The sequence below is a fragment of the Callospermophilus lateralis genome, chromosome 7 (genome assembly GCF_048772815.1).
Source record: "Callospermophilus lateralis isolate mCalLat2 chromosome 7, mCalLat2.hap1, whole genome shotgun sequence".
In the NCBI taxonomy this organism is placed as follows: Eukaryota; Metazoa; Chordata; class Mammalia; order Rodentia; family Sciuridae; genus Callospermophilus; species Callospermophilus lateralis.
The window spans coordinates 129,897,056-130,037,414 of record NC_135311.1 but is presented as its reverse complement, the minus strand read 5'-3'; the positions used below and the strand labels follow the sequence as shown (position 1 = coordinate 130,037,414).

At 51.3% G+C, this 140,359-nt stretch overlaps 5 protein-coding genes across 5 annotated transcripts; 3 read left to right on the top strand and 2 right to left on the bottom strand.

Annotated features, from left to right (window-relative positions):
• Window positions 1-13,696: 13,696 nt before the first annotated feature.
• On the top strand, window positions 13,697-14,683 carry Fam43b (family with sequence similarity 43 member B). Its single transcript, XM_076860331.2, has one exon. It carries the CDS (start codon window positions 13,697-13,699, stop codon window positions 14,681-14,683), a length of 987 nt encoding a protein of 328 aa, XP_076716446.1.
• A 25,248-nt stretch (window positions 14,684-39,931) lies between these two features.
• Window positions 39,932-61,180, top strand: Cda (cytidine deaminase). The gene is made up of 4 exons (XM_076863274.2): window positions 39,932-40,165; window positions 53,074-53,185; window positions 57,402-57,459; window positions 60,268-61,180. Exons 1-4 carry the CDS (start codon window positions 40,012-40,014, stop codon window positions 60,382-60,384), a joined length of 441 nt encoding a protein of 146 aa, XP_076719389.2. The 5' UTR covers window positions 39,932-40,011; the 3' UTR covers window positions 60,385-61,180.
• Window positions 61,181-71,427: 10,247 nt separating this feature from the next.
• Window positions 71,428-85,725, top strand: Pink1 (PTEN induced kinase 1). The gene is made up of 8 exons (XM_076861126.2): window positions 71,428-71,877; window positions 76,212-76,499; window positions 77,878-77,978; window positions 80,773-80,955; window positions 81,601-81,764; window positions 82,721-82,848; window positions 83,185-83,421; window positions 84,369-85,725. Exons 1-8 carry the CDS (start codon window positions 71,497-71,499, stop codon window positions 84,624-84,626), a joined length of 1,740 nt encoding a protein of 579 aa, XP_076717241.2. The 5' UTR covers window positions 71,428-71,496; the 3' UTR covers window positions 84,627-85,725.
• Ddost (dolichyl-diphosphooligosaccharide--protein glycosyltransferase non-catalytic subunit) lies at window positions 84,987-94,206 on the bottom strand. Its single transcript, XM_076861127.2, has 11 exons — window positions 93,955-94,206; window positions 93,620-93,730; window positions 90,227-90,313; window positions 89,187-89,290; window positions 88,955-89,049; window positions 88,590-88,683; window positions 88,176-88,324; window positions 87,634-87,781; window positions 86,904-87,024; window positions 86,684-86,790; window positions 84,987-86,594 (listed from the first exon to the last, which is right to left on the bottom strand). Exons 1-11 carry the CDS (start codon window positions 94,106-94,108, stop codon window positions 86,445-86,447), a joined length of 1,320 nt encoding a protein of 439 aa, XP_076717242.2. The 5' UTR covers window positions 94,109-94,206; the 3' UTR covers window positions 84,987-86,444.
• A 2,221-nt stretch (window positions 94,207-96,427) lies between these two features.
• Kif17 (kinesin family member 17) lies at window positions 96,428-138,209 on the bottom strand. The gene is made up of 15 exons (XM_076863273.2): window positions 137,979-138,209; window positions 132,037-132,183; window positions 131,217-131,318; window positions 126,787-126,976; window positions 124,111-124,563; window positions 121,885-121,994; window positions 118,461-118,608; window positions 116,342-116,817; window positions 115,505-115,585; window positions 114,127-114,329; window positions 112,131-112,362; window positions 101,806-102,064; window positions 100,246-100,313; window positions 97,486-97,606; window positions 96,428-96,606 (listed from the first exon to the last, which is right to left on the bottom strand). Exons 1-15 carry the CDS (start codon window positions 138,207-138,209, stop codon window positions 96,428-96,430), a joined length of 3,000 nt encoding a protein of 999 aa, XP_076719388.1.
• Window positions 138,210-140,359: the final 2,150 nt, after the last annotated feature.

Sequence of the window (140,359 nt, the reverse complement as noted above, 5' to 3'; positions counted from 1 at the left end):
AGAAGCAACCAATTAAGGATCCTGAGATGGAGCCGCCACTGGGAGAGGAGATAGAGAAGTGTGCTCGGGAGGAAGGAGTGGTCATCTATCTGTACCCCAGGCCTCCAAGAGGTCAACAGGACGAGAACTGACCACTGGATTTAGCAGCATGGTGACTGTTGGTGACCTCGAGAAACAGTCGCTCAGATGGAAGCCAAAGCCTCACATGAGCAGATCCAAGAGAGAGAAGGAGAAGGAACTAGGTCCAACAAGCAGAGAGCATTTTTTTCAAGTTTTTCTGCAAAGTAAAGCAGAGAAATAGGGCATTGGCTGGAAAGGGGATATAATATAATGAGAGAGGGATTTGCGTCGTTCTCATTTGTAGGATGAAAGAAATTATAGCAGGTTTGCATGCCGATGGGGAAAAGTGATCCAAAAGGGAGGAGAGAGGGAAATAGATGGGGGAGAAGCCAGTGCAGGTGCTCTCTGCAGGCAGTGAATGGGAAAGGGCTTCCTGAGCCCGGGGAGGGCTGTGCCAGGCGGGCGCCTGGCAGACGGGAGGCACCTAAGCACAGATGCAGGTGGGCGCCGCCGAGCCGAGCAGGGGAAGTGCTCTTCCGATTGCTCCACTTTCCTTGGGGAAGTAGGAAGCACGAGCCACAGCTGAGAATGAGGACAGGGAAGGAAGTGTGGGGGTTTGAGGATGGAGGAGGCGGTGTGCAGCCGCATCCTGGAGGGAGGGCGCGGGAATGAATGGACCCGTGCAATAGTATAGTTCCTGGCAGCCCCCACCCCCAGCCCCTCAGATGAGCCATCAAGAATTGAAAGCAAGAGGTGGTTTCTGTCTCCCTCCAGCATGTCCAGCAGCTCAAGCGCACACTTGGAATAGGTGCACAGAAGGATTCTGGGAGATTTGGGATTTTGCTCAGGCTGGTAAAATAAACAGAGAGGAGTGAAGCGAGCATTCAAGGGGCTCGTGGGACGCAGAATAATTGCCCCTCTAAGGTGTCCATGGATTCCCATTCCCTGGAATCTCTGAGGATGCTAGGTTACATAGTAAAAAGATTTAGAATCGAGGTGGCAGAGAGAGGTAGTGAGTTGACCAGGAGATGGGGGAGGAACCACCCTGCTTGTCTGAGTGGGCCACATTTCATCATAGGGGCCTTCTTAAAGGAAGAGGAAGGAGGCAGAGAAAAGAGACCAGGAAAATGGCAGCATGAGAAAGACTCAGCTCTGTTTGGTTGCCGGTGCAGGAGGGAAGGAGACCATGAGCCAAGAACCAAGGGAACCCCTGGAAACTGCAGAAGGCATGGAAACAGATTCTTCCTGAGCTCCTCCAAGGAGAAACCCGTCCCTGCTAGCAGCTTTAGGCAAGCCCCATGAGACACACTTGGAACCTCTGACCTCCAGAACTGTAAGAAAGTAATTTGTGTTGTTTTAAGCCATTAGTTTGTGGATATTTGTTACAGCAGCAGCAAGACACTGATACCGGGGTATACAAATAGTGAGATTTGAACTAAAAAGGGAAATATGAGAAAAACCAAAGGTAAAAGAGACAAGGGGTTCAAAGCCCAGGTCAAAGAATGATTGGAAATGAGGTTCTCGAATCCTATTCTAGAACCCCATGGGATGATTTAGACTGATTTTTTTTTTTTTGGAGGGGGTGATACCAGGGATTGAACTCAGGGGCACTCAGCCACTGAGCCACATCCCCAGCCCTATATCTTTTGTATTTTATTTAGAGACAGAGTCTCACTGAGTTGCTTAGTGCCTCGCCATTGCTGAAGCTGGCTTTAAACTCATGATCCTCCAGTCTCAGCCTCCCAAGCTGCTGGGATTATAGGCGTGCACCACTGTGCCTGACACAGACTGATATTTTGAAGGAGATGAAGTTCTTAATAATGGCAAGGTCAAGGGTATCACAGGAGGAATGAGCATGGAAGGTGGGAAGAGGTCAGGATCTTCAGAGGAACCAGAATAGTAGAAAGTCTGGTTTTGCTGCCACTGGACGAAGCCATTAACTCCAGCGACCGAGTGATGGGAAAAGAGGGAGCTTCACTGTCAACAAGACAGCAAGCTGGACTCCAGAAGGCAGTGGCCTGTGTTCCCTCTTGCCAGGGGTCCTTGCCGGGGTGGGGGTGGGGGTTGCAGGTGGCAGGCTCACGTGAGGGTTTCTGGGAATCTAATTGTAGTCCCGCCAGGCAGGCACCAGAATGATCGTGAATTCTTACAGTAATCAGCTCTCTTGACGTGGCTTCAGTGCTGTCCCTAGGTCACCAGGCCCTCCAGGCAATCCTGGTTCCTGTAAACCTCAGAGAGATTACTGACCAGGAGGCCAGGAGCGCTGTTGTTCTTGGAGGTTTCCCTCATTATGGGTTAATTATTTGGGGACGGAGGCAAAACAGAACCAGTGCAAAACAGTGTGTCTGGGCGGGGAGTGACTTACCCATTCTTCAGCCCCAGAGCTGGGAGGGGCGATTTTTCGGGTACTGAAAATTATATTGTCATATTGTTGCTTGTGCAAATATACAGCGACGAATCCTGTCATTTTGTGCAACTATAGTGCGCCAATAGAAAAAAGTGGGGAAAAAATCATTTTAGTTTAAAAAAAGAAGGGAGGGGTGGTACTACGGAGAAGGGTGAGCCTGGAACTAGGATCTTCAGGAAAGAGGAATAAGGTCCTGGGGCCGGGAGGTGACTGCAGCAAAGAGGGGCACTGGGGGAGCATGGTCCAGTGACCTGGCCGTTTTAGGGAGGGGGGAAGGGATTTTGATTTGTGATTCCTGCAGAATCAGTGGTTCCAGGATGAGGGACAGGAACCAGCCATCCAGAGAGGGTCATCCTCAAAGTGCCCCCCAGTGGCCGGGTCTCTCAGGGCTCCTGCCCTGGTGTCATCTCCTCCCACACCAGGTTAGGACTGGCACCCGGTGGCCAGGAGGGCGTAGCCGACTTCTGGGACCAATCCTAAAAAGCTTCGGGAGAATTAGTCTCAATGACATGAGGTGACTCCAGCAGTGCCCAGCTCAGAAAACCACCAGCTCCAATGGCAAGTAGGGCAGCCAACCAGAGTGGAACTCCCAGCCCCCGGGGACCCTTCTATGACCTCAGCCCCAGCTCACATCTTAGATCCAACCTCACAAGAGACCCCCAACCAGAACTGCCAGCCCCGAGTTCCTGACCCACCAAAAAAACCAAGAGACGAGATTAAGTGATTGTGTTTTGAAGCCACTAAGTTTTGGCATGATTTCTTATGTAGAGATTATTGATACACTAGCTGGGGATTGAACACAAGGATGCTCTACCATTAGGCTATCCCCTTTTTTTTTTCTCTCTAATTTTGAGACAAGGTTGCTGAGGCTGGCCTCAAACTTGGGTCCTCCAGCCTCACCTTCTGGAGGGGTATGTGCCACGGAGCCAGTCCTCTTTTTTTTTAAAAAAAAAAAAAGTTCCTCTTGATTAATTAGGGCTCTGTTCCTCTCAGTGAACAATTAAGTCGTTATTTGTATAACAATTCATTTAATGTACTTATTTCCCCCAACACAAATCCCTCTCCCAAACAAAACTCCAAGTCCTGGGGCAGGGACTCTTTGTCTTGCTCTCTAGGTATCTTATGCCTCACATGGTGCCTGGTGCGCAGCACCTGTGGATTGACCAACTGGGCAGATGAACTGTTGGCCACTTGTGTTTATATCAGGGGCTCAAGTGGAGAGAGTCACGTGAATATCCGTTGGGGGAAAAATAGAGGGAGCTCCAAATCCCCTCCCCCAGCCCTGTCTGGGATCCCACCTGCTTTGGCTCAGGGCCTGCTGGGCTGCAGGTGTCTCCTCTGCATTCCTGAGATCCAGCTGTATCCAAATCCTGGCTTTGGTTGAGACTCTCCTGTTGTTTGTTATGTAAACACAATTTTGCTTTGAACTGGACTGCAATTAGAGGAGATGTCCCTCCCACAAGGCTGCCTCCTAAGCAAGGTGTGCCCATCTCCTGCATTGGTCGTACTAGTATCTGGGCTGCTGATTATAGACTACTGCTTTCTGAAGACTCTTTTACATGGAAAATCCTTCTCACAATCAGCAGTTTTTATCACATTCCCCCTCTTCCTTGTTTTCTTAGTCAGAAATACACCTGCGCTATTTTACCAAAGGTAAGGGGCAGGCCACACTCAGATTTCAGTTGTTGCTCTGCCACTTGCTAGCTGTGTGACTACAGGCAGGTTATTTAACCTCTCTGAGCCTAAATTCCCTCATCAGTAACATAGCGTTAGAAATGGTTCCTACTTTGCAAAAGTAATTGTGAGGACAGTTGTGGTGAAGGAAAAGGACACAACCTGGCATATAGTAAGCATTAAGTAAATATTGCTTTATTATTATTAGAAATGCATATAGCTTTGCCAGGCACAGTGGTGCGCACCTGTAATCCTAGCAGCTCAGGAGGCTGAGGCCAGAGGACCAGAAATTCAGGGCCAGCCTCAGCAATTTAGCAAGGTCCTGAGAAACTTAGCAAGATCTTGTCTCAAAATAAAAAATAAAAAAGGGGGCATCCTTGAGTTCAATCTTCAGTACCAAAAAAAAAAAAAAAAAAGAGAGAGAGAGAGAGAGAGAAAAGAAAACGAGGGGCTGGGGTTGCAGCTCAGTGGTAGAGCGCTTTTCTAGCACATGTGAGGCACTGGGTTTGACCCTCAGCATCACATAAAAATAAATGAATACAATAAAGTTGTTGTGTCCATCTACAACTAAAAATATATTTTAAAAAAATGAATATAGCTTCAAACGAAGTCAAACAATTACATCACAGACAAGTCTGCAGCAGAATTTAGGATGTGATAAGCATCCGAGAGCAAACATAAGACTCTTAAAAAAAAAAAAAAAGAAGCAGACACAGATGTATGCCAATCTAGCCTCGGAAGACACACACACTCCTACGACCGAGACACAGCCTCATGATCAATCACAGTTCATCTCTATTTCACTTATATAATCACTTACAAGCACCTGGATATTAAGAAAATTGTACTTCCAGAGCCTCAAAACTCCTGCCAAAATCTAAGTGAAACAGTACCCGGCTCAAGAGAAGAAGCATTGTACAATTGCTGTCTACCTTTCTCAGACAGAGGAGGCAAGCAGCCCAAGGTCACAAAATGAGTCACTATCGGAAGTGAGACTTTTTTTTTTTTTTTAAGTAAAAGTGTATGTGCTGTCCTTTAAGCATAATATACTGACCTGCCATCAATGAGGGTTTGCTCTAAGCTGTTTTTCTTGCAGCAAAAGGCTGCTTCCTGAGCAAGGTAGGGGGGATTGAACACCGCCCCCCCCCCCCCAGAGGATGAACACTGAGCGAGAGTGTGAACACAGAGCACCTCCTAATCAGTCACTCAGCAAGCATCTTCTGAGAGCCTGCTTGGCGGGCTGGGGCCTGATGCAGAAGACAGTAATGCAGGGTCCCCGGACGGAAGGCAGGCACACACTCAGTAAGTGATCACACAGATAATGAGTTGATTACGATTCTGAGAGATGCTCCAAAGTGTCCTTGGGGAGCAGGACCAAGGGAAGGCAGGAGGAGTCAGGCAACAATTTCCCAAGAGCGCGACATTTGAGCGTTGGCTTGAAGAGATGCACAGACAGGATGAAGAGCAGGAGGGGAGACAGAGGGGCCGGTGTGGAAAGGACCTGAGGCGAGGGCATGCTCTGTGGCCACAGGGAATGGAAGGAGGCTGGGATCGGGTGTTTGGGGCAAAGAGGTGTTGGCAGAGAGGGGCTCCCAGAGAAATGGGAAAAGGGCAGCAGTCATACAGTGTGACAGTTGGGGACTCTATGAGTTATCTTTGCTGAGAGACAGATCGTTACAAAGTTTAGCAACTTAAGACAACAATAAACATTTATTATGACATGGATTCCGGTCAGGCACTTCGGGGTAGCTTAGTTACATGGCTGTGGCTCAGGAGAGAGAGGAGAGAGAGCGAGAGCGAGAGCGAGAGCGAGAGCGAGAGAGAGAGAGAGAGAGAGAGAGAGAGAGAGAGAGAGAAATGAAGGAAGGGAGCAATCAAGCAAGCAAGGACTTTCAGGACAGCCAGCTTACGCGGTGACAGGTGCTGCTGTTGGGAGGAGGCCTCAGTTCCTTGCTACCTGGACTGTAAGGCTGCTCCACCACCCTCAGGACATGGCAGCCAGCTTCTGCCATAGCAGATGATCAAGAGAGAATATGGCAGAAACCAGATGTCCCTCATGTCCTAGCCTCAGAAATCCCACAGCGTCACTGTGACAGTATCTCCTCCATTGCGTAGACCTATCCCACATGGAAGGGGCTGCCCACAGGCATGAATACCAGGAATCCAGGACCCAGAAGCCATCTTGGAGGCCGGGAAGAGCACCGGGCTCTCAGGAATACAGTGGTTCCTACGATGGCAGTGACCAAGGAGGGAGTAGAGCAATCCGTCCACCTTTCTCATTTGGCAGAAAAAAGAAATCTGCTGAATGCATATGCATAAATAAATATGCATTAATCAATCTGTTGAGGCGCTTTCAGGATCCCAGGAGTAAAGGATCATGAGATCAAGTAAGTATGACACACGAAAATCAACCTCTCTCTCTCTCTCTTATTTATTTATTTTTGTAAAGGGGGTTTCACTGTGTCCCCCACGCTGGCTCCTAACCCCGGGCTCAGTCCTCACTGAGCCCTAGAGGAGCTGGGACCCAGCTGCCACATGAATCTTAAGCATAATTAGGAAGCATCAGAAAATCACTGAGAGGCACTCATTAGACACGGCAAATCGAGACTCAGGCCCCTCTCCATCCCCAAGCCTCACTGAAAGAACAGTAAAGGGACACAGGTGACAGACGGTGACAAGGAGGAAGGACGGAGGGCAACAAGCCCAGGGGAACGGAGAAGACTGGAGCCCAGCGAGCATCAGGCCCGTGTAGCCCAGGACCCTGGGAACCCAGCAATGCCATCCGCAGTCATTTCCGGTGGGGATGGACATCTCACCCTCCTGTCCTGAGCAGCATGCAGACCCCAGCCCACCCCTCACCAGACCGCAGCTTTACTCACTGGAGGACTGAAGCAAAGGGCCTCTGGGCTAAAGACCCCAGAATGAGGGGACCCGAACATCTATGGATCCGTGGGACCTCCTGGCCCCATCTCCACGCCGGGGCAGCCAGCATGGCACAGCCCTCCACCGTAGGCAGACCAGCAGCACTCTCTGGGGACACAGTCACACTTGAGGGCTTCCTCACAAATGGCTCCGTCCTCAGATGGGTACTCACACGGCCAGCCCTGCCATCCCTCCCAAGCACCCTCCATACACAGAGCTGCCAATCAGCTTCCTACCCTCAGCTAGGACTACACCACAGTGATTACGTTAGAGGAAAAGATTTATATTTGTTTAATTGATTTAAAAGAAAAATCAGGGGAAAGAGCTGTGCTCTGTGGTGCACACCTGTAATCCCAGCTACTCGGGAGGCTGAGGCAGGAGGATTGCAAGTTGGAGGCCAGGCTTAGCAACTGAGGGAGGCCCTTAGCAAGATTCTGTCTCAAAATAAAAACATTTTTTAAAAAGGGCTGGGATGTAACTCAGTGGTTAAGCAACCCTGGGTTCAATCCCTGGTACCACAAAAAAAAAAAAAAAAAAAATGAAAAAGTCAGGGGAAAGAAGCTTAGCCTATCAATTCAGGACACGGAAAAAAGACTTTTAAAAACCACTATAATTAGAAAACACTAAGGTTTCCACCAAAAAACATTTGGAACTAATTACAGCAAAGCCGAAAAATCAACAAGCAAAACTCAGTTGTTTCTCTATACTAACAATGAACAATCTGAGATGGAGATAGGAATCCTATTTACATAGCATCAAAAAGATACAATTACTTGGGAATAAAGATGTCACCAAGAAGGCAAACAATCTGTACACCAGAAAATAGAAAACATGGCTTAAAGAAATTAAAGATGACACAAACAAATGGAAGCACATCCCAGGTTTATGAGTTGAAAGACTCTGTATTGTGCAGATGCCTATCTATCCAAAGCCATCTTCATGTTTAATGCAATCTCCATCAAAATTCTAATGACATTTTCCAGAAATAGAAAAGTCCATCAAGGGCTGGGATTGTGGCTCAGCAGTAGATCGCTAGCCAAATGTGGGCGGGACCCGGGTTCGATCCTCAGTACCACATAAAAAAAAAGGCATTGTGTTGTGTCCATCTACATCTAACAAATAAATATTAAAAAAGAAAAGAAAAGAAAAATCCATCAAAAAATTGTATGGAATTTGAAGCATCCCCAGCGAACCAAAGAAGAAACAAGTTAGAAGTCTCACACTTACGTTCAGAGCAGTATCATGCACAAAAGCCAAAAAGTGGAAGGAACCAAGGGCCCATCAACAGATGAACAGACAAACAAAATGTGGTATAAATAGAGAATATTATTCAGCCTTAAAAAGGAAGGCAATTCTGATGACACATCCTATAATATGGATAAAACTTGAGGACATTATACTAAGTGAAACATGCTAGTCACAAAAAGATAAATATGGCCAGGCACAATGGCCTATAATCCTAGCAGCTTGGGAGGCTGAGGCAGGAGGATCATAAGTTTAAGGCCAGCCTCAGTAACTTATCAAGGCCCTAAGCAACTTAGCAAGACTCTGTCTTAAAATTTATTTTTTTAAAAGATAAATACTGTATGATTTATATGAACTATCTAGAGTAGTTAAATTCATAGAAATAAAAATCAAATGGTGGTTGCTAAGGGTTACACAGACAGAAAAATGAGGAATTTTTGTTTATTGGGCATAAAGTTTCAGTTTACAAGATGAAAAAGTTGGTTGCACAATAAAGTGAATGTATTTAGCAGCATTAAGATATATACTTAAAAACAGCAAAAAGCCACACATGGTGGCACAGACCTATAATCCCAGTAACTCAGGAGGCTGAGGCAGAAAGATCACAAGTTGAAGGTTAGCTTTGGCAATTTAGCAAGACTCTGTCTCAAAATAAAATAAAAAGGCTGGGGATGTGGCTCAATGGTAAAGCATCCCTGGGTTCAATCCCCAGTGTCAAAAAAAAAATTATATGTTATATGTATCTTACCACAATTAAAATGGTGGCACATGCCTGTAATCTCAGTGGCTCCGGAGGCTAAGGCAGGAGAATCTCAAGTTCAAAGCCAGCTTCAGCAACTTAGTAAGGCCCTAAGCAACTCAGTGAGACCCTGTCTCTAAATAAAAATATAAAAAGGGGTGGGGAATGTGGCTCAGCACCCTTGGGTTCAGCGCCCTTGGGTTCAATCCCTGGTGTGTGTGTGGGGGGGGGGGCTTTAAATAAAAAAAGATGTGGGCCAGGGAAATAGCTCAGTGTCAGGCCCTTGCAAGCTGAGGCCCCAGGGTTTTATCCCCAGCACAAATCTAATAGAAAACCTGGAAGACAAAGTTGAGGTAATGTCCCAGAAAATAGAACAAACTTTTTAAAATGGAAAATTAGAAAGAACATTTTAGAAAAACTGGAAGATGAATTCAAGATATCCATCTAAAATAGATCTGAAAGGAAAAAACAGAAAAGAGAAGATGGGGTGGAGGTTTTAGGCACAAAGAGATCCCCCGCAAAACTGATTTCTAAGACTAAAAGAAATTGACATGCTGATTAAAGGGCCCACCAAGGGCCCGTACTCAATGTACATCACTAGGAAACTTGAGAGCTCTGGAAGAACCTAGAAACTTCCAGGGAGGAAAAGCCATGTCATTCATATAAGACCAGGCATCAGAATGTCATTTGACTTTTTATCTTTATTTATTCATTTTGCAAGGCTGGGATCAAGCCCAGGTTCTGTTGGAGAACTGGAGGATGAATTAGTGATAGGTACCTAAGAAAGTTTTGTTTAAAAAATGAGGCAATTAGTAACTTCTGGAAAGGAAAAGTCATCCAATAAGGGAAATAGTTGTGACACACGGTATATACTTAGTCATGATCATTAAGCGCTGAATACTGTTTCAACAAAAACAATAAAATGTTCTAACTAAACTAGGAGGGAGGGAGGAAGAAAAATATGTGTGATGGAGGGTAGACAAAAGAGCAATCATCATCACCTACTGTAACAGGGAGGCAATAAGCAAAGATTTTAAAACTGGAAAATCTGGCTGGGTGTGGTGGGGCACAGCCGAAATCCCAGCAGCTCAGCAGGCAGAGGCAGGAGGATCACAAATTCAAGGCCAGTCAGTCGCAGCAATTTAGGGAGGTCCTAATCCATTTAGCAAGATCCTGTCTCAAAATAAAAAATAAAAAAGGCTGTGGATGTGGCTCAGTGGTAAAGCACCCCTGGGTTCAATCTCCAGTACCAAGGGAAAAAAGAAAGAAAACAAACTGAAAAAAGAAAAAAAAATCTAATTGATACTAGTCTATGAAGTAATGATACCTTGGTGCAAGCTTTTCCGGTGGATGCACTGAGGGAAAGCTTAACAAAGGAGACGGAAGCCCACCACCTTCCCGTGGCCAGGCCAGTTTTTTTAACCACCCAATACAAAGAATGGTAGTCCCAAGGGCAGCTGAGCCCTATAAGGGAACAGATTTAGGAAAAGAAGAGCAGACTATTCAAGATCAAGTTCAGTGGAGTGAGGGGTCCAGGAGGATGCAGCCAGCTGAGGATGGGGAGGAGAGAACACAGGCCCAGGGGGCCAGAGGAGTTGTTAACAATATCAAAGAAGCAACAGATAGGAGCAAAGTGATTAGAGGGGAGGCCCCAAATCCCTGGGGCCCAGACAGAAGGCCAGCAAATTCAAGGCCACCTTTGGAAAGGAGAGAAGAGAAAGATTAATTAACATCAGCAATGTCAAATGCTGCTTTTTTGATCAAGGGGTCTTAACCCAAAAACAGACTACGGCCCTTGTCACCTCCTGTGTTTTCAAATGACACCCCACCCAGAGGTTTCTTCCAAAAACCAATAGGAACAGAAGCCACATCCCAGGATTAATGACCTTAGGACCAACTAGGGAGAGAGAGGGAGAGAGCAGGGATTCCATGTACAGTGCACACCTGCACATTTCCTCTCTCTAGTCCTCTGGTAGGGAGGAGAGTTAGGGTTGCCAGGTTAAATACAGGCAATTCTCAGGACATACTTATACCTTGTGGTTTTGTTTGTTTGTTTATTGCTTATTTATTTATTTTGGTAGGAGGACTGAACTCAGGGGCACTTGACCACTGAGCCCATTCCCAGCCCTACTTTGCATTTTTTTTTTTTTTTTTTTTTTTTTAGAGACAGGGTCTCACTACATTATTTAAAGCCTAATTTGCTGAGGCTGGCTTTGAACTCCTGATCCTCCTGTCTCAGCCTCCCAAGCCGATGTGTCCTGCTCTACCTTGTTGTTTTTTTTTTTCAATTGTCATAACAATTAACTCTAGCAACTCTAAAGAGGTAACACCATCCTCTGGGCAAAAGCTTGGCGACTTTGCCTCTGGACACTGCCACCAGCCTCTGGCCATTGCAAGGACAGAACTCCCAGTGGCAAGGTCAGGAAGGAGGGCCTAGGAGACCCCAGGCAGGATGAGGCAGAATTTTTCAATGAGCGGACTCTCAGGTCAAAACCACAAGAAGTCCTTTCCCTGAACGGTTTTGGTTGGGTTAATGTCTCCATCGGTCCAAGAGGCAGCTCGGGTACCCTGAGAAGAACTTCCATGACCCCCAGCTTTGCTGAGCCTGTACCCTTCCTAGGAAATCAGGTCACATCTTGGGTGGGAACCGTGGAAGACTTTTCTGTCCTTATATGAACTTATACCACAAGCGTATATTACTTTTATAATCAGCAGAAGGCAATGAAGACATGACCGTGCTAAATACGAAATGAGTCTGCCCTGGACCAGATCTTCTGTGGGGCAGCCTCCAAAGCAAGTAATTTCCGGTTCTTTATTTGCACCTCATTTAGGAAGCACTCAGCAGCCCCTTAGCGGTTTGTCCTTTTACTTTTATTCCCCTGGGGGGGTTCTGAGCCCAGCCACTCACCACTCCTGCCTGCAGGCACAGGATGATGGAGATGATGGACCAATCTAGTCGCTGCCCCCACTCTCAGATTTCTCTGGGTTGGGCTTGCTCTGAATTCAGTCCATGTCCAGACCTGGGCTCACTTCTAACCTGGAGGACATCCAAGATGACCTGTCCAGAAGCCAGAGTAGGAGCTTGAGTGTTGACTGCATGGGACCAAAAGGCAGTGGGATGACGGAGCCCACATCGGACCAGTCCTGGAATTCTAGGGAGCTTGTGGCTTAACAAATTCTGGAAGTGGGGAAAGTGTCCCCACATCCAGAGATAGCTAGCTGTCTTTTAGTACACTAGACCCCCTCCCTAGTAAGAGCCAACCGCTTTCCCTTAGGGAGTTCCAGGGGAAGATGGCCAATGTCCCATCCATAGGGTGGACTCATAGAAGGGTGAGACTCTGCTCTTGGGTCCCCAGGGCCTAGATGGAGCCTTTGATCTACTTACTACCAGCCCTGTGACCTTGGGCCAATCAACTAACTGAGCCTTGGTGTCCTGAGGATTAAATGAGATAATGAATGCTAAACACCTGGGAACAAATAAAGAGTTCACAAATAGGAGTTTATCTATTTAATCTTCAGAGAGCCCAGAGGCAGCACTTTGACCAGAGGGAACATTTCATCCGCCAGTCCCACAGACCCAGGATTGTTCTGAAAGGTTCCCCCCACCCTCAAAGAGTACACCTTCCCTGCTTCTGTCCAGGCGACCAGATGCTGGAGCAGTGACGGCCTCTGCTCCGGTGCAGCAGCCTGGCCCACGACCTTGGAGGAACCTGGGAGAAAGCTTCACCAAGCGACAGTACTTTTCCACTGCAGTGCTCGGCCACCTCTGCTGGCTTTGTGCTGAGCAGACCGGAGGCAAAGTGCACAAGGCCGGCCCCATCAGGAACCCATCCCATCAGAAAGCCACCCAAATCCTAGTCTCAGGGATGGGGATAGGGACCTGCCGTGGGTGAGAAGCAAGAGGAATTCTAGAAAGAGGGGGTCTCCGAATGTGCCACGGGGGGAGGGGGCAAGGATCCCACTAGAGAGGCCAGAGAATTTGCATCGGCAAAGTCATCCAGAACATATCAGGGATTCCTAATCCTTTACCGCCCCTCTGTCCTCACCCCTCTCATAATAATGATTAAACCCTTTCTGCCGCGCCTGTGCCGGGTCCCGGGCAGCGCGAGCTTGTGCTGGGGGAAGGGAAAGAGGAGAGCGAGGGGAGGGGACAAGAGAGCTAGCGGTCCCGCCCGGTGATGCAGGCAGCCCGGGGAGGTGGAGCCGCTACGCCTGAAGGAGTCCCCGCCGCAGCCGCGCTCTAGGTCTACCCCGCCGAGCAGCTGCCATCCCCGGCACCGGCGACCTCCCTTGCCGCCGCAATTTGGGCGGCAGGGACCACGGGAATCCCCTCTTATTCGGGCCTGGGGGGCGTCCGCCAATCCCAGTCCCTGCCCCTCCTTGCTTCCCAGACGGCTGGAGCCATTCCCGGGGGACGCTATTCCCGGCCGCACGCCGCCGCCCGGGCATCTCGGCGGCCAGCCCGGCTGGGCAACGGGCACCTGCGAAACTAGCCCCGCCTGGCACTGGGCATCTTGGGCACCGGCTGTCTCTGGCGCCGCCCAGTTTCTCGCGACTACAGGGCGGTGGGCTTCTGGGCGCTTTTCCTTCCCTGGGTCGCTGGACAGGACGCTGGTGAGCTCCCTGCGCCTCCAGCCCCCTGCGCCGCGATGCTGCCCTGGAGGCGAAACAAATTCGTGCTGGTGGAGGACGAGGCCAAGTGCAAAACGAAGAGCCTGAGCCCCGGGCTCGCCTACACGTCTCTCCTCTCCAGCTTCCTGCGCTCCTGTCCGGACCTGCTGCCCGACTGGCCGCTGGAGCGCCTGGGCCGCGTGTTCCGCAGCCGGCGCCAGAAAGTGGAGCTCAACAGGGAGGACCCGACCTATACTGTGTGGTACCTGGGTAACGCCGTCACCCTGCACGCCAAGGGCGACGGCTGCACAGACGACGCGGTGGGCAAGATCTGGGCGCGCTGCGGACCGGGCGGGGGCACCAAGATGAAGCTGACGCTGGGGCCGCACGGCATCCGCATGCAGCCGTGCGAGCGCAGCGCCGCAGGGGGATCGGGGGGCCGCAGGCCGACGCACGCCTACCTGCTGCCGCGCATCACCTATTGCACGGCGGACGGGCGCCACCCGCGTGTCTTCGCCTGGGTCTACCGCCACCAGGCGCGCCACAAGGCCGTGGTGCTGCGCTGCCACGCCGTGCTGCTGGCGCGGGCGCACAAGGCGCGCGCCCTGGCCCGCCTGCTCCGCCAGACCGCGCTGGCGGCCTTCAGCGACTTCAAGCGGCTGCAACGCCAAAGCGACGCGCGCCACGTGCGCCAGCAGCACCTCCGCGCAGGGGGCGCCGCCGCCTCGGTGCCCCGCGCCCCACTACGCCGCCTGCTCAACGCCAAGTGCGCCTACCGGCCGCCGCCGACGGAGCGCGGCCGCGGGGCGCCGCGCCTCAGCAGCATCCAGGAGGAGGACGAAGAGGAGGAGGAGGACGCGGAGTCGGGCGAAGCCGGAGCCCCTCAACGCGAACGGCCCGAGGTGCTCAGCCTGGCCCGGGAGCTGAGGACGTGCAGCCTGCGGGGCGCCCCGGCGCCTCCGCCGCCCGCGCAGCCCCGCCGCTGGAAGGCCGGCCCCAGGGAGCGCGCGGGCCAGGCGCGCTGAGAGCCCAGGGTAGGACTCGCCGCCCCAGACCGGGTCGCCAGACTTACTGCCTCCAACCCCGGCCCTGCCCGCTTCGGCTCCCCGCTGGTCCCTGGCCCTGCCGCCCTTGTGGTCTCGTCGTCGACTCGCCCTCATCCTGGCTCAGGGTGACACCTGATATGCCCTGGGTTATTTTTTTTGGGGGGGTGGCGTGTTCACTTCCCTGCAAACCCAGAGTTTCCTGGGCCCCCCGTTGGGGAACTGCCCTTGCGCTTTACACCGAGTCTGTGCCCACAGACCTCCCTGCTTCCAGCCAAAACATCCTCTCAGGAGAAGGGAGAGAAATTTTCAGAAACCATGGGTGGTGGGTTTGGACCCTGACCAGGGTAGAGGCAGTGGCCCTGCCCTGGGTCCCTCTAGACTTTTTCCCCCGTGGTAAGAACCGTCCTGGAGAGGCATTCTTGTAGGGAAAGAATGGAGTGACTGGGGGAAACTGAGGCCAGGCCCATAATGGGCACAGTGTCTGCAGGTCAAACTAACGTGGAAGAATTCTCCGCCTTGTGTGGGGCCTCTCTATGCTTTGGAGGACTCCTGGGACTTCACTGCTCTGCCTCTGGAGAAGACAGACTGGGCTGGTAACAGCTCTGCACCAGGCAGCTGCCAGAGCTTGTGCCTTGGCACCCCTAAGGATTCCACACTCCATCTACAGACAGATAAGTAAGGTCCCCCACTAGGTGCCAAGAGCCAGGACCAAAGATGGAGCCTCCAAAGGAGGTAAGAAGAACCATTGGCTGGTGTGTGGGGATGCAGATGCTGGAGGAGAGATGCCCCAAGTCAAGGCTCTGGGCAAGTAGTCCTAACTGCAGCTGGATTCACATGGCAGGCTGAGGAAGGAGAGTGTGCTACCCCAACACAGGGAGGTGTCTCTACAAGGCCACAAAAAAGCCCAAAGATCTGTGTTACCAACCGATCATTGTAAATAAAGTGGATCTGCTTTTTCAGCCCTGTCATCCCTCTCTTGTGTTTGATGCCAGGCCGTGGGGGGTGAGGTGGTCCTCAGGACCCAGCAGGGCAGGAGGAGACCCAGGACGTAGCTCCTGTAGCTGGCTGGAGCCAGCTGCCAGGTTTGGGGTGGGGGCTGCTGTCAGGAAGCTGTTCCTTTAATGTCAGGGGAGAGGCATCTGCTGCGTCTGAAAACCATTGAGCCAAGCCCTGGAGGAGCCTCCTGGGTCTCGGCTTCCCACAATGTCTGTACACTGGGCACTCAGACGCAAATGTCTCTGGGACATTTGGCAGGAGTGGGCACTGAGCTGAGTGAGGGCTTCTCATGAGCCTTGTATTTTCAAGAAGTTTCATGTGTATGTCACAATATGTGGTACAGACTGTGTGTGCCTTCAGGGATGAGAGGAGGGTTATGGAGGAGGGTTGGCAGCCCAGTTTTCTTTTGAGAGGACTGGAGAAATCTGTGCAGACCTTTGTGATGGAGTGAATCTTGAGCTGGGCACTGAGCCCAGGGTGAACCACACAGGTGGCCTCTGCCATCACCAGTGATCAGAATGATTCTGTTTCCTGGAGCTGCCAGGACAGAGGGTACCACTGTCACTTCACCCCAGTGGAACCCTCTCAGGGTCAGGGGGCTTTGAAGAGGAAAGCAGGGGCTGACTACATCAGGGGTAACAAGGACCCACTTGGCAAGGATGCCCATTGCTTCCCTTGGGGTTTTGCTGAGGGTTTTCAGACGTTTTCCCCACTTGCAGAAGGAGAAGTAGGGTGTCAGACCTGGAGAGGACCACGGGCTGCAAGGCAGCCTCTTGGATTGGCCAAGACGGCCCATGCAGATGCACGCAGCCCGTATTTACTAAAGCACCTGCCTGCAGCAAGCACCATGCTAAGCCCCCAAGTCCTCTCTGCCGGGTCTCACTTTCTTGAATGAAGTGCGTATGATTAAATGGGGAGTTGCTGATAATAATTCACAGAATTGCTGGGTGCAATGGCACATGCCTATAATCCCAGAGACTTGGGAGGCTGAAGCAGGAGGATCACAAGTTCAAAGCCAGCCTCAGCAAAGGCGAGGCGCTAAGCAACTCAGTGAGACCCTGTCTCTAAACAAAATACAAAATAGGGCTGGAGGTGTGGCTCAGTACCCAAAATCATCATCATCACTCACAAACCCGTGCCCAGCCTCTGCCCCTGCTACTTCACTTTTCTCCTCTGCGGCCTCCAACACAGACACGCGTGCATGCACGCACACCCAGCCTCTCCCTCCCTCACTCAAGCTACACTCATCAGGCCTGGAATTAAAATGTCTGTAAGTCATTTTGCTGACCATGTCTCCATTCTTATTGTGTAGAGTGGAAAGAGAACCTGGCCCCACAGCGCTCCTCCAGGGGGCTGCAGTGAGACAAGCCAGCAGGCCACAGGGAGGGGTGTAGGGGAGCCACGCACATCCCATCCTTGATTGCTCTCGGGCTTTCTCCTCCAACCTAGACACAGGGCAGAAAAGAGCCCCAAAGTAGCAATCAGGGGGCCTGGCGCCCCTGTGTCTCCTCCTGGCTTTCCTTCCTTCCTGTGGAATGAGATTGGGAGTGGGCTAGACCAGTGGTTTTCAACCCACACTCCTTGAGTTCTAGATTTCCCAGGAGCTCCTGTGGGGAGCCTCGGGAAGATTGAATGGGAAGGCTCCCCCACCCGGCTTTAACTAGAGCAGTCCGTTTTCTGCTTGGGGATTCTGTGATTCGGAAAAGAATAAAGATTTTTTCTTTTTTTAAATCACGGGATGGATGCTTTGTAAATTCCCTTCCAGCCCTGAGGCTCTGAGGTCTGTTGGCTGTTGGAGATGACTGCTGGAGCATGTAAGGCAAGTCACACAAGGCAGCGGGAGCGAGAGGCGTGCATCCAGCCATCCACAGCACGGAGTCGAGACTCTCCTGGGACTTGTGGGACCTATCTCTGTCTCTTCACTTTGGAGGGACTGGACTGCAACTATTGTAGCTTGCCCCAGCACAGTCAGCTGGCCCACCTACCAACCATCCTGGCTCTCAACCCAGTTCATCTTCCACCCCTTCCCTGCCCTCTACCTCCAGAATGGCTCCCTTATTGCTATACATCACCATCTCCCTATCTCCAGGCCTTTGCACATGCTGTTCCCACTACCTGGAGCCCTTTTCTTTAGCAATACATTTTCAATCCTACCCGTCCCTCAAAGTCCAGCTCCATCTCCTGGAAACTTGCTTTAATGCACACGCCTCTTGCACTCCTGCCAAATCTGGGGGTGGTCTCTCCCTGTGGCTTTTCCCATGGCCCTCATGACCTTCTACCTTGACTTACTTTTTTTTTTTTTAGTTGTTGATGGACCTTTATTTTATTCATTTATTTTTAATGTGGTGCTGAGAATCGAACCCAGTGCCTCACACATGCCAGGCAAGCGCTCTACCGCTGAGCCTCAGCCCCAGCCGTGACCTACTCTTTCAATGTCAGCGTCTTCTCTCTCCTACTGATCACCTTCATTTCCTGCTTCCTCCAGTACCTGGTCCTCAGCAGGGTGGAGAGTTGGTGCTCGGTAATCATTTGCTGAATGAATAACTGAATGAATGGCCAGCTGGAAGAGCCATCGTGGGCTAGGAAACCAAGTGGGTGGAGGAGCGTTTCCTCTGCCAAGCTTCTGCCTGGGGATGCTGAGGGAGAACTGTCCTCAGACGCCCTGTTCAGACGGGTGGCTTCCTAAGGAGGTCAGCCCTGAGGCCAGGGTTCCCAGGCTCTGTTCTGCTTCAAAGCCTCACGACTGGGCCCTGTTGCTCTCTGGGCTCATCCAGGACACACGGAGCTGACTCTCCAAATGCAGAGCCGCTCCTGGCAATGACCAGCCACCCTCCAGACACACTGGCTGGGGTTGCGCTCCGGGTGGGTGGTGGGAGGACATCTGGACAGATGTAGTCTCTGTTTTAACACGCAGGCAGCCAAACCCAGGCTGGGGTCAGACGAGCTGAGTGCCAGTCCCATCACTGCCACTTGATGGCTATATAACTCCTGGGAGTTGGTAAGGTGACATCTTAGGTGGTTGGAAGAATGAAGTGAGGCTTTGTATTTAGATCATTTATTTAGCACAGTGCCCAATGTACAGAGTAAGTGGTGGTTGCTGCGATCTTGATAATTATCATTTTATCCAGAAGTCTCCTAAAATAGATCTGGAATAAGGAGACCAGGTGCCTGGTCTTTGGAACAAATATGTTGTTCATGCCCCATCTAAAATCCCTGATGTCTCCACACCACATTGGAAGACTCAACTCCATGTAGCCTTAGAAGCAACTCGTCTCCAGTTATTCAACTTACAAAGGCCTGGTTGGGTTAGACTAGATCAAGTCCAATAACTTCTACTTCTCAGATACCTTTTTCTCCTTAGCACCCAGCACAGTGCCAGGCACACAGTAAGCACTTCGGTGAATGAATGAGAGCGCAAGGGAATGATTAGATGCTGCTGGCCACGGTGCTCCCAGCCCCAGCCTTCAGCTAGCAGGATGCTATTTGTTTATAAGTAATGGGTCAGCTTCCCTTCCTGGTCGCTGTTCAACCTGAACTACGAGTAAGGAGAAAAAGAAGATGCTTCAGTCAAGGAAAAGGACACCTGAAACAGATTAAGGGGGCTGGCCTGCAGTTCTGGCCAGTCTCTGTGCCAGACCTGTCCCCTCTCACCCTCTGTGGCCCTTGCCTGTCCTCAGAGCACGTGTGGGCTCATCAGCTGACCCGGAGGCCCTGAGCGAATCAGCACTTCAGAACCAGAAGGAGTTTGGGGTAGGGGTGCAGCAAGGGCCAGAGGGCAGGCTGGAGTCCAGGCCCTCATAAAGGAGACCCCAGCTGGGCAGCCTGGGCCAACGCTGTACATGCAGGGAACGCTTGACCAAGAGGACCAAAGGAGTTCAGCTGTAGAAAGCACAGGGGGACCCTGTGGTGCCTCCCCAGCACCCATTCGTTCCCCTTTTGCAGTGGACACTGCTCCCTCTTTCTCCCACACCCCCCTAGTTCCAGTCTCCCCTCTTCCCAGGCTGGGCGTGGGATTCTGGCCAACAGAATCACGTGCTCCTCTGTTAGGCCTGCATCGGAAAAAACATGGTCATTGCTTTATCCCCCAGCCTGACTGCTGCATGTCATCACCTAGGGTGTCCTTGGGAGCCCCTGTTGAGGGTGACAGAGTCCCTACCAGCTCTGTGCCTGCCAACAATAGGAACAGAATTTCCCATTTTATTGTGTTGGGTGGCAGGCATGGGGGTTGTTTATTGTGACAGGAGGCTTCCCTTGATTAACGCAGCCTCCTTGTAACCCGCTCCTCCTGTGTTCCTGATGAAGCCATCCATTCCCTACTCTCAATCCCTGCTGTCTCCACACCAGTTCCAGAGAAGGACATGTAACGCAGGCCCGACAGATCAGAATATCCCAACTCCTTCAGCACAGGTGTTAGTTCAGAGAAGTGCGTGCATCCTGATCAGAGCTGGTGGGACTCAGTTCTGGGACTTTTGATGAAAAAGGGATTTTAGGGAAAAGAGATGCATGCTTTCTACTGGAGTTGCTGAGAGAGTGGGAGGCATGTCTAGTGCTGCTGGCAGCCATCTTGCCACCATGAGGAGAGAGCACCTGAGGAAAAGAGCAGCACAGTGCAAAGCAGAACAGGGACAGAAAAAGCAAGGCCACATTCCACAGCGTTGCTGAAGCCCCTCCATCCCACCAAGCCTGCCCAGGTCTGGAGTTTTCAGTTCCTTGAGACAGTAAATTCTACTTTGTAATTAGTCCAGTGTGGGTTGGGCTTTCTACCCCTTGTGTCTGGGAGCAACCAGTCCTCACCATTGCTGTTCTCATCAGATATCAGTTCTGGAAAAAGAAGGCTTTCATGGTGTTCACAGAACCCAATTGCAGGACATCCAGCCAGTTCAGAGAATCCAGGAGTCCCCAGGCCCTTTCTTTTTCTGGGACTACCTGGCCTTCCATCATAGCTGCCCTTCATGTACCTTCCCAGTCTCTTCAGTGGACTGGCTGCCTTCCTTGCACCTGTCCCTCGTGTGGCTCTGATGCTGAGTCTACCCACCTCTTTTGCCCACAGTCTCTGGTCCGTGTGTGAGTGCCGCAGCAGGAGGCTGACTGGCAGTCACTTGATAGTCACAGTCTGGCCTCTGGGTGGTGAGATCCACCCTCCTCCATCAGCTGTAACTGGGGAGGGATCTCCCTGGGTATTAATCTGGCCCACTAAGCCGGTCCTTAGGGGATCTTGACAGAGAGGGGACTTCTGAGGATAGATATTAGCTGAGCAGGCTGATCTTGCTAATGAAGGCCTGGGACTGCCTTTGACCACTCCAGGACCAGGCTACTCCCAGCTCTCGGGCTCCATTTTCTCTAGACAAGGGAAGTCACACCCGGCCCTGGCTCATGGCCTGTTTTCAATTCTGGATGGAACTGGGAAGGCGGCTCCCAGTGTGTACGGGTAGGGATGCTCCCCCCTCCCCGCCACCAGCTCCCAGATAAGGAAGCTGCTCTAGCCCTGTCAGGAGGGAGGACAGAGCCCACTGGGAAGTGGTTAAAAATAGACACCTGCGGGTTTCCTGGAGGGGAGCCTGAGGGGACCAGGGAACGGCCTTCGGAGCTCTGGCTACCCTGCCCCCATAAGCAGGGGCTGCTGGCCGGGTGGGGGGTGTCCATCTGCAGTAATGTCCCGGAGGCCCCCGAGGGCGGCCATCCAGTGCACTAGAACAGGAGAGGGTTGGAGCAGGCTGGGCGTCTGCCTGTCCTGTCATAATCACGCCTGCGATCTCGTATCCCACAGGGACTGGAGAATGGGATCTTTCTGCTGCTTTTGAAATAGGGATGGGGATGTGGGCAGGGAAGAGGGACATTCCCATAAGATCAAAGTGGACACTGGCCACTCCCATTCGTCTCCACCTCAGTCCCCAAGCACAGAAGACTCTGTGATGGCCATCCATGAGGCTCTGCCAAAATCGCACAGATGTGCAGGGTGGGAGGCAGGCTGGGCCCGACGTGGGTCTCCTGCTCTTCCCAGATGCACTGTGGGGTCAGGGCTGCCCAGGGAGCAGGGGACGTGTCGGTGGAGGGAAGATGTTTGGAAAGACGCATCCTCCTGCAGTCAGGCCCCTTGGAGCTATATGACATTCCTCTTCCAAGATGATAAAAGCAATACGTTTTTATTTGAAACCAGTGAAAAAGCAAATAAGAAAAAAGAACAAATAGATTCCCTCTCCCAGCCTTTCCCTATGCCCCAGCCCCCTCCCCGTACCCTCAGCACACACACAGCCCTGGGTCATCCTCCCCGACTGGTCCTGTGAACCTGATCGTGAACAAGTGCATGTACACAGCATAGAGGTTTCTTTTTTTTTTAATATATTAATATTTATTTTTCAGTTTTCGGCGAACACAACATCTTTGTTTGTATGTGGTGCTGAGGATCGAACCCGGGCCGCACGCATGCCAGGCGAGGGCGCTACCGCTGGAGCCACATCCCCAGCCCCAAGGTTTCCTTGTTTATTTAAAAAAAAAAAAAAATGGAGTCATTCTCTAACACATTATTCTGCAATGAGCTGGGTTCTCACATCATGCGGTGGCCCAGCTCAGGGGGCCTGGTGAATTTAAGTCCCATTAGTTCTTTAAATAGTGGCTCCGTGTATTCCCCCAGCCCTCTGCAGTGTGTGCTCAGGTTGTTTTAAAGGGTCTATAGCTGCCTGTTGTATGCAGAGCACCAGACACACTTGATGCAGAAGGAGCAAATACACAGGGCGCCGCACCTACGGCTGAACACAGGAACAAGAAGAATATACACGGGCCAGGCAGGTGTGCAGGCCTCTAATCCCAGCATCTAGGGAGGCGGAGGCAGGAGGATTTCCTGTTCAGGCCAGCCTGAGCAACTTAGCAAAACCCTGTCTCAAAATTTTTTGAAAATTATAAAAAGGACTGGGGAAGTGGCTGGGGATACTGGTTTAATCTCCAGTGAATCCCCTCCCCCGAAAAAAGAAGCAAAAGAAGTGTTTTCATGAATTTCTGGGGTCAGTATGTCCCAGCCAATAGGGCCCCTAGGACTGTGGTCCAATACTTGGTTTGGAGATGAGCAGGGGAACTTGTTCAAGGGCACGTAGCTTGCTACAGGAAAAACTAGGGCCAGAATTGAGGTTCTCTGACTCCTAGACAGATGCCTTGTCCCTGTACAAAAGCTGCTAAAATGAAAAACACAAAAATAAACACAGCTTTAAATAAACACAGGCTTATTTAAACTCATCGATGCCCAAAATTTGGGTGTCAGTGAGGAGATGGTATGTACTCAGATCCTAAAGAGTTACCGGCAAAAAGGTGAAGCTTCTTTCTATATTCTACTGCCGACTGTCCTCACCAGTCATAGTTCAAGGTCATTTCTGCCTCAGGGCCTTTACACTTGCCATTTCTTCTGCCAAGACCATACTTCTCAGGTTTTGCACGGTTGCCTCTCAGCTCAAATGCCCCTACCTGGAGAAGCCCTTCTTGTTTCCACTCTTCCCACAACTCCAGGTCTTATTGACCCACTCATCATCATCATCTGAAATAATATAGACCACATCGTTTTCTACTAGTTCAGGACAGTTTCCTCATTTGGATATAAACGCCATGAGATAGCCGGCTCTGCTGCTGGGGACAGTGCCCAGCACATAGTAGGTGCTTTTTGTAAAGATTTGAATGGACAGAGCCCAAGTCTCCTGATGGCTAGTCCAGGGAGGTTTCTTCCACCTCAAGAGGTGCCTTTGCTACTTCAGGGTGACAGGGGCTGGTGGCCCCAGCTCCTCTTGGCGCTGGCTGCTGGCTTCTGTAGGGGCTGGGGAAGAGACCGGCTCCTGCAGGTTAAAGGCTGCAAGTTGTGACAAGTCCTGGTGGCATTCTTTCTTCATCCTCAAGGCCACAACAAACCTTCTGAGTCCTCTGCCAGATGCCCTCAGGCTACTACCTGGACTGGAAACTGTCCCCTTCAGGAAGGTGATGTGGCGCACTGGCTGGCGGATCTTGGTCACCTGTGCACTGGGAGATCTTGACCGGGTCCCTTTTTCTCTCTGCACTTTGATTCCCTCTGGAAAATGAGGGACAGGAAGGCTCTAGAGTTGACGGCTCTGAAGCTTGGACTCTCTGAATCAGCTCCTGATGCTCCTGTTCCTCCCTCAAAACCAGAAGGAGGAGCCAGGCTCCCTCCCGCATTTTATGCAAAGAGAAAGAGAGAAGGAGAATCGGACCTGGGTGGGGGGAAGAACTGGGAAACAGCCTGTCCTAGGTGAGGGTGGCAGAGGCTGTCAGTGGCTTGGCCATGGGGGCGGCTAATGCTCAGAGAAAGCCTCCCCCAGGCAGAGGGGGGTCAGACGCCCAGACCAGAGGGCAGGGGCCGTCAGGGGAGAGGTTCACAGGCCTCGGCAGTGTTGTGGTTTGGAAGTGGGGTGTCCCCCAAAACCTCCTGCTAATGATCTAATGTTTGGAGGTGAAGAGACTGGATTGTGAGAGCTGTGACTACCTAATCAGTCCATCCTAGCCTGAATGGACTGGGTGGCTACTTTGGGCAGGTGGGCATGGCCAGAGGGGTGACTCTCTGGGGGCGGGCCCTGGAGAGCTGCAGCCCTCCCTCCCTCCCTCTCCCTCCCTCTCCCTCCCTCCCTCTCCCTCCTCTCCCTCCCTCCCTCTCCCTCCCTCTCCCTCCTCTCCCTCCCTCCCTCTCCCTCCCTCTCCCTCCTCTCCCTCCCTCCCTCTCCCTCCTTTCCCTCCCTCCCTTTCCCTCCTTTCCCTCCCTCCCCTTCCCCTCCCACCTCCCCCTCCCCCTCTCTCCCTCCCCCTCCCCCCCTCCTGGCTTCCTGACCACACCAAGAGCTGAGCAGCTTCCCCCCACCCCTCCCCCATGCTAAGCTGTCTCATCTGGGACTCAGAGCCACAGAGTCAGCCATGGACTGAGACCACTGAAACCTTGAGCCCCCCAAAAACTGTCCCTCCTGGAAATCGTTTTTGCCAGGTACTACAGACACAGTGATGCCAAAGCTACTGCAGGCAGAGTGGGCCGGCCTGGTGTGGCCCTGGGGAGGTGACACTCAGACCTGGCTCTTTCTCAGCTGTGCCTGGCCCCACCGCATTCCTGACAGGCAGAGGGGAGACTGCTGTCCACTCAGGGCCCAATGTGCTGTGGGGACTGGGCCGCAGGCAAGGGGGCCACACCCCTCATTCATTCACCTTTCTGGGTAAACGTCAATGGAGCGCCTGCTGCACACTAGATCCTGGCCTGCCCGTAGGTCACGCTCACCCCTGGAGAGACCAGCAACGAGCCAGAGGCTGAATAAACCAAGTCAATGAAGTTAGAAGGTGACTCCTCCCCAGGGGGAAAGAAGGGTGAGCAAAGTGGGTGCCTTTCTCCTCCCCATCCCGTGAGGTGGACGTTCCCAAGGTCGTCTAATCGTGCTGAAAATGGGCTAGAAGGGGCAGTCATGGCAGAGACTGGCTAGACGTCCACTGAACCCATCACCTCTTCTTCTAGAATCACAGCAACACATTTTCCAGCCTCCCTTGCAGTTAGGAGTGGCCATAGAGCCAAGTTCTAGCCCATAGAATGTGAGGCCTCTTTTACACGGAGCCCACAAATGCACCCCACTCCTCAGGCTAACCCTCCCATCCAGCCTGTTCCCTCTTTCCCCATCTGTCAGCAGAATGGAAGGGACCCTGAAGACCTAGGGAGTGGCAGGGCCACAAGACAGAAGGCGTCAGGGTCCCTGGAAGACTGCACAGAGAGGCGACCCCCTTTCCTCATCTGATTCGACTTTCCCTAGAAGGCACAGTTCACCACAGAGCTTTAAGGCCGTGGGGGCCATTTGCAAACCCTGGCAGGTGAAAAGAAAAGCCCCCCCCCAGCAAGACCAGCAGGACAATCGCCCAGCTGAGTCTACTCCAAATGGCTTACAGAACTGTGGGCAAATAAAATGGGTGCTCTTTTTAAGTTGCTGAGTTAAGGTAGTTTGGGGTGCAGCAATTGGTAATGAATACAACCACCTCAAGAGGTGTTTCTGAGGACGGACTGTGAAAAGGCATGGAAAGATCTTGTTTGGCACAACATAGTAGCACAATAAAACGTGGCTCTTGTCATCTTCGAAGGATTCAGAACCAGTTCTCTGGTTTCAGAACTTCCTTGTTAGACTCCTTAGTCACCCCAAGTATAAAATGAACTGATGCTAGGGAATTCTGTGAGGCCACCTTAAACCTGCCTGTGGTGTCCGGGGGCTTGCAGGATAGGGTTGCTCCGGGCACACTTTAGCCTGACTGCTCTTGAATGAGGCAAAAAAGGAATTTCAGATGGAGACTAGGGGATGCAGAAGGAGCATTAAGATTAAGTAACTATGGCCTGGTCACGTAGCTCGGTGAGAGAGTGCATGCTAAGGTGGTAGAGTGCTTGCTTAGCATGCACGAGGCCCCAGGTTCCATCCCCAGTACCAAAAAAAAAAAAAAGAAAGAAAGAAAAATTAAGTAACTAAGAATGGCAATTATGCTATGGACACTTTGGTCTTCTCTGAGGCCCCCAAATTTCCCCTGAACTGTACTTTGGGGCTCCCTCCCTCCCTTCTTTCTACATATTTTTTTTTTAATATTGTTTAGTTGTCAATGGATCTTTATTTTATTTATTTATATGGGGTGCTGAGAATCGAACCCAGTGCCTCACACATGCTAGGCAAGCGCTCTGCCCCTGAGCCCCAGCCCCAGCCTTCTGCATACATTTCTGAGCCTCTACTCCATGCAGGAATTGGCCCAGGTGCCCAGGACACAACAGGATTCAAGACAGACATTCATCTGTCGCAACAGCCGGCAGACGGAAACCCACGACTAACCCTGTCGAATAGCCATCCTGCTCCCAGGAGGATGGGGCAGGGGAAGGGAACAGAGACCGGGTGTTCTGCCGTCAGGGGAGGACTCTCAGAGGACCTGCCCCTTGAAGACCCCAGGGGCGTGAGAACGACCCAGTTAAAGGGCTGATGGTGACACAGCCATGGGCACGTCTGGAACCTCCCTGGGCCAGAGGTGGCTGGACGTGGTGGGAGACTGGCAGGGGATGCACCAAGAGTGAGGCCAGCTGGGGGGCCAGACCTCGCGGCCATGAAGGCCTGGACACTTCCCTGGGCTCTATTCTAAGGAGCGGAAGAAGCCACCTCAGTGTTTGCGCTGTGGAAAGTTCAGCCACTTGGTAAAGGATGGGTTGGGAGGGGCCGTGGAAGGGGCGGAAGGGAGGGAGCCAGGAGCCAGGTCCCAGGTCTCTGCAGAGCTCTGGGTGGAAGAGGGGGGCTTCAACTAGACTCCAGCAGCGAAGACAGTGAACAATGACTCAAAGCCAGGTGACAGGGGGGAGTGAAGCACGGGGTCCTCTAGCTTCTGGCCTGAGTAGCTGCGCGACTGGTCCTTCTTTTCACTGAGGCATAGACAGGTGGAGGTGGGAACAGACTGGGGGTTGGGTGAGGAGAGAAGTCCCATTTTCCATCTCCTCGCATGAAGATGCTGATTGAATCGGTGTTCTGGTTTAAATGTGTCTCCCCAAATTTCATGTGTTACAAATTTGGTCCTCAATGCAGCCTTGTTGGGAGGTGGGAATTTGGGGATGTGATCGGGTTCTGAGGTCTCTACCCTTATGGAAGGGTTAATCCATTCACAGATTAACAGGTTAGCACAGGAGTGGCTTAGCTCTAAAATCAAGCTCTCTCTGGTGCGCTTGCTCTGTCTCCCCACGTGATACTCTACCGTGTTATGATGCAGGAAGAAGGCCCTCTCTGGGTGCCAGTGTTGTGCTGAGGCCGATGTCTCAGCTTCCAGACGGTCAGTCAAATAAACCACTGTATTGCCAGGTGCGGTGGCACAAGCCTGTGGCCCCAGCAATTCAGGAAGCTGAGGTAGGAGAATCGAGGCCAGCCTCAGCAACTTAGCAAGGCCCTAAGCAACTTAGACCCTGTCTCGGTCTAAATAATAGAAAGGGCTGTGGATGTTGCTCAGTGATCAGCACCTCTGGGTTCAATCCCTGGTACAAAAACAAAATTTTAAAAATCACTCTTCTCTATACATTACCCTGTCTGTGGTTTTCGTTATAGCAACAGAACGCAGACTATGACGATACCCAACTAGAAGGGCCAAGTTGGGTATGCAAGACCTCCCAAGGACGAGGCCTGGGTGGTGGGGGCTGATTTGAACAGCAGGTGGAGGCAGCATTCTGGGTGAGATCACTTGGGGGAGGGGCGAACGTAGGTGAGAAGTGAAGGGACGTTGGGTCTGAGCCACGAGGCGCTGCCAGGTACGTAGGGTGCGGCAGGGCTGGAGAGGGCAGAGGCAGGAGGAGAACTTGGAGATGCGAAGCCCCAGAGGCCAAGAAAAGCCGAGAAGCCGGGAAGAGGGAGGCGACACATGGAGTAATCTGCAGAGTTGGGTGCGATGACATCAGCCAGCCAAGCTTTGGCCTTGGCATGATGGAGGCCTGGTGACCTCAGCAAGGGCGATTTCAGCATCTGGCTGGAAGAGGAGCCGTAGCAGGAGCCTGACAGACAGGAAAGGAACCGAGGAAAAGGGAGGATGGGCCCGGGCTGCAGAAGGAAGGCGCCTGGAGGGCTGGAGGCTCGGGTGGGGGAGCTCCCTGTCAACCCGCGTTCAGCCAGCCCCCCGTAGAGGGGCAGGGCTATGTGGGCACTGGGGGTGATAGCGAGGCACAGGACACTCACCTCCGTCGGCGACCTCCTCAGCAAGACCTTCTGAATCCTCCCTACCGAGAGTTGGGCCCCAGTTCTAGTCTCTGCCACATCCAGCTTGCACTGAGGGACACCAAGTGACTTGTCACCCCCTTCATCGTCATTAGAGAGTGATTCGGCCTTAAGGAGAAGCGCTGAGTTTCAGAGGCGCCTCCCTGGTGGCCCTAAGCACCTCCCAGCCCTGAGCTGGCGGGGCGGTCAGAGGCCTCCCGAAGTGCCCAGGGTCAGTGCCAGGGCTCTGAGGTGGCCAGGAGCTCAGAGGAAGGGAAAGTGGGTGACAGGAGAGAGATGGTTTGGGAGCCACCGCCTGTGAAGGGACATTAGAAGAAGTTGGGTGTGGACAGCGGCCGGAAGAAGATGGGGAAGGAAGGGCCCTATCCCTGCAGGTCTGCACTATCCTCGAAGCCAGGACTTGCCCTGCTTCCCACGCCGCCCCCAGGTCCAGCAGGGGGTGCACCTGCCCTGTCTGTGCTAAAAAATAAAGATCAACCAGGGAAGAAGTGACAAGGGACAGCCGAGGTGGGCGGGAGGAGGAAACAGCACTGTACAAGAGTCTTGATCCTTCAAGGGACGCCCTCTGAACCCCCTCTTTCCTCTTCAACACCCATGCCCCACTCCAGGGGAGCCAGTCATTTGTGTCTGAGCCTCACCTGGGCGAAGCTTGGTCCATGTAAACTCCCGCCTTTGGTGGCAGGAGGGGGCACCGCAGTACTGCCCTTGCCCGGGTGTGACCTTCTCGGATCCCTCTCTCCTAGTCAGTGGTCCCCCACCCCAAGCATGGAGGATGGGGGAGGCAGGAGTGATGTGTCTGTCCTGTGTGCCTGGTCCCACAGCTGGAGGGACAAAGGACTCCTCCGCGCCCACCCTAACCCACACCCACAGCCCACCTCAAGGGGACAGGAGGCGCTCTGTAAAGGACCAGGGTTGCTACAGGAATGGCCCAGCTTCAGCTGAGCTGCCCGTGACTAGGAGGAAAACGTTGCTGTCAATTTGTGTCATAGTGAAGGCCCCTAAATGTCCCAGTGTACCCTCTGCTGACCCTGCTGTTCTCTCCTTTGGTGACATATGGGGTCAAATCTCATCACTGTCCTTCCTTCTGGGGACCATGTGCAAGAGCTTCAATTTCCTCATGTGCCATGGGCATTGCACTGGCCCTGCAAGGGGCCTGTGAAGGTAGCAGATGTGTCACGGTCCTCAGCTCACAGCCAGTACCTGGAAGGCACTCTTCAAACTCTGATATCCCCTGCTTTTTTAATGGCTGCCCAATCCAGGCAATCCCTTGGGAAGTCTTTTCCCGGGACTGGTCGTGGCTGGGACACTCTCCCCCACATCCTCCTTTGTAGGTCCAGATACCCTTGAGATTTCAAAGATTTTATTAATCTCCACAGAGAAAGAAAATTGCAGAGAGTATCTCTGAGTCGTTGTTCAGATTATTCCCTCTTTCTGAAATTCCCCTCCTGCTCAACTACTGGAGAACTACTCTTCCTTCAAGATCGGCTACAATGCCACCTTCCCTCTGGGGGCACCTCCCCAGGAAGACAGAAACATCCTCCTCCTTCCGTCTTCTCCATGTAGCCGAGGCCTGTGAGGGAAGGGGGCACTGCAGAGACGGATTTTGGTTCACCTTAGTCAGAGGTGCACAGAGGGTAACCCCAGGGGGAGCACCTTTGGGTTCTGCTCCCTTCACAGGCCAGACTTACCCTCCCCAGGGACCCCTGGTAGGAAATGGGATTTCACAGGATCTCAGGGGTGGGCCCGTGTGTGGGCCACGTTGACAATTAATCTGCAAATGCTTGGTGCTGCCCTGGGATGGCTGTACTGCAGAGAGTTCCAGAAAAAGTTAGCCCCTCCCCCAACAGCCCCGCCCTACTCCTCCATCCCTGGGCTCTGAGAAGGGAAGAGCTGGCCTGGGAGCTTAAGTGGGGAGAATGTTTGGAGCACGGGGATAATGCTGCCTTGCAAGGGAAGGTAGCAGATGTGTCACGGTCCCCAGCGGCGCTTGGAAGGAAAGTGACTCAAGGAGGACATGGACAGCAGAGGAAGACCCGGCTCAGCCAAGTGAGTCCGGGGAGTGCTAAGGCTTACAATAATTATATAACATTATCACCCATGATTACACCAGCAAGAGAAGCAGCTAGCCCCAGAGGTGAGCACCTTGCACAATGATCTCACTTACTCCTCCCAATGACCCTGTAAGGAAGGTGCAATTGTCACCCTCATTTTACAGATGAAGAAAATGGGGCTCAGAGAGAAATTAAGTTCAAGGCCACACAGCCAGTCCACGGGTCCCCGTGTGTTTAAGCAGTAAATTCTTTTTTTCATATAAAGTCATAAGTAACCCTGATACGTAAAACAGAAAAAAGCAATACTTTCTCTGTGCATGAACCATTTTTTAAAATTATTTACTTTTTATGTAGTGCTCACACGTGCTAAGCAAGCTCTCTACCACTGAGTCACAACTCCAGCCCAACAGCTTTTTATTTATTTATTTTTGGTTCAAACTTATGAATTTATTACTCTAAAGTCAAATGTTGAGGCCAATGAGGCTATTTAAATTATTTTTAAATTTGGAGTTAGCAATCATGGGGACTATTTCAACCTTCTAGTAGCTTTACCATCTATCTGACTCTTAAGTTTCCTATGAGCAGACAGCAACAAGAAAATCTTCTCAAAGACAAGTAGCTCTAAGGTAATTGTTTGTGAATAGTTCAAAATACTAGGATCTGCTCTAACTTTTCTGATGCAGAAGTTTAAAAGAGGTGCAATGGGCATGTTTTGTTTCAAAGAGGAATCAATGATCAAAAGGCCATTCTCATTTCTAGTAACAAAGAGAGTAGGAAGCTACCCAGAATGGATCACAAGCCATAAAAATGCATGTTAGAAAAAAGGCCACCAGTCGTTGCAAACTCTGTTGCTCAGTATTTGGTAAATAGAAACCTATCTAGGTATTTCAAGCAGAAAGGGATTGAATGCAGGGGATTGATGACTACAAAATCACTGGGTGGGCTAAAATAGTAAAAGTCAGGGGTCTCCTTGGTTTCAAGGTCATCCACAAAGCTGCCTAGATCACCACTGCTGCCCAGATGTTTCAAATCCATGCAGCTGGCCACTAGAATCTGGGGCCTAGAGTCCAACTATATCATCAGGAGGTTGGACTGACTTACAAGCTCCTGTTGTCACTGGAGCTCAGTCTAGAGTGAGGCTCCCATTTCTCCTGTGGGTCTCCTTGGCAAAATGTACAGCCCATCCAGACCCTACAAGGGAGTATGCAAAAGGTGGTCCTGGCCTCTGCACCAGAGGTCACCTCATAGGAAGGGGTCTGAATGAACATCAAGTGCAAATGGACAATGTCCAGCCTATTGGTGCTGGACCCACATTTTAAAATACAAAGGCCAACACTTGCCTCATATTTAATTAAGCATGGGAAGCCGTGGATGCTGTAATATGTACTTGCTTGTATAATTTTACATAGGCAGAAGTTTGAGGGCTTGAATTCAGGAAGGAAAAAAAAAAGTGCTTCTTAAACGCATAGTTAAAATAAATTAAAATGCACTAGACTTGCTCCAACATCCTTGCTGTGGCTGTTCCCTCAGCCAAGAACACCCTTCCCTAAATACCTGCTCAGCTCGTTCCCTCAACTTTATTGACTGATTGATTGATTGATTGATTGTCCTGGGGATTGAACCAAGAGGCGCTTGGCCACTGAGCTGCAACCCAGCCCTTTTTATTTTTTATTTTGAGACAGAGTCTCACTAAGTTGCTTAGGGCCTCACTAAACTGCTGAGGCTGGCCTTGAACTTGCCACCCTCCTGCTTCAGACTCCTAAATTGCTGGGATTACATGTGTCGCATGCCTAGCTTTGTTACTTCTAGTCTTTGCTTCTTGATTGAATACCATGACCTGCCCCTTTCCCCCTGGGGAGTACCTGTCCCCAACCCTACTCCACTTGCCTTTTTTCCATAGGATTTATCACCTTCTCACACATTATATGTGTATTTATGATGATCATTTTTTTATCATCTTTCTCTCCCACTAAAAGTAACCGCCACGAGGGCAGAAGTCTTTGTCTGCTTTGTTTACGAACCTCGTAAGAACATAAAATAGTGCTTGGCCCCATAGTAATTACTCAGTAAATATGTTTTGAATTATTGAATGTATTCATAGAGAAGGCAATCAAAATTTTATGACAAGTTTTACACAAAAACAAGTAAACTATATTTATTAAATAAAGTTGGGCCTTCCAGTGTGTTAATAGTCTTACATAACACATTTGAGGATGTGTTGTTCTCTACCACAACTTTTGTTTACTTCCTTATTTATTTATTTGTTTATTTATTTATAGTTAGTTAGTTGAGACAGGCTGACCTTGAATTTGTGATTCTCCTGCCTCAGACTCCTGTATCTGGGATTACGGTATGTGCCACCACACTCAGCTTACCATAATTTTTAGAGTTAAAAATATCTGCTTGGGGGACTGGGGCTGTAGCTCAGTGGTAGAGGACTTGCCTTGCACATGGGAGGCATTGGGTTCCATCCACAGCACCATATAAAAATAAAGAAATAAAATAAAGATATTGTGTCCATCCACAACTAAAAAAAATGTTTTAGAAAATGTGTGCTTGTGATGATGTACTTCCAGGTCCTTACAACATCACGGACTAACAAGGTTAGCTGCCTCCTTCCCCAAAACCTTGTTCTGGGGGTCCCACAGAAGACCAACTTGGTGATAGCCAGAAGGCAGCAAGGATAGGCATACCCAGGTGCTGTCTCAACGGGAAGAAAAATATGTTGATCAGCTTTAGAAATTGACAGGAGAGATCAACGTCCTATTCGTATTTATGGATAGCAACAATTATGAATAATCACTAAAGACAAAGAAAATGAATAACTTCCAAAATGAGTAGAAGGAAAACGTACCAATTTCTAAAAGGTAGAAAGAGGGGGAGGTGGATAAAAATAAAGATCAGCTTCCGATGCGGACAACAGAGCCCCTCTAGCCACTGCGGATGGACAGATTGACCAAGGGATCAAGTGGGTGTCACTGGAAAGACCGAGGAGCCCGCTGCAAAACTGGCCAGGGCAGGAGAACGTCCATCCCGCTGCTGACTCGGGGACCTCGCTGCCCAGGTTGCAGCTGGGAAAGCTGCCAAAGGCACGAAGCTGACGCTCTGCCCAGCGCCAAGATCTGGCGCCAGGGCCTCTGCTGCGGCTGCCTCAAAAGAAAACACTTCCTCCGAGGTGCACCCAGAGCAGCCATGGCTGCTTCTACCCAGGGCTCTGCCCACCTGCTGCTTCTGGTTTCTCTGCATCTTCCCGGCAGGTGACCTGGGGGATGCTAGCTGCATGAGTAGGGAAATGTCCTCGCTCACCTTCCAAGAGGTTCAGAGGGGACCGAGTAGGATTGGTCCTCCGTCTTTGTCCTGGTCCCCTCCTTACTTCCTCCATTTCCAACCCGTGTTCCTGCTTTCAATTTCCATGAACCCACCACAAAATGTGGCCCCCGGACCTGAGGCAATGCATCTCCATCCAACAAGCACAGGCTCATTCTTTCCTCTGAGACAAACCTTCAACCCAGGCAGTTCTGTGGCTGCATCCGGCTCCCTCAGCAGGGGCCTGGCTGGTGTTCCCTTCTTTCCCAGCTTAGTCACATCCCTTCTTGATACCCTGTAAGCGCCCTCCTCTCTGCCCATCCTGTTTGTCCCGCACCTTCAGCAAGCACTCGGTGAGCCAGAGGTTTCCACTGCGCGGGATCATCCGGCTTCAGGCAGGTGGTCCTCCTCATACTGGGTTGCTGTCCTCTTACCTTTGAGTAGCGGCCATGGGATGAGAAGGCACCAAAGGACTTCAGGGGATCCAGAGATACTTCCTCTCATTCTCACTGGGCAGCAGAAACTGCACTTGACAGCCAGCATCAAAGACCGCAGCCAGCCTCCCCTCTGTTCCCCTGAGCATGAGGATGGACCGGTTGACCGCGGGTGGAAGAATGTTCTTCCTTTGGATACTAGAACCTCTGAATGGCAGACCCCAGGGTAATGACGAATGGGAGCAAAATTTTATAAGTTATTGTGAGGATGGCCTTAGGCCTAAGCCTAAGCAACTCCATTTTAAAAACTCCAGTTTGAAACCTGCAGTCTCACCAGGCACATCCACATAGCCCTCCAGTATGGCCTCAAACAAGTCACTTCCCCTCACCCTGATAAACAGAGTGAAGCCCCTGGCAGGCTGTCCTCACCTGATAAGAGGGAGGGGTGGGAAGATCAGGGTGGAGACCACCAGACCAGATGTGTCTGACCCCAGGGTAAATGATGAAAGAGGTGTCAAAAGGCCCAAAATTCAGTATGAATGATAGAGCAAATTAAATGACAGAGCAAACGAACAGGGATTCAGCCAGGGGCAACAAGGATGCACTTGAGCTGGAGAGTCTGAGGAGGACCTGACAGTTCCTGAGGAGAGTCTGAGGAGAGTCTGAGGAGTTCCTGAGTCTCTGCGTGATCCTCACCGCTCTCAAATTCTACCACCTCTCTGAACCTTGGTGAGAGCCGCAACTTCTCCCTACAGCCCTCTCCTCAACCGGTCTTCCACTCCACGCCAGGAAAAGCCTGCCTTGGTTCCAAACCTGGTCACCGCGGTCTGAGTGACTGTGCATCTGCTGGACTTAGAGCCTAAGGCTTAAGACTTTTGAACTTAGCCTGCAGAGGAAATGTCTGTCATTAGCCTGTCATGATTAAGTGTGTTTTGCAGGGCTTAGAATTAATCTAGAATTGTTTGCTGTGAATTGATTGTCTTTTGCAGTGCCTAGCATTAAGGATTGTCATTTTGATTAAGAATCTAGAGAGTGAAATTGTATTGAGTAATTTGAGTGAATAAAGCATTGAAAGGGGCAGAAGCGCGTGGACATTCTTTATTTCTCTCCTTCATTGCATACTTCGCAATGTTGCCCCCTCGAGATGGTTATCCAGCCCAAGATTCCCTGATCCATGGACTCTCCGAAAGAGAAGAATGGCTGACGGTTGAGAGCATGGGTCAAATCCTTCATTTCAGATTCACAAAGTTGATGTCTTCTAGCTGACACTAACCAAGTCCCCATAGGTCATGTCACCAACCTCTAAAACTAAGGCCAATGAGTCTCATATCCCTTGGCAATTTCTTTACTTCTTTTGCTGAAAGGAAAAATGAGGTTCTGACCAGAAAGCAATGGTGTTTGAACTACCCATGACTGTCAACAAGACGTTCAGTAAATCTACCCGTGATGTCACTGGCTCCAGCACGGTAGGTAGGCAGAGAATGCAAAGCCCAGGGCTAGAATTAATGTCTATTCCCGAGAGGATGAGTCTCTACCACCTTCATAATGAAAGGAACCCAGGGTAGCCAGCCTACCAGCAGGTGGCAGGCTGGTCCTCTTGTGACCAGGTACCATATTGAAGGCTTAGAGTCCCTGTTCTTGTCATTTGGGTCTCAGCTATGGTGGGGGGACTGCTAACAGACACCCAATGTCCACCCTCCTCTCCTTCCTGAGTCAGATCCTCATCTTATGAAGGTCATCCGTGTACCCAACCAAAAGAAAACATTTCCAGGTTTCTTAACTACTAGATGAAACCATGTAACTGAGTTTTAGCCGATGAAATGGTGGAAGGGGCCGCCCATGGTACCCTCCCGTCATTTTTCCTTCCTGCTGCTTGGATTGAGTCTGTAAAGGCTAAAGCACCAGTAGCCATCTTGGACCTGAGGTGAACTGGAGGAGGGAAGCTAAGAATGTGCAAAGGGGATCCCTGAGGACTGTGGAGTCACTATATGTAGGTCCTGGAGAAAAGAGAAACAAAATGACATCTGACTTAAACCTCTCTCCTTTGCAGTTTTCGGTAATATAAGTCACACCCAATTCCAACTGTCACACAGCGTACATGAGGTGGCAGGGGAAGTCCAAACTAAATCAATAATTGCAGTAAGTATAAATGGATTGAGTATCTAATCATAAGACAGAGGCTTTCAAAAGCAATTTTTAGGCTATTTATATGTGATTTCTAACAGAGTCACAAAAGGAACAAAAATCAAAAATAAGGCAAGTGCTTTATATAACGGTCTTTGAGATCCATGAACTTGGAAGAAAAAAAACATATGCCTTTATTTTTACTAATTGGAATCAGTAATAATAGAAGTGCTTATGACCTTTATCTCAATATAATTTAGAAATGTTTTCATATCCCTTTATAGCAGCATCCTAAAATAACTTTAACTCCTATCATTGCTTCAAATCACAATAATTACTAGACCTGTTTTTGGATCATGTCACTTGGTACATTAATTTAAAAATGTATATAATATATCACAGTTATTTTAACTATCCTAATAGCTATCTTAATGCAATTAGTTTGCTTTGTAATTCTATGCTCTTAAAATATTATTTTGAAAAAGGGAGGATCCTAATCCTGATGTTGCCCCCCTGACATTCTGGTCCAACTTGTGCATGGGCTGAGTGTATGCCTGTGCCCAGGACACGCTTAAGATAGGGATCCCTGGTTTGTCCAGGACTGTCCACTGAGGCTGGAGGTGACCTCTGGGAGGTATAGGTGGTGCGGCACTGAGAGTGTCTGCTACATCCACTGTGTCCAGCACAACTGTCCATCCATCGTTTGAGACTCCTGCTGGACTCCTGTCACCTGGAACCTTTTCTCAACTCACCCACCCCACCACTCCCCTCCAGACAACTGGTTATCCAGTATTGCCAGGGGACCTAGTACCTGATTATGTTACAGTGTTTCACATCTCTCTGTTATAACTTCTGTCTCCTTCACAGCCTCTGAGAATCCCAAAGGCTGGAACCAAGTCTTATTTACCTCTGATTCCCTAGTGCCAGTTCAGGCCCTGGAATACAGTATTCATTATGTACAAGCTAACACTTGTAGAGCATTTACCAGGGGGAATCTCTCTTTCTCTTTCTTTCGTTCCCCACCCCTAACCCCGTCCCCAGGAAGTAGTATGTTGCTCTAGATGCCATAGAGTTGAAAAAAAAAAAAAACTCAAATAATTTTAAGCTAGAAGTGAATTTTTTGGTTCAGCTGTGGGAGAACCTAGAAATACACTTTCAGGCATGACTGGTTCCAGAGAGTCAGCACAATCAGAGTTCTTCCCCAGCAGCACCACCACCACCCTCTCTCAGCTCTCTCACAATGGAAATAGCCCAGTAACTCAGCAGAAAAGTAAGGTCTCTGACTCATTCCATGTCAACGGCCTATACATGCTGACAGGGGCTGGAAGCACAATTGGCAGTTCACAACAAAGAGAAAAGTGATGAGAAATCCTCCTGAGCAGCGTAAACTTTTGTTACCATGATCCACCATAGGGGCAGGGTACTAGGGTTGCCCCATTGAGTAAATCAGGAAAGAGAGGCCCAGAGTGATGAGCTCACTCACCAACGTGCAGAGCAGGTAATAAGTGCTCAAAGCAGGATTTCAAGTGGTTGGTCTGGTGCCCAGGCCTGCACCTTGCCAGTCTGTTATACCAGCTCCCTGAGGGATCTGAGGTGGGTGAGAGTCCAGGACTCCAGTGCAAACAAACTCAGGTTTGAGGTCAGTTTCTAAGACTCTGATTTTTGTGAACTCGAGTCTTCTCATCAGTAAATTATAAGCAATAACAGTATCTGTCTTGCGAGGAGGATTAAATGAAATAATTCAAATCCAGTAATAGCCTGCCTCAGCATCGGGCCTGGCACATAGATAGAACTATATGAACGTCAGCCTCTACTACAACTGTGCATTGAATAAAAAGCGGGTGGATGGTGCCTAGACTCTGACCTGCAGATTCTGGAAGATTCCCTCACCGAGGGGATGGCATGAGGTAGGGTCAGGGAGGGCTTTGGACCCCTAATAATATCCATCTCACTGGAAATAATATCCCTAAACATTCCTATTCTTTGAGCTGGGCAATTAATTTTTTTTGCAAAGTAAAAATTAAAGCACGTTTGGAAAAGGCTGTTGATATTCTTGATCTGGGGCTGGGGTTTCGCTTGCCTGGAATGGGCAAGGACCTGCATTCAATTCCTGGCACTGTCAAATAAGAAGAGAAAGAAAGCAAGGAGAAGATACTGGGAAAAAATGTTTTTGAATATTATAGATCCACAATTTGACTCTAGGCATTGTCTCCCTTGACCCGTGACCACTTGAACCCCACTCTATGAGGAATCCTAGGGTCACTCTAAGCTCCAGATAGCTGGGTTCACAATGGACACTGTCCCCAGTGATGACCATGTACAGATGAAGAGGTCTGAAGGTGCCAAGGGCCATAATTATCCCTGAAGGTCATCCAAGGTCTTCTAGCAGGTGGGAACCAGGCGTCCAATCTCAGGCCAGGGCAGGACAATCCATTGAGGACTCTGGGGGCCTGCCAGGTCAGCAGGGCACCCTCATTTCCCCAGCTCTAATGAAACCTGGCCCCAAACCTCCCATGTCTAGTGGACATGCTTTGTCCCTAGACAGGAGATCCAAGCCTCTGCTCCCACACGAAGGTTCCAGATCTCAGAGGAATGAGCAACTGGAGGCTGAGGGCCTCCACCCTCTCTGAGGGCTGTGCATGGCGGAAGGGGAGGGGGCCTGGCACAGAGAAGAAGGTGTGGGGGATGAGGCAAGCTCTACCAGTCTCTGCAGTGGCTCCCAGGTGCTCACCTCTGTCTCTGTGGCTGAGAGTGTCAGGTCCAGGAAACAGAGACACCAGTCTCACTGCCCAGGCCTGTCCCCTAATTTAAGACTCCATCTAAGACTCCATCCCATCCCTCAGAGAAGCCTCTGATTCACTCATTTCTGCTGGACATCTGGGGACAACTTTGGCCACCTTAGCTGGAGATCTGCCCTTCCTTTGAGGTTTTTGCCAAGTCGCTTAATGAAAATAGCTGGGTTTAGGTAGAGTCACAAAGTGGGTCCCCACCAGGACTTCACTGGTAAGTGATAGAGTCAGGATGTAAACCCAATTCCTTTACCACCAATTCGAATGTCCTTTTTGCCAAGAAAAAAAAAAAAAAATGAGGATGCCTGAGTAGATCATCTCGAAGTTTCCCTCCAACTGAGATAATAGTTTCCTTAATCTTACTGCTGCTTTTGGTAACTCCTGACTCCCAGTGGTTGCCCCAACCCTGCCCTTTCAGTCTCATCCTTTCCCTCAGTGAAAGAGAGGAAAAAGTCACTCAGCAGAGGAGCTTGGACATCTAACATCTCACACCAACCCACCAACCGTCTACCTGGAAAGTGTGTCCATAGTCACCTCCTACAGAATGACACCCACCCTCTGACCCACTCTTACTGTCCCAAGCCCTCGCCCCTCATCCATCAGTGTGTGAGCAGAGGCGTCCCTATGAGCGAGAGCGAGACACCCAGGGGCACAGCACACCCGTCCGCCCCGGGACACGCGCCACACCCTCTCAGCTAAACAAGGGGGAGGCTCCTCTCCCCAGCCGGGTCCTCCCCACAACCCACGTCCGCCAGGCCCGGAGCCGCCGGGTCTGCGCGCAGGGACACACCCCGGGGGAGGAGCCACCCTGCGGCTGTCCCGGCACAGACTGGAGAGCAGTTCTGGGTTCCGCTGCCCCAGCCAGCGCCCACGGCGGACGACATGGCCCAAGAGCGCCCTTCCTGCACCCTGGAGCCCGAGCACCTGCAGCGGCTGCTGCTGTCCTCCCAAGAAGCCAAGAAGTCCGCCTACTGTCCCTACAGCCGCTTCCCGGTGGGGGCCGCCCTGCTCACCCGGGACGGGAGGATCTTCTCGGGTAAGGGCAGCCGCCGGGGCCCCTCCTCGGCAGCCTGGGCGGGGGCCAGGGAGGACACGCAGGGTGGGCGCCCAGGAAGGTGGAGGGAGACGGCGCTGGGCCTCCCAGTCCCTCCCTGGGCCTCCCAGTCCCTCCCTGCCTCCTGCCCGCGACTGTAGTAGGACGTGTAAACCTGATTGGAGAACTGATCCCGCGGCTGTCAACTCTTGGGGGACTCGGGTGGGGCAGGAGGGTCGCAGGAAGGGAGGCCCCTAAATCAAGACCATCTGCCGTCCAGGGCGCTGGGAAGGAAGGGCCAATGCCTTAGGAGGCTCCGTGCGCCTGGCACCTGTTGAGGCCTCCTGGGGCTCTAGGAGCAGGTCCTCAGCTCCCACCCACTCATCTAGGGGTTATGCCCATTTTTACCTGAGGCCCAGAGAGGCGGCAGGACTTTCCTAAGGTCATAAGGGGCACTGGTGGTGGAACCCAGGGTTGGGGTCCCCAAAGTCCTGCTCTCTTCCCTGAACTCCTGGCGGGGAGGATGGCTGGGGAGGAGGTGGCATCATCAGTGGTGGGGCAGGCCTGGCAGAGGGTTTTGGAGGAGAGAAGCCAGGTGAGATGAGGGAGTCCTGCAATGACAGGAAGCCGCCAGGGTCTGCACAGTGCCTCCTAGCCTCCTTCCTGTAGCTTGCTGGTGCTGTGGAAAAACTCACCTGGGGCTGGGGTGCAGCTCAGTGGGAGAGCACTTGCCTGGTAAGTTCCAACACCAAGTAACTAAATAATTTAAAATAAACAAATCTCATCTGTACTCAAATTCAAACTCGTTTTCACTAAGCTTAGGGACAGCAGGGGACATGGTATGAAGGTGATAGGAAGCCATGGTGCCCCTTTGAGTCTCTTGAATGTTGAGGTTCTGTTAGGTCTCATGAGACATCAGGGTCTCAGGTCTTTGAGCAGAACCCTCCACTGACTGTTGGCTTGTGACAGGAAGGCAAGGAGCACTATTCATTTAGTCCTTACAACCCCACAAGGCAGAGAAGGAAACGGAGGCTCAGAGCGGGCACATACCCAATATCACAGAGCTGAGATGGGAACCCAGATTTCCCTGACCCCAAAGTCTGTAAGGGACAAAAAAATCTCTGTCACATTGAGCTCAGGCATGGCCTGATATTTCTGTGAGTGTTGAACATTAACCAGCACCAGGAACAACTCTGTGGAGTGCTGCTCTACAGCATCGTGAACAAGGAATCCGCACAGTCTTGGTGCTCACCTGTAATCCCAGCAGCTCGGGAGGCTGAGGCAGGAGGATCATGAGTTCAAAGTCAGCCTCAGCAAAAAGCAAAGTGCTAAACAATTCAGTGAGACCCTGTCTCTAAATAAAATACAAAAAAAGGCTGGGGATGGGGCTCAGTGGTCAAGTGCCCCTGAATTCAATCCCTGGAACCAAAAAAAAAAAAGCCTCCACATCCCTCCAGATGGTACAGAAAGCCTCTATGCACCCCAGCACCTACAGTAACCCCTTGCAGGGCACTTCCTATGTGGCATTGTCACTGTCCATTTACATGGTCACCCTGTCCCCAACTTTGTGCTGCCACAAGACAGGAGCTGTGACTTGGATCCTTGTGCCATTGGTCTCCTACAGCGACACAGCACCGGCCTGGTCCAGGGCTGGCCCTTATTGTTGACTGACTGGCTGGATGAACGGAGGTGTTGGCCTTGAGGCTGAGTTAGATTGAGGAGGCAGAGGCGTCCAGGGGCCAGTGGTGGGGGCTGGGGCCCATCACGTCAGGCCACAGCATTTCCTAGGCTGGGGACCACTCTGGCTGTCTTCCATACTTGTTTTCCAGCATTGGGACTGGTGTCCTGCTTGGACAAACAGGTGACCAGACAGGCAATGGAGCCAGCCCTCCAAAGCCAGATTCTGTGTCGGAATACTCTGGTACTGCTCTGTCTTTCTTTCTTTCTCCCCGCACCCCTTACTTCACTTTTTTCTCCTTCTTTCCACCTACAAAAAAGGAAGGTCACTCTCAAGTGGCCCCTGGGAAGTCGGCAGAGTGAAGCCTGGGCCTTGGTCATTCCCACACTGAGCATCAACAGGTACTTGCTGAGCCAACTCCATGCCAGGTCACGTGCCAGTGCTGGGTAGACCTCAGCGAGCAGAAATGACATAGCCCTGCCCTGGCGGAGGTCCCCTTGCCTCACACAGGCAGGCGCTTCCGTCAAGGTCGTGGGGAGTATAGGATGGATCTGGGCTGGCGCCGGCCCTAGTAAAGCACAGGAGAGGCTCAGGAGTGTAGGGTCAAGGTTCTGGGGTCAGAGTGTGAATCCTGGTGCTGTTGTGTGACCCTGGGGTATAGACTTCACCCTCTGAGTCTCAGTTGGCACAGTGACAGAGCAGTTGTCTTATCGTCCACCTTCAGGATTGCTGAACAAGCACAGCGCTGCGCCCAGCTGGCATGCCCCATGTGATGAGGAAGGAAATAGGGAGCCGATGATTGTCACTAAGGAGGGGAGTGACATCAGAGTGGTGTTGAGGACAATTTGGCTGCTGGGTTCTGGAGGAGGGCTGGAGCAGAGCAAGCAGAGTCAGGGGCTGGTGTCTGTTTTGGTCACTGACCTGTCCAGTGAGTGTGTGTGTGTGTGACCTGGCTCATAACTGGTTCCCAGTTAAGGCTTGTGGAACACATGAAGGAATGGCTCCTACAGGGACGGTGGCAGGCCGGGTGAAGAGGAAGGGACGATCTGAGAGACTCTGCGTGGGACAGATGGACGGGGCTGGGACGGGCTGTGTTAGAAATGAAGGGCAGGAATGTGGTACTGGATCTGCAGGGGGGTGGGGCAGGGACGGATGGGGCATCACTCACCGCGGGATGCTGAAGGCAGAGCTGGGCTGTGCTGGGGACAAGGTGGCAGGGACCAACAGGGATATTAGTGCCTAGGATCCCGGAGCACTCACCAAGCGCTTGGTGGAGAAGATCTCCTGGAACCTCACAGCCACCACGTTGGGGGCGAGTAAGGGCCACCGCATCCGTCAAGGTGCTCAACCCTAGAGATCACGGAGCATCGCAAGCACAACGAGCCAGGTGGCGCTGCTCCCCGGGCAGGCTGACCCGAGAACTCAGGTCACCGCGCCCTTCCTGATCCTGTGGACACTAGTTTCTTCCTTTTATCCCAAGGGCGGGCATCCCCAGGTAGCAGGGAACACGACAGCAGGCTGAAGCTGGTTCTCGTTCTTACAGCCTCAAACCCAGAGGAGAAAGAACTCCTTCCTACCAACTCCTGATGGAAAAATTCCAGAGAAGGACTCTGATTGGTCCATTTCAAATTATGGGCACATCCCTGGGCCAATTGTCCTGATGGGGTAGTGTGATTGGGCCAGCTGATGCACATATCCCTCCTCCTCGGGAAGAGGAAGCGTCTGATACCACAGAATGGGGCAGGGGTGGGGACTGTGCCAAGCAAAACCAAAAGATGACCAGTTCTATAAATGGGACAAACTGAGATTCAGTTTGATCTGATTCCAAATGCCATGCACTTTTGGTAGTCGTTTGGGACTTGGTAGATATGCAGAAGGGGCAGAGAGAATGTGCTGGAAGGAGAGGGCAGTTCACAGAATTCCTGTGGACACTAGCAGCAGGCGGGGCTTGGAGAAGAGGGCTCTTGAGTAACCCTGGGAGACCCGACCTGGTCTCCTGAGGAGGGTTAGAGGGATTGGAGGGTAGAAAAGGCACAGCCGACTTTGGACACTGTGAGTTCACAGCTTACCGCAGTCACTGCCCAGTTCTGAGACTTTGCTCAAGAAGAAAAAGCCCAGCTGCCCTGGAGTTCCTCAGCGGTGGCAGCTGGGGTCCCATCCTGTTCCAAAGCAAGTCTGGCTGCAGAGGCAGCCTCACTGTCACGACCTTGTAATGATCATCTTTTCCCGTCTGTCACTGTCGCCCTGGCCAAGGCCTTGTGCCTCTCACAGATGGGCCACCCAGGATGGTAATGATACCTCCAATAACTGCCTCTTCATCATGCACTGCCGGCTGGGGATGGGACACTCCATGGCTGGGGACATTCCGCAGTTGTTTGCAGGGAGGAAAGGAGGAGGAACTCGCTGGTGAAGAAGGAGCTGCTGAAGGAAAGGGCAGTTAGGAAAGGAGGAGGGTCGGGACAGAGGAGGATTGGGAAACAGAGGGGAATGGAGTCTGGGTTGGAGCCTGTGTTTGTGGGTGGAGATGATGGTCCTAGAGCATCACAGCTGACCCTAGGGTGGTGCACATGTGTCCCTCCCCTCCATACACACCTGGCAATGACCTATCACACACCAGAAAGGGTCTCAGGCCAGTGTCCCAACACAGGATCTCTTGGTTGTGCTTACTACCGCCAAGGGATGGGGATTTCACTCCTTCAACTCTTTACTGAGCCGGGATAGTGGTCTCTCTCCCGCTTTCCTATCCATCTGCCATTTAGGGGGAAAACCACTTTACTGGACCAGCTGTGATGAGGAGCAGACCTCTTTAAGACACTTAAGGATGTCCTGCTTCATTGTGAAATTCAGCGGGCCTGGGTCAACCCTTCCATCTGTCTTCAGTCCTTCTTCCCACAAACCAGCCCCCCTCTCCGCTTCCTTCCCAGTGCTCCCCTTTTTCTGTCTCGGTGCCTGCACAGGGTTGACTGGCTCCACTCCCTGCACCCTAGCCTTCCGCTCTTCTGGGTTTGGGTCAGGTGTTAGAGAACCTGCTTCTCAGATCTCAGCTGAGTATCACTCCTCTCAGTAGCCCCCACACCCCTGTTGCCCTCTGTCCCCCCAGGCATCACTTAGTTCTCTCCACTGACACTCAAAAGTGGCTCGTCACGGAGATGAGCATTGCTAAGGTCCCTTGACTCAGTAGTTTAGTTAGAATGCAGTTCCTATGTGAAGTGGTCATTTGCATTGGGCAGAGGTTAAGATGGAGACAGCTAGGATTTCTTCAAGCTCACTGGCATGACATTCCTCTAGTCCAGGGATTCTCAAATGTGTCCGCAGACCCTCAGCTTGGCCCCTCTTCATTAGAAATGTGAATTCTAGACTCCAGTCCAGATCTGTCGAGTCAGAGACTCCAGGGGAAGGGGGGACTTCAAAATCTGTTTTAAGAAGCCCTCCAGAAGATTCGGATGCCCACTTGCTGGGTGTGAGGATTGCTTCTCCAGCGGTGGTAATATCTCTTAGAGAAGAGTGGGTACCAGCCCTCCGGCTCTGCTCTCTTCTCTGGGGGGCTGGATTCAAATCTCACCATTAGAATCTCTTCCCTTGTTGATGCTGTGACATCATCCCACCCCAGGCCCCACTGGGTCACCAGAGCAGTGGGAAACACAGCTGGGCTGAAATGCCAGGGAGAGAGAGCTGTCCTTGGCCTCTGGCCACCAGCCTCAGCTTTTAGCCTCTGTAATAGCATCTGTAATAGCATCTGCCTTACCCAACTGCTGAAAGGGTTAACTGCCAGCGCAGGGTCAGGTCCCTCACGGTGTGTGGCAGGCAGGAAGCGGTGGCAATGAGGAATAACAGCAGTTTCACCCCGAGGGGTAATTTGGTCCAGTCCCATAATCATCGCATTGTCCTGGCTGCTCTCCTGTGCGCTGTAGAGTGAGCTAGACTGCCAGGAAAGAGCTGGCTCGCCTGGAGACAGTGGCCTGCTTTCTTTTTTGTTTCCTTTCTACTTTTTTTGTTGGTGCATTAGAGCTGTACATAGTGATGTGATTTACGGCTACATATTCATCCACGCACACCATTGTTATAACAATGTCATCCGGCCAATATCCCTCCCCAGCACTTCCCAATAGCTTGCTTTATGAACTCAGGATTATAGTGTGTGGCCTTCCGCCACACCCCCAGCTTTTTTTTTTTTTTTTTTCTTTTCTTTTGTCCTGAACAAGACTGGCAAGTTACACTTGAACTTGCTAGAGGCCCTAAGTACAGTTCTTACTTTGCATGGCAGAGATGGAGCACTGACAGGAAATTGCACCCCTTCAATGATAGGCAGCCGTCTTAGTCAACTCAGGCTGCTGTAACAAAACACCATAGACTGGGTGGCTTAGACAACAGATATGGATTTCCAGTGGTTCTGGAGATCAAGATGCCAATAGAAACCCTCCTACGTAAGGTCTCCTTCCAATCTTTGCCACCTTCTTACTGTCCTCACAGGACAGAAGGAGAAAGCTCCAATGTCTCTTCTTATCAGGACACCTTATTATAAAATGGGATTCTCCTCTTATAATCCTGTGGGGGCTCCATCCTCGTGGCCTCATGGAAACCTAAGAACCTCCCGAGCAAGGCCTCACTTCCTCATACCATCACACTGAAGGCCAAGGCTTTGGCAGAGAATTTGAGGGGGACACAAACATTCAGCCTGTGATGGTGACCAAGAGCCCCATGTGTCTCTGCCCTCAGGAAGTTCACATTTTAATAGGGGAATCAGATAATGGGGACATTTACTTCTAGAAAGTATTAAGTGCTGAGGAGAAAATTAAATTGGGATAAATGAATACAGAGGATTGGAGGAGGTGAGAGATGCAGCTTCAGACAGCGAGACCAGAGGAGGCGTCTCTGTGGAGGTGATATCAGAGCAGACTTGACTAGGGTGGGCTAGGTGCATGTAGGGTATCAAAAGACAAAATCACAACAATTTAGTTTAAAGATCTTGATGGATTTTACTTCCAATCCCAGAACTAGGCAGCACTTCATTTCATAAAATAGAATAAGTATTCTGACATACAAAGCAGAGGTGGTTTGATTTATAGGCAGAGAAAGGATGAAGACAAAACAAAAGACAAAAATTGGATCGATCACTTCAAAGTTACTTTTCTTCTAAAATGGTTTGTTGGTCGGCTTTGTGTCACGGGAGGAAAATAACTTACAAAGAGAAAAGGTTTGTTCTGACTCACAGTTCTGAAGATTCTGCTCCAAGATCAAATGGTCCCATGCTTTGGGCCTCCGGCAAGGGCGACCCACCGTGGCAGGAGCATGTAGCCATATAAACCAGCCCCCTCAGGAGCTGGGAAGCAGCAAGAAACAGAAAGAGACCAGGTTTCCACAGTCCCCTTAGAGTACATGCCAATGACCTCAGGACCTCCCATGAGACTTCCTGCTGGAGGTCCACAGCACTTCCCAGTAGGCCACCCTGGGGACCAAGCCTTCAACACATGGGCCCTGGGGGATGCTCAACATCTGGTGTACAGCAGGCAGGGACAGGGAGACGCCAGGTTAACCCCAGGTTACCGTTTGTGCATGTGCAAGGAGCAAGAACTTCATTATCGTGTCTGTTGAAACTGACCCGTTAGGGAAATCTATTGTTTCTCCTGACATCTGGAAAGGTCTGATAACAAGTTAATTTCAATTTGGTGACATGGAACTTCAGCACGGATATGCCAATGTCATTTTGCAAAGGAGGACAATTGATCCTTAAGGAATTTCAGCCCCTGTCCCAAATTCTCAGAGCCAGGTCCCAGGACCAAATAGAACCTCAGGGTTGTTCCTGCAAAGCACCCGAGTCACGGGAGCAGGGTGGGGGTGGGCAGGAGGGTGCTCCCAGCAGGACGACTGCTCTCCTCTTAACTGTGGCGATGTTTTGCGCATGATAAGGAAGATTGCTCTAAATGTCACCTTTTTGAACTTCCACCAGACACATGCCCTTGTCCTAAGAGACTGGGTCTTCTCCAAATGTGGCAATTTGCTTTCACAACTCATCAGGGAATCCCCAGATCTATGTGAATCATGTCTATTGGGAAAAGGGTCAGGCCTAAGTCAGGGACAGGTCAGGGCTGGCCAGGGTTGCTGACCTGAGAGGAAGGCCAGCAGGGACGAACCTGGGAGAGGCAGAAGCCAAGAGCAGGTGTTGATATCAGGGGTCCCAGGGTTCATAGTGTCCCAAGAAAAGAATTGAGCCCAACATTGGCAGGCAGAGAAGAGGTTTATTGAAAACAGAAGTTGATTCTGGGAAACCAGAAGATCATTTTGGGAAAACAGAAGTGAAACAAGCTAGGAAATAGCTCAAGGCCCTGTCTACACCACGGAGCTTGCTTTTATTGCATTGTGCTAGTTCCTTTAAGGAGGGCATTTGGAGTTGATTGACACCTTGATTGACAGCTGAACCAAACATAATTTCCTTTCTACTCTGCATGGGTAAGTTTCATTTTCCATTTCGGAAAATGCACAGAGGGGGAGCAAACCGCAATGCCAATGGTACATTAGCTAGCAACAGGTGAACTTTAGGTCAGTCCCTGGGGCTGTTACCCTGGCCCCAGATTGGGGACTTTCTCTAAAGGGGCTTGAATTCCCCCTGTGGTCATCTAGTCCTCCCTTTAACCACAAGATGACCCAGGACTCCCTCCCAGGAGGCGCTTCAGACAGAGTGTGAGGAGGGTGCCTTTCCCATCCTGTCGCCAAGCCCCGTCTCCTAACTCATACAGCAGGGTCAGCAGAGGTGGGAGCCGTGGTCAGGTATGGGCAGGCAGGAGTGGTGGGGATCGGGACCACGCTGGGGAGCAAGAGGGACTGGTTCATTTCTTCACTCAACTTCCGTCAGCTCAGCAGAGGTTGAGTGATAAGGGGTCAGTTATCTCAGCCATATAACTCACTTTAGGGATTGAACCCCAGGACACTTTAATACTGAGCCAAACCCCACCCTTTTTTTTTTTTTTTTTTTTTGAGACAGGATCTCACTAAACTGCTGAGGCTGCCCTCAAACTTGAGATCCTCCTTCCCCAGCCTCCGGAGTTGGATTACAGCTGTGTGCCAGCACCCGGCTCATAACTCACATTTTAATATGAATGACTGAGTGCTTAGCCAGCATGGGCCATGATACCTGTTAACCACTGCTTTCAGGATCCACAGAGTAGGCCTACACTACGGATTGATTTATCTGTAGATGCAAAGGATAGAAATGGTCATGAATTACTGTAGACAGAAAGAGAATCTATGTGTGACCAGCAACCTAGGCCCAAGGCCTGACTTCTGAAGCCCCAGCTAACCAGGAATGACCACATGCCCCCCCGCCCCCCCCCAAAAAAAAAAACAAGCAGAAAAGGAAACTTTAACTGATGTGGCCATATTGGGAAAACAAAGTGAAACCCGGCCCCTGAGCCCCGGTGCCGACAGGACCTCAAGTTAAATGGAGGAGGAATTGGAGGTGGGGGTAGGGGTAGGGTGGGCTGCACAATTAAGCCATCTTGGTCAAACTGCGCTCTGGTTGATCATTCTCTCAGTCCTGGTTCTGTGAAGGGGCTCTGGAGCAGTCCTTATCACTCCAGGGTCTCATTTCCACTTGCCCCCAGATCATTTGTCTACCACGCCTGAGATCCTAGAAGAGGGCCATGAATGGGGACTCCCAGGCCCCATTTCAGGGGCCTGAAACAGGATGCTGCGAATCTCGCCTCAGTCTTCCAGGAGGACGAGATGGGCTAGATGAATTGAGGGCAAGTGACCCTCATGTTACTGTTTTTTAGATAAACACTCCTTAAACGATTTAACATGCCTATGTGCAGACCAAAGAATAAGGTAATAGGAGACAGATACAAAAGGAAGGCAGAGATGCCGGGCAGGCCTAAATGGAGAGTCTCTGCCCTTAGCAGAGGCGGCCTCTCCCAGTCCCTGGGTGCACCTAACTGAACGGTGGCAGGAGCTGGAACATAGCTGGGCCTCGCAGGCAACTGCCTCGGGCCAGACTCTCCTCTCCCTACCTGGCCTCATCTCTTCCCCCTCAGTCCTCCGTGCGTTTCATGTCTGGTATTGATCTCGCCCATGATGGATGGAGACGTGGCGGCCCACGCTGGGTGTCAGAGAGGAACCAAAGTCCCACCCAGAGAACTCTGATTGGCCAGTTTGGGTCAGGGCTCAGCCTTAGGCCAAGTGAGAAAAGATGTCAGCTTCCATGTGAATTATCTGCTGGGAGTGAGGTAAGGTGCCAAACACAGAGGGAGCAGGGCTCACTGACCACCTCCGCACCCAGCTCAGAGCCGGATCTCTCCACAGCCCTCTTCCTCCAGCCCGGCCTGGCTCTGCCTGTCACTAGTCCCCATTCCCTCAATATACCTTGTGGAGCAGGACAGGCGGCAGCCGTAAGATCTCACATTAGCAAAGGGAAGAACAGGAAACCCCCGGGGGTCCCTGTCAGGACATTAGTGAAAACCACTGTGTGGAGCCCTCCTGCCCTGGATCCCGCTCCCCTTCCCTTTCTGCCCTGGGGGTGACCCTTGTTCACTGTCTTCTGGGACCCCTGGCTCAGCCCTCTGGGAGCTTCTTCCTTGGTCATTAACATCCTTGGCCATTCATCTAATATGTGTGTTAGAGAGAATGGCCGGCCCCCTTTGGGGGCCCCCAGGTCCGTACGCACACGTGTGGTGTTTGGGGGGTTCAGGAGTTTCTTTAGGGGTTGAACAATCATAGGCTCTTGTGGACCTGACTTGCCTATTTGCTCTACCAACTACCTACACTGAATGGTTATGTCAGAAAAAAACAGAATTCTATGACATTTGAGTCACTGCATTTTGAGACCTCTTTTGTTACAGCAGCGTAGCCTTCTGTGGCTTTTCAATTCTATCAAAAACTCAGACGCCTCCTGCTCTCTTTGCTTCCAGCCCTCCCATGCAGGAGCACCACACCCAAAGGCCCTTCTAGACATGGTTATCGACCCTGCCAACTCTGTTTCCAAGACTGGCCTCCTGCTGCCGCATGTCAGGGCTGGCTGTTGAGGCCCCTGAACAATAGTCTGAGTGGGAAGGTAACAAAGGACACTCCTAATTAGATCCTGGCCACGGGGCTCCTTCTCATTGCCAGGTAGAGGAATATTAATGGTAGGTGATATAGTCTGCCCTTCAGGTTATGGCAGTCGGCCACAGACTTAACAAGGGCCATCAGCCTGCCATCTTGCCGTATCTGTCTGTCTCTCTCATTGATATCACCAACCATCAAACCAATGCCATGTAGTTTAATTTTTTTTTTTTTTTTTTGTACCAGAGATTGAACCCAGGGGCACTTAAACACTGAGCCACATCCCGAGCCCTTTTTATTTTTTATTTTGAGACAGCGTCTTGCTAAGTCCCTCGGGCCTCATTAAGTTGCTGAGGGTTGTTCTCAAACTTGTGATGCTCCTGCCTCAGCCTCCCAAGTCACTGGACTTATCAGTGTGTGCCACCAAGCCCAGCTTAAGATGTTTTTGTTAAAGTTGTATCATTGAGTGTAGGCTATGCTGCTATAACAAAAAGGTCTCAAAATACAGTGACTCAAATATGATAGAATTCTGTTTTTTTCTGACATAACAATTCAGAGTAGGTCGTTGGTAGAGCAAATAGGCAGCTCTGCTCTGTGAATTGACCAAGGTCCCAAGTCCCTTCTCTCGTGTTGCTTCTCCATTCCTATGACATACACCTCATGGTCAAAGCTGTCCCACTCCATCCACTCCCACCTTCCAGCTTATGGAAAAGGAAAAGAAAGGAAATAGAGGTAAGGAATCTCATTAAAGAAATATAACCCACAAGTTTCCCATTGTCACTTTGGGCCACATCCTATTGGCCAAAATTCAGTCATCACATGGCCACACTATGCTACAAGGGAGTCAGTGATATGGGAATGGGGGTCTCTTCGATCACTTAGAGGAAGAATAGGAAATGGATACTGGGGAGTAATTAATGTCTCTGCCTCAGGAAGAAAGCAAGCTACAAAGAGTGATGAGGAGCGTACACCACGTCCCAAACGTCGGGAGACAGCCTGGCTCCGGGGGCCACTTCTTCATGGTCTCAACCCCCTGAAAATGGGCATTTCCCAGTCAGCCGACCTGGCACTGCCAACGTTGTCTCCTGGGAGCATCCCTGGCTCATTATCCCCAGGAGGACCCCTGAGAGGGGCACTGGGAAGGACTCTCTCTCTGAGGGTGTTGGGCCACCTTCACAACTCACCTCCCACGGGAGGCCCCAGGGTTGCCCGCCACCTTGTGCCCTCCTGGGCACCTGCTGCGAAGCTTGGGGGTTTTCTGTTAGTCGATTTCTTTGATTTGATGGTGGTTTTGCAACAGGCCTCACATAGAAGCCTGGTTGAACTCGGGCAGCAGGTGACCAGCAATGGACACGTTGTCCAGCCCTGAGCTTCCAATCAGAACCTCTATGACACCACAGGCTCCATGGTTTATTTATACACAGCAGAACTGTGAGGCTCGCGATTCTGGAGGTTGGGGAGTCCAGGATGAGGCCCTGGCGGCAGTGTCTGGGGAGGGCCCCTTTCTCACAGACGGTGCCTTCTCGCTGTGTCCTCACGTGGCAGAAGGCACGGGGCAGCTCTCCGGGGCCTCCTTTTAAGGCACTTATTTAATCCATGGAGATCAGTCCCCTTCATTAGGTCCTTGTGACCTGGTCACCTCTGCAAAGGTCCCACCTTTTAAGAACATCACTTTGGGATTAGGACTCAATATATGAATATGGGGGACACAAACATTCAACCACTGCAGGTGTCACACCTCAGGGTTTCCTACTCTTAGATCCAGGCCTGGGGCTCTGTCGACTTTTATTTATTATTTACTTATTTTTTTTTTCTTGGCACAGGGAATTAAACCCATGGCCTCACACATGCTAGGCGAGAGCCACACGGAGCCACACTCCCAGCCCTCTGCTCACCTTCCTTAGCCTCAGCACCTCCTGACCTTGACCTCTGCAGGGTGCTGAGGCTGCTCAGCCTGTCCTGTCCCCCGCTGCGCCAGGAGGGAGGCACTGGGGACATGCAGGCAGCGAGTGGTCTTGGGAAGGGCCACTGCACCATGGGCTCAGGGTCCCCCAGGGCTCCAGGTCAAATTGCCCTTTCCTTCTCCCGCTGTGTTGGAGTGGCCGGTCCCTCCTCATCCTGGAATGGGCCAGCCTCGTGGCACACCTGCAGCAGGAAGTGGCTCTGCTGGACAGATCACCAGGCTCTCTTCTCTCCTCAGGGTGCAACGTGGAAAATGCCGTCTACCCACTGGGCAACTGTGCTGAGCGGACTGCCATCCAAAAGGCCATCTCCGAGGGACACAAGGAATTCAAGGCCATTGTTATCTCCAGGTGAGTGGGGGAGGCAAGAGACAGTGGCCCCCTTCAGCCCTTCAGCCAAGGCCCCACATTGGACTCCTGGGCACCTCGGTGCCAGGCACGGGTTCAGGACCTGCTGAGTCTGAGGGTGAGGAGATAAATAAGAAGTGGACTCTGCCCCTGTGAGCCCCGAGAGCCACCCTAACGCCAGGGCAGGTTCCCTTCCAACGGCACAGGGCACAGCAGAAAGGCAGCCCAGAGACCAAACCTGGAGGGACCCGGGCTTAGGGGAAAAACCAAACCTGAGGCCCAGAGAAGTGAAGCTACTTTCCTGGGAGTTAGTGGCAGAGCTGGACAAAACCCAAATCCCAGAGTGCCACTCCAGGGCCATCCCACTGCGCCAGGCTGTTCCAGGAGGTCAGCGGCTGCTAACCCGGCCCTAAGCCCACGCCCATCTCCGGGCGCCAGAAGCAGGTCGGGGAGACCAGCTGCTGAGGTGGTGGCCGGGGGACGGAGCGTGGTTCCGACAAACCCGGCTCCAGCCCAGCTCTCTCTGTGCCCCAGACACAAATGTCCTTGTTCTGGGGACCTACCCTCAAGGCAGGCACGCCGAGTTTTTGCTGGCTCTGGACCCAAATGCGGTGGCCGCAGGGCTCCCTCTGAATGACCTCTTTACTCATTTGACATTGATTGAATGATCCGGGGTGAGCTGCTTTTGGTCCACTTGTGCATATTACAGGAGATGGTCTCTGGGTGGCTGGCCTCGGGTACCCTGAGGGAGAAGGACCCTGCTCCCCAGAGCCTCCCCCACGACGGAGCCCTGTCCCGACTTTCCTTCAGCTTCGGGAGAATAAATGAGGCTGTGCCGGGAACATTTTGTGCAGATGAGCAAATATCAGAATGTGAGTTGCACTTAATGGAGAGAGAGAGAGAGAGAGAGAGAGAGAGAGAGAAATAACTCAAAGCTGATTTCTTTGAGAAATAACTCAAAGGAATAACTTTCAAAGCTGATTCATAAAAATAATGATATGCTGGAGAAAGAGAAACTAAAGTCAACAAAAAGATAACGGGGCAGAAGCCTTGCCGTTAGAACTTTCCAGATAAAAGCCTTTTTCTCTTGGTCATAATCTGCTTTTAAACATGATTGGGTATTGCTAGCAACGATTAGCAAATGTCCTTATTTACACATAACCTGCGTTTCTCCAGCGCCCAACTGTCCTACTCTGGTGATTCTCCCTGTGCCTGTGTCCCCAAGCCAGGAATGTGGTCATTGTTGGATCAATTGAGAGCACCGATTTAGGGGATGGATGGGAAACGCCAGTTCTCTCTCGAGCACTGGACAAGGCTGAACAGACGGAGCCCCTCTGAGATCTCTAAGGACAGGCACCGCACCCAGGAGAGGCTCACGGGTCCCCCCACAGGGCCCGGGTGGGCTTTGCTTGCAGAGGAATGAGCTTGGCCCGAGTCCCAGCTGCAGTCACCACGGTCAATGGGTTTCCAGGCTGTCTGATCTGACCAGCGTGACTTCAGCTGTGACCAAGGTCGCACAAACCACAAGAACTCAAGGCAGGAAGGGGAGGGGAGGGACCAGGGGGAAGAGGGAGGCAGGAGGAAGTGTCCAGATGGAGCCCCCCTCCGGGGACTCTGGGCAGGGATGTGGAGCCAAGGGTAACCCTCGGGCTCCAGGGTCAGCGAGGCCTCCTGCCCCCCCCCACGGACCCCGGGCATGGCGCCATGGTCTCTGAGCTGACCTGATCCATGAAATGGGGAGAGTCACATCCATCCACAGGCTGCCCCGCGTCTCCTGAGATGGTTTCTGTCTGGAGCAGAATACGTCCCGATCTTAAACTCCGGTTTTGAAGTCGTCATTATTACTTCAGCAGGCTGCAAGGTCCCCAAAGGTAGAGTGAACAGATTCTGGGTTCCAGTCCCAGCTCTGTGGCCGTGGGTAGGGGCCTCAGCTGTCATGATCTCTAACATGTAGGTTGATAAGGTACCTGCTCAGCCCTCACCCCTGCAGGGGTGTTGGGGAATAAATGCTCTAGACCCTTGGCACAGTGCCCGGACCAGAGGCACAGTGTAAGCAAGGGCCATTGTTATTCTTAGAACTATGCTGCGGTCACACCTTCTTGTGACTTTCAATAGTTGAACTGGCCAATCTAACTTTCCCATAGAATACATGATTGCCCCCCTTGAATGCCCTAACAGGTCACCAAGTTCAAGGAACTGTTCATTGGGTAGTTGACAGAGCATGCCACAAGACAGGAAGTGGCAAGCTCAGCAGGGGCCAGATCATATAAGGTCTTACAGGTCATGAGAGGGAGGCTGAATTTCACCTGGGGTTCCTCTCCCAGGGCCCTGCCCACTGTTTGCCTTTGTACCTCATTTACATTCAGATTCATTCCCCCCTCCCCCCACAACCATGAAGGGTGGGGCTTTCCTATTGTTTTTGTTGATCCTTTTCCTTGACTGCCCGGCTCAGAGCAGGTTCTTGGTTTCTGTGGGTGGAACAAAGCAAGATATAACCCAGTCCAGCCTTAAAGGCTTATGGGAGAGGCCCATGGAGCAACAGCTGTCTCCTGATCATTACTAGGGTCAATTTGGCTCAGGGGCCTCCTGGGCCAGCTCTGCGCATTTTCATGTTTCCATGGACTTCTGGAACAATGCTCAGAGAGGACCCCACCTTTCCATGGAGCAGGTCTTTATCGGGAAGATTAAATAAAGTAGCACCCTCTGTCCCCTAAGCCCCTTTATTCTGTTCATAGCACCCATCCCACCTCCCTTGGTACCTGGTCGGCGGGTGGGTGGTCTGCCTCTCCTGCCTAGACTGTAAATTCCTGAGCACAGTGAGTCTGTCTCAATCACTGCTTTGTCCCAGCACCAATGACAGTGCCTGGCACATAGCAGGTGCTCACTAAATGTTGGTCTGAAACGAGGCAGTACATACAGGGTGCTTTGCAGGACGCTCTGCACGTTCTTGGCACATGTTAAACAAATATTGTTAACACAGAATAAGAGGAGTCATAAAATAATACATGGCACACATGAAATGTGATAAGGTACTGAGCCCGCGACAGTGACGATAGATGCAAGGAACTAGCACAGGTGATGACAACGTGGGCACAAACTAAAGTTTAGGAGCCTCACATACACACCTCGCCACACCTCATTGTTTTCTCACGGTCCTACACGAGGCAGAGGACTTCATTCCCCATGTTTTATAGACCAAGAAATGAGGATGGGTTAAAATGGCTCCAGGTTCGCGCATAGGTTGCAAAAGGAGAAGCTGAAAACCTAAGAAGTTGAAGTCTCTTGTTCTTGCAGGTGTATCTTAAAGCCAGGGGTGCAGCGGGCGAGCTGATGATGCTGCTGGCTTAACGTCTGGCACTCCAGCAGGAGTCGAGTTTCCCAGTGAAACCTTTAGGTGACCTTTGTCCTGCTCAGAACTGGAGGGCTGGCTGTAGGTGCTTGAATTCTCACAGGCAGCCCCTGGCTCTAAGCCCCTTCTCTCCAGGCTTTCTTAGATTCGAGCCTATTTTACTCTTTGAGTCTCATGCAGCTTGTTCTTCGTGCATCAGGGCCTTTGCATATATTCTTTATTTCCTTTGCACAACAAAGAAAAAACCCAGCTTCAGAACAGCATCTCTGTTACTTCATCTCAATGACCCGGTTTCCCCACCTGTAAATTGACCATTCTGACGCACAGGTTACTCTGAAAATTAAATGAAATGATGTATGTCAAATGCCTGGGGTAGTAGTTGCTCACTAAATGGCGATGTATGACCTCTACTGTTCCCCCAAGGACAGGGTCAAATGCTGCCTCCTCGGTGAAATATCCACTTTCACTCTGGTGGCAGGGCTTGTCTCCCTCTTACTCTGTGTCCTAACTACATGTTGTTTAAAGTAATATCCAGCTTTCTGTCACCTGCTGGGCTGAGCCATCTCATGAAGGCCAGAGTCAAATTCTCCTCAACCCCTGGAACCCCAGAGGGTGGGCTGCACTTTGTGTGCACTAAACACTTACTGAATGCTCCGAAGACGACCGCATTCCTGCCGCTGGCCTTGCCCCTTGGAAGTGTGGGAGGCCACCAAGTCGCCTCCCCAGCCTCTGGGACATCACATGTCTGAATCAGGAGCTGCCCAGGGGTCCGGCCTACCTGGAATGGGCCAGGAACTCAGCGCCTCAATCTTAGCCATTGTCCTATGCCGCGGGACACACTAATTTGCCTTCCAATCTCTATTTCCCCAGTAACCTGCAAGATGATTTCATCTCGCCATGCGGGGCCTGCCGGCAGGTCATGAGAGAGGTAAGAGCCCCCTTCCGGCCAGTCCCCAGCAGAAGGCCCTGGCCCTGGCCTCCAGGCCGCAAGAGCCCCGCCAAGTGGCCCGTGCGGTTGGCCGACTCCCAGGGCTTCCCCAACCCGCAGGAGACACTGCAGTGGCCCCTTCTTCCCGCGGATACTTCCTGAGTGGGTGTCATGGGTGCCAGGCCCTGAGCCAGTGCTGGGGACAAGGCAAGTCAGGCCCTGCCTCCTGAGAGCTCACGGCCCGGGGCCCAGGTGGACAGTAAACAAGGAGGCAAGTAAGAAAGGTTCTGAGAGGGAGAGGGCCAGGTGGGTAACTGCGGGAAACGGAGTCAAGTGACAGCGGGGACTCTCCAGAGCAGGGGCTGCAGACACCAGCCCGTGGACCACAGCTGGCCTCCTCTGGTCTTTATCAATAAAGTTTTATTGGAACCCTCTGCGCCCATCATTGGTGTATCATCTTGGGCCACCGTCCCTTGGAGAGCAGAGCCGAGCAGTTACACAGAGGCCACGTGATACCTACTGGCCTTGGACTGAGGGGGTGTCCACCCTGCTCCAGATGGCCAGGAGGGCCTCTGTAGCGGAAGGCATTTGAGCAGAAATCCAAATCACGAGAAATGAGGGGAAGGTTCAGGGAGTTTTCCAGAGACCAACAAGGTCACCCCTTGGTGAGTTTGATACACAGCAAGAAGCACAGGACCTGGGCGCAGGAGTGAGGGGACGATGGGATGCGGGGTCAGAGGCCTGGGCAGGGGCCAGATGGGGCCGGGTCGCACCAGACGGAGGGCAATTTTATTCCAGAAACAGCAGGAACTGAATTGTACACTTAACAACGGTTCGAAAGCCAGATTTTATGTTATGTCCACGTTGCCACATTTTTTTTAAACGCCGAAAAAAGAAGAGAATGAAGGGACGTTCGCAAAAAAGGAGCATCTGGGTTGTGATGTGTGTGTTACAAAAGCCACCTCGGAAGGCAGTGATTCCGCCAAGTCTAAAACCACAGGGGTGGCTTAGGCCGCGGGCTCTTCATCTGGGCCAGGTGGGAGTTTTTGAGGTTTATATGAACACTGGGGAGTGGCAGTGAGCCTTGTGGATTCTCAAAGAGAATGTGTCCCTTGGCATCCCAAAAGGTGAAAGCCACCAGCTCAGAGCCCCACACTCGGCCCTGGAGCTCTGGCGCAATGTCATCAACCGCTCTGAACACTGCAGCTTGTTTGGCCCTCACCGGAGCCCAGGACAGAAGCGGATGCCATCAGCCCATTTCCAGAGAAGCCCTTGGAAAAGGGTCAGAGAAGCCGAGCGTCCACCCATGATGAGCCGGTGGCCCTTGTCGGTGGCCAGCTCTGGCGGTCCCCAGGGCCTCGCGGTCCCCAGGGCCTCGAGTTCCCGCTCTCTGTCTTGCTGCTCTGGACGCTGGGCAGAACCACAAAGGACTGAGCAGGGACTCTGTCCTGGGGACGCTGCTTGTTCCCCGGGGGCTCCTCTTCCGGAGGTGTTGGGGCGGGGGACCGTGTCTGTGGCCTCTGTGCCTCGGGCTTCAGGGCGTCTGGAGGCTGCACAGTCTCCAGCCTCCTCTCCTCCAGGACTGAGCCCGGCAGAGTTTGCACAATGCATTCCCCAAATCCAGATGAAAAATGCTGCCCTGGAGGCACTGAGGTCACTCTCTGGCCTTTGTCTCACTCTAGAGGGACAGACATACTGCCCAGCTCAGTGGCAGTGTCTAAGGTCACATAGGGAAGCCACCATGGGACGCCAGTCTCCGGCTCCCAAAGCCTCCACTGGACCCCAGTGGACTGTCTTCTCCAGACTCACTGCTGGCCCCGGAGGCAGGGAATGCCACAGGAAGGAGGGAGAGGAGAGGCCTGGGGCTGGGGACCAGGGCACCCAGGTCCGCCTGCATTCAGCTTTTGTCCATGTTCTCAAGGCAAAGCCCGCCAGGCAGAAAATTTTTCTCCCTTAAAACATTAATTTTGAAAAATCCAGAAGATTGATGGTGTCTGGTGAATACTTGGTGGTTCAGACAGAAGTGGAGGCTGCGATGAGCGGTCGCTGGCAGCCAGCGTGACCTAGCAGAAGGGATGCGTTTAACTGAGCACATACTATGTGTCTTTCCCGGAATTGTCTCTAAATCTCACCACACCTGGCCAGGGAGAGCCTGGATCTGCTGATGCACACCATCTCCATGACACCACCAACAACTTAACTCCCACCTACCGACCTGCCTACCACATTCTCCCATCTCTAAAACTGTCTCATGGATCAAGACGCTGAGCCCTAAAGACTTATCCTTTGCCTGAGGTTGTACCGCAAGCAAATGTTGTTCCTCACAGTGCACAAGAAAGAGGGGGAATCAGCTCACTGTTCCCTGTAAGCCTCGGTTTCCTCATCTATAAAATGGGCCTAACAGCACCTACCTCCAGGAGTAGATACTAAGGCAAGTGCACTGCCGAGGGCATCATGAAGCAGGCATGTGACCTGTCCCGACGGGGAAAGGACAAAGAGTGAGGGAAGCAGGCCTTAGCTGTCATTCATCATAGCAGAAGGAAGTCGGCCTCTGGCGGTTAGAGTCATTTTTACAAAGCCCTGGGTGAGCCCTCCAAGGACATATTGCCCACCAACAATGTGCCCCAGGCCATTGGGCCGCTTAAGCTCTATGTGTCAAGCACAATTTCTGCCATTACCATTTTACAGATGGGGAAACTAAGGCACCCAGAGGAATGTGGGGCAGTGAGTGAGAGCCAGACGGAAACCCAGGTCCCTCCTAAGCCCTCAGCACCTGCCTTCCTCAGCCTGGCCTTGTCTCTTTTCCAGTTTGGCACCGACTGGGCCGTGTACATGACCAAGCCGGACGGCACGTATGTGGTCAAGTCCGTCCAGGAGCTGCTGCCCGCTTCCTTTGGGCCCGACGACCTGCAGAAGATCCAATGAAGGCCGAAGAACACCCCCTGTCCAGGAGGGCCTGGTTCCCACAGCTGCTTAAGGGGACAGCCACCCAGAAAACTTCCTAAAGATGTCTTTGCTGACCTAAGGACACCTGCCAAACGGGGTCCCGTCATACAGGGGCCAGGGGGGACCGCTTTTCCAAAGTCCACTCAAGCACCATGAGGGGATGAGGGCTTCTCTCGCCAGGCAGGAGCCCTCCTGCGCCCTGTCCACCCGGGGGTTCAGAGCACCCTGTCCCTGGCTTTCCCACTCATGGCCCTCTTTAAAGCTCCACCTCCGGACGCTGCCCCAGCCTGAGGTCCTGGCCTGTTCCAGCGGCTCTGCTTGTCACCCACAGCCTGATTTGCACAGATGTGTTCGCTTTTGTCATTGCTGCAGCTCTTCGCAGGCACAGGGCCCTCTGTCCCTTTTAGAAGGACCTGGACAGTCTACTTGGGAGAAAGCAGATACTTTAAAATTGTGCCTCTCTTCCATCTGCTACCATTTGTACCTCGACTGTCCCCAAAAGCCCATGTCTAAAAGGCTTGGTCCCCAGCCTGTGGCACTGCTGAGGGAGGGTGAAACCTTTAAGGGGGGAGACCTTTGGGTCAGGGGCGGCATGACTTTGTAGGGCACTGTGGGACCCCAGTCTCTTTCTCTCTTTTGCTTTCCTGTCATGAGGCTTTTGCTCCTGGCACCCCCTCCTGCCATGATGTGCTGCTTTTCCATAGGCCCAAAGTCAGGGGACAAACCAGTCATGTACTGAAGCATCCAAAATAAACCTTTTGTCTTTATGAAATGATCACCTTGGGTGTTTGTTATAGTCACGGAAAGCCAACGGGGACACCATCTCTAGAGTCTGGTTTTGGCTCAGCATAGACCTGAGCCCTGGACGCTGTCCACCTGCTTCCTGCAGCTGAGATTCCAAAGGGCATGAGGGAGCCTGGACAAGCTCCCAAAGCTTCCTCTCGGGGCCTCCTGTGAGGCGTAGACTTTCGTGTGTGTTATTTTTCATAGAAAATGCTCAACAACTGTGGGAGGTGGCTATCTCCCCTTCTCACAGATGAGGATGCTGGGATTCAGAGAATCGAACTCTTATTCTAGGACCATGGCAAAGCTCGGCACAGAATCCAGGGCCCTTGACCTCCCCTATGTTCTAGAAGCTCTGTGGACTTCGCCATGCACCGAGGTGTGTACCACAATGGACCCATTGCACCCTCATTTATCAAACCAAAGAGCAAGATTATCACCTTCACTTTATCAATAAACAAGGCAAAATCCAGAGGACTTGAGCCACACGCCCAGAGTCACAGAGCTAGTCAGTGGCAGAGCCGGAATCTGAACCAAGTCTGCCCGATTCCGAGCATTCCCCCCACAGCTGGTGTGTTTGTTTATGAGGGTTTTATACATCGAATATGCTAAATAATGCAAAGAGGAAAATGTCTAAAACACAGTCTCTGCCCTGACAGGAAAAGAGAAGTGTAAACAGAACCCACAAATACACACCGCGGTCCGGGCAGTACCAAGTGTGGGTGGCACTGTGGGGGCCATGATGTGTCCTGGAAGTAAGGAGCACCATGGAGGGACCGTCCACTTCAGTGGTGCCTTGGGTATCTCTCTCTCTCTCTCTCTCTCTCTCTCTCTCTCTCTCTCTCTCTCACACACACACACACACACACACACACACACACACACACGAAGGTCAGGACTGAATAGGGAAGGAATCAAGGCTGGTCCTCTGGAGGGGGGTGGTGACAGCTCCAGGTGTCCTTCCAGGGAGAACTGACCTTGGGGCCAGCTCAGTGGGTGGGATAAAAATAGAACTCAGGTTCCTTTTGTCAAGAAAGGGAAGTAATAATTGGATGCTATAATTTGGATTTGGGACGTCACCCAGTGACCCATGTGTTGAAGGATTGGTCCCAAGGTGCTGCTGGGAGGGGTTGAGCCTGTGAGATGTGGGACCTAGAGGGAGTCAGGCCACTGGGGTCACGGCCTTGGGGGACTCTTGGCACCCCAGCCCCTCCCTGCTTCCTGTCTGTCTCTTTGCTTCCTGGCGGCCATGAAATCAACAGACCCGCTCTGCCATGAACTCCCGCCAAGGCAACAGGGCCAAGCAACCCTGGCCTGAAACCTCTGAATCTTGTGAGTCGAAATAAACCGTTCCTCCTTTTCAAAAAGTTGACTACCTCAGGTGTTTTGTCACAGTAACAGAAAGCTGACTGCTACCCTGAAGGACAGGAAGTGGACGAGTAAGTCTGCCTTCACCGGAAGTCTTTTCCAGCCAGGTGCTGCTGCCTGGGGAGACCGTGTTTCCACACACACCCAGACTCACCTGCTGCCACCGTGGGAGACAGCAGTTGTCCCAACATTTGTTGCTGCAGGATGCAAAACTCTACTCTGCTTTTCATTAAAATGGCTTTCGGACCTTTGGCACAGTCTTCCAAACATTTCCAACAAAGTAGGTAGAGAAATTTTAAAAAGAAGCAGCTAGAAAAAAATATGCCAAGATTTACATTAATTAAAGCTCTGCTTATTAAGAATATAAACGATTGATTTTTTTTCTTGTATGTATTTTGGGTTTTTTAAATATCCAAAACATTAATAAATTAACAAAAATAAAATAAAGAAAAATGGTATAGTAAAATGTTTAAAGGTTTACACTTTGGAGTTGAACAGGCTGTAAACCATGTGGCTTAGTGCAAGGTATTTCATGATTCTGAAACTCAGTTTCCTCATCTGTTAAATGGGAATGACAGTATCCACCCCATAGGATTGTTGTAGGGACAGAATTAAACAATGTGATATTAAAAGTCCACTGTTTGCCCAGCGCAGTGGCCCATGCCTGTGATCCCAACAACTCAGGAAACTGAGGCAGGAGGATCAAGAGTTCAAAGCCAGCCTCAGCAACAGCCAGGTGCTAAGCAACTCAGTGAGACCCTGACCCTAAATAAAATATAAAATAGGGCTGGGGATGTGGCTCAGTGGTTGAGGGACCCTGACTTCAATTCCCAGTACCCGCCCCCCAAAGTCCACTGTTTGACCTTTAGTAAGGTCTCCATAAATGTCACCTCTTCAACTTTATTAAGGGTAACAAATTTTGATCCTGTGAGGATGGATTAATTTTTGTAAAGAGTCAACAGTCTTTTACAACCGATTTGTTGATTCCTTTAATATTTATTAGTGTGTGCTAAGACTGGGACCATCCTGGGGACACATCAGTGAATAAGACAAAATCCCTGCCCTCAGGGACCTCTCAGGCTCAGTGGGAAAGTGGGGTTTTTTTTGGTACTGAGGATTGAACAGAGAGCACTTTGCCACCAAGCTCCATCCCCAGCCTTTTTGATGTTGCTGATTTGCTGAGGCAGAACTCAAACTTAGGATCCTCCTGCGTCAGCCTCCCTAGTCACCAGGATTACAGACTTAGAGATTATATGCTTCATGGCAAGTGTCACACAAGGGAGAAAAAAGCTCTGAGAGCAAGTGGCAGAGGGAGGGAAACTTGCTTCAGGACAAGCTGCCCAGAGAAAGGGATGCACCAGCCCTGGTTCTAGAAGGGCTGTCCAGTTAGGGGTAAGCACTGGGGTTAGGAGAGGGGTGAAAAAAAATAAGGCCTGGCTACAGGACGGAGCCCAGTGTTTCGGTACTCTTCGCCAAAGAAAGAGTCCAGAAATTATTTGAATGGTGTTCACTTGGAAGAACAGCACTTATTTGACTCTACAGGGGCTGGGATGTTTATTTAAAATAGAAACATTTCATTCTGCAGCTGAGGATCTGGGTTTGCAGAGCAGTGCACGCTCCGTGTTCAGCACTGTCTGGGTGTCTTTGGAGCCTAAAGCACATCCAGATTTCCATGGAAATAAATAGAAGCATGTATGGTCCCACAGCTCTCGCCAGCTGCTGCAGACTGCTTATGTAAACTGTGCGAATCTTTGGGGTTTCCTTTTACACAGCTATAATGACAGACACTGGGGATACTTCAGTGACTGTTTGAAATGAAACCAGAAAATGTTCAAGAATAAACAGGGGGGCTGGGAGGGGCTGGGGTGGTGGCTCAGCAGTAGAGCGCTCGCCTAGCACATGTGAGGCCCTGGGTTTGTTCCTCAGCACCACATAAAAATAAATAAATAAAAGAAAGGTATTGTGTCCAACTACAACTACAAATATATTTATAAAAAATAGGGGGGCTGGGGATGCAGCTCAGTGGGAGAGCACTCACCTAGCATGTGCAAGGCCCTGGGTTCAAGCCCCAGAACCTCAGGATGGAAGGAAAGAAGGGAGGCAGGAGGGAGGGAGGGGGGAGGGCTGGGGGTGTCACTCAGTGGTAAAACACCCGCCTAGAATTTGCAAGACCCTAGGTTCCTAGTCAAGTCCCACACTTTGTACTATCTTGTATTTGATTTTATGGGCACAGAAACCAAACCAAAGGAATCCTCAGTTTGTTACATGTTTTTTAAATATATGTATATATTTATTAAAAATGTTATTGAACATAATAATGCACACACACATAATTTGGTGAAGGAGGAATTAAGGTGGGAATTAAAAACTCTATGACTGAACAGAAAAATGGACAGCATAATGGTTGTATTAGTTATCTATTTCTGAGTAATGAATTAACCCCAAATTTAGTAGCTTAGGACCAGGATCATGTATGCTCTCAGCTTCTGCTGGCCAGGATTGGGGGCTGAGCCAGGTCCTGTGGCTCAAGGTCCCTTACAAGGCAGCAATGAAGGTGGCAGGCCAGGCTGTGTCTCCTCCGAAGACTCGACTGGGGGTGAATGCACTTCAAGGGCAGCTCACATGTTGTCGGCTGGTTGGGTTCCTTATGAGCTGTTGCTGAGATGACTTGGTCCTTTGTTCTCCCTAGGGCCGTTGACAGGGCAGTTGGCTTCTCTTAGAACAAGCCAGTAGGAGAGCAAGAGAGGAAGCAAGACAGAAACCAGAGCCTTTCTGTAACCTCCCACAGACAAAGCAACATCCTGTCGATCTTGACATATTCTATCCTTAGAAGCAAGCCACTGAGTCCCAGCCACATCCCAGAAGGGACTGCACAAGGGCACAAATACGAGGACGTGGGCATTCTTCAGATGTGAAAACTGAAAATGCACATGACCAAGAGAAAGAAAGAAAAAACGAAAAGTACAGAAAGTACAGACAGGAGGAGCTGGGGATGTGGCTCAGTTGGTAGAGCGCTTGCCTCGCATGACCAGGCCCTGGCTTCAATCCCCAGCACCACAAAAAAAGAAAAAGAAAAAGAAAGAAAGAAAGGTAAGTAGCAGAGGGTCAGAAGCAGCAGGCGTGGTGAGCCCCGGGAAGGAACTTGAGCTCTATTCCAAAGGGCACCCTCAGCTTCAGGTGGAGGTGGAGGGTCAGTTTTGCACTTTAAATAGCTCCATCTGCTAAATCAAGAAATAAAAGAGATGTAAAGAAAACTAACAGAAAAAAAAAATAGGTAAAAAGGAAACATTGTCCCTGGGCTGAGGACTAGGCTTAGGGAAGGTGGGGACAGCAGCTGACTTCTTTGTATCAGGAGCCTGTGTCCATGCACTGCCAATGGAGGCTTGGGGGTTGTTTTTGGTTGGTTGGTTGGTTTGCGCAGTTCTGGGCATGGATTCCAGGAGCCCAGGCGGGCAGTGTACCATTGAGCTGAGAATAAAAAGGAAGGAAATGTAATAGCAACAATGTGGCACAAATCCTAAAGGGTGGCTGCCCCCAATGGTTCTGCAGGGGAGGGGCGAGAGGGGGCAGCTCTGACACTATCTTCAGGCCTCTCTGCACACCTTCCCTTTCTCCTCCCCAGAAGGAGTGACTGATGTGACCAGAAGTTCGAAAGCATGTCACAACCTCTTCTTCTCACCTTGGCCTTGGACTTGAGCCTGCCCACTGAGGACTCCTATTCCCCCATGGCTCTTAAACAAAGGCTGGGGACTTGGCAGGCCCTGGGCGGGGGTGCTGGAGATGCCAAGGTTTAAACATCACCACCTCTGTCCTTACAGAGCTCGTATTTTAGAGGGGAAGACAGAGAAGGAGCATCTAGTCCAGTCTGGAGAAGGTCAAAGAAGCCTTTTTGGAGGAGGTGACCCCAAATAATTCAGCACTGATGCATCATAAAGGGCAGGGCAGGGGGATCAGCAAGAAAGACCCTGAGACCAAAAAGTGAGGCACCTTCCTTACCACGCTAAGGAGCTGTCTCGGACTCCATTCTGAAGGTTATGGGTGAGGGCAGAGAGCCTAGGAAGGATTTTCTGCATCAGGTGACACAGCTGGATTTGTCCTTTAGACAAGCAGTGTAGGGCAGCAGAAATATCGACTGCACACACCACTGATCGATCGCCTGAACTTCCCCACAAGGCAGCGTCTCGGTGGCTCCAGTGCCTCCGTGCTCTCATCCATCTTGGCGCAGGCAATGTGGAAATCTCACTGTCTACCAAGGTCTGATCAAAACCCCCAAAACCTCCAGCCCAGGAGTTTTGAGTAGTAGCAGGATTGTGAGATTGTGATCTGGTGGCAGCTTCGCTCTGTCAACAGTTTTAGCAAAATCTCCTTCCACCTGGGCTGGCAATTTAGAAAGAGCATTTCTGAAACGCTCTGTGGATAAAAGATTTTGCTGCTCTGGGAAAATGTGTCTTCTCTCCTGCCAGGAGGGGACAGAAAGCACTGAAACAGTTCCAAGAGATGTGGTCTAGAGAGGGAAGGTCAAACAGCTCTCCACAGCTCTCGCTCTCTCTCTCTCTCTCTCTCTCTCTCTCTCTCTCTCTCTCCTCTCTCTCTCTCTCTTTCTCTCTCTCTCTTTGTGTGTGTCTCGCCTTTTCCATTTTTACATCAGCATCAGTTCCACACACCGCCCTACCTCTCCATCCTTTGGAAGGTTAAATGATGCTTCTTAGGAATATTATATAATTTACTAAAACTCAGGTAAAACACAGGCTTGCCCACCTGGAGGGAAAGGTACAGACCAGAAAAGTACAGACCAGAAAGGATCCTGTGGCCTCCCCAGGACACCCCCACCCTCCTCTCATTTTTGCATCTGAGCAAATCAAAGCCTGCCTGGTATATGTGTGATGGGTAACAAATGCTCTGTAAATCAATGAGTCTCTCTTATAGAATTTTAAATCTGCAATGTCAGCAGAAAACCACATCCCATGTCCTCGTTTTCACTTTCTTGGGGTAACACGGCAGAGACGGGAGAGGTTATGGGGGAATCTGGGAAAGATTCCTGCCCCCTGCCATACCTGGTGCCACTAAGGAAAGATTTCCTTCCCAGGAGAACAGATGGGGATGAATGAATCAGGACCCATTGTCCCCAGGACAGGCCTGCCCTGGGCGCATGCCGTGGGACGGTTGTGTCTGTACCCTGAGGAATAAGAACCCCCGACTCTGAAATCCCTGCCAGAGGCCTCTTTGTGCAAAAACCCACCTGCTTACCTTTCATTGTGGATGTCTGCCAAAGAATCAAGCTTCAAGCCGCACTTGGCCCAGAGCTGTCAGAAGCAACTTAGATCTTTCTACAGGAGGAGATGTGAATGGATCCAGCTTACAATGGAAGGTTAATTAACATCAGTCTGGAGATTTCATTTCCAGCAGGTGGTTACGCATCACAGGTTCTTTAAGTTTGTTCACAGCTTAGGGGAACAAATCCAAAGGCTTATAAAAAAAACGCACCCCTTAACTCCCGACAAACCACACAATGTCCCTTAGTGAACATGGCTTACAATCTGAGCAGTCATCCTAGACCATGCAGCAAAAGCTGATGTTCCAGAAGATCAGAGAAAATCCTTGTAGTTAAAATACTAAATATCTCAGAGAACCTCTTGTTCCCTCTCTGTAAACCTTAGAAAGAAGAGCTATAATGGCAGACATAGAGGTAAATAGATTTAAACTTTGAGACCTTTGCCCAGCTGCGTTTCCACGGGTGAGCCTGTAATCCCTGCAGTCTGGGTTCTCCAACCTCCTCCTCCTTACTGTTCTCCAATGGGATCGTTTCAAAAGAGCATTTAAAACCATAACTTTAAATTGTCTAAGATCAAGCATAAAATCAAAAACAAGGAGCTGGGGTTGTGGCTCAGCAATAGAGCACTCACCTAGCACATGCGAGGCTCTGGGTTCCAACCTCAGCTTCACATAAAAATAAATGAATAAAATAAAGGTATTGCGTCCAATCACAACTAAAAAAAAATTTAAAAATCAAAACCAATATGTGATTTCCATGTGCCTCTATAAATAAATTGAAAATTTGTCTATTTATGTCTCTCCCAAATAAACATGACTGGAAATCAGAAGGGCCTGCGATTCCTGTCTTCAGGCAGATCCTAACAAGAGAGATCCCTGAGCATGTACTGTGCTAACATAGTGGTCCACCTGTCCCTGGCCAGGGGTCCATCCCTTAGCAGCACAGGGGCCAGGCTCTTCAGACAATTGAAGAATCTCTCCTTTGGCAATACCTGCTGTCTGCATGTCCCTTGACTTGGTATTTAAGGAGAAAAAAAGGGATATAAAACTGTGCCTGTTCTCTGCCCTGGGCTTCTTTCCTGCAACACCTTCAAAAGAATCAAAGTAAGGACTGCCCAGATCTGAGCTGTCCCTTAATGTTGGCTGACTCCAAATAGTGGAAGGTATATCTATCATGTTGAGGAAATGGGCTGATTTGAATGTATGCAACTTCAAGGCAAAGTTCAACTCCAGGTTTATGACCAAACAAAGTGCATTATTCAAGTGTAGTTGTTTTAAACCACCAAGTGCAGTTTAGTAAACTGTGACTGGTAACAGGTTATTCCATTGTAGGCTCGTTGTTTTTTGAAAATTTGAGACCATGAGTGAATCAGACCAAACTTTTAACAGTTTTCATTATGTGAAAAAAGTTATTTTTTTATTTATAGTATTTACTGAAATATTTTACACAAGGGCTAGGGCATACCTCAGAGGCAGGGGACATGCTTGGCATGCACTAGGTCCTAGGTTCAATCCTAAGCACCAAGATAAAAAGAAAAAAATATTACACACCGAAAACTGCAGAAATCATGGTGTACAGTGAGTGAACTTTCATCACATGAACATTCACAGATCTAGAAAGAAAACATCACCAGCATTCAAAAATCTCTTTCCATTACTTTGAGAATCTACCCTCCAAGGGCACCCGTGTCCTGACCCCTAACACTATAGATCAGTTTCAACTTTACATAGTGGGAATCACAGTGTCTACTCTTTTGGGTCTGCCTATAACTCACCAGTATATTTACAAAATACATCCCTGTTGCAGAATATAATGATGGCTGCTTAGTACTCTATTAAGGAAATATACCACAATTTACCCAGTCTGCTATAGATGGGCATTTGGGCTATTATACAATGTTGAACAATGTTGCTCTGAACATTCTTGGGGAACATATGTATGCATTTCTGTGAGTCCATAAAGGAGGAGTGAAATCACTGGGTTCCCACTTGTATATCTACATTTTCATATCTCATATATTTACATATGTATGTTTAAACCCATCATTTCTAAGGTAGATCTTTTTGTAGTGGCCTGACTTCTACTCAAGCTTCCCATCCTTACTCAAGTCTGAAAATAACCCTGAAATAAAAGGAGTAACCTGTGCCTTTATCATCAAGCAATGATGGCAGTGAGTTTCTGATCAGGTAAATGTCTCCTGGCCCCAAAGTTCCCCCAATCACACACACACACACAGAAACATGGCCATATCTACAAAAAGGTTTTATGTCTTTAGGGTCCTTCATTCATTATCAGCTTTCAGGTAAGGAACACAGGTATCTAAGACTGCAGGGATGTTTGAAAAATGCAGTGCCATAAAATATACCTCTTGGCTCAGGGGTGACTTGGTGCCTGGTTAAAAAATAACCCACTGTAGCTCAGTGGTGGCACACTTGCCTGGCATGTGTGAGGTATAGGGTTCAGTTCTCAGCACTACACATAAATGAATAAAATAAAGGTCTATCAACAACTAAAAAAAGATTTTTCTAAATCCACCAAACAAATAAACCATCTAGACTTTGGATCCCAATTTGAATAACTAATACAAAAAATGAGGAAATCAGTAAATATTCAGTAGGTATGGAATGTTATTATGGAGTTAATGTATTTTTAAGAGATAATTGTTTTATTTTTATTTTTTTTTTAAAGTTCTCTCTTAGACACTGAAGGCTGGGATTGTGGCTTAGCGGTAGAGCGCTTACCTAGCATGGATGAGGCACTGGATTCGATTCTCAGCACCTCATCAAACAAATAAATAAAATAAAAAAGTTCATCAAAAACTAATAAAAATTATTCAAAAAACAGAAATAGACACTTAAGTATTAACAAATGAATTAATCAGATGTCTGACTTAAAATAATGGAGCAGGGGATAGGAAGGTTTAAGTGAAGAAAAATAATAGCTATTGGTAACTGTTAAGCTGGATGATGGGTAGTGGGGTTCCAAAATCTGATCCTATTTTTGATTATACCTGAAAATTCCATTTTTTAAAAAAGGACAAGAAAAAAATAAGTCATTCAGTAATGAATATCTTATCAGCCATTCCGAACAGGGGTTTGGGGTAACAGGTATTTAGGCAAGTCCCTCCACGTCCCAAAGCTCGCTCATGCAGAAAAGAGAAAACCTTTGAGGGAGATTTCACTTGGGGTCTCAAAAAGCCCAGTGGCCGCAGACCTGTAAAGGAGCCTAAAAGAAATGGGGAAGGCAAGGACTCAACAGTTAAGGCAACTTTAACTTCAGTTCTAATACCTGCACGTGCTCTTGAACTCGGCTCCTTTTGTCACTTGCCTATAAAAAAATTAAAATATACAAAAGGTCCGGCATGGTGGTTGATAAATATTTGTTTTCCATTTCAATTTCTCGATTTGACCCAGAACCAGTGATGCTTACATCTAAAACTGGCTGAGCTTGCAACCCTTCCACCCGGGTGCAAAGTGCAAACCAACAGGAGGCTACACGCCGCTCAGGTGCGCACACAGCGCCCTCGTGAGCCGGGGAGAGGAACCGCCGTGGCCCCGCCCCGCCCACTGGCGCCCGCGCCTGCGCAGAGACACCGCCCCCGAAGTTTGTTGTCATCTGTGTCCCGGACGCTTGTGGCGGTGGCAGCGGGACCGGGTTGCGGCGCCACCATGGCGGTGCGACAGGCGCTGGGCCGGGGCCTGCAGCTGGGTCGGTCGCTGCTGCTGCGCTTCACAGCCAAGCCTGGCCCAGCTTGCAGCTGGGGAAGGCCCGGCCCGGCGGCCGGCTGGGGCCGCGGAGAGCGCCGGAGCCGGACCGCAGGACCCGGCGCAGAGCCGCGCGGGCTCGGACTCCCAGACCGCTACCGCTTTTTCCGCCAGTCGGTGGTCGGGCTGGCGGCGCGGCTCCAGCGGCAGTTCGTGGTGCGGGCCCGGGGCGGCGCGGGCCCGTATGGCCGAGCCGTCTTTCTGGCCTTCGGGCTGGGGTTGGGCCTCATAGAGGAGAAGCAGGCGGAGGGCCGGCGGGCGGCGCTAGCCTGTCAGGAGATCCAGGTGAGCCCAAGCTGCAGGCGCAGCTGCCCTGACCCAGCGGGACTGGGCTGATAGTGGAGGCGGGCCTGAGCAGCGCTGGGCGGGGCGGGGCGAACCCTGAGCGAGGCAGGGGCGGGGCTCGGTTCGGGGGCGGGGCTAATGGATGAGTCCTCATCCGGGGTTGGCTGGGCTATAGTTAAGGACAGATCCTGAACCAGATGGGGCGTGGCCAGAAGCGGAGGCAAATCTGGAGGCAGGCCCTGAGCCGCTAGGGAATTGGGAGTGGGCGGGGGGCGGGCCTTGGGTCGCCCGGCTTGGAGCGGGGCTGCGTGCTGGATCCTGATCCGTGATTGGATCCTTCCAGGGGCGGGGCAGGCGGGACTAAGTGCGTAGGTGCTGGATTCCTAGGGTGTCAACGGGGAGGGGAGGAGCTGTTGTTGGGGAAGGTGAAGGTTAAAGTCAGTTTCGAAACGTTCTGTAGATTCCTTGGAAATCACCAGTTAAGTTTGGTATATTTCACCATTGCGAATATTCAACACCTCCCATTTCTGTTATTGTTTTCCTTCCTCAAAACAGATTTTGGAAGACGTGTTGCTAATTATAGCTCCAGTTACACCATGGCAAGTGGCTTTGTATAATTTTTCTAAAAGTTTAATGTCAGCAAAGTCATACCACTCTTTTCTGAGGTAGTTGTCATCCCCAATTTTTTAAAAAATATTTTTAAATGTTTATGAAGCTTTATTTTTATTTTACTCATTTATATGTTATGCCCAGAATTGAACCCAGGGCCTCACACTTGCTAGGCAAATGCTCTACCACTGAGCCACAACCCGAGCCCAGTCATCCCCAATTTCTTTGGAGAAGCACAGATACTCAGAGTAAGTGATCTGCTCAAAGTTACCAGCTAATAAAGGCAGTGCATAAATTCTGTTTTTTCACAGTACATGCTCTTAACCACTGAGGCAGGCTGCCTCCCGGGTTAAGTGAAATGATTAGCCAGTAACATAGCTGAACCACAATAAAAACTATGAATGGCAGGAGAAAATAGACCTAACATTTAGTTAACCTGTAGAGTTATCCCTGGTAACTGGATATGACACATAGAGGTTCTTAGATTTTCTTAAATGCTTAAATAAATAGCCCAGAGACCTCTGTTTCTGCTCAACCAAAGTTCCATAGTCAGGGTCCTCCAGACAGAACCAAAAGGGTGTGTATATTTAAAGGGATCTATTTTAGGACTTGGCTCACTGTGGGCTGGGAAGTCTAAAATCTGCAGGAGCGGGCTGCAGACCCAGCCAGCTCTGCAGTTCAAGCCTGAAGGCTGTTGGCGGCCAGAATTCCATCCTGTTAGAGGAAGGTCAGTATTTCTCCTGGAGTTTGAAAGTTACTGGATGAGTGCAGCCCTGAATTTTACAGGTTAGGGCTGAGAGAGACAGGAGGAAGGACTAAGCAGTGTTCCCTGATTTCCAGCCCAGTTCTTGTTCCTCATCACCAGAGTGTCACACGTTTGAGCACTCACTAGTTTGGAGTGACATATGACATCTGGCTTAATCCTCAATCTCAATCCTTGTCTTTTGCATGGCTTAACTGGAAAAGGCCAAGGGTGGGAAATTTAATACATTCTGCTTAAAATTAAAGAGACCTTTTTCCTTTCCCAGGCTCACCATTCACACACACACCCTTTTCTCACACTTCATCCTCCTGTTGTCTTAAAATTTTTTAACTACCCATTAATTTCACATTAAAAATTCAGGAATATGACTTCTTTTGAACAAAATCAACCATATCTGACCATTCTAGTACTAAAAGTCTATGTGGTCAGGCTGGAGTAGGATCATAGCTGTTCCCTCTTTCTAGATGAATGCATGTTTTGTTTTTTAAATCCAGTCATAAACAAGGCAGAAGGCATGGGTATATATTGCAGAACAGGAGATACAGGTACCAGATGAACCACTTGAGAAATACACATTTAAAACATGAGTTCTTTTCTGCACATTTATTACAACAGCTAAAATAAAAAATGACAATACCAAATTCTGGTGAGGATGTGGAGAAACTGGATCTCTTATATGTTACTGTGTGTGGTAATATAAAATGGAAAGTAATTTGGCAGTTTCTTACAAAACTAAACACATTTACCATCCCACCCTCTCGTTGCAGTCTTAGGCATTCACCTGGAGAAATAAAAACCATGTTCACATAAAACCTGTACACAAGTAGCTGCTATGGAAAACAGGATAGAAACTCCTCAAAAAAATCAAAAATATAATCAGCATATCCAGCAATTCCATTGATTAGACACCCAAAACTTTAAATCAAGAACATGAACACATTCAAGGTAGCAGTATTGTTTACAGTAATCAAGAGGTGGAAGTGGCCATGTGTCCATCCATGGATGAATGGAAAAGTAATATGAGGTATATGCACCCAGTAGAATATAACTCAGCCCTAACAAGGAAGGAGATTCTGACATGTGCTCAACATGGATGAACCTCAAGAATAAATAGTGTATGATTCCACTCATGAGAGGTCCCTAGAGTGTCAGATTTGTAGAAAGTAAAACATTTGTTATCAGACACTGGGGGAGAATGGAGAGCTGTTGTTTAGTGGATACAGAATTTCAGTTTTGCAACTGGAGATGGATGGCGTTGATGGCTACACAACAGTGTGGATGTAGTTAATACTGCTGAACCGTACACTTAAAAATGGTTAAGATGGAAGCTGGGGTTGTGGCTCAGGGGTAGAGTACTCACCTAGAACATGCAAGACGCTGGGTTCGATCCTCAACACCATATAAAAATAAATAAAATAAAGGTATTGTGTCCAACTACAACTAAAACAGTATTTTTAAAAAAATGGTTAAGATGGTGAGAGCCTGAGGTAGGAAGATCTGAAATTCAAGGCCAGCCTGTATCAAAATGGACAATGAAAAGAGCTAGGGTATAGTTCAGTGGCAAAGTGCCCCTGGGTTCAATGGCTCAATCCCTAATACCATCAAAAAAAAAAAGAAATGATGGTAAACTTTGTTATGCAGATTTCACCACAACTTAAAATGTCCTTCCACAAGTGATGGTTACAAAACTCAGGTACATCCATGACGAAGTACTACTTAACAGTAACACTAGTCGCCTGTAATATAGGCAACTTAAACAGCAGTATGCTTGGTGGAAAAAGTCAGCCCCCAAAAGTTACATACTGTGTGATCCCATTTCCATAAGTTCCTGACATGGAAACTACAGAGGTGGAGAACAGGTTAGGGATTGCGCAGGGGCAGGGGCAGGGCCAGGGGCACGGCTGATGGTGCAGATACAAAGAGCACAGAGGGTTCTTTTGAGGTGAGGGAAGAGTTCTGCATCCTGATTGTGGCGGTGAGTACATGAATCTGCACATAGCTGAAACTGCATAGGAGATCTGTCTGTCTCTGTCTCTGTCTCTGTCTCTCTCTCTCTCTCTCTCTCTGCAAGTTTAAACAGTGACAACTGAGTAAGGCCCATAGTTAACAATGTACTAATGTGACTTTCCTGGTTTTGATATTGTACTACTGCTACATAAGATGTCACCAGTGGAAGAAGCTGGGGGAAAGTACAAAGAACACTTAGTACTCTTTTTTCACAACTTCCTGTGAGCCTATAATTATTTCAAAATAAAAAGATATACACACACAGATTTCTCAAAACCATGGTTGATATGCAATTACTGTACAAAATATTGATTGTGCTCCATAGAGTTTATAAACTCATTGGCAAGGCATTATAAACTTGAAATTTGATTAAAAAGTTCAAAGTTGGGCTGGGGATGTGGCTCAAGCGGTAGTGCGCTCACCTGGCGTGCATGCGGCCCGGGTTCCATCCTTAGCACCACATACAAAGATGTTGTGTCCGCCAAAAAATAAATATTTAAAAAAATTTCTCTCTCTCAAAAAAAAAAAAAAAAAAAAAAAGTTCAAAGTTATAGTGAAAGTGTAGTAGCATATAGTACTTGAGGAATTTTTCAGCAGGAAGGCTGCCGTGGGCTGGGACGTCAGGGCTGGTTAGAGAGGGAGGAAGCACTGGCTGAGTTGGAGCCTCGGGCAGTGGGGACAGGGTAGCAAGGAGAGGTAGTTGAGGGGTCAGCTTTGCCAGCCTGGCAAAGCTCTAGGACCAGACATGGTCGTCCCTTGGTATCCAGGGGATGGGTTCCAGCACTCCCCCTCAGTATACCAAAGTCCTCGAATACTCAAGTCTCTCCTAAAATGACAGTATTTGCATAGAACATCTGCGCGCTTTTCTGCATATTGTAAATCATCTCTGAACAACTTATAATACCTAATATGATGTAAATGCCATGGCTCATAGTGCATTCTTTTCTCCTTATAGGCAATTTTTACCCAGAAAAACAAGCCAGTGCCTGACACGCTGGACATGCGACGCCGGCAGGGCTTCCGGCTGGAGGACTATCTGATAGGACAGTCCATCGGCAAGGGCTGCAGCGCTGCTGTGTACGAAGCCACCATGCCCGCCTTGTCCCAGCACCTGGAGAAGGCAGAGCCCAGGGGCGCTCTTCCAGGGAGAGGCCCAGATGTCACCCCACAAGGAGAGGAAGGGGAGCAGGCTCTGGGAGCCCCAGCCTTCCCCTTTGCCATCAAGATGATGTGGAACATCTCGGTAAGGACAGGGACAGGGCCTTTCCTCTCCCAAGTAGGTGTTTCTCAAAATGCCAATCACAGCGGACCTGGCGGAGTCTTTTTCCTGGAAGTACCTAGGAAAAGACAGAGGTTCTCCACAGGAAAGGGGCCTGTGTAGTTAGGCTTCCTCATCCTCTTTTGAGAATCAAGCTGCGTTTCTCCAATTATAACCTCTCCATAGCCCACCTAGAGATCAGGTTCAAAGGTAGAGTTAGCAAGTCAGGATGGGGCCAGAGAGTCCGAGGTTCTTTTCAGCAAGTCCCCAGGTGACGCCAGGTCTGCTGGTCAGTGAAGCACACTTTGAGTAGTAGGTGCCTAGACGGGTGTTTAGTTCATTTCTGGTCACCATGTGGCCACTCTCCCTTCCACCTCCACCCTCCCCCTTCTGTGACCTGCCTCAAGGAGAGGAGGAACCATGCTCCTCTGCTCTGGACCCCCTTAGCCCCACCTCCAGATTAAAGGCTTGCTTGTCACCTCCCTGCTCTCAGCTCTCTCACAAGGACTCAAGGCTTTGGGAGATTTAAGAGTATTTTTCCACACAAAACCAAAAGATTTCTATTTAATGTCTTAGCTTTGCCATTGAAAGATGGGTCCAGAAAATTAATCAAGACCCAGGGTTCTCTCTCCTGCCCAGAGCATCCTTCCAGGCTAAAGGGGACAGCAGCTCATGCTAGGCCCTAGAGAGTGTGGTTTCTTGGTAAATTTTGGGTGTGAAGGTTATTAGGCTGGGTCAACAGCTAACAAGCAGTTGAGTCCTTTGCATGTGAAACCTCCAGTCTTGGAATCAAACTTCCTGGTGGGCATGGCCAGTGTCCCGTTTGCAGAGTAAAGGACTGCAGATTGTTATGTGATTTTCTTGGTTCTTAACTGGCTGTGCATTCCTGGGAGTTGTTCGTAATGCAGTGGGTAAAATCAGGTGCTCTTTCTCCTCCTGGGTTTCTGTGTTGGGGAATGGGGAAGGCTGCCCCGTGATCCTGAAAAATTAATCCAGTTGGAGCTTTTCTGGCTCTAGTCTTTCAGCCAAAGGGAGCCTGCAAAATGAGACTTAGTGACCCAGTGGTCAGTTTTGAGCTGGTGGTGACCAGAGGCATCCAGGAGAGGAAGAAGCATCCCGCGTCCTGGCCATGCTGGCCTCACCTCCTGCACCTCACCTGCCAGGGGCATAGGACACCTCCTCTGATTTGGCTTGGATAGCGCCTCCCCCTCCCCCTCCTGGAGGGAACGAGTTTTGGCCTGCTGCTGCTTATCTTATCTTGAAAGTCAAAGCCAAAGCTAGGCAGCAGTACTGATTCAGGGCTCAGAACTTGGCAACCCACTTGGTCCTGTGTAACTGGATGCATTTTGTGGATGTTTTCCAGGCAGGCTCTTCCAGTGAAGCCATTTTTAGGAAGATGAGCCAGGAGCTGGTCCCAGCTAGCAGAGTGGCCCTGACTGGGGAGTATGGAGCAGTTACTTACAGGTAAGCTCTCCTCTGCCCACTGTGGATTGAGAGAAAAATCACCACCAGTGTCCTCAGCACTCGGTGTGTTGACCGTGCCACACATCAACCACATCATGGTTGATGGATTTTCAATTAGTTGGTAATTCAGCTTGGGAAATACTGAGGATCCTCTGACCCCAACTAGTGATGTGACGGCTCATTCACATTGGAGCAGGTGAGAGAAGGGCATCCAGACATGCCCAGTGGGGATGCGGAGAGTAGATGCAGTTCTGATTCCTGCAAAGCAATGCACAGGTGCAGCGCCACCTCGTGGTGCAAATGAGCTCTCTCCCCATAGGAGGAAGCCCCAGTAACCTCTGCAGGCGCCTAATGGTGCCAAGAGCTTTTAAAAAGCAAAAGCAATGTGTTCCCGCAGGAGTTCTCAGTGCCGCAGCAGAACCCAACAAGCCCATCCCAGTGAACTCTAGAAGAGCACATGTCTGGTCGCCAAGGGAGGGGGTACACTGCAGGGGCAGGGCCACTTGGGCTTCTCAGGGGAACAGTCTGAGTTGTCCTTGGAAGGAGGAAGGGGCGTCACCTATGCAAAGGAGCAAAGAAAAATGCTTTCTCAGCAGAGGGAGGAGCAGGTGGATGGCAGCCCAAGAGTCCCATCTGCAGGCCCCAGTGAAGCCTCGTTCACACTGGGGACGGAGGAGACACTTGTGCTCCCCTTAATGTCTGTGTCTGGCCACTGCAGCTCTGACAGGAGAGCTGCTTTATAGGTCTCAGTTCTGTGAAAAGCAAGAAGCCAGACAGGAACCTAAGGGCTCCGAGTGGAAAGCCATTGAGGGCTTGGGGGCTGCCTTGAGGCTGAGTGTCCTGTGTCACTTAGTAGTGGTAAGGTGGCTTAGGACCGTCCCCTCCCCACAGCCCTTTGTTGGGAGAAGGGACTCCTGAATGTCAGCTGCTTGGGCCCAGAGTGTCTGCAGGTGGCCGACTTGGTGCTGCCACATAGCTGTGAGCATTACGTCACCTGCCCACACCTTCCTTCTGCAGGGGTCCCTGTCACTCCCTGGGTTGTTGTCATGGCATGTGTCACCACTGGCTTGAGGTTGATGTGCCTGTGCCCGTGTCCAGCTGTACCGTGGAGCACAGCCCCCCTTCCCCATGGCTGCCGAGAGACAGGAGGCCGTGGCAGGTGTATCAGCCTCAGAGCTGTGGACTCAGGACAGCCTTTGTGACAGGCCCTCACCACTTCCCCCACCCATGTCTCCTCCTTCCTCGAATGCACCAAGTGCCTCAGGACCTCCTGGGGATGCACCTTGCTGAACTTGGGCCGCTGCAGGTCTCAGCTGAGCCTCAGCCCCACATACCTCCCTGGCTCAGCCCAGTCCGCCTCAGACACCTGGCTGGGCCCCACAGCTTCCTGCTGTGGGCCTCATTCTCCTTCTACCCAGTGATCTGAGGGCAGGAACTGTGCTGCGTAGAGTAGGACGAGTGACACAGGAGAAGGAGCAGCACAAGGATATACCATGGATGTCCACAAGGCTCGGTGCGCACAGGGACGGGGCGAGCCTCGCCTCTCTCCTTGCTCTCTCACCTCTGCCCTCCACAGCCTCCTCTCTTCCTCAGCCTCCCTCTTCCTCCCGTGGCTCTTCTGTTTCTGCCAACCCGAGGCTGCTCCCCTCTTGGCTTTCCATGGCTCCAACATGTCCCATGGTGTCCTTCCTCCTCAGCTCCACCGTTGACTGGCAGGCTTCCTCATCACGCTCCTAAGTAAAGAGAGAATCTACCTGTCCTTTTTCCCACTAACCACTCAGACCTCAGATGTGCCATAGGCTCACTGCCCTTGGGGCAGGTGGTCATCCTTGGTCCAGTCAGCAGGCAGAGCCATCCTATCCAAAATACAGACTCAGCCGGGCACAGTGGCTCACTCCTGTAATCCCAGAGGCTTGGGAGGCTGAGCCAGGAGGATCACAAGTTCAAAGCCAGCCTCAGCAGCTTAGCAAGGCCCTAAGCAACTCAGGGAGACCCTGTCTTAAAATACCATGGAGATGACTTAGGCAAGGTCCCTGTCCTTACAGAGCTAAAATAATTACTCAGTGAGCATCGCTTTCCTGGTAGATCACAAACCCATAAAGGTAGGGCCCCTGCCTGTCCTCTGATTAGCTCCACTGCACACTAGCACAATGTCCAGTACACAGTGTGAAAACAGTAGACATTAGTTGAATCAAAAAATTATAACAGTTAGGGCCTCGGTTGTGGCTCAGTGACAGTGCGCTTGCCTAGCATGCATGAGGCACTGGGTTCGATCCCTGGTACCACATAAAAATAAAAACAAATAGAATAAAGGTGTCCATCTACAACTAAAAAGAAAAAACTTTAAAAAAAAATTATAACAGCCAATACTTGCTGTTTGCTCTGCTGAATGTGATTTTGGGTACTTTATGTGTTTTAACAACCTCATGTGGATGTTACTACCTTAGACCCCTTTGCACTATAACTTGGCCAAGGACCTACAGCGCACACCTGCCGTTCATACCCAAGATGACACCAGGGTCTTTCCACCACTGTGTTCTGCTACATGAGAGGGATGGAGATGGAGGGAGGGACAGATGGGCTGAAGGAGGGATCGGGGGAGCCATCAAATGTGGTCAGCCATCTGCATCAGGGTTTTGACCCCAACACCACATACAAAACCTAGAATATGGCAAACGTGTAAATATTTAGTAAATAAATAAGTAGATAAATGAAAACCTGTATTTGCTGTGGCCTTAGATCATTATCTTTCCAACTGGTGTCTCTGATACATGTGTCCCATTTGGCTGAATAGAAAATCCAAGGGAGGTCCCAAGCAGCTAGCTCCTCACCCCAACATCATCCGGGTTGTCCGCGCCTTCACCTCCTCTGTGCCGCTGCTGCCGGGGGCCCTGACCGACTACCCTGATGTGCTGCCCCCTTATCTGCACCCTGAAGGCCTGGGCCATGGACGCACGCTGTTCCTCGTTATGAAGAAGTAAGTGGCAAAAAAGAGGGGCTGGGGCTGGGGCTCAGTGGCAGAGCACTTGCCTAGCACGTGTGGGGCACTGGGTTCGATCCTCAGCGCTGCATATAAATAGATAAAATAAAGGTCCATTGACGACCAAAAAATATTAAAAAAAAAAAAAAAAAGAAGTAGTAAGTGGCAGGACCCAGGAGCTATCTGTCTTCACATGGGAGTTGGTCCCTGCCCTCGGAGGCTTTCCCTGGGGCTTCAGGATTAGGGTTAGGGTTAGGGTTAGGGTTAGGGTTAGGGTTAGCATAAGTGGCGCAGAGAGCGCATGGACCTGGCTTTAGGATGATTTCTCTTGAAAACAAAATGTCACCTTCAGAACACTGTTCTCTGGTGCTCCTGGCGCTTCTCGGTGGCTCACCTGGCCCTGAAACAGTAGTTCCTTAATCCTCCCCCTTGGCCGAAGGAACTATCTCACCAACACTCTGAACACGTGGAGCCACAGCGCTTCCTAATGTCAGCACAGTGGGTGGGTGGGGACCGCAAGAATATGTGAGAAAAAGGAAATAAAAAGCCCTCGGGAGGGGAGGAGAAGAGGCCTGATCCTAATGACCTAGGTGCTGGGGGCCATGCTGTGTGACAGCCACAGGTTCTGTCACCTCCCACCAGCTACCCCTGTACCCTGCGCCAGTACCTGCGTGTGAACACTCCCAGTCCCCGCCTGGCCACCATGATGACCCTGCAGTTACTGGAAGGCGTGGACCATTTGGTCCAGCAGCGCATCGCACACAGAGACCTCAAGTCGGACAACATTCTGGTGGAGCTGGACGCAGGTAGGATCCGGCCCGCCCTCAGGCGCTGCGGGGAGCTGGGGCATTAGGACCCTCAGGGTCCGTTTTGATTCTTATGCTCTGTCCTAAGTCATCTTATCCTCACTTTGCTCCATTCACACGAGACAAGCAGCCCCTCCTCCAGAGGCAGGCTCTCTGTAACAGCTCCCAAGTCCCTCCCCATTGCCCACTTCTGGAACAAGAACCTAGTGCTGCATTTATTATTTATTGTATTATTATAAGAAACTTTATTTGAATTTTTCTTGAATAAAGTAGAAGAAAGATGATCTTTGGCTCAATAGAAGAAAGAAAACAAACAAACAAACAAAAACAGTTTTCAAACAGCAAGAGTTGTCCAAGTGCCAGCCCAACTGCCCCTGGAAGCAATGAGCTTCCAACCCCAGAGGCATTCAGGCAGAAGCCACGTGCCCAGGATACTGCAAGGGAGATTCACACATCTGATAAATTCTTGAAATGGAAGATTTAAAAGAATTAAATGTGCAATTTAAAGACTAAAAGATCTAGCTTTTTAAAGAAATCATTTGAATTCTTTTTACAAATAACCAATTCCTAATGTACCTGTTTTTTAGATTTATTAGGATTTCAAATTCAGATGCAAGACTCCTGGGGTAGAAGTGTCCTTAGGGATCATTGGAGCCAAGCCAGCTCCCCGGGTTTTGGGACAACCCCAGTTACCAGAAAATCAATTATTAGACAGTTTTACTTAGATAGAGGCCTTTGCCTGGGGACTCTGTGGGCCTTTTCTCCTTGCAGGCACCTCTGCGTCCCTGGTGTGGCTCTCCTATTCTGCTCAGGCCTTGCTGGTCTGCACTCCTGGGCCAGTACAGTCCCTGTTAGCTCACTGACCCGTGTCTTGGTGGCTCTCATAGGGACCTGGGAGGGTCTGAGAGGGAAGAAGGGTGAGAAGGGGTGGCTTACCTCTGCCTGCTCCTTCACAGATGGCTGCCCCTGGTTGGTGATCTCTGATTTTGGCTGCTGCCTGGCTGATGAGCATGTGGGCCTGCAGTTGCCTTTCACCAGCTGGTATGTGGACCTGGGCGGGAACGGCTGCCTCAGGGCTCCGGAGGTGAGTCTCACCATTAGCATCCTCCATCAGAAGTGCTTCACCATATTCTCCATGACAAGAAGAGACCCCAGGTTCCCTCCCTGTCACGGTGCTTTAACCTGGGTCTCCCTACTGTTCCCAGTTTCTGTTTTGCCAGCATCCACTCCCTACTGTTCCCAGTTTCTGTTTTGCCAGCATCCAGCAGCCTCAGCAGATCCTTCTAGGTCTAAGCCAAAAGTCACTTGATCCTGGGCTCCTTGAGAGTTCAGATTAGCCCCAGGCTTGGGTGACAATACAGGAGCATGAACAGGTAGACCTGCCAGTGGCATGACCTCTCATCCTCTACTTCCCGAGCAGGTGTCCACAGCCTGTCCTGGCCCTAGAGCAGTGATTGACTACAGCAAGGCCGACGCCTGGGCGGTGGGAACCATCGCCTATGAAATCTTCGGGCTCGCCAATCCCTTTTACGGCCAGGGCAGGGCCCACCTTGAAAGCCGCAGTTACCAAGAGGCTCAACTACCAGCACTGCCCGAGTCGGTGCCTCTGGACACCAGGCAGCTGGTGAGGGCATTGCTCCAGCGAGAGACCAGCAAGGTGAGGCTGTCCCCCGGCTCTCAGGGTGACTGTGTGGATCTCTAGAGCAAAGTCAGGCTTGGACAAATGCTAAGGCGCCAGGCAGAGCCTCTGTACTGCACAGGTAAAGGCCAAGTCCAGAACACAGATCGATTTTGGATGAACAGGAGCTAGGGAGCTGGCCACCAGATCTAGTCAGAATTCCAGCAGTTCAACTCTTCTTGGCTTTTAAATTCTGTTTTACTTTTTGCTGTGCCAGGGATTCAAAATGGGATCTCACACGTCGGACAAGTGTGCCCCCACTGAGCTGCATCCCCAGCCCTTCTGGGCTTGTTTAGTTTCTTAGCTACTCAGAGGGAAGAGGATGCATTTTTGAGAAATGGTTAATGGAGACGTAACCTATGCAAACAGCTGAGATCTAATCAGACAGATTTGAGAATACAACTCCAGAGCGAATCTGGAAGTTTCTGTAAAGAGACACAGTGTATTTAAAGGCCAGTGTATTTGAAGCCATATTGGAGCAGCAGGTGCACTCCTTAGTGGAAGGAGCTGAGGCAGCCTCAGCCGCTGTCGCACCGCTTCCTGCTGACCTCTCGCTGCACAGGGCCTGCTGTCTTGGTCACAGCAGGTGCTCAGTGAAGGCCTGTTAGACTAGTGCCTGAACCCAGTTATCAAGTGATGAGGGACTGCATACCCCAGCCTGGTACAAGGGACCAGAGCCATACCCACAAGCCTTCCTTGCCCAAAGGCCATCCCAACGTGTACGGGCAGCCATTCGCAGCTCTACATTTCAAAGGCCTGGAGCCTGGGCAGAGCTGCCAGTATGTGTCAGCAAAGGGAAGGGTCTCAGGAAGGGGCAGGGCAGAGGGAGACTTGGATTGGGGCCAGAGAAGGGACACTAACAAAGTAGGTGTGCGCCGAGTGCCTGTTCCTGCTGTCCTGAGCCTCAGCTTCCCTTCCTGTTGCAGAGACCATCTGCCCGAGTAGCTGCAAACGTGCTTCATCTGAGCCTCTGGGGCGAGCACATCCTAGCCCTGAAGAATCTGAAATTAGACAAGATGATTAGCTGGCTCCTCCACCAATCAGCTGCCGCCCTGTTGGCCAACAGGCTGGAGGAGAAGAGCTGCGTGGAAACAAAGCTGAAGGTGCTGTTCCTGGCCAACCTGGAGTGTGACGCGCTCTGCCAGGCTGCCCTCCTCCTCTACTCCTGGCGGGTAACCCCCTGATGGCTCTGCACCAGCTGGTGTGTTAGTAAAGGACTCAGTGGCATCTGTGTGGTGGCAGTGTATAGTGTCAAAGGAGGGTGGGGGTCAGAGGACAAGCTGGCGCAGGGGGGCTGGTCAGCCAGGGAAGGCCTTGGGTTTGGCAGGAACTACTTGAGTCAAAGTTCAGTTTGCGGCCACTACCTCCAGCCATGAGGGTTTGGATGAAGCTTATGCCCTCTGCCAACCTGGCTTCTCCTACTTTAAAATCAAGACGTTGGTCTCTATCAGAAACACCCTCTGTAGAGGGCCAGCTAGTGAATTAAGCTGTTGCAACTAATCAACTCAGTGATGCACGAAAGCTGCGTAACAACCAAATGGGACTGTTCTGTTAGGGCTTTATTTATGGACACTGGAATTTGATTTTCATGTGTCACCAGATTGGCCGACAGGCCAGTTGCCAGGCCTGGTCTGGTGAACTCATAGGGCTCACTCTACAAGCATGCTTCCCAACAGCGAGGTCCCTCTGTATCGGTGATAAAGACGATGTGAGATTCCCTGCATGAATCCAAGGGACTGCAGTGTCACCCAGGTGAGAAGTCATACTCTGTCATTATTCACCAAGAAGTCCAACCTTAAGGCCCTTTTCTGGCCTCACAGACGTCTCAAAGTGATGGCCCAGCAGGTCTGTAGGAGGATTCTGGGCTGAGGGAGATCAGACCTGTGCTCTGCAGCATGGAGGATCCAGGCCAAGGCAGTGGCGGGGGGTGGCAGAATTTGTGACATTTGCCCTTAGTGCCGAGGATGGACTGTGGTTCTTCTGGAGGGGGGCCTGGCACCAGTTGGTATGTGCCACCTGGGCTGAGGCAGACATCTGCATGGTCAGTATATTCAGGGGTCAGCACAAAAAAAACATGAAAGTGAGGCCTGGGCTGTGGGTGCCCCTTCTGGACCAGCTCTGGAGTGCACAGAGAAAGCCTTTCCGGTATTCCTCTAGCTACCGAGTTAATCTAACATTGCAAAGATCACTGATGAAATGGAAATTAACAGTGTGGCATCTTAAACTTGTTGATTTCCCTTTTGACTAGCATTTCTGAGATATTAAATACAAATTTACAATGCAGAGTATGTACGTGCTGAACTCAATATTTCGCTTTCTGAATGAGTCTTATACCCTGATGGGAAAATTTTGTGGACACATAACATTGGGGAAGAGATTCCACATTTAACTGCACACGCTTTTTGTGTGTGGTACTAGGGTCTGAACCCAGGGCATGCTACCACTGAGCTGGGGAGCCTCCTGCCTCAACCTCCTGAGTCACTGCAATTACGGATGTGTGCTGCTGCACCCACTTAGCGACACATGCTTTTAAAGTTATAGCCTTCAGCGAGGTGAATATATATTTAAGGTTCTTTTCAACCAAGGAACTAATTTTTTTAGTCCAACATCTGTATTAACAACTTTATTTTACCCTTTGAGGAGAAGTTAGATCATTTCCTAGTTGAGTCTTGGCAAAACTAAAAGGAGCCACTTATTAGTGGGCATCTAGGGATTCCTGAGAGCAAAGCAGGCTGGGGCAGGGAAAGTGTGGGGGCAACAGTTCTCTTTATTTTAGAAATGGGAGTGACTGCACATATGAAAAACACCACAATTCAAGGTGGAAAAAATGCATAAAAAATGATTCCCTGGTCCCTCCCCCTGGTACTCAATGCTGCACCCCCAACTGAGGTAAGGCTGTGCCGTTTCCCACGGCTTCAGAACAAAACAAACAAAACGAGATCACCAACCCGCCCTGGTAAAAACCCTCCGCTCTCCGCTGCAGAGTCCTGGGCTCTGGCCCCTCAGTCAGACTTCTCCTTCTCCTTCATGTGTAAGAAGACAATGCTGAAGATGAAGAGCCCCGCCATCATGGAGAAGGCACTAGCATAGTAGGGATAGGCCGAGGGGATGAAGCGCTCATACTGCGTGTGCTGGAGTGGCCTCACTGACACCTGCAACAGGACAGAGGTGGTAGTCCCTGGCCACTGGAGGCCTAGGCAGGGAACTGTGGCTGAAGACAGGGACTGCCCGCTGTGCATACCTGAGTGGAAGAGTACAGGTGGGTGTAGCCCAGTCGGTTGTAATCCACTTTAAACTGGAACACACCGTACACATCAGGCAACTTAAACTGGACGCTGTATTTGCCACCTGGGGAAGAAGCAACACCAGGGGTTTACCGGAGTGTTTCTCTGCCAGGCCTCTTGGAGGCTAGCACAGGTGTGGGCTGCCCCCTGCAGCCTTCTCTGGCAGGAACTGCCTACCTTTCCTCTTCAAGAAGGTCCTCACGAAAGGATCTATGCGAACAAACTCCAGCTGAATGTCGTCACCATCAAAAGGGACCCACCTGCCATTGGAGAGCTGCTCAATCACGATGCTGTACTCCTGAGAGGAAAGGCTGGGTCAGCCGGGGCTGCCAGGGGCTGCAGGGTGCCACACCTGCAGGTAGTGCTGCCTGTGACTCCTGCCCTCCCACCACAACAGGGAGCTCCCGAGTCCTGCAGCCCGTGGGAGTCCCTCCACCGTCCTGCACTCCTCAGCAGGGCCAGTGCCCGGCAGCGCCTCTGCCTGCCCAAGGTGCTCGGCACAGAATCCCTGCCATGGATGTCGACCATCCATGGAGGCCCTTTCCATTCACAGATGCGCAGGCTCTGTCACTGTCCTCCTGCCTTGCTTTGCTTCTCTTGCCTGACAAACTCATCCTAAAAGCCAACTGAAGTGCCATTTCCTTATAAACCTGACTTCCCGGGCAGTGAAGTGGAGCGGCCCCCTCCCATGGTGACACACAATCTTCAAAAGGAGGCCTTCTGCTAGACATGGGTTAGTGCAGGCTCCACGCCTAGACTGACAACCTTAGGGACAGAGGTGAATGTCTTCATCCTACTTTATGCCCCCGAGCCCAGGCACCAAAATGATCCACAAATGCTTCTGAGTCAAAGTGACTCAGTCTGACCAAAACTTTGGGCCCAGGCCCCCGCCCCCGCCAGCTCTTACCACTAAATCAGTGACTGTGTAGGCATTGGGTGGGGCTGTCTCGCCCACCCGATGATGGGACACAGGTCCTACACGGAGAACACCCTCCTCCTTGAATACCCAGCGGGACAAGGCCACAGCTAGCTCATAGTTGCCTGTCTGGGAGTACCTGCAGGAAGGAAAAGGAGAGGCTGGCGCCTGGGGCCAACTTCTTCCTGGTGGTGCCTGATGGGACAGGCTATCCTGGTCACCAAGAGAGCACACTAAGCAAGGCTCTGTGCATAGGCCTCATGCTCTCAGGAGCCATGGTTAAAGAAAATCAGAAGAATGAAGAGAGGCAGATGCCCTGGGCATCACCTACACCGTAAATACACAAATCTCTAAAGGAATGCTGGTCTCTAAATAGCTCCCCACGACCCTGAGGGGTGTGGAGTGCCAACCGCAGCAATGTAAGCAAACAAGTCATCTTCAAAGAATTCCAGAGCCCCAGACGGCACACAGGCTTCTCCACACAAACAGCCTGCACCGCCCGGACCACGTGCGAGCACCCCGGGGAGCCCCACCTCTGGGCACCAGGCGTGGCCTTCTGCACTGCCGAGTTGAAGAAGGCATCGCTGAAGAAGTCGAGGGAGCCGCTGAAGACGACCCGGGCGTTGTTCCTGGCCTGAAGCCCGGCAATCAGCAGGGTGTTCTTCCCCACCGCGTGGGGGTACTGGGAACAGATGGAGGTGGTCACCCACACACTGCCAAGGTGAAGCCAAAGCCACCAGAGCAAGAGGACAACAGGCTGGACACCTAAGTGGCTGTGCCCTCATCTGAGGGAGGAACCTGAGAGCACACCACTTCTGCCCACGCGCCCTTCCTTCCACCCTGTGCCCTCAGCAAGCGTGCCTCTAGCATCGTTTTTATTTTCCAATAAGAAAGTGCTTTGCCACCGGGCCCAAGAGACGGAAGGTCAAGGCTGCAAAGGTCCTTACCTGGGTAATGGGTTTATCTGGGAAGAAGGAGTAAGAGGTAGACGAGCCCGTCAGGATGTCCAGGACCAAAGGATTGTCAGGATCCGCCACCATCCTGCAGAAGGAACGAAGAGCAGCCCGACACTGACCCAGGAATGAGCCCAAAGGACGAGGGACTGCCAGGGCCACTTCTTCCCAGGATGGATCCTTCTCTCTCAAAAGCCAAACACTTAGCTCTCCTCTCTCTACAATAAGAAATTAATTCCACCCACATCTGCTGGGGGAAGGAATACCCCCAAATAATCACAAATTTTGGTTTAGCTTCTCCAAAAACCAAGTGACCCTTCCTTCCCCAGGTTTCTACAGGCCTCTTCCTGCTCACTCACCCAACTCCTCGAAAGAGGATGGGATTTAGAGACGATTTCCCAACAATGGTTGGGGCCTTCAGCAGGTTCTCAGTGTCAGCCACGATGAGCGTGTGCTACAGAGCAGAGGGAAAGAGAGGTGTCCAGAAAAGGTTCCTCGGGCCAGGGAGTCCCTCTAGCTCCCTCTTGTCCTTAGGCTGAGCAGAGCTTTGCCATCCATGCCAGAAGTCTAGAAGGCAGTGGGCCTGATTACCTGGCCGAGGTCTGAGACATCATAGTTGTGATGGTCGATGACAGCTGTTTTCTCCTCATCAAACTCGATCCCACATTCACTGCCCAGCTCTCGGAGAGGGTCACCTGCAAAGACCCAAGAGATGCCTGCCTAAGCCCTTACAGTGGGCTCAAGCCAAACATGGCTTCCCCATGACTCACTCATCACTGGTCAACACCAGTACCCCACAGCTGCATCAGGCCAGCCTCTGCCTCCAGGGATCACACTCTGAACTGATGGAACAAAACCACCACCTGGTCTCCTTCCACAAACACACAATGACAAAAAACCCCTCTGAAGCCAAGCCTGACCTGAAGAACCTGGGTTGACCAGGTCTCTCCAGTCCTTGTCATGCCCCATTACAAGGAACATACTTTTAAAATGTGTCAGTACTCGGGAGGCTGAGGCAGGAGGATCAAAAGTCCGAAGCCAATCTCAGTAACTTATGAGAGCCTGTCTCAAAAAAAAAAAAGGCTGGGGATATAGCTGAGTGGTAAAACGCCCTGGTACCAGCACCAAAAACAAAAAACATCTTCAGACTGCCCAGGAATGCTGAAGCTGGGTGATCAGTGCAGGGGACTAAGGATGCAACTCTCTCCCTACTTCTAGGCACCTCTGAAATTTTCCAAAATAGAAAACAAGGACTGAGTGTTTGGCTCAGTGGTAGAGCACTCGCCTAGCATGTGTGGGGCCCTGGGATCCATTCCCAGTACCGCAAAGAAGAAAAAGAAAACAAGGCAAAAATCAATTAGATATCTGGGCCTTCTCTAAGGGACAGTCCCCAAAAAAAACCAACAATGAAAAAAGCCCAGCCAGGGTTTCTAATCCTTCAAGCCCTGAATCTCACTGTCCGGTCCCAGCAAAGCACAGGAGGGCTAAGCACCCAGCAGCCTGCAGCCCCCTCACTGACTGCTGGCCAAGGCCCACCCAGAGAATGCCAACTTGACAGCTACCATTTGTGAAGCTTTCCAAGCTCCCTGGAGAATGGAGGAAAGCACCAGAATTTCCCAGGTCCAACTTACCTATGTCTGAACTGGCAGCTACCAGGACACTGCCTCCCCCGTCGATAAATGCACTGATGGTCTCCACATTGATGTTGCCTCCAAAATCTGAAAGAAGACATCAGACGCAGTAACCAGGCTCTGCTCCCTAACACTCAGGGTAGGAGTGGGGGTCCCCTGTAGCCCAGCCACAATCCATCAACATGGGACCCCCAGTGGGCCCAGAATGAAAGAGAGGGCTGCCGTGCCCCATCTGGAAAAGGAGCCATCATTTCCCAAAAGTCAAGATTCAGTCAAGTCAAGTAACAGCTCAGATTCATGAACTTTTAAAGGTTTAGAAGAAATATTCAAACATCTACTAATGTTTGGAGACTAAGGATGTGAAGCGGGGCACCATATTTCAGGTCACATATAACTTTCACTTAGAAATACTGCCTTTCGGGCTGGGGTTGTGGCTCAGCGGTAGAGCACTCGCCTCACACGTGAGGGCTTTGGCAGTGGGAGCCACAGGAGGATTCTGAGAAGACCTATGTGACTTCACGTGTGCTTTCTCAGGATGGTCCTGGTGGCTGTGTGGAGACCAGGGGAAGGGAGTGAGGGTGGAAATGTGTCAGGTTAGGAGGCCACCATGAAGTCCAGACTGTGATGAGTGCTTCCAGGCCACACAAAGGTAGTACAGCTGAGTGCAGGGTGGGGGTGGGGTCTTCCCATGGGCATGAAGGTAAACCACAGAGGCCTTGAGGGGGTGCCTGTGGCTGCTACCCAAAGAGAGGGATTAAGGACAGTCCCAAGGAGCCCAAGCAACTGGAAGGACGAAAGTGCCAATTTACTAAGACCAGACATTGAAGTTTGTCTGTTAGACATCCACTAGGCATGGGGACAGGAAGGAGTCCATGAAAGGCCTCTGTGAAGGTCTGCATGGAACAGCCCCCTTTTCTGACTCTGAAAAAATTAAAAAGCACCTCACCTTCAAGTATAAAGAGTACTCTGTTCTTGGGGTCGCTGCCTCTTATCACAGGTATAAAGCCATCTAGCCACTCTCCTACAAAGGCCAGAAAGAGCCCCAGGCAATTCCAAAACAGCTTCTTGGTATAGAAGAGGCTTTCAACCTGGGGTGACCGTACCCCTCAGAGCACTGTCTAGAAGGCATTTGTGGTTATCACAATAGCAGTGAAGTAGCTGCTGGCCTCTAGTGGGTAGAGGCCTGGGACACACTGAACACCTGCTTTGAAACTGAGGCAGCCTGGGCTTAAAAGAGGCAAATCCCTGCACCTTTCTGAGCCCACCTCCCATCTACAGAGCAGGATCTAGTGTTGCCGGCAGCCTGTGTCATTCTCCTGAGCCACTACCACACGTGAGCTGGGAATTTCCTAATTCCATATGGGGCGGGAGCCACTGGTGCATGGACAAGGGAGCCAGCCCATGTTTGCAACCTGGCGGAGCTAACGTGGTTACTGACTGCAGAAGGACTCAGAGCAGGGCCAAACCCAAACCTTGGACCCTAAGCAGTATGAGCCTTCTCCCTAAGAGTGCCTGAGAGGACTTCCTGCAGCAGCATCTCCTGGTGTGGGACCCACTCACCAGGATCAAAAAGCTGACAATAGTGATGTGTGGACAGTGCTTTAAATAATGCTCAATCTCACAGAGACAAAGTTACTGTCTTCCCATTTATTTTCCAAGCTTTTTCTTAAGTTTGATACCAGCATTAGAATTCCTCTATACTTGCTAATCTCCTTTCTGAGGAGAGAACCTGTAGCAGGCAACAATACACACTGGTTCTAGTCTATCTATACCAGCACTGGTTCTAGTCTATCTATTCACAGTTAGCATCTACCTGACACTGGCTTTCTATTTGCACTGGTGATACCGGGTTCATTGTTGGTTTATTAGTACAGTGACATGAAATGTGGTAGAAAGCAGGAAGGAGATACGCAAGTGACTAACCCGAGAAATACTATCTGAGGCTGGTGGCATCTCTCCCACCATCAGCCTTTTCCGATGTTCTCCAATCCATCTCCCCACTGCTCCTTTCCTTCCCAGTCTCTCCAAAAGCACAACTTGACAGCTTTTTCACTCCACCTTAAATCCTGACACAAGGTTTGGTAATTCATTTCCAATCTTTATTTTATTTCCTCAAACACAGACTGAAAGAACTTCCTAAGGGCAGGCTCTATCCTTATTACCTCACCACTGGACTGTCCAACCACTGGACTGTGTATATTTCAAAGTCCCAAATACAGCAGAAATGCAGACAACCATCACTCTGCTGACAGATCCAGTCCAACTGCCCTCTCATTTGAAGATCTTAACTTGAAGAGTCCGGGTCACATCTACCCAACTACCCTTGCCTCCAAAAAGCCAGTTCCAATGCATGTGTTGCAGGGCAATGGGGAGTAAGATAGTAAGTGACAGGCCTTTGGAGAAAAATACTTAAGGGATTTGGTAGAACCCAATCACATGTGAACTACAGAAAACAAAGTAGCTGTCAACAAAGCAAAAGATGTCCTAAGCTTCATCAACTGAAGGGAGGGAGGGTTGCAGGGTACAATGTAGTGCAAACAGGGATAACATGAATCCTTCAAGGAAAAGACCGAAACAAATAAAGAAGGGAATCACTAGCATTCTCACCAAAACAAGCATGGCCAAAAAAACTGGGAATATTAGAAGAAACACCTAAGTAGGCTATGACCATGTGAAAACTGTTTTCCAGCAAGATAAGCACCAGATTTGTTTTCTAAGGCCCTGGGGAAGGCTGGGAACCTCCCTCCCCAAACACAGTAGAAAGAGACAAGTTGCAGTTTAATGTAACTTTGTAACAGAATTAAACAGTGATGGAGTGATTGCCTCCTAAAATAGGAATAGTGAAGTATAAGGGGCCTGGGGGCCTGCTCCAGGAATAATTTGAAGAAGATATTCTATTAATAGAATAGTGAAGATACTCTATTAGATAATTTGAAGAAGATTCTCTTCAACAATTAGCCCTCTGCTAAGCCTCTGAACATATCCAGCTGCTATCAAATGGGTAGGAGGGAGTAATTGTTAAGGCTTTTTCTCAGCTGGAGGTTAAGGTCAAATACCAACCTTCACAATGCCTCTTTACACGAATCCATACTAATAATATGCCAATCCCTCTTTCCACACAGGCAGACTCCATCAGGCGCTCTTCATTCTATCAGACCCTTTGCAGAAAAAACTTCCTTCTCTGCAGAGGAGCGGGCCCGAGTTCCACCGTCTATGGCAACACTTGACCCCACAACCCTTAACTGCCCAGGTTAGAAATTAGCATTTTCTCTTCTCTTGGCAGCAGCAGTGCCAGGGCTGGCAACCCATCTCCAGACCCCGAACCTGCCCAAGAATCAGAAGAAAACAATGGATCAGTCCGGGGCCTGAATCCCGGCGACGCGCGGCCCTTACCTTCTACCGAGGGGGAGAAGATGATGAGATTATCATAGAGGAACTCCCCGTACTTAATGAGGGACAGGCTGGGGTCATCGGCGGTCTTGAATGTGAGTTCAAAGCCCCGATCTGGACGAGGAAAAAAAAAAAAAAAAAAAAAGCAGCAGTCAACTACGGCAGACAGGACGCAAAAGGAACCAACCCCCTGTGCAGATATCGCGAGCCACTCCAGGCGGCAGGCCGCACCTGGGCGCCTGCTCCAGAAAAGCGGGTGTCAGGGAGGATGGTGATGCTCGGGCGTCCTTCCCACCCCTGACCCTCACGCGCCGTCCCCTCGGACCCCGCTCTCAAACCTTTCAGGCTCCGGAAGAAAAGCGAGTGCGTCTCCCGCAAGTTGAGGTTATCCAGCAACACTAAAGTGCGGGGGCCGCTGGCGCAGACCGAGCCAAGCAAGGGTAGCAGCAGCCACAAGAGAGACCAAGCACGGGCCGCCGTCCACCGCTCCATTTTCTTCTTTCAGCCAAAGAACCCACACCTGGACACCGGAAAGGTCCCGTCTACAGCCGACCAATCGCGACTCGTGGCCGTGGAGTATCAACCGGAAGTGATCTAGATACTCCTGGCCGGGCGTCAACAGCTGCGACTTTGACAGTAAGAAGCCGGGAGCATTTCCGGAAGTGCCCTAGTCGGAGGCGGACCCCTTGCATGCTATTGGTAGAAGGGACTTGAGGCCCCGCCTCCCAAGAGGAAAAGGTTCAATACTGCAGAGACAGCTCTGCAGCCGCCACCAATCAAGGCCGAATGCCCTTTGGCTCCGTTCAGTCCGGCTCCTCCGCTAGTCCAGAGCCGGGTTCTGGCGCAGTCTGGTTCCTTTCGAAGGGGTATTGTCCCGGACGGGGCGTGGGGCACTTGGCCCCTTCCTTGGTGCTCACCAGTTTAGGGCAGACCGGGAGGCCCATCTCCCAAACCTCTAGAAGGAGAGGCTAGAGAGCAGGGACGGGATAAGGACTGATAAGGTCGAGGTCAGGGGCACTGCGAGCTCCTGCCTGCCCATCTCCGCCCCAGGGGAGGAAAAAATAAAATAAAATAAACCCCGTAGCTTCACTTGCTTTTCATAGATGGATACAATGTTTATTTTTATGTGGTGCTGAGGATCGAACCCAGTACCTCACGCGTGCAAGGCAAGTGCTCCACCACTGAGCCACAACCCCAGCCCCTTTTCATTGACTTAAGGTCGCAGCCACAGGGCAGTACATTATTACATTATTAGCACACACCCCACACACACACTAGCTTTGTCTAGGTCACTCTTCAGGAACCCGAAGGCCACTTTTGCTGAAAACACTGAGTCTCCACTTGGGCCCATAGATATCCCATGGATGACTGGAATTGACTGGAATGGGATGAGGAGGCTTGTTTCTGTCTCCCTTGTTGCCTTAACCTTTGATTCAGATTCTTCTGGGTACTATATGTAGGCATGGTCATCATTTGATATGTTTTGCCCAGAACTATATATAATACTGGGTTAACTTGACTAGACTTGCCCAGTACCCCCTCAAACCCAACCTTTTAAGTCTAAAGACACCTACCAGCCACCAAGACCAGAAACGCTCAAATTCTCTGAAAAGAAGACATGAACATTCCTTCCCTTTTAGCCTGTCCTCCCCCATGCATTTCCCTAGCAGACGCTCCTCTTCATTCCTTCTGGCTCTACCCCAAGTGGAGCCTCCTCCTGCCCTCCCTAGCCTACCTCTGCCACAGCTCAGGACACCTAAAGGTTTTTCCTGCACCTGACCTCATCGCTACAGCTTCATCTCTCTTGTCCCTGCTCAGGGCTGAGTGTTGCCACCTGGTGCTTTTTGCTCACGAAACTTCTGCCATCAGGAGTACCCTCCCCATATACCCATCTTGAACCTCCACGACCTTCTGCCTTCCTTACAGGAGGGAGCCCCGCCCCACCCAACACTCTCCCTTCAGAAAGGTTCTTTGTTCCCCTTAAAGTCTCTGACCTGGTGGGTAGTGTAGTCAGAGGCTTGCCTCTGTGGCTACCTAAGCACCCCACCCCAGCTTCTCCAGAGTGAGCTCCTGGTCCTATTAATAGTTCCACAAAGGGACCCTGGGTGACAGATTCTTTGAAATCTCTGACACTCTCCAAAGAAAAAAATACTCTTTTGTGTCTGCAGGTGCAGGGAGCCTGCTGGTTTTAAAATCTTGGGCCAGTGAGCGCCCATTCAGGACAGCTGCCATGGCCGCGAGATGCAGGGCCCAGGGATGTAGTCAGAGAGGGTCAGGGAGGGGATTTATTCTAAAAGGCAGTTTATTGGGCAGCCTAATGTGAAGCAGCCTTCTCAGCCCAGTGGAACCGCCCTCCAGGCTTCTTCCTGTGCCCCTCCTGCAGGGCAGGGCTTCCCTCTGGAAAGGGGGCAAATCACATGGAGGCACAAATTTCAGTCACCAAGATGTCGAGCATCATCCAAATGCTGGGGCTGGTGATGAAGGTGCCAAGGCAGGTCCGAAGCTTCTGAGGCCATCGAGGCAAAGGACAACACTGGTAGGCCCAAATTGCCGGCTCCAAGGTGGGAGGGTGGGTAGGAACACTGATGCGGTGCACAGAGGCGGAGCCGGGGCAGGCCTCTCCGAGGAGGACGAGGAGGAGGACGGCAGTCTCCGAGGCAGTCTCTGACGGCCAAGCCCCAAGCCCCAGGCATAGTGACTGAGGGCCCCCCTGGGCCCCAGGTCACTGTGGGGGGAGATGGGAGGAGGCCTGGGCGGGGCCAGCCAGCAGTTTCTTGGAGCCTAAAGGCAGGTGGTAGCGGGCAGCTGCCATCACAGAGGCTCACTGCCAAAGTTGCTTTTGCTTTTCTTCCGCCTAGCTTTGGTGAAGGGGATGTCGAGGGACTCCAGGCGGAAGGGCCGGGGCTGGGGCATTTCAGGGGCCTGGGCAAGCGGGATGGCAGAGTTGTTGCTGAGCGGGGAGCCGAGGCCTGGTGGTGAGCTGTGATGAGCTGTGGAGAAAGGGCAGGGGCTGGTGCACACAGGCATGGAGAGAGCTCCTGGGGTGTGCAGGGTGGAGGACGGGTAGCCCTCCCCTCCCAGCCAGAGGCCCTGGCTCTAAGGCTGCTCTAGTTGAGATCTCAGCATTACATCTGCATCCAAAGAATCTGGCTGGGGTTAGGGGTTCTAAAGCCTCAAACTGAGGCAGCCTGAGCACTCGGGCCAGACAAGCCGGGGTTCAAAGCCAAGCCCCATGACTCCCTAGCTGTGCAACCTCGGGCAAGTCACTCCACCTTTCGGAGCCTCAGTTTTCTCCTCTGCAACGTGGAGGACTCCGCTGATGCTCATGTCCCTTCTTTCGGACTCCTGCCCTTACTCCTCGGTCCACTCAGTCTCTTACATAACCCTCTGTATAGAACTAGGATTCATGCCGGGCGCAGTGGCGCACACCTGTAATGCCCTCTTGCCCTGCCAGCGCCCTTGTGGTGGTCCTTGAAGAGAGTCAGTCCTCATTTGGGGAAAGTCGCCACACCGGCATGAGGAAGCTGGGGAGTAACCAGTTTATTGGGCAGCCTAAAAGGCCGTTTATTGGGCAGCCTAATGTGAAGCAGCCTTCTCAGACCCGACCCACAGCACCAAGCCAGGGCCCTCCTGCGTGGCAGGGGAGACACCAGCCACACACAGTCTTCTCCCAAGCACCTACTATGTGCCAGGCCCTGGCTTGGTTATTTCCCCACCTCATCTCCTCTAATCCCACTCATTTTATTGCTAAAAAACACAAGGCTCATGGATGGAAAGGTGTTTTGAACCCAGGTCCATCCAACTCCACAACCACCCCCCATGCCTCTCCTAGGTGTGGGGGAGGGGACACAGGTGCACAGGACACTCACTGAGGCTCTTCATGGGATCTGAACTGAGGATCTGGTTGGCCCGCTTGGGACGGAAGTAGTTACTGGCAATATGTTCACTGTCACTCCGACTGAGCATCAGCTTGTAGCGGTCTTCCTCCTGCTGAGATGTCAAATCCTAGTGGGTCAAGACCCCTCATCTGCGCAGAGCTGATCTGGGCCCCTGCCTGGGGCTCAGCAGCCTCCAGAAGCCTGGTGGAGTGAGGCTGGCTTGAGCCTCCCCCAGGGTGCACCACAGGGCTGGAGGGACCATGGCCCATGGCAGCACACCCTGCCACAGACCCTGGAGCCCCGGGAGCAACTCAGGCAGCTGGGGATCAGGCAGTCAGTCTCCAGCCAGGCCCACACCTGCCTTCCCTCCCTTGTGATGGGGAGTACCTTGTTCCCTCCTGCCAGCTCCAACAGGGGCAAGGGTGATACAGAGCCCAAACTCCACAGCACAAGAAATAGAGTACTCAGCCCGCAGTTACCCTTATGACCACTGTGACTGGTATCTTGACCTCTCCGTCACCCAGAACAGACACTCCTCACTGCTGTCATAGACTGACTCTCTCCGTTCTGTCCCTCACCAGGTTCCCAGAAGGGTGATCATCCACAGGGCCCTGTGCTACAGGGCCAGACATATGACCCACACTGGGCCAATCACAGAGCATCATCCTCCTGAACAAAGTAATTGACCCAAGAATAGGCCCATAACCTGGGCAGAGCTAATGAGAACCTTTCCACCAGCTTCAGAGTGAGATTTTAAGGGACCAGGTCTCTCTTCCTTTTGGATCAACCTTTTTTGTGGTTGCAGGTTAAGACTTCATTTTTGAGAGAAATTCAAGGTGGCAGCTTAGAGGAAGGCTGCATGGCTTGGGATTCAAGCAGCAGGAACAGGCTCCTCAGTGAGACTGTGAACTCCTTCAGACAAGCATAGTCCGTCTGCCCAAACACCCTGACCTAGAGTGCTATGCAAAGTCTCTGGATGTGAGCTGAACAGAAGTTTTTAGGATCTACTTTGAGAACCCCAGATATCAATGATGACAGCTTCCACAAATGAGAGTGAACATTTGACCCTCGACTTCCTGAGTCTGGTTTATTTCATTTGGCATCACGTTCGCCAGCTCCATCCATCTGCCAGTAAATGACTCAGTTTCATTCTTCTTTTCATTCTTCTTTGTGGCTGGGTAAAACTCCATTGTATATAGACACTGTTTTTTGAAAAATTTTTTTAGTTGTAGATGGACACAATACCTTTATTTATTTTTTAATGTGCTTCCGAGGATCAAACCCAGTGCCTCACATATGTGAGGCAAGCGCTCTACCACTGAGCTACAACCCCAGCCCTATACACTCTTTTTTTATTTATTTATCTGTTGGATTGACATATAGTCTGATTCTATAACTTGGCTTCATTCTATAACTTGGCTATTATAAACTGCACTGCTCTGAAAAACTGATATGCATGAATCACTATTAGTTAGAAGGGAGAGCAATAGAATAAAGGGGATTGAGAGGGAGAGAGGAGGACAGGGGAGGTGCTAGGGGACAAAACTGACCAAATTATGCTATTTCCATGTGCAGTATACCACATGCATCCCACTGTTACGCATGATTATGATGCACTAACTTAACAAAAATACTGATGTTAGAAGGGATACCGGTAAAGTAGAAGAAGGGGACCAAGGTGAGGGGAAAGGAAGAGAAAGGGGAAGTACTGTGATCAACCTGTTATGTGCAAATACAAATATCACCCCCCTCTTTGGTACAATTATGATGCACCAACAAAAACATAGAAAGACGGGGGGGAAAAAAAGCAACTTTGCCTTTTCCATGAAGTTAAGCCATCAAAGCAGCCAGTCTAGCTCCAGACCAGCATGAGAGGCCACCCTAAGCTGCTCAGGCAGAGGAGCCTGGCATGATCTGTGTGCATTTCTGAAACGTTCATAATGACTGAAGGCAAGGGTCAGCAAATGACAGCCAATGGGCAAATCTAGCCCATAAATAAAGTTTTATTAGAACACAGTATTCATTTATGTTCCATCTATTTCTGGTTTTGTGCTAGGGTGATGGAGTTGTGACAGAGATCACATGGCCAACAAAGGCTAAAGCGTTTACTTTCAGATCCTTTTCAGAAAAGGACTGTGACTCCTGCTATATAAGGATCCACGTTACTATTGCGCTACAAAACATGGGAGCTATGAAATTAAATGACTTTAGAATCCCAACCATTGCTCGTGGGCACTCTGAGGACCATTTTGGCCCCGGTGACCAACTAGGGTCCAGGGAATGAGAAGGTGCCATTTGTCTTCTAGGGTTGAGGCTCAAGCCTCTGTTGGACACCAGTAGGACAGGCCGCCCCCAGCTGTCTACCTTTCCTCTGGTCCTTTGGAGCATATGTGCCCCTGACTGAGGGCCAGAGGGGACTGAAGTCCAGGTGCCAATGAGTGACAGAAAAGATCCAGGCTCAGGCTGGGGTTGTGGCTCAGTGGTCTGGGGCTGTGGCTCAGTGGTGAAGGTACTGGGTTAGATTCCCTAGCATGTGTGAGGTACTGGGTTAGATTCTCAGCCGCATATCAATAAATAAAATAAAGGTCCATTGACAACGTAAAAAAATTAAAGAAAAGAAAAGATCCATGCTCAGCCCTTGCTTCAATCCTTAGGCATGATGAAAGTAGCCCCCTTCCCAGTAGCAACGCTGGCCCCTTCACTGTGGGAGCAGAGACCCCGTCCCACCCTGCCCGCTCCCATGGGCCTTACCATGTTTGGCTCCCCATTGTCGGGTGCAGAGGTCTTGCGGGCTGACTTGTTCTGTTGCCCAGTTGGAACTGCTATGAGAAAACAAGAGCTGAAAAGCCAACAGTGGAAGGGAACAGGTGGGGTACTATCCCAGAGGTGGGGTCAAGCCAGGCTTGAGCTAGAAACAAGCCATGTCCCAGCCCCACCTAAATGTCCTTGGGAGTGCTCAGATGCCAGAAAAGCCACTCTCCCACTTCCAGGATGGTGGGTGGGTGGGGGAAGGGAGAGAAGTGGGGGAAGGGAGAGATTCACCTGTTGCCCAGAGCTCATGGGAAATGGAGCCAGCTGGAGTTTTAACAGGAGGGTGAGGCCCTGAACCAACACTGGCCAGGGGGAGCTTGTGACTCCCCAGGTCTGTGCGTGGGGAGAGCCATAAGGATTCTGGCTGTGGAGATGTCCAAGGCAGCCTTCCTCTGGTGAGCAAACTCCCGGAGGGTAACAGGTGCCCTGTTTTCCACACTTGGAATATTCCACAGTTTCTCCCTGGAACCCGTAAGATGACTCATACATGCTCAGGGCCTAGCTGCTATGGTAATGTCCTTGGTGAGGAGGCTCTGTGCTAGAGTCTTATCAGCCTCAACCTTGGTCTCAGACACTCAGCTCCTGGGGCTAAAGGAGCTCTCTCAGACAACACCATGTGTCACTGCGCCTACATCTGCCCACAGAACAGTAACTTTATACAACGAGCTTACGTTCTAATGATGCCAATGAGGCTCATGTAACCTATGGATATCAACAAAGCTGGCAGCTCAGCGAGCAGCCCTTTTACTTCGCCCCTCCCCTGGTGGCTTCTCTGTCTCTCTTTGTGTTTTCTTTAGAGAGAGCGCCACAGCAAATCTGACTTTACTCCGAGACTCGTCCAAGGTGGATGGGTCCTTAAGATTATCTCAGCCAACCCCTGATTTTGTCAAGAAGCCCAGAGAAGGTCAGCGAGTGATCTTCCTAAAGTCACACAGGAGTCAGTGACCAAAGCAGAGGCTGAACCTGGCCTGAGCCCTGAACAGCTGGCTTCCCTCTGCGGTGCTGCAGCTCACTGCAGGCTTTCAAGCTCGGGTAAGTCCCTCACACCCTGTGAGACTGGTTTCCTTGCATGTGTGATAGGTGTCGTGACCATCACCCTTGGCAGGGCTGATGTAGGGATGAAATGGAACAATGATGACAATGGTAATGACACCAGGGACCACGCACCCCATGCTAGGCAGTGCTTGAAGGCTTCCACATGTCTGAACATGTCATAACCCTCTCAGCAACTCTAAGGAAGGTCCTATTATTCACCCCATGTCACAGATGAGGACATTGAGTCCCCAAGGGATCACCCAAGGAATGGTGCAGCCAGAATTCCAACCTACATCATGGCCTCCAGAGCATGCCACCCTCCCAGGGGCCCGGCATGTGGGGTGCCCAGGGTCACGCGTCTGTTGCACCCAAAACCTGCAGGGAGAGGCTGGGCTCCCTTTCCCTCTGCACAGCGGCCAACTGTGAAGGAGGCAGGGAGGTCCATGGGGCAGCTGAGCTCCTGACCTACTGGAAGGCTGGTTTTGATGATGATGGGCTCTGGGATCTTCCAGAAGCCACTATCCTCATCCCAGCACGACTCGCGCCGAATCCTATCCAGGTTGCTGTAGTTGCAGTCCCTGCGGATCAGGGGCTGCACCTGTTCCAGAAGTTGCTGGAAGAGCATGGAGTCGCGCTCCTGCCGACGGATAGTGGCCAGATAATCGATCTTCTCCAGCTGGAATTCTGACTGAAGATCTTTGATTTCCACTTCTGCTGCCCGGAGCTGAAAGCCAAGAACGATGACAAGTAGTGAGCAGGGGAAGATGCCCCGCTGCACAACGGGCCACCCTGTCCATGGCCTGCCAGCCGCCCTCATCACTGGTCACTGGTCCACTCACCCTCTGCCTCTCGCCTTCACCACCGTCCAGCCAATTCTCCATCCCCCCACCCTCCTCTGACACCCACTGATCTCTCCACCCATCCAATTATTCCCCTCCCGCCTCTCCACCCAGTAGGTAATGAGCACCTAGTGTGTCCACAGTGTGCAGAAAGCTGACCCTCAACCCCGCTGCCAGCTCGGGCACTACTCCACATCCTACACTCATGACAGGGCCTTTTAGAAGTACCCATGTGCAACACGACCTTCACCCAGGTCTATAGCTCTGTCACGGTGTGACAAACACTGCCCCTTAATTTGATGTATTCCAAATGGTTTGGTCTCACCCCCCACAACTGGCCCTTCCCTTCCCTCCTAAGCCCAGGTGACTATAATGCCAACTCTTCCCTGTTTTGCCTGAGCCCCAAGACCCCTCATGCACTCTACTCCTTGAGGAGCAGGTACAGGTGATTCGCAAAGAACAACATTGTGCACACCAAGGAAAAGAAACTAAAATCCACATCCCTGAGGAACTTAGGTGCAAACATCCTTGACAAAATTTTAGCAAATCATATTCAACAACATGTTAAAAAGACTGTATATCATGACCAAGTTGCTTTTCTTCCAGAGATGCAAGGATGGTTTAACATGCAAATCAATAAATGTACTTCATCACATAGTAGAATTAAAGGACAAAAAAAAAAAAAAAAACACTTAGTCATCTCAATAGATGCAGAGAAAGCCTTTGACAAAATTCAGTAACTATTCATGACAAAAACACTGAAGAAACTGAGGGACAGAAGAAATCATAAAGGCTGTGTATGAAAAACTCAAAACCAATCTTAATAATAAATGGGGGAAAACTGAAAGCATTTCCTTTAAAATTTGGAATAAGACAAGGATGTCGACTCTCACCTCCTATTTAATATAGTACTTGAAATTCTAGCCAGAGCAATTAGCAAGAGAAGGAAACAAAAGGAAGGAAAACAGGAAAGAGGGGCTGGGGCTATAGCTCAGTGGCAGAGCCTGTGTGAGGCCCTGGGTTCGATCCTCAGCACCACATGTGAAACAAAATAAAGGCACGCTGTCCATCTACAACAACAAAAAATACAAATGAAAAAACAGGAAAGAAGTCAAATGATCACTGTTTGCAGATTATATGATCCTAAAAGATCCAATAAGCCCCACCCAAATCCTGCTAGAGCTAATAAACAAATTTGATAAAGGAGCAGGTTACAAAATCACCACACAAAAATTAATAGCTTTCCTATATACCAGCGATGAATCTGTTAAGAAACCAGGAAAAAAAAAAAAAAAAAAAAAGCCCATTCACGATATCCTTGAAAAACAAAACCAAAAACCTAGGAATGAATCTAACCAAGGAGGTGAAAGATTTCTACAATGAAAACTATAAAACATTGAAGAAAGAAATTGAAGCCCTCAGAAGAAAGACCTCCCTTGTCCATGGATAAGCAGAGTTAATATTGGTAAAATGACCCTACTATACCAAACGCTATATACAGATTCAATGCAACCCACATCAAAATGCCAATGACATTCTTCACAAAACTAGAAAAAAACAGTACGAAAATTCATTTGGAATAATAAAAGACCCAGAATAGCTAAAGCAACTCTAAGCCAAAAACGTAATGCTGGAGGCATACCTGACTTCAAATTATACTACAGAGCTATAGTAACAAGAACTGCATGGTACTGAATAAAAACAGACACAGAGACCAATGGTACAGAATAGAAGGCACAGACACAAACCCACATACAGTCATCTGATCCTAGATGAAGATGCCAAAAATATACATTGGAGAAAAAACAGCCTCTTTAACAAAAAGTGCTGGGAAAACTGGTATGTAGAAGGAGACTAGACCCTTCTCTCTCCTTCTCTCCCTTCCTTCCTCCCCCCCACCTCTCTCTTTACAAGGGTTTGGAGGGGAATACCAGGAATTGAACTTAAGGCACTGAACCACATCCCTAGTCTTTTTTTAAAATTTTTTCTTTCTTTCTTTTTTAGTTTTAGGTGGACACAATATCTTTATTTTTTTTATTTTTACGTGGTGCTGAGAATCGAACCCAGTGCCTCATGCATGCTAGGTGAGTGCGCTACCACTTGAGCCACATCTCCAGCCCTCCTTTTTATTTTTATTTTGAGACAGAGTCTCACTAAGTTGCTGAGGCTTGGTTTGAACTTGTGATCCTCTTGCCTCAACCTATTGAGTCTCTGGGATTATAGGTGTGCACCACCTCACCCTATGCAACTCCTGGAAGAAAATGTAGGGTCAACACTCCAGCATAGAGGCACAGGCAACGACCTTCTCAATAGGACCCCTAAAGCTCAGGACATAATGACAAGAGTTAATAAATGGGAAGGCATCAAATTAAAAAGCTTCTGCACTTCAAAGTGAACAATTAAGAATATGAAGAGAGGGGCTGGGGATGTGGCTCAAGCGGTAGCGTGCTCCCCTGGCATGCGTGCGGCCCGGGTTCGATCCTCAGCACCACATACAAACAAAGATGTTGTGTCCGCCGAAAACTAAAAAATAAAAAAAAATATTAAAATTCTTAAAAAAAAAAAAGAATATGAAGAGAGAAACTCTTTGCTAGTGTCAATCCACTTTTCTGTCAGAGGATTAACATCTAAACTATATAAAGAAATCAAAAAAACTTTTACACCAAAAATATCAAATAACCCAATTAATCAATGGGCAAATGAATTAAACAGACACTTCTCAAAAGAAATACAAATGGCCAACAAATATACCAAAAAAAGGGGCTGGGGCTGGGGCTATAGCTCAGTGGTAGAGCGCCTGCCTCTCATGTGTGAGGCCGTGGGTTCGATCCTCAGCACCAAATAAAAATAAATTTATTTTTTCCACCTACAAAAAAATTTTTTTTTTAATGTTACTAGAGGGGCTGGGGTTGTAGCTCAGTAGTAGAGCACTTTCCTAGCACATTTGAGGCACTAGGTTTGATCCTCAGCACCACATAAAAATAAATAATAAAGATATTATGTCCACCTACAACTAAAAAAATTTTAAAAAACCAAATATACAAAAAAATGTCCAACATCATTAGCCATTAGAGAAATGCAAATTAGTACTACACTGAGATTTCATCTCACTTTAGCAAGAATGGCAGTCTTCAAGAAAACAAATAATATTAAATACTGAGAGGATGTGGAGAAAAAGGGACACTTTTATACTGTTGGTGGGATTGTAAATTAGTACAACCAATATGTAAATCAGTATGGAGGTTCCTCAAAAGACTAGGCATGGTGGGACTGGGGTTGTGGCTCAGTGGTGGAGCGCTTGCCTTGTACGTGTGAGACCCTGGGTTCCACCCTCAGCACCACATAAAAATAAATAAATAAAATACAGGTATTGTGTCCATCTACAACTAAAAAAATATTTTAAAAAAAAAGACTAGGCATGAACCCACCATGTGACCCAGCTATCCCACTGCTCAGGATTTATCCTAAAGAATTAAACTCATCATACTACAGTGATCTGTGCACACCTATGTGTATAGCAGCACAATTCACAATAGCCAAACCATGAAACCAGCCTAAGTATCCATCAGTGAATAGAGAAAATGTTGGAGTTTTACTCAGCCATCAAGAAAAATGAAACTACATCATTTGCAGGAAAACATCATGTCAAATTAAATAGGTGAGTGTGGTGGTACACGCCTGTGGGAGGCTGAGGCAGGAGGGTCTCGAGTTCAAAGCCAGCCTCAGCAACAGTGAGGTGCTAAGCAACTCAGACCCTCTCTCTAAATAAAATACAAAATAAGGCTGGGGGTATGGCTCAGTGGTTGAGGGTACTCCTGAGTTCAATCCCTGGTACCAAAACAAAAAAACAAACAAAGAAAAACAGCATCATGTTAAGTGAAACAAGTCAAACTCAAAAGGTGAAGCACCATATGTTTTCTCTCATATGTGGAAGCTAGAGAGGAAAAAGGAAAAGAAAGGTGGCAGGTGATCCCATGAAAAGCAAAGGGAGATCGGTAAAATGGAGGGAGGGGTACAGGGCGTGAGAGGAGGGGGGAGGATGTGCTGGGGAGGGATATTGGTCAAACTATATTGTTATATGGTGTGCATATACGAATATGTAACAATCCTACCATTACATACAACTATAATGCACCAACTATAAACCACCAAAGAGGTTTAAAAAAAGAACAGTGTCACAAACTGCTGGAAATTGTCATCTCCTAGTCAACATGGAAGACACCTGGCAGGACACAGATAGCAGGGATTGTCACTGATTGATTTCTGCTTCCTAAGCTGAGAGGAACATACATGGTGCTCGTGGTTACCATCATCAAATCTTCTTGAACATCTACAATCATTCACAATGACTTCTTTGTTAGATGGGGCCTCACTATGTTGCCCAGGCTGGCCTTGACCTCCTGGGCTCAAACACTCCTCTTGCCTCAGCCTCCCAGGTAGGGGGGGAATAAAGCTGTGTGCCACTATGCCAGCCTTGATAATTTCTAAAACTGCTTTATTGAGATATAATCTACGTGTCAATCCATGTACTGTCCACAGTCCACAGTACAGTTCAAGCCCAGTGTCAGGACACATGCCTGTAGTCCCCACTACTCAGAAGGCTGAGATGGAGGATGAAGTTCAAGGCAACATGGTGAGATCCTCCTAAACGAATAAATGTAAGGTGTGCAATTCAGTGGTTCTGACGATTCCATGAAGTTGTTCAACCATCATTCCAATCAATTTTAGAGCATTTCATCCCCTAAAAAGAAACCCCAGACTCATGTGCAGTCATGCCCAAGTCCTCCCCACCTCCAGCTCTAAGCAATCTTTCTTAGTCTTTCTGCCCACATAGGTTTGCCACTTCTGGACATACACATGGAATCTCTTCTGTCTGGTTTCTTCTCTTAGCATAATGTTTTCAAAGGTCATCCATGTTATAGCCTCTATAACAAATGTTTTCAAAGGTCATCCCTTTCTATCGCCAAATATATTCTATTATATGGCTGTACCACACTTTATGTTTCCCCAAACTTGTTTGTTTTTTTCCCCTTTGGAGTTATGAATAATGCTGTTATAAAGATTAGTGTACAATTTTTTTTTTCAATCCTGGGAAGCAAGCCCAGGGCCTTATGAATGCAGGCAAGTACTCTACCACTGGGCTACAGCCTCAGCTCAAGTATACACACTTTTTGGTTTTCGTTTTTTAACTCAAGGGCAATTCACCACTGAGCTACATCCCCAGCTCTTTCTATTTTTTATGAGACAAGGTGTTGCTAAGTTGTTGGGGCTGGTTTTGAACTTACAATCCTCCTGCCTTAGTCTCCCAAGTTGCTAGATTACAGGTGTGTACCACTGAGCCAGCCAACTGTACAAACTTTTAAGTGGACATATTTTCCTATCTCTTGAGCTAACTGCTGGGTCACATGGCACACCATACTTAACCATTGGGGGTTAACAATGTGTTTTCCACAGTAGCTGCACCATGCCTCCCACCCATCAGCAGGGTATGAGGCTTCCAATTTCTCCACATTATTACCAACATTTGTTTCCCGTCTTCATCATCACAACTGTAACAGTTGTCAAGTGGTATCTCACTGTGGTTCTGATTGGCATTTTCCAAAGAGTTGATGATGCTGAACATCTTTTCATGTGCCTATTGGCTCTTTGTGTGTCTTATTTGGAGAAATATACATTTGTATCTTTTTCCCATCCTTAAATTGGGTTTTTGTTGTCTTTTTTATGACTGGGTTGTATTTTTTTATATTACAGACACAGTACCTTACCAGATATATGGTTTGCAAATATTTTCTCTCATTCTGTAAACTGTCCTTTCTCTTTATTGACAGTGCCCTTTCAAGAACAAAGTTTTCTTTTCTTTACTTTTTTTGCACCAAGGATTGAACTTGGATGCTTAACCATGGAGCCACATCTCCAGCCCTTTCTTCCTGAGAGAGAGTCTCATGGAGTCGATCTGTAGATGGCTTTGAGTGCTGCCATTTTTCCAGGGGTAAGTCCTCCACTTCTTGAATATGACGAAGCTGTTTCTTTAGGTCTTAATTTCTTTCAATGTTTTAAAGTTTTCAGAATGTAAATTGGGCACTTCTTTTGTTAAATTTATTCCTATTTTATTATTTTTTATGTAAATTAAATTGTTTACTTTATTTGCAGATGCAGATTGTTCATTGCAAGTGTAAAGAAATACAGTCAATTTTGGTTTACTGACCTTATATTCTGCAATTCTGAGGAGCTCATTTACTGATTCTAATTAGTTTTTGTTGTTGTTGTTGCAGTCCTGGGGATTGAACCCAGGGGTACTCTACCACTGAGCTACATCCCTGACCTTTTTATGTTTTGAGACGGGGTCTCACTAATTTCCCAAGCTAGCCTTGAACTTGCGATCCTCCTGCCTCAGCCTCCCAACTAGCTGGGATTATAAGTGTGTGCCAAGGTGCCCGGATAATTCCAATTTTTTAAGTGGATTCCTCCTATACATGAGATCATGTCATTTGCAGATATAGTTTTATCCCCTTCTCCAATCTGGATGCCTTTTCTTTCATTTTCTTGCCATTTGTCCCAGTTACACCCTCCAGCCCAGTATCCAATGGGAGTGTGGAAAACAAACCTCCTTTTCTTATTCCCTGACTTTAGGGCAAAACATTTGGTCATTTGCCATTAAAAAGATGGAACCTGGGGCTGGGGCTGTAGCTCAGGGGCAGAGCACTTGCCTACCATGTGTGAGGCCCTGGGTTCAATCCTCAGCACCACATAAAAATAAATAAAACAATTTTTAAAAAAGAAGAAAGCTGGGATTTTTCATAAATGTTCTCTATCAGGTTGAAATGGTTCCCTTCTATTCCTAGTTTGCTTTATATTTTTATCATGACAAGTATTGAATTCTATCAAATGTTTTCTCCAAATTTATCAAGATGATCTTGATCTGTGATGTTTGTCATTTATTCTTTTTTTTCCCCTTTCTCTCTCTCTTTTTTTTAATACAGTGCTTGGGATTGAACCCATTATACCTTCAAGGCAAGTACATTTGTCCTTGATTCTATTGATATGAGGTATTACCTTAATTGATTTGGGGGATGCTAAACCAGCCTTGCATTCCTGGGATAAGTTCCTCTTCAGTATGATTTATAATACGTTTTTTTTTTTTATCTTGTTGGAATTGGTTTTCTAGTATTTTGTGGGGCATATTATGTCTCTAGTCATAAGAAATATTCATCCATAGTATTCTGATATCTTAGTCTGATATCAGGGTAATACTGGTCCTGCAGGATAAGTTGAGAAGTATTCCCTTTTATTTCACAATAATTTTTAAAATATCTTTTTAAACCAAAACCTTCATTTTGCAAATAATACTTAGTTATATGATATAATGGACTGGCATGGTGATGCATGCTGGTAATCCCAGAAACTTGGGAGGCTGAAGTAAGAGGCTTTCAAGTTCAAGGGCAGCCTCAAAAACTTAGTGAGACTGTCTCAAAATCAAAAGTCAAAAGTTCTGGGGATGTAGCTCAGTGGTAGAATGTCCCTGGGTTCAATCCCTAATACTGCAAAAAAAAAAAAAAAAAAAAAAAAAAAAAATATATATATATATATATATATATATATATATATATATATATATATATGGAGGTGGGGGGAGGGAGGGAACAGACTCCATATAAGAAAGAAAAAAAGAAACTAGATATTTTAATAAAATTAACAAGGTATATCCAACATCTAAATGAAGACAGGGAAAACACTCCTGGAGGACACAAAACTTGATTTGAACCAACAGGAAGCTAAGTCATGCTCCTGGACAGGAAAATCCATCTTGTAAAGGGATCAATACTTCTAAGCTAATTTATAAACATGACGTGACCCTCCTCTAATATCCAACCTTTCCTCTCTATCTGAATTTGTTTTGCGCTGCCTGATTTTTTTTTATCAGTTCATCAAATGTTTGTCAGACAGAAAACAGAGGAGTGAGCCCCTAAAGGAAGGAACCGAGCTGGCTGCCCCAAACCTTCACCTCCATCTTCAACAGTTCCCGATAGTCCAGAAAAATAAGACTCCAGAACTAGCAGAGAACAGACACATCCAAGCGAAGCTGCTGTAAGAATCCGAAATGAATAACAAAGTATTTTTGCTGAAGGAAATTCTCACAAGAACCAAACATGCAGATCAAAAATCTATCCCAGGGGGGCTGAGGTCATGGCTCAGTGGTAGAGCACTTGCCTAGCATGTGAGAAGCACAGGGTTCAATTCTCAGCACCACATATAGATAAATAAAGATCCATTGACAACTAAAAAAATATTAAAAAACAAACCCAGCAACAACAAATTGTGCTTATCAACAAAGGATAACTTTAAAAAAAAATCTAACACAGGGGCTGGGGTTGTGGCTCAGTGTTAGATGCTCCTAGCATGCGTGAAAGAAAATATTTATGTGGTATTGGGTCCGATCCTCAGTACCACATAAATATAAAATAAAGATATTGTGTCTACCCAAAACTGAAAAATAAATATTTTTTAAAAAATGTAACACAGGGCTGGGGCGTGGCTCAGTATAGCACACTCCCTTGGCGCATAAGGTCCTGCGCTCCATCCCCAATGCCACAAAAGGGAAGACAGACAGATAACACCCAACTTGAGAAAAATTAGCTCAGCAAAGTCCACAAGTCTGAAAGTTTCAAATACGAAACTGAAAAACTTAAAACAGAAGTGGACCAAGAAGATGTAAAATGGGACTCTAACGGAACCTCAGGAAAGAAAGAGAAAAATAGGAAGACAGCCAAAGCAATATCAGAAACTACGAGGCTAAAGGAGGCAGCTGCGGATACAGCTGGTAGAGGGCTCGCCTCGCACGCACAAGGCCCTGGGTTCAATCCCCAGCACCACACACACACACACACACACACACACACACAAAAAGGTAAAGGAGAGAGACATCAGCTTCCCATGTGCAGGGGCTGGGAGGGGCTGCACTTGTAAGAAGGGAGCGACACAGCCACGGGCAGCTGCACCCTCCCCACTGCCCTGGCCTTCCTTCTGCTCAGCACAGGCTGGCCTCCTGCTCCCTTCAGCTCTGGCTGGCACCTCCCTCTGCCCGCAGGACCCCACAAGCTGACTCCCTTGTCTTTCAGTCCCCTTCATGGGAACACTTCTGTCCCCCACTGTGACCACCTGGGATACATCTGGAGTTCTTCTGTCTTGAATGCTGGCACGTGGGGACACTCACTTTGTGCAAATGAAATTTGTCTCTGTGCACATCACCTTCCATAAACCTGACCAAGTGTGGTGGTGCTACTCAGGAGGCTGAGGCAAGAGGACTGCAAGTTGGAGGCCAGCCATGACAGATTGACAAGGCCCTAAAGACTTAGCAAGACCCTGTCTCAAAATAAAGCATAAGGGCTGGGGTTGTGCTCAGTGGTTGAATGCTTGCCTGGGTTCCAGCCTCAGCAAAACACAAAAATAAATAAATCCATTAAATAAAGGTATTGTGTCCACCTACAACTAAGAATATTTAAAAATAAAACAAAACTTTAAAAAAGAGGGCGGGGCTGAGGATGTGGCTTAGTGGTTAAGCAACCCTGGGTTCAATCCCTGGTATCAAAAAAAAAAAAAAAAAAAGGGGTGGGGGGTGGGGGCTGAGGATGTAGCTGGTGAGGGCGCCGGGCCAGTCCTCAGTACTGCAAACACAAGGGGAAGGCAACAGCCAGGAGGAGGCGCCCCTGGCACTCTCTTCACAGCACTCGGGCTGGGGGCCTCTTGCTGATCCTCCCCGGGGCGTTCTAGTTCCTGCACACTCTCTCACACTAGACAGGACAGCAGGGACATACCTGCACTGTGACTGCCGGCTGCCAGCATTAGAGCAGGGCATGGCACACAGCAGGTGCTTAATAAGGGCTTACTAAGTTCCTGAGCGCCCTGCGCATCCTGTGACCCCGGGCTGGGGGCGGGTGCCGGCCGCCGCCTCACCTTCCTCTGCATCTTCTCCAGCAGCTTGCTCTTGGCCCTCACTTCCTCCTGGATGGAGTCGTAGACGTTGAGCAGCACCCAGTCCCCGCTGTCCTCGTCCGAGTTCTGCAGCGCCGCCACCAGCTGCTTTTTGCGCTCGTCCGCATACCGCTTCCGCCGCTTGTGCTTCTCCTTCAGGTCCTTGTTCTTGGCCTGCTCCCCGCCCACCACCTGCTGCTCCAGCAGCTGCAGGCTGCCGGCGCCGAGGAGAAAGCAAAATGGCAGAACCTGCCCATGAGGGAGCCTCAGGCACCAGAGCTCCTTCCACGTCCACCTAACTTCAAGCCTGGGCACTTGGCCACAGGAGGGGCGAGAGTGTTCCCATGGTCTCAGAGGTACCCAGGCCCCCTGCCCTGATGCTGCCAGGCCCTTTAAGAGCAGAAATGTTGGCTGGCACAGCAGCGCAGCCTGCAATCCCAGCAACTCCGAAGGCTGAGGCAGGAGGATCACAAGTTCAAGACCGGCCTCAAGGCCCTGTCTCAAAATAAAAAATATATAAACATCTGGGAATGTGGCTCAGTGGTAGAGTGCCCCAGGCTCAATCTCTGGTGCAAAAAAAAAAAAAAAAAAAGAAAAGAAAAGAAAAAAGGACAAATGTTAAATAACTACAGAGGCCCACGGGCTCTCCACTGTCTAAGCACCACAGAAACGTTTTAGGCCCTGCCTCCTTCCAAAGGGGTGGAAGGCCAGGGAACAAGAGGCATCAGAGGGTTCCTGGAACGGTGTGTGTGTGTGTGTGTGTGTGTGTGTGTGTGTGTGTTAAGGAGGGGGAGAAAGGAACTCAGGGCAGCCAGGCCCTGGGGTGGCTGTGTCCTCTAGGCTCCCTGGCAGCCAGGACAGAAGGGGACCATGTCCAAGCCCCTCTTCTGGGACCCCATGAGGATGGAGAACACACCTAGGGACACCAGGGCCCCTCTTTCTTTCTCCTTACACACCCCAGGCTCACCCCAGCTTGTGGCTAGAGCTCCTCCCAGCAGTTTGCCAGCCCACACCGCTGCAGGCGCAGATCGTCACCCAGGGGCATGTGGCCGGCACACCCTGCTCAGGAGTCCCCCTCTGTGAAGCCTTCCCTGACCTTCACTCCAAACCCCACTGTGAGAACAGCCACAAGGAACGCGGGGGCCTCCTCTGGACGCTGCCTTGTTTACCCTCACTGGCTCCTCAGGCTGCGGCCCATGAGGTCACGGGTTCTACAGATGAGAAGCCCGGGCCCAGGGAGGTTGAAAGTCTGCCTGAAGGGGCAGGAGGCAGCAGGGAGCCCAGCAGTGGGGCTGTGGTCCCGTTAGCTTCTCTCTGCCCAGATGCAGGCACCGGTCCAGAGCCTGGATGTCTAGCGCCCCCGGAAGGGAGGTCCCTGAAGACCCAGCAGCACCCTATTCTGGGTGCCTCCTGGTGCCCAGAGCTCAGATCCTGCTTGAACTGTGGTGCGGATATCAGGAGGAAGTGGAGCCTGGCCCACTGTCCTGGAGCTGGGCTAATGGGATCCCCATCAGCAGAAGTGAGTGGTGGGCTCAAGACAGTGACTTTGACAAAGCCATGAAGTAACTGAAGAAAGCCCAGCTCTCCAGGAGGTCCCAGGGGCCCTGGGGTGGCTTGTTCCCAAGGCAGGTGAGTCCCACATCATGGAGGGCAGTGGAGGCCCGCCAGAGGAACTGGGGACTCAGCTAGGACCCAGAGCCAGGCTGGGGAGGCTGGGCCACCATGGCCCCTTGACTTCTCCCTAGAGCTGCTGCTCCCCAGAGGTGCCTGACCAGAACCTGGGGGCAGCCAACATAGCTCAGTGCGGAGGCCTGCCTGCCCAGCCAGCTGTGGCACCCCGACACCTTGACACCTCAGCCCAGTGGAGGGAGAGCAGGGCGCAGATCAGTGGACACGGGGCACACCCCACCCACCCCAGACCAGCCACTGCTCCTTCCCGCCCTCCTGTGGGGTCCCCTGCCTGAGCAGCAGTGCTTACCGGGCCAGCACCTTCTGCTGATCCAGCAGCTCCTCAGTCAGCACAGCCACCTCCACACCCACGTTCTCCTTTCTCAAGCTCCCCACAGGATGCAGGGGCTGAGGCTGGGTCCCCTGGGCCGCCTCGGCCTCAGCCTCCATCCAAGAGCCAGGCTCTGCTGTGGACTCCACCTCTTTTGTCACCTCTGTGACTAGATCCACTTCCTGAACACAGGGAGAGATCAAGATGGGGTTGGAAGGCCGCCCTAGAGGCAAGGTTGGGACAGATCACCTCTGGCTCAGAGACACAGGCTGAGCATCCCTAATCCAAACATAAAACCCCAGAATGCTCCAAAACCTAAAAATGTTTTGAGTTTAATAATGCTCAAAGTTTCAGATATCAGAACATTTTAGGTTTCGATTTTCAGATAAAGGATGTTCAACTGTTAAAGTTTATGGAAACATCCCCAAATCCAAAAAACTGCAAAATCTGAAACACTTCTGGTCCTAAGCATTTCTGATAGGTAGGGGATACTCAACCTATACTCAGTTATAAAAATATTGTACCTAAATGAAATTTTACTGACACATCAGCACCCCCAAAACGGTTCCAGCTTTCTGTCTTACCCCCAACAATTCAGTCTCCACACGGCAACCAGGGCAATTTCTAAAAAATATAAACTGATCGATCACAATGTCCCTTTCCTGACAGGAACCTTTCATGGCTTCAAGTCGAGTTAATTCACAGGAAAATCCAGTTTCCAACATGGCTGCTATATCCATAGCACTACCCCACCCGTCATCCTGTTCCCCCTTCAACCACCCCAGCACCATTTTGTATTGCTACGAAAGTCAAGGGCTTCCCAGTGACAGGACTTGGTACTTGTTGCTCTTCCTGGCCCCTCCCTTCATGCCTGGGTCCCCCCCTCAATGTTACCTCCTAACCAGGATATCCAGTCACTCTACCACCTACTGAGCCAGCTGTATGCCAGCCTCACCCAGTGCTCAAGGGCACAGCCCACTGTCAGCATCCTCCATGAGAGTGGGTAAGGTAAAGGCTTCCTGGCACGCCCCAGGTGGCTCTGCTGTCTTAAGCAGAAGAGAAAGGGCAGGTTCAAACTGGGTTCCACGGCCCTGGAGGGGTTCCTGATGGTGCTCAGGGGCTACCAGCCTTGGCCCAGTGCACACAGAGAAGCTGAGGAATTCTGAAAGTCTCATTTACATCAACCAAAAGCAGCGCTTCCTCTGATTTGGATACTGCTTGGTCTCGGGAGGTGAATGATAGTCCCTGTCTCAGGCAAGAGGAGACCAAGGCCCAGGGAGGGAGGGGACAAGCCTGCGTTTCACAGAAAGCTGAATGGAGCCCAGCACGTCATGCAGAGGGCCAGGGAGCTACTCACGGTGCTGAGTGGGAGGTCACTGGACACCTCTGCTTCCGAACTGGTGTCACTGGGCTCCGGCAGTTCTGGTGTGGAGGGGTGCTCCAGGGAGGAAAGGGTGGGAGGAAGAGGGATGGTTTGGGTCAGAACCACCCTCTACTCCCCCACTGCCCCTGACCTCTGCTGCAGCTCCCCAGGGCTGCTCCCCTCCCACAGCCGCCTCTGCCTGTCTGCAGAGAGAAGGGCCCAAGGGGTGGAGAGAAGAGCAGGGAAGACAGGGCCTGTGCCCTCCACGATCTCATGCCAAACACCCAGTACCCCATTTTCTAGAGGAGGAATCTGAGGTCTGGAGAGGCAAAGGTCCTAGGTCACATAACTGAGGGAGTGTGGGCCTGGGATTTCGAGGACCTGAGCTCATTCTCTCTCTCTCTTAGGAAAGGGGAGCAGAGACTCAGCAGGAGTGAAGAAGAACATTTTTTCAAAACAGAAAAAGGAGGGTTGAGGAGGGAAAGGACCACGACAGAGGATCAGGAAGGGGAGAGCAGGGTCCAGGTCCCAGGGATTGACACTCCCCGATCCAGCGTGCTGCCCTGAGCCTGCGAGCACATGAGGGTGGACCAGGCCACCCGGTCTCTCAGGCCCACCCTCAGCAGGGTCCCTGGGCAGGTGCCCTCCTCACCAAACAGGCATCTACCTGGATAACCTGCACCTCCGTCCCAACCTTTCTACTGGCCTGTGGACCCCGGTGCCCCCGGCCAGCCCCCGATGCTGGAGGCCCAATAGAGGCACTGCCACAGCAGCAGGTCAACCAGGGTTGCCTGCTCAGTTTTTGTGGGCCTCATGCATTATATCAGCTACCTGCTCGGGGACCTGGGGTACGCCTGGCTGGGGTACGTCTATCCTGGCCACAGTGGAGGACAGTCTGGCCAGCTTGAGCTCCACCTCGGCGAACGGGTCCTGCAGGCTTGGCAACAGCAGCATCGACAGTCCCTCCCCCTGGACAGCGCTCTCTTCCTCCAGCGGGGACCCAGCAGCCACCCGGCTGAGATAGTCATCCAGGAAGTACTTGTCCCTGGGCTCCTCCTCGGGCACAGAGAACTCTCCATTGGAGAACTCCTCGGCACCAGGTAAGGCCTCAGACATGGAGGAGTCCAGCGGGGATGACTCCGACTCCCAGGAAACCTCACACTTAGAGGGCTCCTGGGGCACGGAGAAGACCTCGGGCTTTGCCGCCAGCTCGTACTGGAACGCTGGTGGCTGCTCGGTCGTGTTGGCAAACTCGGCCCTGGATATGACCTCGGCCTTGTAGAGGACTTCTGCCTTCAGGACAGCCTCTGCAAAAAAGGGGAGCCTCCCGCAGCTTTCTACAGAGTGAGGGGGAGGGGTCCGCCCCCAGGAAGGCGGCCCACGCCCTGGTTTCCAGGAAGCCAGCTGAAGGTTCAGAGCCTCCCGGGTCCCTGGAGTCCAGCTTGCCGTCCATCCTGCCCCCTGTCCTCTCTCCGTCATAATTCAGACCCAGCCTCCCTCCTCCTCCAGGAAGCCTTTGCTGACCAGCACCATGCCCTCTCTGCTCCTGGACCTCCCCAGCCTCTAAGCGCAGGCTCTCCCCACCTCCCCTGACTTAGGAATGCTCTTCCACTTAGCAGGTGGCTCCCTGGGTCTCCCTCCCTCCAGGGCTGAGAACTCCCAGCTGCAGAGTTCACACCTGGTGCTCCCATATGCCCCCATAGGGTGCCCAGCTCCGGGTGCCTATGCACGGAAGGTAAGTGAACACGGGATGTGTGTTCCAGAAACCAAGAAAGGGTCCTTGGAGGCCTAATATTCAAACTGGAAGGAACACTATGAAGGACGGAAAATGCTGGAAGCTACCCCTTCCCTCTTTTTCTGTGTCTCTGTCAAGAGCCAAGGCTCCCTCCCAGCTGGGACAGAGCTCACACAGTCCAACTCAGGGGCTTCAGACAACCCTTAACGGCCCATCCATTTCTTTATTGCTTATATTCTAGGCTCCTGAAGAGGGTCCTGATCCCCATCCCCCCACCCCCCACACACACTTATTTTTTGCAGTACTGGGGATGGAACCCAGGGCCTTGAACACGATGAGCAAGCACCCAGCCACTGAGCCCTTTTCATTTTATTTTGAGACAGGGTCTCTCTAAGTTACTGAGGCTGGCTTCAAACTCTGATCCTCTTGGCTCGGCCTCAGAGTTGCTGGGATTCCAGGTGAGCACCAACTCTGGCCCTGATTCCCTTTGCTGAAACGTGATGTGCCCTCCCTGGCTAGTGGCCTGAACCTGAGCCTTGGTGTCCAAGCCTGTTGGGTGAGGATCTGGGGGGGTCCTACTTCCCTGGGTTGGGGTAGGTATGAGGAGAGGGCGACAGAGCACCCACGCAGTACCCCGCACCCAGAAAAGCCCAACTGGGTCTCACAGGAGACGGGTTTTGCCGTCCTGGGTGAGCACTAGGCGAGCCCAGCCGCCTGGCAGCCTGGGGGTTTGAAAGATACTCATGAAGGGAGCATCCTAAAAGGTCAAAACAAAGACAGGAACTTCCACACAAGCTCACACTTGCTAATGATCGGATCCTTGTGGGATGTGATTGCTTTGGAAACGGGCTCAAAAATAAGAGGAGACTGTAGAAGACGCAGAACCTTGGGGCAGGGACTCCATTCTCAAACCAGGGTGACACTGCACACCTACAAGTCAGCCCTGAGCTGGGCCAGCCTGTGGCCAAGCCACCAGGACATGCGGCATCACTGTGAGAACACTGGTCTGGGGCCAGGTGGCCTGGGATCAAATCCAGATTTCACCTTCCCAGGTAAGTAGGTTACTTACCTTCTCTGGGCCTCCATTTCCTCATCTACAAAATGAGGGTAACTGTGGACCTACCTGTGGGCCAGTGTGAGGATTAAACAGAACGGGGCCTGCTGTGTGGAGTGCAGTCTATAAGTGCTGGTTCTAAAGGGGGTGGGCGTGCCCACCTGTCTCCTTCCGCAGGTTCTCCTCCAGCGTGGACAGCTTCATATCATAGGAGTTGCGCATGGCAGTGATATCTTCCTCCAGCCTGGCCCGGGACTCCTGCTCTGCCTCGTAGTCAGCCTTCAGCCGGGCCAGGCGCTCCTCGTACTCCTGGGGGTCAGGGGGAAAGCAGGGGCCAGCACTTTACCACCACTCACCACCTGGCTCTCAGTATTCCCTGTGTTTACTCAAATGACACAGGAAGGGGCTGGGGTTGTGGCTCAGTGGCAGAACGTGTGCCTTGCTAGGTTCGATCCTCAGCACCACAAAAAAAATGAATAAACAAAATAAAGATATTGTGTCCATGTATAACTAAAAAATGTTTTTTAAAATGACACAGGAAATACAAGTGATCAAAAGAAGAGCATTAAGCCCCCTGTGCAGCCTGGCCGGGGATCACCCCTCTGAATCTGCCCTGTGCATTTTGCTTTCTGCCGTTCCGGGGTGGAACCCAGGGCACCTCACGTACCAGGCAAGTGCTCTAGCACTGAGCTGCACCCCAAGCCCAGGAAGGGACTCTCTTTTTAACTTTTCAACTTTGACTTACTAACAAGAAGGTCACAGAATAGGAGAAAATATTTCCAAAACATAAATCTGGTAAGAGACTTTTATCCAGAATAAAGAATTTTTTTTTTTTTTTTTTTTTTTTTGCCTATACTGGAGACTGAACCCAGGGGTGCTCTACGACTGAGCCACATCTCAGCCCAATCACTCTTCATTTTTGCCACACTGGGGGATGACCAGTAACTTGCCAACCCAGACACAGCACTTTCTCCTGCTCTTTAGCAAGGTTCTCCCCAGGCCTCAGCTTAATAGTGCCCCTCAGCCATGTCCCCACCACACTCTTGGAAGACCCCTGCCACTCTGCCACTGCATCGTCTTCTTAGCCCCCGTCTTCTCTGTATCTCCCCCTGGATGTGCACTCCCTGGGACACCCCTCAGCCCATCCTCAGCCCATCCTCAGATGCGTTTGTACTTCAGGTAATAGCCACAGTGTCCCCGAGGCCTGGGGAGGTTCCACCACCAACAGCTCTCTGACAGCCTGGGAGACCGCCCACCATCCCCGTCCTCGATTCCTTGAAAATCCCAGCCAGCCCACCCTCATTCCTGAGCCAGCACCCGCTAGCTCACCCTGAGTCCTTTGCAGTTTTCTCCCAACGCAGGCCTGACCCTGGTGAGCCCGGCCTCAGCCACCAAGCCCTGCGCCCCAGAACAGCCAGCCTGGGAACGCGTGGCGGAGCTACCCTTCTCACTGTTAAATGAGGGGCCCTGAATCTCGGGGCCTCTAAGTGGCTGAGCAGCCTGCCCTGTCCCCACCGGCTTCATCTGTTCTCTGTACTCTGCACGCCCCCACATCTCCTGCGTCTGCCTACACGGCAAACACCGAAGTCATGGGCGCTGTCACCTGCCCGTCCACCTGCAGGCCGCCGAGCTCCCCCTGTGGCCATCAGGCACCTCTGGAGCAGAGCCTGGAGGCCTTTCAGTCCCCAACTCCCTGCCATCCCTGTACTGGAAGGCTCCCCACCAGTCCAACCCCAACCTCCCTGGGCCCCACAGGGCCTCCAGCTACAGTGCGCAGCGTGGGCTTGGAGAGGGCTGAATGGGGCTGGAGAGCAAGGCCAGCCCCCAACTTCAGGTGGCCAGCTACACAAACCAGCCGCCGGAAGACAGCCCTTCCTCCCACACGCCCAGGCCCACACCGGCAGCAAGCACGAGAGCCCAATGGGCAGACAGGGCCCAGAGAGCTGAAGCAACCAGACCGAGGCCACAGGGCCTCGGGACTTGACGTGTGGCATGACGGCTGGCTGCTCCCTGAGAATCTTCCAGTGGGAAATCTCACATGTGGACTGGAGACAGCGCCTCGCCACACCTGGGCTCCTAGCGGAGCCCCTACACCACACAGAGGGGCCTCCCTCTGAGCATCTGCCCAGCTGGAGGGGAAAGGAGACCCAGTCCCAGGCAGGTGGCAAGTGCAGTAAACATGACAGTCATGAGGGAGAACAAACGGCAGGGAGGAGGGAGGACAGACATCCTCAACCTTCCAAGTGGCTCGGAGCAGTGTCAGTGTCAGTGGCAACGCAGAACACTCTGGTGGACGCTGGCCACACCCATCCCCAGGGACCAGAGGGACCCTCCCATCTTCCTGTCTCCAGTCTCACAGTGGCTTGCCAGGAAGGGTGTCCCTATCCCATGGTGACCACTAGGGGGCGGTGGCGCCTGCTCATTGGACAGCCAGGGCACCCGCTCAACAGGGCAGCCTTGGGGAAGCCGGGATCACAGCTCCTGTCCCACATTTCTTCCTGGATCTAACCAAAGTCCTCCAGTTGATTCCACACCCTCCCGGGGCCCTGCAAACCTGACTTCTCTCGCTTCTGTGGGTTTGTGCTCCACCATCCCTTGCCGCCACCTCCCCAGAGGCAGACCAGGGCTCCAGAGACAGACCTGGCACCAGACCCTGCCCCAAACTGGTAGGAGAAAAGGTGAACTGAGCAGCTGGGCTCCCGGGACCCCCAGCCCTCAAGACAGGCCCCAGGCCTTACCAGCTGCACTCTCCACAGGCTGGGCACCAGGCCCCGCAGCTGGCACAGGCAGACCCAGGGCCTGAGGGCTGCCCCCAGCTGAGGTCATAGTTGAGTGGCAGGGGCCCAGGTGCTGAAGCAGCTAGGACAGACCCCTGCAAAGTTGGCTCTGCCTGGCAGTAGGTCCACTGTCAGGAAAAGCCACTTCCCTAAAGGGACTATCAAATGTCAAGCTCCACCACAGGCTCAGCAGCACCTGGAGCAGGGACAGAGCTTAAGCCGGGAGGCTCAGCCTTCCCTCTGCCCATCAGCTCTTCACCTGCCCTCCTGCTTCCCAGGGACCCTGGAAGACACAAGTGGAAGACCCAGGTGTCCCCAGCAGCAGCTTTTCCTAGGAGGCCAACACTATGCTGACACTGGTCAGTTGGGATGCCAGGCTCTTGGCCCCTGGCTGGCTGGCAGCTGCTAAAAGAGATTCCTGCACGGGGCCAAATGACCTTGGCCTGGCTCATTCCCATCCATATCCAGCCCTCCCCTCAGGCCTGGAGAGGATGCGCTCCTGGGGCTGTCCCGTGCCCTCTGCTGTCCTCACACATGTGTTCCCAAGGCATGGGCTGCAGGCAAGAGCCAGGAACCTGGGTTCAGATCCTGGCTCAGACTCTCCATAGCTATGACCTTCGGCAAGGCAATGACAACTCTTTGAGCCCTAGTTTTCTTCAGTACAAAGAGAAAGCTGCGGCCCCAGCCCCATGGGACAGGTGAGGGGGGTGCTGTCCTGCGTTCGCTGGCCCTCCGAGGCCTAAAGCAGCAGTCCCTCCCTTTCCTTAGGGGCCCTGCAAGCCTGCTCCCCCACACAACCAGGCCTCACCTCCCGAATTAGCTGCTTCTCGGCCTCTGTGTCTTGTTGGATCACAGGGGTGGGCAAGGGCTTCTCCTCAACCTGGACAGGCTTTGGGGGTGCCTGGCTGGACAGCAGAGCTAGGAGAAAAACATGGGTAAGGAGCTGTGAGCGAGGCACCTGGTTGCAGGAACTAAGCAGCAATCAGTCACGCAGCCACTTGGAAAAGACACGTCTCTATATAAAATATTGTTGGTCATCCAACAAATCTGTAGGTGCAGCACTGGACAGAGCAGATGAAACTCCACAGCCATGCTGAGCTTTCCACCAGGGGAGAAAGGCAAAAACAGAACCAAGCAAAATGTGTCACCTGTCACAAGGAGGTGTGTACAGAGAAACCAACCTCGAGGAGCAGGCTCAGAGGTACGGACCCCGAGGAGGGCTGCACTTTGAATACTGTGGTCTGGCAAGACCTCTTAGTGGAGGTGAGATGAAGGCAGAGACCTGAAGGAGGAGGAGGAGGAGGAGGAGGAGGAGGCAGAATCCAGGGGAGGGCTTTCCAGACAGAGTGGGAAGGCCCCGGGGGCAGGTCTGGGCCTGTACTAGAGGCCAGTGGCTGGAGTGGAGCAGCGTAAGGGGGACAGTGGGAGGGTGCAGGCTGGGGAGGGCGCGAGGCCAGATCCCAACCCCACAGCTAGGACAGGCCCGGGTTCCCTGAGCCCAGCAGAATTACTCCAACCAGCCAGGCCTCAGCTGTCCCCCTGCCAGGTCCTGGATTCCCCCAGAAACCCCAGAAAAGCCAGAGGTGACCATGGAGGGAGGAGAGACAGGACAGCTCCTTGGAGGGAGGACAGAGGGAGTGGGGAGAAAGACTGGGAGCAGCAAACGCAGACAAACGTTTCACATTTTGCTAATTTTTTTGAGAAACACGCCAGGAGCCAGAGGGAGAGCCAGGCCTGGCCAGCACCAGGGGAGGCTTCTGGAGCCTGGAGTCCCACAGGCCTGGCTTGAGGCTCAGCTCCAGGCCAGGGCGGCACGGGCTGTCTGGGGGCCTGTGAGCCAGATCCTGTTGAGGTCTCCTGGGCGTCTCTCAGGCAATTCCCAGATCCCCGCCAAAAACAAGCCAGTGTGGCCTCCACCTCCACTCCACAGAGGCGAGGCGGGGCGGGCCGAGCGCGTCTCCCACAGGAGGTGAGCTGGCTGCCGACTGCCTCTACCCTGCCCCGTGTTCCTCAGCAATCTGCGTGTTGCGGCCCACATTGGCCACTCTTCACCCTGCGAGACTGGGCTCACCACGGCCTCCTCTGGGCGCCTTCTCTGACTGGCCACGGGCCACCCCCAGACAGACCTGGCCACACACTCCTTTCTGCCCTATAGTCTGTCGCTGTGTGTCAGAGTCTGCTGGAGCGTCCTGTGGCCCAGGAGACCAGGGCCCCATGAGACCCTGGGTCTGAGTCATCACCGTGTCCCCAGCACCCAGCCACAGGCAGAGGTGGTGCTCAGGGAATCCTGGACGGATGGGCAGTGGGTGGGAGGAAAGATGGAGGAATGGGTGGCAGGGTGGAGCCTGGGTCTGTGGGTGGCGGTGGATGGGGCTGGTGGTCAGAGTGGGTGAATGCACGGATGGACTGAGGAGGGAAGGAGGGAGGGCCATGGAGGAGGAGGACGGGGAGGGAGGGGAGACAGTGCGCAGGCAGCGGTAGATAGTGCATGGCTGGGAGGCGGGAGGCAGATGAAAAGGGAGAGGCGAGGCGGAAACTGGGTGACTGGTGATGGCAGGTGCGTGGGCGGAGGGAGGGCCACGTGGGATGGAGGGCACAGGAAGGTGGGCAGGACGGTGCGGGGAGTGGATGAGCCCAGGCTCTCTGCTCCCTCCTTGGGAGACTGAGATCAGGGGGTCCCAGAGTCCTCCGGCTGCACCCTGCAGGCCCACTCCTGGCACGATCCCCTGCCAGATGACAGCCAGCCTGGGCGTGAAAGCCACAATGACAAGGTGCCTAATTAGGCACAGGGTGGGGTGTGGGGAAGTGAGTCACCCCGCTGCTGAGCTCACGACGCTGCCAGAGACGTGGGCAGGCAGGTGACAGATGAGCCCAGAGGCGGGGAGCGGGCGACAAGGGCCTGCGGCTGAGGGACAGGTCAGGCAGACTGGCCTCTTCCCAGGGGAGGGACAGGCGGAAGCCATGTCCGCGGCGCCCTCGGTGGAGGCGGAGGTGGGCGCTGCTCCCACCCTCCCTCCCAGCCCGGGCCGCCCACCTGCCAGGCTGCCGGGGCTCATCTGCTGCGCCAGGATGGCCTTGAGCCTCTTGATCTCCTCCTGGTACTCCCGGAGGAGGGCGTCCTTGGGGTCCTCGTTGATGCGCGGCTTGTTCTTGATGTTCTTGGCCCGGTTGGCGTAGCGCAGTGTGCTGAGGGTCTCGTCGTAATTGTTGTCGGCGGGGGACAGGCAGGCCACCATCAGCGTCTTGGTGTTGCCGCCCAGGGAGTCCTGCAGCAGCCGCGTCAGCTTGGAGTCGCGGTAGGGGATGTGCTTGCAGCGCCCGTCCACCAGCGCCGAGATGACGTTGCCCAGGGCGGACAGCGACAGGTTGATCTTGGTGGCCTCCTTGAGCCGCTCCCCGGTGGCCCCCGTCTTGGACTGCCGCTCACTGCCTGCCAGGTCCACCAGGTTCAGCTTGCCGGCTCGGAGGTGGTCCTTGCCCCGCTCGTCTGCAGACAACCAGGCAGGAGGCGGACCATGGGTGAGCCCACGGTAGCGATGGCAGTTCACCACCAGGCCCTGAGGGCCCACCACCCACCCAAGGCTCACATCAGTCTAACAGGAGCCACACAAAGGAGGTGAACCATTGTGCCCATCTTACAGAGGAGGAAACTGAGGCTCAGAAAGGGCATGTAACTTTCCCAAGGTCACACAGCTGCCAAGAGGTAGAGCCAAGATCAGAACCCAGGGCTATCTTTTTCCAAGGAGCAGAGTCTGGGAGGGATAGAATGTTCTGAAGGCAGCAGCATTCCTTTTGGCCACCACATCAATTCCTACAGACTTCTTGTGAGTCCAAAGGCAGAGGATGAAGGGTGTGATTGGATCACCAGGGAGTTGTGTTCTTTCACACACACTCACACACACACACACACACACACACACACACACACACAAAAATGCTTTAGAAATCCTTGGACCTGGTTCCCAATGCAGTCCTGCCTCCTCCTTGCTGTGTGACATTAGCCGAGCAATGCACCTCTCTGAGTCTCAATTTCACACACCCATGAAGTGAGATTAGCAATCTACTAGAGTAGATTGGTGGCACATCCTTGCAGGATCTACCTGGGGCCAGCACACATCGGGGGTCCATCCCTCTGGGAACAGGGGCAGTTCTGCAGGGCCTGGGGCTGAGCCAGGCAGTGGCTGGGAGCTCGGGCTTAGAAACAGGTCTTTGAAGACACAGACCTGGAGGGGCACATCCTGATTCTGTCCCTTAGTGGCTACCAAACTGCAGGAAATGGCTTCCCCCTGCACTGGAAAGCTCAGCCTTCCTCCCATGCAGGGGGCTGAACCCTCCTGACTGGGTGGGGTCCCACAGGGCACACACCCTGGCTCCCCTGCCTGAGGGCAGAGCCCCTGCAGCGACAGCTTGCTGCTTAGTGCTGCTGGGGTTCTCAGTCATGGTCACGAGGTCGCCAAAACTCCCCAAGAGAAAGGGGGTGGAGATCATTCTCTGTGAACTAGGCCCAAACTCGGGATGTGGGAGGGAGTGGATGGGCACGGAGCTTCCTCCTGTTTCCCATGGGCTGGACCAGAATTGGCCTGAGTCATGTCCATGGGCACAGCAGTGAAAGTCTGGCTATACCCAGGAGTGACGGACACGCAAGGGGCTTCGTTCTTCAGGTTTAAAAGGAAAAAGAGAGGGGGCGAGTGTGGGGGCGGGTGCCCATCTACAATCCCAGCCACTCGGGAGGCTGAGGCGGGAGGAGAAGTTTCAGGTCAGCCTGGGCAACTTAGCAAGACCCTGTCTCGAAATAGAATAAAACAAGGGCTGGAGATGAAGCTCAGCGGTAGAGCACCCTGGGTTCAGTTCCCAGCACCCCCCAACACACACACACAAAGCGGGGGACAGGGGGGAAGAAACTTCCTACTACTCCTTTGGAAAGCTATTTGCAGAATGTACCCAAATGTACCAGGAGCCTTGAACTTGTTTGTTCCCTTTGTTTCCCGAGGCCAGTCCCGGGATCTAACCTGAGGAAATGCCTCCCAAGGCAGAAAAGGCTTTGAGCACAAAGATGTTCCTCACAGCATTAGTTACAGCGCTGAAAAGCCAGAGGCAGTTTTTACCCCTTGTTTGAGGAGGGGTTAGAAAGGGCATGAGCCATGGGCTGTCCTCTGGCCACACACGATCACAAAGACATGGGGAGGAGACGGGGGCAAATGCTTGGTGGTGGCCTGGGGGTGAATGCCAGGAAAGAACCAAAAAGAGCAGAAGAGTTCAATTATGTCTGAAAATTTCATAGGAAAAAAAGTGCCGGGCTGGGCGCCATGGTGCAGGCCTGTAATCCCAGCAACTTGGGAGGCTGAGGCAGGAGGATGACAAGTTCCAGGCCAGTCCCAATAACTCAGTGAGGCACTGTCTCAAAATAAAAAAAAAGAAAGGGCTGGGGACGTGGCTCCGGGTTAAGCAGGGGCCAATCCCTAGTGCCACTAAAAAGAGAAAAAGAAAGCCTGCTTGCCCTCTGGAGCTGGGCTTAGCCCTGGGTACTGCTGTTTACCCAGGAAGCAGGGGCCCAGCAGGGGGCACCGGCTGTTTTCCACGGTCAGGGTCAGGGCGTCTCTTCCCAGTTTCCCTTGGGGCTGGAGGGCTCCTGAGGCAAGTGCTGGGGCCGTAGGGAGTGGGAACCTGGCTCAGGTGGTCGGGGCCTCCCTCCCCCCACCCCGCCACATACCCACAGCGTAGATCTCGATGCTGATGGTGAAGATGGAGTGGGAGCGCGAGGAGTCCTTGTTCATCAGGGTGTAGCCCACCGAGCGGTTCTTCCAGCCCGTCTCCATGATGCGCTCGCACTGGGCCACGCTGTGCACCGTGTGCAGGGACAGCCCCTTCACGTACACACCCTTCTCCGGGTGCTCCTTCAGCTGTGGCAGGAGGAATAGGTTGGGCCAAATCCTCCTGCCTCTGAGGTTGGGATCAGAGATCCCCAAGAAACCTGAGAAGGGCCAATCCAGGCAACCAGGCCCTCCTGCAGCACAGCGGGGCCAGGTAGTGCACCTGCCTTGGCTTCCTGCCTGCTGTGAGACCTCAGGCCAGTGACCTAACCCGAACCTCAGTTTTCACATCTGTAAAATGGGTGTGAGATGCCTATCCCATAGGGACTACGGTAAAGATCCAGTAAAATAAGGCACAGACAATGCTCAGCATGTGCCCAGTGTGTGGGAAGTGCCTGCTGAATGCAGCTGGGGTCTGGGCTGTCATTGTTAGAATAATTCCCAAGAAGTGGTTCTCAGACTGGGGGCTTCAGCTCCCTGGGACTGATTCTGTAGTCACCTGAGGGCTCTGACTGGTCTCCAATCTGTCCATGTGGCTCCTGATTGCCTCTCTGCAGTCCCTCCAGGGCCACAGGGATGTCCCCAGGCCCTTGGAAGTGAGAGGTGAAGGGCCATTTGCATCGCATCCCAGAACCCCCAAGGATCAAACCGGCCCAACCTAACTGCAATAGCAGGGACCAGGTAGCACATCCGGGAGCTCCCGGCTCTATCTGCAGGCAGCCACGCTGTTTAGCGGTGACACAGAGCTGTGAAAGGCAATATTTTTCAAGTGTGAGAGGAAACAAAACCACTCTGGCAAGAGCGGAATGAATTAGGACAACAGGTGTTTGTCTGCCAAATGGCCCTACTGCTTGGAGACACTGAAGGCTCAGATGCATTGCTCCAGGCAGCTTCAAGGGTCCCCAGGGGGCTGGGCCCCTGCTGTGTGTGGGCAAGCACAGGCTGGCCCGGTCTACTCAGGTGTGAAGTGCAGAAGCAGCCAGACCCAGCTTGAAGGGCTCCAAGCAATGGATAAGCAACTGAGTCACAGAGTGGCTAAGCAACTTGTTGAAGGCTGCACAGCTATTAGAGGTGATAGAAGGCTCCAGAGACAGGGTAAAGAGAGCATCCCATAGAACTGCAGCTTGAAGTGACAAAGGGCTGACCTTGTCCTAGGTAGTGGTGGTAAGAAGGAGCACAAAGGACAGAAGCAGGAGTCCCTGCAAACAGTGTGGCTGGACACCAGCCCAGGGCTCTGTGGCAGTATCTGAGGCTGCCCACCTCAGGAACTCAGAACCCACCTGGTGCACAGCGAGCCCAAGGAGGGGCTGGGCACCTGCCTTCAGGAAGCACCTATTTAGCCAGTTTCTTATTTAGTCAGACAAACTCAGGCAGGAAACCTGGTCTGTGACTTGCTGGGTGGGAAATCCGTTTGCCTGTGGCCCCAAGTCCCTCGTCTGTGCGGTGGCCATGATGAATCCTAATTCTGCAAGACTGTTCCGAGGCTGAGGAGGGAACGATCCAAAACAAATGCCGCAGGTACTTAGCCGGGCTCAGTGAACCAGGACGTAAAGACGACAAGGAGCTGACTCAGGCCTGAGCAACCAAGGGACATCCCTCAGGAGGGGGTCTCCCGTTTTAGACCCAGGAAGTCTTTCCCTCACCCGTGATGCCCCCAGGGGCGTCCTACCTGCTTCTCCTTCCCCTGCACACCCTCCCGCCCTGCCCTGGGAAGACGCCAAGGGGCATCCATCGGCCAATGCATGCCCCCCTTCCTTGGTAACTGCTCAGAGCAAGGTCACCATGGCAACCGGCTGGGACGAGACAGGGAAGGAGAGAAACTCAGGAACAGGGACGTGACCAGGGTCCAGTCCCAGGTCCGTGGGGAGGGGCAGGCCCTAATGCTCTGCCTGCACACAGGTGGGGAGACGCAACTTGAGCCCCGTGGGCCCGTCCCCACCACACACCACCGGGCTGGGTCCCGTGTGTTTGCAGGAGCTCAGGGAAGGGAGTCTAACACTCCCCAAATGACCTGCAGGCCTTTGCTGACCCTAATTATAAAACCAACCAGGCCCCGTGAGAGGCCCAGGTTAAGAGCTTGTGCTGGAATGTGGCCCCCGAGTTCAACCCCTCGCCACTCTTCTAAGGGGAGCCCTGGCTGGTCACAGGAAGGTGCACTAAGCCTCAGCTTCCTCCTCACTGTCAAGGGTGAGAACAGTCCCTCCAGCAAGAGGCCTCAGGGACAGCCTGAGGGAGCACCTAAGGCCTGTGCCCCAGCAGCCTGGGAGGCAGCGGGGCTCACCAAGCCTGAAGCCGGTGTGTGCAGCGGCAGGAAGCGCGCCGACTGGGTCCCGAGGTCTTCCAGGGTCCTGGAAGGAGAGGAGAGGCCCCGCTGCCCCAGCACAGGCTGATGGAAGGCTGCAAACAGGTGGCCCAGCCCCTGGCCTTTTGGAGCTGCCAACGGGAGCAATACCCTGTGCTGCCTCCTCGCCCTGCTTCCCGTCTGGGGGCTGAGCTCTGACTCAGCTGTGCCAGGAGAGAGGAGATGGCACAGAGGCTCCAGGTGGGCGGCCGGGCTCCTGCCTGGAGAGGAAGAAGCACGGCTCCATTGTCAGAGTGAGCAGGGGGAGGGGCTGGGGGTCCTGGCCTGGATGGACTGGGAGGTGAGAGGGGCTCACTCCTGACTGCAGCGTGTGGCCTGGCACCTGGCACCTGGCACCCACAGGGCCTTCCCAGTAAGCCTCTGTTGATAAATGAATCAACGGATGACTGTCCCTCCCTCCTTGGAACTGAAATCACTGGCTTGTTATTGGCCCACGACGGGGGTTAGTCGGATGGGCAGCAGCAGAGCCGGAGCAGCGGGAAGATGGCAGGAAGACGGCCCTCTGGCTGCACAGCCGGGTCAGCATCCCCCACTGGCCTCTTTTCTCCTTGCACCAGGCCAGACCCATCAGCATATAAGGAGCCTCCGACAGGAGACATAACAGTGCCTCTCACCAGGCAAAGGCCAAGACTCTCAGACCTGAGTCCAGCCCGGCCACTCACGGGCCACCCTGTCCTGGCAGGTCTCTTGACCTCCCTGGGCTCCCCAAAGACCAGCCTGGTTGTGCCTATCTGGATAGAACCCCAAACATCTAACTCTGCTCCCCACCGCTGTGAAGTGACATCAGCCATCCTGAGTCTAGGCTTTTAGGAGACTGAGGACAATTTATGAAATTTGCACAAGGGTCACCGACTGAGCCAGCTCTAACCTTCTAAGCTGTTGCTGATCTGTCCTGACGCTGCCCCTGGAGGGTTCCACTCTGCAACAGCCCATCACAGTCACCCTCCTTTCTCTCAGTCCCAACAGGAAGTCACTCACCCTGGGCACCAGTAAGCCCTGCAGCTCATGCCAACTGCCCTCTTCAACACTCAGTGATCCTGTGCAGCCCCCTCCTGTGTCCCCTTTCAAAGGGAATAAGGCCTCAGAACCTGAGCTCAGCAGCAGCAAAATGACATATTTGAGACCCAGGACCTTGAATCAGACAGACCTAGGTTCAGCCTGCTGCTGTAATATTTAACTTAGACAAGTTAATGACCCTTTTTTTCTTTTATTCTTTTTTTTTCTTTTTGTATTGGGTATTGAAACCAGGGTCACTTTGCCACTGAACTGTATCCCGCACACATTTTTCTTTTTCTTTTTGAGTCAGGGCCTTGCTAAGTTGTTGAGGCTGGCCTTGAACTTGCGATTCTCCTGCCTCGGTACCTTGTTCCTCCTGAGTCCCTGGGGTAACAGGTGTGCACCCCTGCACCCTGTATTCATGACCCCTTCCACAGTAGTAAATTAGAAATAAAAATCTTTACCCAGCAGGTTACCACAGGTATTAAATGGGACCATGCTTTCTCTTTTAGCATGAAGGCCCCTTAGAGATTTTCATAATTATTTTTTACAGGTAGAATCCCTTTTTCAAAGGCCTGGGGTTGTGGCTCAGTGGTAGAGCACTTGCCTAGCACGTGTGAAGCCCTGGTCGGATCCTCAGCACCACATATAAATAAATAAATTAAATAAAGGTATTGTGTCCAACTACAACTAAAAATAAATATTTTTTTCTTAAAAATCACTTTTTCAAGTAAAAATATATCACAAAACTCCATCTGCTTGAACACTCAGACATGGCATTGCCCAGGAAGAGACTGCCCTCGTGCGCTGGGCGGGAGGCCCATGAACCCCTCTCCTGCACCGTGGGCTTGACAGAAAACACTCTGAAGCTCCACAGGCTGACTGTGGTCTGGACCAGCCCCTGCACCGCAGGCTGCGCTCCCTGCCCTTCTAAGGGAGGCCATGGCCTCCCCAGACTGGGTCTGTACCCACCTCCAGCTTCTGCTTGGTATCAGCCCCCAGCAGGTCACGGACATCTTCATTGTAGATCTCCAGGTAAGAGGCCCGGACCAGAAACTTGGTGTTCTCTGCACACTGTGGTGATTAGACACACAGAGACATCTGAGGCCAAAGCCTCCCTCCGGCTGCCAGGCCTGGGCCTCCACAGCCGGCAAATCACAGGAAGAGGGGTGACGCAGGTCTGCATGACAGGAGTCCCCATCCCGGCCTAGCCCTCCTATCCTTCTGGCAAACCCCCCACCTCTCCAGCTCAGGGGAGCCTCAGGCCTCACCACGTTGCAGAATTCTGTCAATAAGCCACATGGGGAAGAAAAGAAGCCTGCCGTTACTCAGGCAGAGAAACTGAGGCCTCAGGTAAGGCCTGGAGCAAGCCCTGACTCTGGGCTGATCTCTGGCAGCTCTCCCAGCCCCTTCGTGTCCCTGAGTGGTGGTCAGGCTGGATAGTGAGATCATTATGCGAGGGGCTCTTCTTGGTCCACGACAACTGCTTGATACAAAGGGAGCCATATTGCTACAACCACCTCGGCCTTGGTGCTCCATCTCCACAGCCACGGGAAATGTCAAGTGAATGCTAAGATCCAAAAATGGCAGGAGGAAGACGTGGGACTGGCAGAGTTTTCTCAGCTTTAAGTTTTTCTTCCACCAGGATTTTCAGAAACCAGTGTCCGCCACCCCCAATCTGCGCCAAGTCTAGGCTGGGCTCTGACCTCATCCCACAGTCCACCGCACAGGCCAGAGACACCCTGGGGCCACCTGGGGCGCTGGCCCTGCCCTTTCCCTGAGAGGCCCATACCTGAACACTCTCAAACACGTGCTCAAAGGCCCTGGGGATGATGCCTCTCTGGGACGGTGGGTCTGGCAGGCCCTGCATGGTGAAGGACTTTCCGCTGCCCGTCTGGCCGTAGGCAAAGATGGTGCCATTGTAGCCCTCGGTGACTCCCTGCATGGGAGGAAACCAAAACCAGGCACTCATATGACCAGGCCCAGGTGGGCAATCAGAGACCCACAGACTCAGAAAATTCCCTGGGTATCCCACCAATGAACCCCGGGGCGTGGGTGAGGAGTGGAGAGGCCTAAGGTACAACTCTGATAGTTCATGGTCCAGGGGTAGGAATCTCTTCCCACAGGGGGCAAGCACTTGGCTGACCCCAGGCCACAGAGGTACCGGCCAGGAGAGGGGTGCCAACAAGTGAAACAGGACATGGCAGGAACCAGGCACAGGCTTCTGGGTGGTAAAGGTCCTACTGGGTTGGGGGGCTGAAAGGGTAGCTTGAATTTGACAGGTGACAGGAAGAAGGTACCTCAGGCTGAGGGGACAGCTGGAGCAAAGTCACAAGGGACAGATGTTAAGCAGAGGTGGAGCAGGGTCTGGGGGGACAGAAGAGGTGGCTGGGAAGGAAGGCTGGAGGTGACTCGGGTGCCATTTCTAAATCATTCTTCACTCATCTCTACAGTTATTCCCGCGGTACTGGCTGTCTTCTCTGTGCCAGGCACCGTGCTCTGGCTGGGACAGAAGAGTGGACAAGGACACAGTCTCTGCCCCCAGAGAACGGCTCCCAGGGCTCAAGGGCCCACCGGGCACCGACACCTGGTTCCACTGAAGGATCTCTTCTGTGGACCACATCAGAGCTCAGCGGGCAGCCCCCAGAGCTGTGGGACAAGAAGGCAGGAGCCGCTATTCACAGGTCCCCAAGAAGATAAGGTCTCACTTTTACGGGGTAGAAGCGAATGAATGAACTCTTCTCCCTCGTCCAAGGACGTGACTAGCGTGAGTTCCTGCAGCTTCTCAGAGAGGTGAGCTTCATGCATGGAACCCCTCCAACCCCATCACAGCCCGTGTCCTGAGGCAGGGCTTCTCAAACCCATGGGCCAGGAGAGAGAGGGGCATGAAGCCTCTGGGAAAACATGGAGTGGCTCCATAGTACCCATGTGACCCGAACAGGAAGAGAGCCTACATAAAAAGAGATACAATATGCATGTGCGAGTATGCACAATGATCTACTATTATGCATGATTATCAAGCACCAATAGAAATTTTTTTTGTTGGTACTAGCGATTGAACCCAGGGACACTCAACCACTGAGTCACATCCCCAGTCCTTTTTATTTTTTAGTTTGAGAAAGAATGGCTTAGGGCCTCGATAAATTGCTGAGGCTGGCTTTGAATTTGCGATCCTCCTGCCTCAGTCTTCTAAGCTGCTAGGATTACAGGGGTGCACCATCACACCATCACTTTTAAAATAAAATTTAGAAAGAAAAGAAATACAGCTGTACTGTACTGCACAGCTGCTTCGTGCACTGGGGTAGCTGCTAGTTGCACTGGACACGTGCCAGGTCCAAATGAGGAAATGAATTTATTTTAACTAAAAACATTCTTTTGTGGTGTTGAGGATCAAACCCCAACCTCATACATGCTGGGGAAGTGCTCTGCCACTGGATACATCTCAGCCTCTTAAAAATTTAATTAATTTAAATTTAAAAATAAAAGCAGCAGTGGCACAGGCCTGTGATCCCAGTGACGCAGGAGGACTCAAGTTCAAAGCCAGCCTCAGAACTTAGCAAGACCCTGTCTCAAAATAAAAAAAATAAAATAAAAAGGGCTGAGGATGAAACTCAGTGGCACAACATCAATAGATTCGATGCCCAGTGCCAAAAACAAAATTAAAATAACAACAAAGACAGAAGCAATACAAAATATTCTTCCATTAAACACAACTTTATTTTTTGTTTCATTTTGATGATTGAAACTGAGATGTGCCAAAAGTGTAAAATACATACCAGATTTCAAAGATTTAGTATGAAGGAAAAATATAAAATATCTCATTAATATTCTTATATAAAGATAACATTTGTTATTGTGCTTTTTCTTAAAATGGTATTTTTATATTGGGTTCACTATATATATATTTTTTTCTGGTGCCAGGGATTGAACCCAGGGTTGCTTAACCACTGAGCCACATCCCCAGACTTTTTATTTTTTCATTTTGAGACAGGGTCTTGCTAGATTGTTTAGAGCCTTTGCTAAATTGCTGAAGCTGGCCTTGAATTTATGATCCTGATCCTCCTGCCTCAGCCTCCCAAGTTGCTGGGATTATAATCGTGCGCCACTGTGCCCACCTTGGGTTAACTATAAACTCTTTTTTAAAAAATATTTATTTTTTAGTTGTAGTTGGATACAATATCTTTAATTAATTAATTTATTGTTATGTGGTGCTGAGGATCGAACCCAGGACCTTACCTGTGCTAGGTGAGCGCTCTACCGCTGAGCCACAACCCCAGCCCCACAAACCCAGCCCCAGGTTAACTATATTCTTAAAATTAGTTTTAACTGTCTCCTTTTACTTGTTAAAATGTGGCCATTAGAGAAACTTGAATTATGTATGTGGCTCATGGGATATTTGCCTTGGAAAGTGCTGTCAACTGTACCATCCAGTATGGTAGCCCCAAGCCCCATGTGGCCACTGAAATTTAACTTAATTAAAATTAAATGAAATTAAAATTCAGTTCCTCAGTAGCATAGTCTCGTCTCGTTTGCCCCATTTGGAGGGGGGCACAGAGCATTTTCATCATCCCAGGAAATTGCATAGGATCGTGCTCTCTGTAGAAAAAAAATTTAGGTCATTTCTAAGGCAAAACAAAGTTTTTTAAAAAGTCCCACCTAACAACCGATACCCCCAGACCCTCACAGGAAGACCACACACGGAGCCAGTCACAAAAGCTTGCCACTCTGCATTGCCGCCCTAGTTCTGCCACTTCACCTGTGTTACTATTCACTAAAGGGTTTTGATGAAATCAGCAGTTAATGGACTGCTTCTTGTGTGCACTGTGGATGGAACTCAGGGCATCACACATGCTCCGCAAGTGCTCTACTGCTGAGCTGCACCCCCAGCCCAGAAATGGACTCTTTTGTGTGTGCGTGTGTGGGGTACTGGGGATCGAACCCAGAGCCTTGTGCATGTAAGCAGGCACTCTGCCAACTGAGCTGTATCCCTAGCCCCGGAACCTGGTGTCATCCTAAGCAATAATTCCCATGACACTGCATTGAAGATTATATATTTTTCCAACTATTGAAATTAAAATTAAAACATATCCTAAATTGCCCCACACACCCTTTCTGCTTCCTCCAAACGTCCCAGGGGCCAATTCTATGGTTTCTACCGCACTGATGTCTCAGAAAACAGGTTCACCCTCTTCAGCCTGGCCATGGCAGAAGTCTGGTATGTGGCCCCTGCATGGACTAGGGGCAAATCAGCAGAGGTGACCCTGAGGCCTTGGGTGTGAAGGGGCAGGGAAAGGTGGCAGAGCTGCAGGCTAAGAAGGGTCCCCAACCAGGCCAAAGGCAGGACAGGAGGGAGGAGTACAAGGGAGGGCATCCTAAGTCAACCAGGAGCAGTGTGGAGAGGATTAGCCCCCAGGAGAATTGAAAAAGTCACCCAGGGACAAAAGCTCAGGAATGGAGCCCGGATTTAAGGGGTGGGGGAGAAAAAGGGCAGAAAATGAAGGCAGAAGTGCTGGGGGCTTCGTGTGGCAGGAATGAAGGGAGGGTTCTGGACTAAAGGCTTCCTAGAGGTTGTCCTGGGGCTAAGTCAACAGCCAGATAGCCCTTGGAGCAGGATTCAGAGCCAGCGGGTGTGTGTGTGTGTGTGTGTGTGTGTGTGTGTGTGTGTGTGATTTGCAAGTGTTTTGCATATTATTTGCATGCTTCTTTTAATAGAAGGCAGCAGATAGAGCATGGGAACTGGGTACTGGGATAGGAACTGTCTCTAACTTGTTCCGTAACTCTCCAGGCCCGGGAATGGTAACTCCAGCTCTTCCTGTGAAGATCAAATGCTGCATGCTGGTCTCCACCCACAGGGCCTTCTCCTCTGCCTCTCTGCTTAGCTGACTCTTCTCATTCTCAGGTCTCAGCTCTTCCCCCTGACCTTGAGCTTGCTGAGGGCAGAATCTAGATCTCCTTTATATGCGCTCCTTATGCCTAGAATAGGGGCCTTTATGGAGATGCTAGTTAGTTGGGTGAGTGAGTGAAGGGGCAGAGTCTGAGGCTCTGTGGACCATCCAGAGGCAGGTGTTGGCACTGCAGAACGCAGGAGAAGAAGAGTTTGAGGGCAGCTCTGACAGGCCATCACCTTGTCTGTGGCGTTTCCCTCTCCAAGCTGGGGCTTCCTGGGGACCTGAGAGAGGCTTGCTTAGAGCATGATTCCAGGATGAGGAGGGACCAGGAGGAGCAAGGCTAACAACCTAGAGGAGGCATGGCCAAGAGAGAACATGGTCTTCAAATCTGCCAGGGACCACTGAAAGTGTCACTGGAGCTTCAGGAAGGGCTTTGACTCAGTATGAAGAACAGTTTCCTAGAACCCACAAACCCAGGTGAAACAGGGCACTTTGGGAAGCAAACTGCATTCGGTGGACACACGCAGGTGAGGGCTGGTGTCCACTTGGTGCACATTCATGGATTCGATGAAAGAGGAGGGCTGGATCAGATGATCTCTCAGGTCCCTTCCAACCTGGGAATCCAGGCCAGCAAAGGATAACCTGGCTATCCCTAGAGTCCAGGAGCATCCCCTAGGGGGACTTTCCCTCATCCTCTGGGCACTGTCTCTGCTCAGGTCCTGGTCACCTAGGAGCTCTGGGCTTCAGGACGCATCAACCCTCTCCAGGGTTTTAACTGGATCCTGGCAAAAGAGATGGGAGCAGCCAAAGGGAGTGCTCTTAGGATGTTAGGGGGCCTGCTGGCCAAAAGACAAAGTGGCCATGCCAGATCTGTTTTGGAAGCACTGGGTTAAGTAAGCTGAAGTATCTCCACAGCACGACTTCCCAGAGCCTCAGCTATCCCACCAAGGCCCACAGCTTTCAGCGATGGAGGGCGCATACAGCATCACCCCACTGTTCCTTTTTTTTTTATGGAACAGCCCATGACATGTCACTGAATCAACAATTCACTGAGTGGTAGGGAAATGACAGCGGAAAAAAAAGAATCCTTGGCCAGGAGACAGGAGGTATCTGTCATTCCCAACCCATCTCTGCCAGAAACTCATGTGGAAGCTTGGGCAAGTCTGCTCCCTCTGGGCCTCAGTCTCCCCACGTGGGAAATGTGAGTGCCTTTCCTGTTAAGGAGCACAGGTCACAACAGCGAGGGTAAAAGCCTTGTAAAGCCAGGAAGCCTCGCCCCCCTTTGCCTGAAATGCTGAGGCAGAGGAGACTGTTAGGGTTTCCTCCAGGACAAGCCTGACCTGCAGCCTTCTCAGAAGCAGGGCCCACTGAGACCCTTCCATGCTACTACTAGGTGCTGACCCAGGGGAGGATCAGGGTGCCAGGGAGAGAGGTTCAAAGGGGAACAAGTGTAGGCCATGGCTTGGGCTGGAGGTTGAGGGGAGACCAGAGGCTCTTGTGATTCAAGGAGGCTGGGGAAGGGGCTGGAGTTTTCAGGGTCCCTGAAGGTCTGGGATGATGGTGGATGGCAGATGGGTCTTGGGAGTTGGAGTTCTTCAGGAAAGGGTCTGGAAAGGACGGGGTCCAGACCAGCTTTGGCGCTGGGTTCAGTGGAGACCTGGACGGCCACTGTAGTAGGCAGGTTCCAGCTGTCTCTGGCCTGGACAAAGTCTTCAGACCCACCTGCTGCTAGCCACCTGCTTCCCCCTCCTAAGGGCCTTCTTGCCCGGCTGGGGGCAGGGCCCTGGGGGCCCTCTGTCCCTTCAGGCCCCTCCGGTCTGGAAGGCGGCCTGTGGGGCGCCCTCACCTCCACCAGCGGGTAGGCGATCTCGTTGTAGATCTGCTCGGTGACGTGGTCCATGTAGTAGGCGCCGTCGAAGGTGAACTGCTTGGGGGGCTCGTCGGCGGCGCCCGGGTTCTGGATGAAGCACTGGCCGCGCGCGCAGTCCACCGTCACCACGGCCTGGCAGTTCAGCTCCCGCTCGCGCTGGTTCATGGGCCGGCAGCGCACCACCACCTTCACCGACTCGGAGGCCATGGCCCCGCGGCCAGGACCTGCCGGGCGCGGCGCGATGGGGACGACGGGGTCCCGGCTGTCACGGCGGGGGGCGGGGCCTGGTGGCGGGGGCGGGGCCGCAGCGGGGGGGGGGGGCTGGGAGGGCCCGCGGGGCTCCCCGAGAGGAGGGGGAGAGGGGCCGCGGGGGAGTCGCAGGACCTGAGCCGGGGCCGCCGCCGCCTCCCGCGCCCGGGCTCGCCCGTCCCTGAGGCCGGGCCCGGGCGGGGGACGTGGGAGATCCGCGCTGCGGGCTCCGCCGCAGGACCCGGGGCCGGAGCCGCCCCAGCCGCCTGCTCGCGCGGGCGCCTTCACGGCGTTCGCCGTTGCCGGGCAACGCGGTGGCGTCACAGGGTGGCCCGCAACCCCGGCGCGTTCTCCGGGCCGCAGACCCGGCCGCAGACCCGGCCGCGGAGCGGTGCCGGGCCGCGAGGCTCCCACGGCCCCAGCGCCGAGAGGCGTGCAGCCCGCGCCAGAAGGGGTCAGTGAGACCTGTCTCACCTCGGGGCGAGGCCTCACGCAGGGTCCGGCGACCGAGGAGTCCTCTGTCCTCACCTGCGTGTGGACCCGGGGGAAGGCCGCCCAGAGCCCGCAGCGTTCACAGCGCGAGGCCTCCTCTGATGCCACCCTGTTCTTCCTTAAACTCAAGATTTTAAAACAAACAAAAAAACTTGAACCAAAGTCTTGTGGCTGCGAAGGCCACCTGGCCCTACCAGACTGGCTCTGCGCGACTTCCCCCAGCACAGAACCAGTGTCAGTTTCGTGCCAGGTGTTGGGGAGACAGCCCTCCTGCAGGCCGGAGTCTGGCAGGGGAGACTGACACTGAAAACAACCCCCCACAAAATCCCATCAGTGAAAGCAATTACAAACTAAAGAACCAGGTGGTGGGACAACTAACAGGGGATCCTCTGGGGATGCCCCTCAAAGGTAGAGCACTGGTCTGGCAGCTAAAAGCCCCAGCACAGCAGGAAGGGGGCGGGGGACTTAAGTCCAGGAAGTCGGGTCAGGTATCCTGAGACTGAATCAAGCAAAGGGAAGGGGTCAGTGAGACCCGTCTGGGCTGCGCAAAGGTCCTATGGCAAGCTGCTGGAGCACAAGGTGCTGAATCTTTTCTCTTAAGGTGTTTAAAGCAGAAGAAGGATATGATTTGGTTAAACCCACCTACCTATGGTCCTTCCTGACATTCTGAGCCCTTGAGGACAAAACCTCTATCTGGCGTCCCACCCTGCAGCAGCTGACGTAAGGCAAAAACAAACAGGTGAGGTAGATGAAGACCATGCCTCCTAAAGAAAAGTCTGCACTAGACCATCTGAAGAAATGAGTTTTATTTGTTTCAAAGTCCACACAGTAAGGAAAGTTGGGCTCTCCAGTGGCACTGGTAGGAACAAGGACAAAAAATGTGGTCTCTAATCAAGACATGGGGAGCCCGCAAGCGTGGGCCAAAAATCTTGCCCCTTTTTTAACATGTCACCTATAAAGGCCGTTTGAAGAATGTCAAGGAGCTTGGGGAAGGCCTGTCCCTTCAGTGTGCTGAATGCATCCCCTCCTCCCAATCTCTTGTCCACACAGGTAATTGACACAAAAAACCCAGCCCTCCCAGAGATGAGCCATGCCCAAGTCTGGTTCCCTCAAGTGCACATCTCTGAGGCTCCTGTCCTAGGCCCAAGGCACCACTAAATCCCTCTCAGAGCTGGGGCCTCCCACAGCCGGCCAGTGCTCTGCAGGGGCAGTGGGTGGGTTTCAGGGGTGGCTGCAGAGTCCCAGCTTCCCACCTCCATTCAGATGAAGTCAGGCACGTTTCCAGTGACAAGTCCCTGAGGACATGTCCCCTCTATCCCTTGAAATGGACACCTGACTTGACAAGATCCCTGGCCAGATCATGTCTGGTGAGGGGCTGGATGCAGACACCGCAGGCCTGACCCTCCAAGAGGCCACCTTCTCCCTCCCGGGGTTGCCTCCCTTCTTTCTATCCTGCTGGTGCTGCCTTCCCCCTCAGGGAGTCAGAAATACATTACCTCCAAGGCACTGAACAGGCACATGCCACCCCCAGATGGGAGGAAGATGGTCCCCTGACGCATGACTGGGCCTCTGCCTCGGGATAGAAGTTATCCAAAATGAACTTGTCCCATCACTTA

What these genes read in the sequence shown, in the direction of transcription:
- Kif17 (XM_076863273.2), bottom strand. Translation starts at nt 138,209, where the DNA reads ATGGCCTCCGAGTCGGTGAAGGTGGTGGTGCGCTGCCGGCCCATGAAC. An exon ending in CAGCAGAAGGTGCTGGCCCG is followed by an intron (nt 112,363 to 114,126) that starts GTAAGCACTGCT and finishes CGGCGCCGGCAG; the next exon opens with CCTGCAGCTGCTGGAGCAGC. An exon ending in CAAAACCAGCCTTCCAGTAG is followed by an intron (nt 100,314 to 101,805) that starts GTCAGGAGCTCA and finishes TTCTCATAGCAG; the next exon opens with TTCCAACTGGGCAACAGAAC.
- Pink1 (XM_076861126.2), top strand. Translation starts at nt 71,497, where the DNA reads ATGGCGGTGCGACAGGCGCTGGGCCGGGGCCTGCAGCTGGGTCGGTCG. An exon ending in TAGCCTGTCAGGAGATCCAG is followed by an intron (nt 71,878 to 76,211) that starts GTGAGCCCAAGC and finishes TTCTCCTTATAG; the next exon opens with GCAATTTTTACCCAGAAAAA. An exon ending in TCCAGCGAGAGACCAGCAAG is followed by an intron (nt 83,422 to 84,368) that starts GTGAGGCTGTCC and finishes TTCCTGTTGCAG; the next exon opens with AGACCATCTGCCCGAGTAGC.
- Cda (XM_076863274.2), top strand. Translation starts at nt 40,012, where the DNA reads ATGGCCCAAGAGCGCCCTTCCTGCACCCTGGAGCCCGAGCACCTGCAG. An exon ending in GGACGGGAGGATCTTCTCGG is followed by an intron (nt 40,166 to 53,073) that starts GTAAGGGCAGCC and finishes TTCTCTCCTCAG; the next exon opens with GGTGCAACGTGGAAAATGCC. An exon ending in GCCGGCAGGTCATGAGAGAG is followed by an intron (nt 57,460 to 60,267) that starts GTAAGAGCCCCC and finishes TCTCTTTTCCAG; the next exon opens with TTTGGCACCGACTGGGCCGT.
- Ddost (XM_076861127.2), bottom strand. Translation starts at nt 94,108, where the DNA reads ATGGAGCGGTGGACGGCGGCCCGTGCTTGGTCTCTCTTGTGGCTGCTG. An exon ending in ATGTCTCAGACCTCGGCCAG is followed by an intron (nt 89,050 to 89,186) that starts GTAATCAGGCCC and finishes TCTGCTCTGTAG; the next exon opens with CACACGCTCATCGTGGCTGA. An exon ending in ACACAGTCACTGATTTAGTG is followed by an intron (nt 87,025 to 87,633) that starts GTAAGAGCTGGC and finishes CTTTCCTCTCAG; the next exon opens with GAGTACAGCATCGTGATTGA.
- Fam43b (XM_076860331.2), top strand. Translation starts at nt 13,697, where the DNA reads ATGCTGCCCTGGAGGCGAAACAAATTCGTGCTGGTGGAGGACGAGGCC.